The sequence below is a fragment of the Solea senegalensis genome, linkage group LG15 (assembly GCF_019176455.1).
Source record: "Solea senegalensis isolate Sse05_10M linkage group LG15, IFAPA_SoseM_1, whole genome shotgun sequence".
NCBI lineage: Eukaryota > Metazoa > Chordata > Actinopteri > Pleuronectiformes > Soleidae > Solea > Solea senegalensis.
This window is the reverse complement of record NC_058035.1, coordinates 14,206,214-14,350,392: the sequence shown is the minus strand read 5'-3', so window position 1 is coordinate 14,350,392 and position 144,179 is coordinate 14,206,214. Positions and strand designations below refer to the sequence as shown.

At 39.6% G+C, this 144,179-nt stretch overlaps 8 protein-coding genes and 2 long non-coding RNA genes across 15 annotated transcripts in view; 4 read left to right on the top strand and 6 right to left on the bottom strand.

Moving 5' to 3' along the window:
* The window catches only part of haao (3-hydroxyanthranilate 3,4-dioxygenase), a 5,873-nt gene extending 4,344 nt beyond the window's left edge, over positions 1-1,529 (bottom strand). The window contains exon 1 of the mRNA XM_044045714.1: positions 1,324-1,529. The gene's annotated coding sequence lies outside the window, so the exon portion shown is untranslated. The remainder of the gene's footprint in view (positions 1-1,323) is intronic.
* A 36-nt stretch (positions 1,530-1,565) lies between these two features.
* On the top strand, positions 1,566-13,569 carry papolg (poly(A) polymerase gamma). Of its 2 annotated transcripts, none has more exons than XM_044045712.1 (24): positions 1,566-1,895; positions 2,661-2,819; positions 3,407-3,473; positions 3,618-3,699; positions 4,748-4,857; positions 5,196-5,249; positions 5,475-5,586; positions 5,760-5,849; positions 6,209-6,347; positions 6,447-6,519; positions 7,782-7,902; positions 8,083-8,167; positions 8,527-8,580; positions 8,726-8,845; positions 9,087-9,196; positions 9,422-9,543; positions 9,649-9,806; positions 9,936-10,036; positions 10,291-10,463; positions 10,575-10,658; positions 10,751-10,810; positions 10,920-11,023; positions 11,156-11,256; positions 11,373-13,569. In XM_044045712.1, exons 1-24 carry the CDS (start codon positions 1,879-1,881, stop codon positions 11,546-11,548), a joined length of 2,472 nt encoding a protein of 823 aa, XP_043901647.1. In that variant the 5' UTR covers positions 1,566-1,878; the 3' UTR covers positions 11,549-13,569. The 2 variants fall into 2 exon arrangements, with proteins under 2 accessions (XP_043901647.1, XP_043901646.1); XM_044045711.1 differs by having other exon boundaries at positions 10,255-10,463.
* A 1,298-nt stretch (positions 13,570-14,867) lies between these two features.
* LOC122781744 (SLC35A4 upstream open reading frame protein-like) lies at positions 14,868-16,775 on the bottom strand. The gene is made up of 3 exons (XM_044045716.1): positions 16,698-16,775; positions 15,362-15,442; positions 14,868-15,236 (listed from the first exon to the last, which is right to left on the bottom strand). Exons 1-3 carry the CDS (start codon positions 16,710-16,712, stop codon positions 15,039-15,041), a joined length of 294 nt encoding a protein of 97 aa, XP_043901651.1. The 5' UTR covers positions 16,713-16,775; the 3' UTR covers positions 14,868-15,038.
* Positions 16,776-25,388: 8,613 nt separating this feature from the next.
* On the bottom strand, positions 25,389-37,136 carry LOC122781745. The gene is made up of 3 exons (XR_006361848.1): positions 36,789-37,136; positions 35,345-36,187; positions 25,389-25,418 (listed from the first exon to the last, which is right to left on the bottom strand). It is a non-coding gene; the product is annotated as an uncharacterized LOC122781745 (long non-coding RNA).
* LOC122781740 (inactive phospholipase D5-like) lies at positions 26,717-64,182 on the top strand. Its single transcript, XM_044045713.1, has 10 exons — positions 26,717-27,217; positions 49,857-49,993; positions 53,889-54,075; positions 54,531-54,639; positions 54,904-55,031; positions 56,457-56,654; positions 58,501-58,637; positions 58,747-58,912; positions 59,023-59,113; positions 59,702-64,182. The coding sequence occupies exons 1-10, from the start codon at positions 27,212-27,214 to the stop codon at positions 60,229-60,231; spliced, it is 1,689 nt and encodes a 562-aa protein (XP_043901648.1). The 5' UTR covers positions 26,717-27,211; the 3' UTR covers positions 60,232-64,182.
* LOC122781746 lies at positions 48,674-58,302 on the bottom strand. The gene is made up of 4 exons (XR_006361849.1): positions 58,202-58,302; positions 57,449-57,547; positions 49,850-49,975; positions 48,674-49,352 (listed from the first exon to the last, which is right to left on the bottom strand). It is a non-coding gene; the product is annotated as an uncharacterized LOC122781746 (long non-coding RNA).
* Positions 64,183-65,458: 1,276 nt separating the features above from the next.
* On the top strand, positions 65,459-74,246 carry cfap36 (cilia and flagella associated protein 36). Of its 4 annotated transcripts, XM_044045079.1 has the most exons (12): positions 65,459-65,821; positions 66,994-67,058; positions 67,157-67,258; positions 68,225-68,339; positions 68,441-68,528; positions 69,849-70,008; positions 70,164-70,256; positions 70,785-70,890; positions 71,025-71,206; positions 71,755-71,919; positions 72,231-72,323; positions 73,434-74,246. In XM_044045079.1, exons 1-12 carry the CDS (start codon positions 65,716-65,718, stop codon positions 73,515-73,517), a joined length of 1,359 nt encoding a protein of 452 aa, XP_043901014.1. In that variant the 5' UTR covers positions 65,459-65,715; the 3' UTR covers positions 73,518-74,246. The 4 variants fall into 4 exon arrangements, with proteins under 4 accessions (XP_043901014.1, XP_043901015.1, XP_043901016.1 ...); XM_044045080.1 differs by lacking the exon at positions 70,164-70,256; XM_044045081.1 differs by lacking the exon at positions 72,231-72,323.
* A 327-nt stretch (positions 74,247-74,573) lies between these two features.
* Positions 74,574-83,971, bottom strand: LOC122781434 (serine/threonine-protein phosphatase 4 regulatory subunit 3-like). Its single transcript, XM_044045077.1, has 17 exons — positions 83,802-83,971; positions 82,819-83,368; positions 82,218-82,273; positions 81,607-81,705; positions 80,860-81,483; positions 80,029-80,106; positions 79,465-79,581; positions 79,249-79,365; positions 78,847-78,978; positions 78,584-78,695; positions 78,460-78,501; positions 78,203-78,361; positions 77,823-77,992; positions 77,587-77,726; positions 77,320-77,465; positions 77,092-77,225; positions 74,574-76,785 (listed from the first exon to the last, which is right to left on the bottom strand). The coding sequence occupies exons 2-17, from the start codon at positions 82,958-82,960 to the stop codon at positions 76,681-76,683; spliced, it is 2,373 nt and encodes a 790-aa protein (XP_043901012.1). The 5' UTR covers positions 82,961-83,368; positions 83,802-83,971; the 3' UTR covers positions 74,574-76,680.
* Positions 83,972-84,656: 685 nt separating this feature from the next.
* Positions 84,657-92,803, bottom strand: LOC122781435 (polyribonucleotide nucleotidyltransferase 1, mitochondrial). Its single transcript, XM_044045078.1, has 28 exons — positions 92,598-92,803; positions 92,021-92,081; positions 91,799-91,873; positions 91,558-91,663; positions 91,417-91,466; positions 91,244-91,307; positions 91,113-91,160; positions 90,914-91,027; positions 89,867-90,053; positions 89,631-89,682; positions 89,382-89,439; positions 89,177-89,273; positions 88,945-89,047; positions 88,359-88,429; positions 88,163-88,199; positions 88,000-88,066; positions 87,795-87,884; positions 87,628-87,681; positions 87,082-87,191; positions 86,858-86,929; positions 86,693-86,756; positions 86,526-86,609; positions 86,352-86,435; positions 86,122-86,228; positions 85,768-85,823; positions 85,577-85,655; positions 85,427-85,474; positions 84,657-85,345 (listed from the first exon to the last, which is right to left on the bottom strand). The coding sequence occupies exons 1-28, from the start codon at positions 92,714-92,716 to the stop codon at positions 85,190-85,192; spliced, it is 2,313 nt and encodes a 770-aa protein (XP_043901013.1). The 5' UTR covers positions 92,717-92,803; the 3' UTR covers positions 84,657-85,189.
* Positions 92,804-97,771: 4,968 nt separating this feature from the next.
* Positions 97,772-139,615, top strand: srbd1 (S1 RNA binding domain 1). 2 transcript variants are annotated; one of them, XM_044046170.1, is made up of 21 exons: positions 97,772-97,879; positions 98,340-98,404; positions 98,953-99,337; positions 99,474-99,707; positions 100,290-100,456; positions 100,775-100,892; positions 100,987-101,125; positions 101,342-101,438; positions 101,568-101,754; positions 106,977-107,080; positions 107,691-107,798; positions 107,986-108,143; positions 109,254-109,341; positions 109,450-109,557; positions 120,400-120,491; positions 123,120-123,202; positions 131,388-131,494; positions 132,390-132,557; positions 132,841-132,990; positions 136,895-137,079; positions 138,696-139,615. In XM_044046170.1, exons 2-21 carry the CDS (start codon positions 98,340-98,342, stop codon positions 138,986-138,988), a joined length of 3,036 nt encoding a protein of 1,011 aa, XP_043902105.1. In that variant the 5' UTR covers positions 97,772-97,879; the 3' UTR covers positions 138,989-139,615. The 2 variants fall into 2 exon arrangements, with proteins under 2 accessions (XP_043902105.1, XP_043902104.1); XM_044046169.1 differs by having other exon boundaries at positions 97,772-97,888.
* The last annotated feature ends 4,564 nt before the right edge of the window (positions 139,616-144,179 follow it).

Sequence of the window (144,179 nt, the reverse complement as noted above, 5' to 3'; positions counted from 1 at the left end):
GTCATCCAGTCCCCAATTCAGCCAACATTATATTAATGTTAATAAATGCAGACCATAACACAAACGATATTAAAATAACATCAATAATTCCTTTGAACCCACTGCACCTTGTGTAAATATTGTATGCATTTTTTTATATCTTAGGTTTTTATTTTCTTATTTTATATTATTCTATTAAAATGCACCAAAACACCAAGTCAAATGCATTGTATGTGTAAATGTACTTGGCAAGAAAAAACAATTCTGATTGAAATGAAAGCAAAGCAACAACCCAACATTTTATTTTATTTTACCAACAGAATATACTTTTTACATTATTTTGTCTTGGTCACAAATGAAGTACAATATGTCACTGGATAATTGTATTAACCTGTGTTTAAGGAGCTACGTAAGTTAGTGACGAGCTCTAATGTTAATAATAATCCCCAGCAGGGTGCACACCGAGAGGTTTAATGCGGCACTCCAAAGTTCAAAGCTCCCAATCACAGTTCAAAGTTCTTCGACACAGGTCTTCATTATCATCCTTATTCTTTTATCCTAATCTTCATTCCTTAATCGTGGATTATTCCTCTCTCTCAAGGCTCCTCTCGTCTCCTCAGCTTGATTGTTCTTGTTTGGTGTCCCTAACTTTAAAAGGGACTTCAAAATGTGACAGGGAACGTTGAACTGTGAAGGGTAGCAGCCTGGTGGAAGTTATCGGCTCATTTCCACTGCAGGTATGAGACATGAGGGGGCTCCAAGCGATGTTATTTTAAGTGATGATGACCCTAATCTTTATGTGATGTCATCGAAATGGCTTTGAGTCAAAGAATGCTGCTTTCACACTGGACGTGGAATGTCAATTTGCAGTGTCACTGTGTTTGGTGTCACATATTTGCAAATGGTGAGTCCACATTCCCAATAACTGAGAAGCGCAATAACTAGACCAGCAAGCACATAGCAACAGGTACACTGCATTTTTTAAATTGACCAAATACCAGTATTTTATCTGTAATTACTAAGTAAATAAAGAGGTTTTCACCTCAACCAAGCTTGGTTATTAGAACTACGCTGATAGAAGGCATATCCTGAAGAGCAATTTAAACTTCCCACACACCTTACAGATTTTTTATCCTATATTTAAGTCACTGAGACGATTTCTTTTTTTTTATTGCACCTTAACGAATAGAACCATAACATTGTTTTAGTGGTTAAGTCGACTTAGTTGGCTCTCTAAAAAGTTTTAAGTAGAACCACTTAACATAATTTCTAATATGCTGTATGCAGTTGTTATAACATGCTAACAACAATTACCCATCAGTTTATATTAATTTACTTACGTACCGTATCCCAAATGTATAATGCATTAGCTTTAGTGATCCCTCACTAATGCATTGTTCATGTATCTCGTATTTTACTGTATTTTTACTCCTGACCTGACCCACCTTGGGTGAGAGAGGTGTCATGTAGTAGCTACAAGCTAACTACGCTAAAATGAGCAACTCGCAGCATCGAGGCCTCCTCGGTAATCACGTGATTTGTGGCCTAGTGAGGAGGCGCCTCCCAGGTGCTGAGCGTGCGGCACGCAGACGCCGTTAGATTTGTAGTTTTGAATAAAACGTCCCCACAGCATTTAAACTTTTGCTTGGCAACTGGCATTCCAAGACGCCTGTGCGTTTCGTTCATCGCTTAGATATGAGTGTTCTCTCAGGGTTACGGACTAGCGTGTTATTTCACAAGAAGTGATTCCGGTTCAGTGGGAAGGTTTGAACGGCTCTCTGGAAAGAGACCATTGTTGTAATCAGGTCGAGGCTGCTTCAATTTCCACTTGCCGACTCTTTTAGTTTTTGTTTTTCTTGGGTTTACAGCTGGAAAACTGGACGAGCGTTTTAGAGTGTCATGAGAGAGATGTCAAGGTAAACATTGCACGTGGTACATTCTTCTCTGATGAAGGTTTTTGTTCGTGTTACAGAAAATCCTGAAGAATAGGCTAAAAGCTAACGTTAGCTAACTGTCACAACAACCAAACAAGGCCCGTGGCCGTTGTTTCTTGCTAGCCTCGCTTGTTGCTGGGTGACCTAAGTGAAAACATGCCTAAATTCGAGTTCACTTGTCGATTATGTTTGATAAAGTTTAAACTTGTAAATAAGTATAACTGGCAAGTGGGTCATCGGTCAAGCAAATTCTTCCGCATCGACTAGTGAACGTTTGCAAACTTGCTAATTTTGCTAACTTGTTAGCGCTTCTAGGATGTTTGTAGCATCTCAGCTAAGGGTAATTTGCCACCCGCTGACGTTGATTAGTATTTTATTTACAACACGTTTCTGCACGTTATGTTAAATACATTCTTCGGATTTAGAGTGTGTCCGTAAGTGTTGATTTGTTAAATTGCTTGTTTAACTAATGCACATTTAGCGTATTGGTTTTATAGCATGTAGCTAAGTTTTTAAACATGGGTTCGCGGTAATAGAGATGGGAGGTACATGTAGTACCAGATACACGTTACACATGTGGCCTGTTGATTTGTCAGTTCCCAATCTTGTTCATTACACCTGACTAACTTTAAGAAATAGTGACATCAAATGATGAACGTAGTTACAGTGTGGTATAGTGTGGTGTGGTTGTATAGCCGCTGTCATTTCATGCACTACACCGTGTTTCCCTGTTGTGTTCCCTCGCAGCACCATGCCGGGTGGGCAGCAGCCTCAGAAACACTATGGTATCACTTCTGCCATTAGCCTTGCACCGCCACGAGAAATTGACCACCAATACACCAAAAAACTCTGTGATGCTATGAAACCTTTTGGGGTGTTTGAAGATGAAGAAGAATTGAACCACAGGTGAGGATCAGTTCATACAATTGCACATCTATGTATTTTATGCTATTTCGATCCGCATTGTGTTTTTAAGTCGCTGTATGTGTAGTTGCCAGCTGATTTTTATTTTTTACTTATGTTTACATTTTTATTAAGTGATGCTTGGTATGTGCAATCCCTCTCCTATAAATTACGTTACTGATACAATTATATTGTGTCTTATTTTATTCATATAATTATATATATATATTTGTATGTATGTATATAGAGAGAGAGGTCATCTATTTCACATACCTTGCTGCTTTGACACACAAGCCAATTGAATTTGTAATTGTGCAACATTGGGATGTTGATATTTATGTTGCTCTTGTTAATGTGTACAACTGCTATATGTGCCTTTAATTGCCCCTTGGGGACAAATAAAGTGCTTTGAATGTGTGGTGTTGTAGTGTGAGTGGTGGTGTGGGATTCAATTCGAACATATCAGGAGACATGCATGATTTTTGAAAAAAAGTGATGGCACTTGTGCAGAGTCTCTCATTTTCAGTTTGACTGTATGTTAAAGGAGTGTGTTATGAGAATCTCCTGCTAAAAATTGTATCTTATTTCAGGCTTGCAGTTCTTGGAAAGTTAAATAACTTTGTTAAAGAGTGGATTGCAGAGATCAGTGAATTAAAGGTATGTTTTGTTGTGGTATTGTATTTAAAATCAAAAAGCAATAAATCACACATTCTGAACTTCTCAATCTTTAAATCAGTTTGTAATTTTTTGTGGAAAGGGGGAAATAGTTACGCTGATGTAAATGTTTATGCTTCTCCACAGAATCTTCCACCATCGGCTATTAGCTGTGTTGGGGGAAAGATATTTACATTTGGCTCTTATCGTCTTGGTGTGCACACAAAAGGTATGTGTGGCTCTTCAGTCAATGCAGCTATGTCAATCACCGTCACTACTGTGATTACAGTTGTTAGAGAATATTAAACTGATTAGAACATCAACCTATTTACCTCCTAGATTTAAAAGGACCAAAGAGTAACAGACACAACAGAGCACGACTGTCATACAACACTTGACACTGTCTAAACATGCAAACATCATTGTTTTTGAAAAGTTCATGCTGACCACACCAAAGCATGTGGCTGGCATTGTCATATTCATCTGCTGTTGATGGTTTTTAAAAGGGCCAGTTTGGGGTTTTACGGCTGCCTAAACACTACTTTCGACTGAAGGCATTGGTATAATTGTGTTCTTGTGTATTCACCTAAGTATTTGACCATTTGTTGTTCAACAACACTTACTTTTTGTCTGCTAACAAGCTGAACAATTCCGATATAGCCAGTTCCATTTCTGGATAACTTGAGTATGAAACCTGCCGAATAATTTTCCTCTTAAATGGAGGAAATTATTTATATCCCCGTTGTGAATCATCTGGATTGTAGAGGAGTGCAGACAAAAGAAAAGCTGCTGGAAAAAAATGTTGGTGCATAATATCTACTGAAACAAGTATAGGCCAGCATAATGAGCAGAGGAAATATTGGCAGCCTTTCACAGCTGCATTAGAGCTCTAACTTGTCTTCTGTTTAAAAATGTGATTGTTTACCCTTTGATGCAATTTCCCAGTCTACAATACTCCAACCTCAAAATGTAACACTAATTGCTGAGTAGTTGTAATGTTGTCCTTGGCTGCCTTTTAACAGAGTTGACACAAGGTCTTCAGTATCTAGCAAAGTTATACACTGTATGTTGTTTTTGTAGAAAAAAGATTGGAAATGTTTCTTATTTTAATCTTAGTGCCAGAGTTGTTTACCGTTGATGCTTCACTACACTCCCCTCAACTGTGTATGCAACAACTTTGTTTATTGTACTTTTATCAGATTGATAATGAAGTCCACTGGCCATTTAACCTACCAAGAAACACAGATTACACTGATAAAAATATCTTTTTGTCACAGGAGCTGATATTGATGCCTTATGTGTGGCTCCACGTCACGTAGAGAGAAGTGACTTTTTCCAGTCTTTCTTTGAGAAGTTGAAACAGCATGAAGAAATCAAAGACTTGCGGGTAAGTCTCTGGTGCTTTTACAGTGTTAAAGCACGTGCCAAAAACTTATCTGTAGGAGTAATGACTGTTTGCTGTAAAACAATGTAACAAAACTTTATGTAATAAACATTTAGATACGTTTTAGAACATTTAGCTGTATGTACCAAGTTTCTGTAAAAGTAAAATGTATTAACTTGCATTAATAAATATTAATTATTAACAATTGACAGACATTGGCTTGATTAATCGGTTTACATTTCCTGCATTTGGTGTTTGTGGTATTTCATATCATGATATTGTCAGCTGTATGTGTTTTGTCCTTGATTATTTTTGACATTGTTATCTTTTGTTTTGTAAAGGCTGTTGAAGATGCTTTTGTACCCGTGATAAAATTCAAGTTTGATGGAATAGAGGTAAGTCACTGTGGAAACCAAGTGTTCTGTGTTCTTAACGTCATATGTTCTCAGCGACTGATCGTATTACAGGTTTCAGTGTTACCTAGTGAGTCATATGGATAATGCACAACCAATTACAGACTGCCTATTAATGATGTAATTGTCATTTTTGAACAGATGTAGAAGATCAATATTCACTTTTGAATGGATATGCCGTATCTTCCTGTATTTGTGTCATTTTAGATTGACCTGCTTTTTGCCAGACTGGCCTTACAATCCATTCCAGACAACCTGGACCTGAGGGGGGACTCCATGCTGAGAAACTTGGATATTCGATGTATCCGCAGCCTTAATGGTACTGATTTTACAGACTGATAGATTTGTTGTTTTAGCAGTGCTGCAATGACCATACTATATAATTATTTCTTAATTACTTTATTGGAGCACTAATAAATCAGTCTTTGATAAATGTCAATGTGATGCCTGTTCGATAGTGTTTGACATTTGTAAAAAAAAATTTAATTACAGGCTGTAGAGTGACTGATGAAATTTTGTACCTGGTGCCAAACAAAGAAAACTTCAGGCTGACCCTGAGAGCCATCAAACTATGGGCGAAACGTAAGTAGATCCAGAACTACTTAAATTGAAGGTCTGATTTTACGGTTAAACGTGTTGTAAGCATTAGCTCATCATATTCTCCATCAAAATGAGAATACGGTTGTAACACTGTCATTGTTAAATTATAAGATAAATGCATGAAAGAGACCGTACCAAGTTTGAGGAATTTAAGGTATGTTGACCTTCAGTAGCCCTGAGTTGGGTTTTTTTCGAAAGTGATATTGCCTCCGTTGAAACAAAAACAAGTTTTAGTTCATACAATGAAAAAGCAGAATCCTTTTAATATACATATTTTTAAATTCATGTCAAGTGACCTATTGCAGCAGAAAAAATTGCAATGATGTGTCCTATGACTGCAGGTCGTGGGATCTACTCAAACATGCTGGGTTTTCTGGGTGGAGTATCATGGGCCATGCTTGTGGCCAGGACCTGCCAGCTCTACCCTAATGCTGTCGCTGCAACACTCGTTCACAAGTTCTTCTTGGTTTTCTCTAAATGGTAAGAACCTGATTCTTTATAACTTTAAGTTAATTTTTGTACCACTTGATGGCAGCATTGCATTAGCTTAACCCCACTTTCATCATTTCCATTCTTCAGGGAGTGGCCAAATCCTGTGTTACTGAAACAGCCCGAGGACAGTAATCTGAATTTACCTGTGTGGGATCCTAGAGTGAGTATGACACTACTGTCACATTTCCCTGTGTTAATTATTTTGCTGTGGTCGTGTGTGTTGGTATGCATGCACAGAAAATACCGTCTGGTTAGAGAAGAGAGTTATGACGTTTGTTTGTATTGTATAGTAAGTCAAACAGGCATGAGAACACATACATTTATTAGCCTTTTTCACTGCAGCCGTTAACGACTGGTGGGAAAGCATGGGTGTTACTGATAACAGTAATGACTATTTTCAGTTTTTCAGTTCAAGTAGTTGGTATGCACCCGTGCTTTTCCATTGGTGTGATGTGAAAAAGGCTGCTGTTGAAAAAGGCCAATTGTCTTATTTCTTTTCTCCTCATTCCTTTGTCCTCATGTGACCACGACATTGATCGGGTCACCCTTCACGAGTTCCAAAGCTCTTAAGTCTGCTCGGAGGAGGCTTCCCAAAGCAGCTTGGAGCTGGGAAGACTTCCTTCTTGGACATCTATTCAGAAAGAGGCATCTCTTCAGTAAAATGCATAAGCAATTAAATAGCACAGCAGATTTGATATTTGTGTTAAAATCGCTTCCGTGTCTATAGGTCAGTAGCAGTAAATGTTTGTGACGGATATTGTCATGACGTTACCTCTTGTTTGATGTGCAAGAGACGCTACCGTTTGATATTTGATTTTTTTCTACTCCACGCTTTTAATATATTTATTTGAATTTGTTTTCAGCATTTTTCATAATAAATCAAATTAATCTCTCCCAAACCTATGTGTCTATTGCATTAACTGAAAACGCGTGTCATGTGTGTCATGTCCCTTCAGCAATAAACACATTTTAATTGTCAATTGTTGTCATGAATTCAGTCATAGTCCGGCCAATCTTAAACTGAAAGTATAGTTATACAAAGTAAATCAATTCTCAACTGTTAATGCTATGTAATTGTTTCTGTTTAGTATGATACATTATAGCATAAATACACAAGAGTGTTTTGAGCTGAAATGTGCACAATGCTTTTTTTTAATATAAATCCTTATAGAACTAACCCTGTAAAATGTGTAGTTTGTGCTTCATTATCTTTCAATTTATTGAATAAAATGCAAATGAGGGGGATCTGAAGACCCCCTTATTTGTATTAGAGGTAAAGTAAATTGGGGTGGTGTGTGTGGGCATGAGAGAGTGACTGGGATACCAGGCACTTGTAGCACTTGATGAATGTGCTCTCACATGAGTTGAAGGCCTGTTTCCTACTCCAAAGCCAACCTTCCCTCCCCTGTACCATATTTTTAGGTGAACCCATCTGATAGATACCACTTGATGCCCATCATCACACCTGCCTATCCCCAGCAGAACTCCACATACAATGTCTCCACATCAACACGCACCATCATGAGCGAGGAGTTCAAATATGGTAATACAGAATGTAGTGCAACATAATGCTGCACAGTATATTCTTTGCATCATGTTAATTTGTTTTGTCTGCATTGGTGGTGACTATACATTTGTAATGCAATACATTGGCTAAATCACTTGGCATATTGAAATTGTCAGAATGTATGTATTTAAATGTGTGTGTCTCTGCCGTGACCAGGCCTCAGCATCACAGATGAGATTCTTCAGGGAAAAGCAGAATGGTCCAAACTCTTTGAGCCACCCAACTTTTTCCAAAAGTACAAGTACGTATTGAATCATTGTTAAATCTGGACAAATAGAACATGTCAGACTGCATGTTTCTCTTATTTATGTATTTTAAAGATCAAGGACTAGGTTCTGTTGCCGCTCATTCTCAATGACTGGAGCCACAGTCACCTTAGCACTGATGTGATGGAACACAATGATGCTGAATCATGATTGTGTGTGAACACTAGAGTCAAGATTGATGAGTCTTGCAGTTTAGTAAAGATATTGGTCACAAGATCTTTATACCAGAACAGCAGTCATGTAAGCAATGATAATTCAGTTGTTTGAAAAACCTGTGTGTTTTTTACAGATACAGCGATCATTGGCCTTACCCCTTTTCTTTTTTCTACTGCAGGCATTACATAGTTCTCACTGCCAGTGCATCCACAGAAGAAAACCACTTAGAATGGTGAGTGTTGAGGGACTCTTTCTTACGTTGCATTATTTTTTATTTCAACTAGGACAGTTATGCACCATTCCTTAAAAGAAAAGTCAGGAGATGATTTGTTTATTAGTGGCGCTGATGTGATTTCTTTGCAATTTTTTCCTCTTAGGATCGGTCTGGTGGAGTCAAAGATCCGCGTTCTGGTAGGAAACCTGGAGAGGAATGAGTTCATCACTTTGGCTCATGTCAACCCCCAGTCCTTCCCCGGGTCCAAGGAGAACCGCAATGAGTAAGTCTACTTTTGTCCATATGGATGGATCGATATCAATTTTATTGATCTCATGTGAAATTCAATTGTCCAGCAACATATTTATAAAATATTTAAGACAGATTTTAGTAATCATTATTAATCAAACATGCCTATAAGACTAGTGCGGTTTGATAAATCCTTAAATCCACTGTTGGCAAAGGTTACTAATCAGCAGGCATATGTACTTAAATGCCTTAATTTTGAACCTTGTGTTTTTCAGGAATGACTTTGTGTCCATGTGGTTCATTGGGATTATCTTCAAGAAAGTAGAGAATGCAGAGAGTGTGAACATTGACTTGACATATGACATCCAGTCCTTCACAGACACTGGTAAGTCCTATAATAGAAATGCTGTGTAGTAATCTAGAAAATATGCACCTTTTTTTTAAAGATGCAGTATTTTTAAATTGTATTCAACTTGGTATATTTCTTTAGCCCTTTTTTTTATAATTAAAATATACTCCAATGTGTCAGATATAGACATACTTGTCACATTTGTCTTTTGCTGGGACAAATGTGTTTTACTTGCATTTGTAAATGCTGTGTTCTCTGCAGTGTACAGACAAGCCAACAACATCAACATGCTGAAGGATGGGATGAAGATTGAAGCAACACATGTAAAAAAGAAACAGCTCCATCAGTATCTTCCTCCTGAAGTGGTGCAGAAAAAGAAGAGGGTGAGATGTGCTCTCTAAGCTCATTGGAACAATAAACTTTTATGTATTTTCGTTCCCCCGTGGTAAATGTCATGTGTGTGTCTCTCCCTGTCGTCTTTTCTGCAGAGCATAGCAGAGTTGAACCGTAGCTCTAACGGCGGGAGCTCTAAGCGGATCTCTCTGGACAGCAGTCACCTGGACAGCTCCAGAGACACAGACTCGGGGACACCTTTTAGCTCCCCAGCCGACAAACCTTCCAAACCTGCATCTGACACAGATGACAGGTATGATCGGCTTGAGATTTATGTTTCTGTTTATTGCTTTACGCTGTGCGTCGAGTTGTAAATCCCTCCCACTACTGCTATGTCCATCTACCATGTGACGTACACTAAATTTTGTTTTTTATTTTTCAGTGTCAGCCCTCCTAAGCAGCTCTTTATAGAAGGCTCCCCAGCACCCAGTGCAGCACCAGCTGCTACAGACCAGGGGATGTCTATTCCTGTTATCGGCTCAAGTGAGTCACTACCACAGTTGTTAAATATAGACAAGATATTTTCCTGTCTAGTGTATGTTGTTTGTAATATATGGTTTATAATTGACAGTCATATTTCTTTACATTGCGATAATGTATATGAAAACAAATGCAAATTATGACAACTGTACTAATTAAAGGGAATGGGGATAGCATGCATGATACATTATAATCAAACTCTTTGTTTTGTCATTGTGAAGAACCTTCAGTTAAAGCAAAGCCTCCTTCCCCACCAGCCAGCAGCAGCAGCACCACCACCACAGCGCTTAGCAGCGGCGAGAATCCCGACGCCTCCAGCAGCCCCAAAGAGGAGCCCAACGGCCTGGAGGACACCGTCAACGGAGCGGTCGCCAAGAGACCGCATTCACCTACACAAGAGGACCTGGCCAAGAGGCACAAAGACACAGAGGTGACGAGGCTGCTCGTAGTTTAGGGCAAATATACATTCAAATTTCAGTGTCTAATTTACAGGTTTCACTCTGCAGAGTAGAAATTCTGACATGCACTGTTTCTGCTTTAGGAGGTGTCCAATGACGACTCCTTATTTAAGGAGCCGTATCCACCATCCTCTGACTCTCATGCACAAGGCGATGGACCTAATGTTGTAGGTGTCCTCTTGTCTGTCTGTTTTTATTGTTTTAATCACGTAAATCTGCACTGAAGAATATAAACATCTGCTCATCTGTCCATTATCAGACCCCTTTTTCTGGATCAAAAGCTAAACCCATTCCAACAATTGATACCTCAAGAACACAGGTGACCGCTTTGTTTAAACCACGATCTGCTTGATACTTGAATGCTTTGATAATCATGACCCTCTGTGAAATGGTTACTAAATCAAGTGTATCTGTGTTTGCCATCACAGAGACTTCCCAGCATGGAACTCCCAGATGCCTCCTCCCCACTCCCAGCCAGCAACAGCTGCCGTGTCGTGAAGAATTCAATTAAACTGGCCCTCAACCGCCACAAGTGAGTGTCCACTTTTATTCCAGCAGCAGCAGCAGCAGCAGCAGCAGCAGCAGCAGCAAGGCCACTGTGTGCTTGTTTTTTTCCTTTGTGAGGTGTTTACGTTGTCTAATTGTACATTTCCATTTCACGCAGCATCACACCTCCCAAGGCCCCAATGTTTGAGGGAACCCTTGCCACGGACGCTCCTCCTACCAGTGAAGAGAAAGGCATGTCCATTCCAGTCATTGGCTCAAGTGAGTTGTAATGATGTCATAAATGTGCTCATTACTATCTTTTTCAGAAGTGTCATTTTAAGAAGATTTGAGCGTCAACATAAACACTATCTTTGTCTTTTGTTTTCTCTCCGCAGAACACGTGTCCTCCAAAAGCGTGGCGCCGCCTGTCGGCAGCTCCATCCCCACGTTAGTGAGTCGAGGAGCTGACCCGCTTAATGGAGCATCTTCCAAGAGACCCCTCTCCCCCTCTCTGGAGGAGCAGGCCAAGAGGCTGAAAGAAACGGAGAAGGCCAGAATCCACATATCCTGAACACGACTAACAGACTGGATTCACACACACACGTGCGCGCGCGCAGGTGAGGCTTTACAGTCAGGTCAAACACAGAGACAGTGACTTTACACGAGGACAGGGAGTGCGTCCTGATTAGTTAGTCTCGAGAGTGAAGCGGCAGGACAGACGCCTCACCTCAAATCTTCACGGATTACAGATTTGCCAGTGGATTGGTGATTTGGTCAATGTTGCCTCTGCCCTGCGCCACTTTCTGCGAAGAGGGCATTTAACACAACTTCATGGAGAAATCTTGACAAGAAATACGCATCATTTTTTTTATACTCTTCTTTCCCTGCATACACTGCAGTAATGGAAAATCACTTATCTTTATTTTTCCGGTTAACACATTTAAAAACATCCCAAAACAGTTAAAACATGCTATATGCACTTCTGGTTTATGCCAATTTTCGTTTTTTTCCTCGTCTCTCCCAAACAGAAACTTGTACAGTAAATGTTTATGTACATAACTTTTTTTGTCTTTAAAAAAAAAAAAGAGCAAAAGATGACTGTTTAAGTCTTTTGAGCATTCTATTGTAGTTTTATCTAAAAAGAAAAAAAAAGTTTAAAAAATTGTAATTTTTTCCCCCTGTACTGCTTGTGCAAAAAGTGTCTCCAGTGCTGGATATTTTTTGTAAACATTGTATAGGTTTGGATATAGTTGCAGGGGCGGATTTATCGATGGGTTTGCTTATGACAGAACAGCCGCGACTCTTTTGGGCCCCTCATGTTTCCCCAAAGAGGACTCCAGATTATTACTGGATGTGCGGTGTGTTGGTGATGATAGATGCCCAGTGACATCAGTGCTTCTCAGGTCAGACCAGCAGGAGCAAGAATACAAGTGACAACAAATGGAAGCATTATGGATTGTTTTGGAACTGAACAAATGGGTCTGAAATTTTATTTAGCTCTTGAAAGGTTTAGTACAGAACATAAGAACTATGTCAGAACGCTCCGCTAATCGTTCCATTCAGCATCGTCGGTGTCACTCGTACTGTCCATTGCATTAAAAGGGTTGATGGGTTTGCTTACTTTTCATGGCGTGTTAAAATCCAGTGTCTGATAAGTGGTTGTCACTTATAGTGAAAGCGGTAGTTTTGTGTTTGAACAGATGTTTTGGTCCTGCAAAGTTCCCCTCCAGTTCAACAGGATGACTAAACGGTAAAATCAGTTCAGGATATGGCTTGTACCAAACCCCACACCACCACCACCACCACCACCAACTCTTCAGCATGGTCTGTTTGCTCACGGAGTCGTGGTTGTTTTTCCCTGTTTGTCGTCCATGAAAGAGTTAGTGGTGCTACGTGAAGAATGGTTGGATTCTTTTCGACAAGTTGCGACAGTTTGTGTGCGTATGCATGCGTTTGTGGTCGAGTGTGTGTGAGCGTGCATGCATAGACGGTGTATGTGTTGGAGAGATGGAATTCCCTTCGCTTTGGGTGTTAACTCTCCGCGCCTCCTGTGGAGGTTCTTAAAGGCATCTCCTGGGGCCACAGGTGGGGGTGGGGTTAGGAGACAACTTTTTCCTGCCCTTGGCCCCGACCCTCCATCTTCATGGTGTGAAGCTGGGTTTCTCTGTGTTGGCCTTCAGCACAGAGCTTATATGTATAATAAGTGTAAAGTGATGCTTAAGAAGCGCCCTCTTCATTGAGGCTCTCTACAGGCTCTTTTTTTCCAGCATCAGTTTCCCCAACAAAATGTACAGAAAACTTTTCTCTTTTTTTTTCAAAACAAACAAACTCATTACTGGGGGTTTTCTTATCACTTTATTTATATTTGCATATTTGTATCGTGATCTTTTTTTAATAGCATTCATAGCAGGTAGGACTTTTTTGAATGAAATCTGCACCACTCTTTCAGACAACCCGTTTTTCTGCTCAGAAACATTTAACAAAACAGGCCATTTAGATGTTTGTTTCTAAAATGTATTGAAAGGGTATTTTTGTATGTGTTTATCACTTCCTTTAAATGAATCCGTACACCAATTAAACCCCTAAAAACTACTCTGGAGTCTGTCTTTTCTTCTCATTTTTTTTTACAAATGTTTACATTTAGATTTCCAAATGTTAGGAGAGGTTTTTGCACTTTCGTTGAACTTGTTGAGATAAAGCTGCATTTTCGCTGTCTACCACATGAAAACAAGAGATTTTGCCTTGGAAGGTTGTAATACAGCTGTTTGTGACAAAGAGCAGATTTATTCAAACAAAACTGAAATGTACAAAAATAGAAGTCCAATATTTCCAATGAAAATGTGTTATTTTCCAAATCCAGTAATTGATGTAATGTATGTATGCACTTACATGATAAACAGCGTAATGGACAATATCATATACTGGCTAACAGCATCATTTATGGTCATACCTAATATATACGCCACATTTTAAATGTCAATATCCTTTGTTTTCTTTTGATATTTTTTGGAACAAATGGCTTCAAAATCCTTAAATACAAGTGCAAAAAAAATGTGTGAAATAAGCTGCCAATCAAGTAACGGCATTTGCACAAATGGCATGAGATGATATCAACTGACAGGTAGTGAAAGGCACAGTAAACACATTTCTCATAAAACACACAACCTTTGTTAAAGCGCCAAAGTGCAATTAAAATATATATATTGGCACACAAATATCTGGTGTATATTTTCATACATCAGCTGATGGACTTTCTTACACAACTCTTGAGAACGTCAATAGCTGTGAGAAGATTACATTTAAATAAAACCCATAACCCTTGTTTAATACTAATGGTGTTTAAATGACAGTTCTCCTACCTAGACAAGTCTGATTTCCATGAGATGACTAAGTAAATAAAAAAACTAATGATTTAGCAGGAGAAACACTAACCAAAAACAAAACGTTTTGAGATTTTACACAAAGCATCACCATGAGATGTGAACTGAGACAATTTTGACATGCTTTATAATCTCCTGAGCATTGAAGTGCAAAGGCTGCTACAATTGCTTTTTGACCATTAGAGGGCAGAAGCTATCACTTGCATGCCGACTGTAACTATGATGTGAAAACCACTTGAAGATACATATACACCATTATCTCTAAAGTGACACTCCTCCTGTAAGGAGATAAAATAGCCAACAATGCTGGTCTTACACACAGATATTTGTTGGCCTTGCTTTCATATATCATTTTCAGAGAGTAGTTCTTGGTAGAGATCAGATATCAGGTACAGCAGCTCTATGATAGGCTGTGTGGTTAAATGAATTGTAATCATTTCAACTTGAATGTTAATATGAACATTTGTCTTTTTTTCATTTTTTAAAAAGTACAAAAAAAGCAACCAAAGCTTGACCTTTCTATAAGTTTGTGTGACACGATTTAATCATAGTGTGGAAGATGCATTTATTTCTTCCTGACATGTTTTGAAATGCATGTCTGTTCCCATATGTGGCTGCAATAACACCCTCTTCTTGTAGCTGTCTCTCTTTCTCCCCCCCTTTTTCATTCTTCCTCTCTTCTCATTTGCGTCCTGCTTTCAGGTTACTTATGTAGTCTCTGATGGTGGTTTCAATGTTAGGAACAGCATAATTCTGTGCTGCATAGATCCCTGTACATGTTCCTACGGCAACACCCAGCAAAGCTGAGGAGCGTAGCTTAGCAACAACGTACCCGGCCAGAAAACCCTTCAGGAAAGGAGAGGCAAGGAGACTGCCTCCCTAGAGAGGAAAGAAGAGGAGAGATCAGATCAGGTACTTGGCAGTGAGAGCAGTAGTTTCATATGTACAACTGTGCACTGGCATCAGGTTTTTAGTTTTTAGAGCTGGCTGTGGACACAACTCACTGGAGGAACCCCACTATGTATCTCATCCTCCACTCGTCTCTGAATGTCCTCCAGTTGATCCTTCAGCTGACTCAGAGGATCCTACACACAAGCACCAACAGACACAGACAAACAAACTGTTACTTTTGGTTTTAACAATTCCTAGCTAATTATATCAATTTAGAGTAATGGTTTTCTGTGTGCATTAATGTGCACAACAACCAATGTTCTTTCTGGAGCTCCCTGGGTGGTTCTTTACAGCAGCTCGTACAGTCATAACATCACAATTTATAAAAGACTACACCCATAAGCCACACCGGTAAATCTCGTTACTAGTTGTAATATTATGCAAAGTCAAAATAATACACCTATGACATACAACACACTCAGTGAACAACAAATCAGATTAGATTCAAGTGCTAACTGATGTAGTTTGCAATTATTTAGACTGAACAACCATCAAAACTCACTGCACGCACTATAATTAAGTTAATCTAATTTAGTTCATCTGCATTCAACATCAGTAAAGTTTCTCACATGTGTAATCTTTGACACTGTTAACATTGTATATATTGTATAAAACAATATATCTTTCCCTTATTGTTTACATCAAACAACCTGCAAATGTCATGTCATTGCATAATAGTTGTATCTCTTCATATTTCTGTTGGGACCAGTAAATGTCTGAATCTGAGACAAAATGATTAATGTACACAAAATACTAAGCGCTATATTTCAAAAGAAAACAAAACAATGCAAGGTGCAACAATGTAGCTGGGTTAAAAACAAGGTTAAAACAATAAAAAATAAATAACTAAAAATACAGGGAATAAAAGCTGCCCAGGCTGAAACATTGTGATAAATACCTGAGACACATACACACATAAATACATAAGTTCAATAAATAGAGCCCACAGGTGTATTGTGGACAACAACCTTCAAGTTAAACTGATTCTGTATTCAATGTGACAGCACAAGGAACAAATGACTTCCCAAACTTAACTTAAACCTAAGTGCTCAAATTAAAAACGTTTAATTGGCCTGTTAAGCTGTGTGTTATCAGTTGGACACTAGCATATCCCTTAGCCCATTTTTAACTGGCTTTTGAGTGTTTTATATCAAACAAAAACACTCATATATGTTCACTATATACATTGTATGTATGTGGGCAGGCTAGTTAGCTAACGATGCTAGAATAGCTTGAAAACTATCTGCCTGTCATTTCATTTTCATTCACAAGCGAAGGTGAATCAATGCTTGTTGAAAGGCGGAGTAAAATGGACGTATTTGATAAATAAATTGGTAAAGCTGATAAACAACAGGAGACTTGTTTGACATTAAAAAGTTGCGGACCGACCTTGCCATTAGCCATTGCTTCCGTAATGTTATTGAGCCACTTTCTTCTTCTTGTTTTTCCTCTACTTTGTTACCAAAAGGTCTACTGCCCTCTACTTGTGACAGCACGACACTGCATAATGATGCTCAACAGCAACTTCACCATATTGAAGTGAAACAAAGACAGTTCAGACACTAGGATGAAGAGACTGAGTTAAAAAAAAACTGAGGGGGAAAACCTTTCTTAGAATAAAATAATAATTGATTTAACCATAGAAAATGTTCTTCTAAAAGGTTAAAATGATGGTTATTAATTGAGTGTTTTTTTCAATAATTTTTCAGCTTCCTAAATTATTTTCTGGTTTCTTTGCTCCATATAACAAAGAAATTTTGGTTTGTGAAGACATTTGAAAACATAATTTCCATGATTTTTTCAACATTTTCTGACATTTTATGGACCAAACCATTAATCAAAAACGTTTTTCTTGACATTTTAATCTGCAGGTCAAGATTATTATTAGCCCTTTTTGACGGGCTAATGAAATGATGGCTTGTTCCATTTAACTTCCTCACTTTCAAGGTGCTGCTGGCTCACACTGTCCTGACGTTCACGTTATGGTTCTGTGATTTTCCAAATGAATGGTTGTTAATATAATGAGTGCAGATGTCGAATCTGTGCTGCTGCCAAGTGATAATGAGGTCTGTGTGCTTTACACATTTAAAAGACTCCACAAACAACCATAGAGGACACAGCAGTCATTGTTCCTCAGACACATACACCAGGATTTATGTAGACATATGGACCAGAGTGATATATTTCTTGCAGCTGATGAGCTGGTGGCTTAGCAACCAGGTGTCACATGTTACAATCATGTAATGAAGGGAGAGGTCCTCTATAGTTTACCCTGCATAGTAATATTAAAAATAGATTTCCGACAAGAAAAAAAAGAAATAAAAATAAGAGAAAAATATGTTATTGTTTGAAAATTGAAACTGATCCACACCATACAGCAGAAAAGACTCTCATAGTGCACATTATGTTGCCCAGGGTTTTAATTTCCAACATTAATCTTCCATTTTTCCACTCTGTTTAATTAACTTTTTTTACATGTGAGTGAATGGCAGAGCTGAGGAAGGCAAAGAGGAAGTACTGAGAGACTTTTGACAGAGAGAGGGGAGACTGAAACTCAGCTCTGGATGTATTTTAAAAGACAAGTTACCTCAACAAATGATTACTTCTTAACGCAGGTGAACTTTGCTGCTCTGAAGGGCCTTGAATGTATATAATCCTCATGCTTGGCAAGACAGGGGAGTCATTAACCTTTCTTTGTTCAGCGTAGCTATGGAACACAGTATTTAATTCTCCCTCCTGACTGGCCCGGGATTAAACAGTTTGCATCCTTCCCTCTTCCAAACAACTGAACACCGGCCTGCAGGCGTTCAGGAGCTGAAAGGATTGATGGAAGTGAGTTCTCACTGATGTTCACTGCTGTTGATGGTTTAGGGGGTTTATTGATTTTGGCTGAGAGCTTTTTGGCTGACTAATCCTTGGACTCAACTGTAAAGGGAAGGTCATTGAAGTATGTGGTGCCGTCACTACAGTGATGTGCTCTGGACTGATAAACAGCAGCAGCAGACCATGAATGCACTGTATGTTTTGACTGCGAGCTCGATTGGAAACGAAGGACAACAGTCTGTTGTCATGAGAAACACTGTGTCTAGAATAAGCTCTGGACTAAACAAAAAAGTGTTGAAAAAAAGGACGTATAACGGCAAAATAAAGAATCTGAAGATATTAAGATTTTATTCTGTGTGTCCTCACTCAGTCTTGTATAAAAACAACACGACGAAACAGGCTGTACACTGCCTGTTTGGTCCTCACACATGATCCTGTGTAGCAACGGTTTTGCTCTGCAGCGTCCTCTCCTGCAACCTGGCTGCTGTTTGTTAGCCATGGTCACTCAAAAGCTTCCCCTCAATGAAACACCTGCCATATAATGTAATGCATTCTCCTGTGACTTAAGCCTTTTATCCTGGCTCTGTGCTCTTTGGCCCATGTTCAGCTAATTTCCCTCATTAAACGCAGCCTTCAGTATTCAGCCGACATTTCCACTGCTGGCTGCTTATGTTGTACAAACCACCAGCAGAGTGAAATGTGACTGGAATTCAACAGGAATGAACATGATGGAATTAAACTGAGGTTTATTTATTTCAATGTAAGATAAATCACAAATGCACGACTCAAACCCGGGTCACTGCAAGGGGCCCTTTGTCCTCCTGGGCACCAGCTCTACAAACAGAGCTATTTGACGCCCCCTAACTCGCCTTTTTACAGGAATTTGACAAAGAGGCTGTTGGGAAAAGTTTTGGAAAATGTCAGGAATCATTAGGAATGTTTCTAAATGACAAATGTTACTTTGTTCTTTACATACAAAGACACTTCTTTCACATGCCAGCAATGGGGCTGATGAATTGCCATTGTGATTATCCTATGTCTTCAGGTGTTTAATCCAGGTGTTAATCTCATGTATGTGTAGAGTGCAGATGAAGGCAACTGAACTGGCTTGAGTTGGACTTCAAAGAGGCCTCTTCAGTTCCTTTTAGGAAATGTGTACAAATTGGGCATAAATGTTTTTGTCCATGAAACATTTATGTTTTTGTCCATGAATAACAGAATTATGTACTAATCATGACCACATTTTCAGCTATATGTGACTGGATAGAATAATGAAGTGATGTTAATATCAAAGTCAATCAAAATGATAAAGATGAACTTCACTGTGACATAATATTCAGCGAGGCATACGATCACAAAACAGTGATCGTATGCCTCGTACGCTGTAGTTCTTAGATTTTTTTAACACACAATTATATTTCTTCATATAAAAAACTGGTTTTCTGTGTCAGGCGGTGAAGCCTTTCAACAGCGGTATCTGGGAGCCAAAAAATGCAGTTTAAATAGATTACCTCCATTTGACAGAGTTTTGCCACTAATGAGTTCACCATTTAGGCAGTGTGTGTCTGTGTGTGTGCGTGTGCCTACATGTGTGTGTCTTGCCCATTTGCCATCTATGAGCCAATTAAAGATTTTAAGCTCTGTTGCTTCTCTGTCACACTGAGCCAAGCCAAGGTAAGGGAGGAGAGGTACTGCAGCCTCACTGCACCACTCTGCTGTGGTGTGCCACGGTCTGTGGTGTGTGTGTGTGTGCGTGCGTGCATGCACGTGCATGTGTGTGTACTGTATGTATGCAAGCGTTACATATGATGCAGCCTGTCAAAGGGGAGAGCAACATATAGCTGATGCGAGAGATGGGAAAACAACTTATAGAACAGAACAATAGGACATGATTTAACACATAGGCAGACAGACAGACAGACAGACAGACAGAGAGTTGGAGAGGCATGGATTAGACTGTGTCCATTTACTATCTTTAGGACAAATTGTTTCACTGAAGGAATTTCCCTTCCTCTGCATCAGTTTTGCCACAACTCTCTCTCTCTCTCTCTCACTTTCTGGAGTTTCTCAACCCCTCCCCTCCTGTTCTCTCTCCCCCTCATCCTTACACACACACACATATAGACACATGCTCCTACATTGGGGATGCCTAAATCGGTGGAAACCCTGATCGGAGTTGTCCGAGTTCCTGGTCCGCTGAGACCTGAGACTAACAAGTCGGTTAAAAGCTGTCATGAGAAGACGAAGACCTGCTTTTTTGGAGCAACACTGACTGACAATTCCCTGCAGCCTGTGGAAATTTGCCAACACTGGTGAAGACAGGGATGTCTCTGCTTTTTGAGCACATGGGTATGATATGATATAAGCCTCCCATTGATTGTTTGAGGACAGTCTAAGTCAATTGTTGAACTGTGACCAGGAGAAGGATTTTGAAAGCTTTGTCATACTTTATCTGTAATCTCGTCATCCTCATGGAAGACAATTTACCAGTGTTGAACATCGACAGCAAAAAGAAGACCAAATTTTTCCTGGACAATTATATGACTGTATTAATTCTGCACTCTATGCAACAGGAAGAAAAGGTGCAGTCAAACCAAATATACATGATGCCTCCCAAAAAGAAAGCATTCTCTTAAGATATTGAGATGAGATCAATACGTTAAGAGGTTTCTTTATTGAGATTGAAGACCCCTGTGCCATCCACTCAAGCATCAAGCCATATTATGGAACTGCAGGGGATCCGTGGGCCCATGGGGGGCCAGGACCTGCGGGGTCAGGGGTTCGGTTTTGGGCTCTCTATGACGGCAATTCCGGCCAATTCGATAATAACAGCAGTGCAGCAGCAGGATTACTCAGCCAGCGTGTGGCTTCGCAGGAGGGACAAACTGGAACACGTAAGTTTTAAACATGGGAACTGGAGTCTGAGAATCAGGTGGAAGGAGACTGAAGTGCTGTGAACTGCAGCATGTAGTTTTGTTTACATTGTTGTTTGTTAATGTCAAAATGTCAACATCAAACTATGCTGAAGAACTAAGAGGGGACTCGTTTGAATGAGACACACAGCATACGTTTCTAAGATCTGCCTTCATTTCATGCCTCTGTTGTATTCGGCACTTTCTTCATTAACAGATAGAAGTTGCTGCTTGCAGGTAAACAGTATTAGCATTCAACACTGAGCGTCTACAGAGATGTAGTGTCGGGATGAGGAGTGAAAATGTGTGCGTTGAATATTTGATGCTGAAAGTAAACAGAAAGCTCCTTTCTAAGTGTGTCTGCAAAAGGATAATGTATGAGTCTCTCCTCATTGTGCCGACCTACCCATGCACGCTCACACACAAAGACACTTAAAGTGTACACGCTTGTTGTTGGTGTTGTGTGTTTTATGGCAGTCGAAATCTGTGATGTTGCATTGATTCTTTACACAGACTCTTAAATGCACACATGCCCGTATTAGTTGTTTTCCATTCAAGCCTACAGCTGCTGTTTAAGAGACAAGGATTCTTTTATAGGTTGACACATAACTGTGTGATCAGTATGGTTGTGTTTAAATTAAAATTCAAAAAACTTTATATGTCCCCAGGGGGAAATTCAAAGGAGCACTTATAAACAAACACAAAACAAGTCAACTAGGTTCTGAGAAGACAAAAACTAAAACAGATCTCTTTTATTCCCACACTGCACACAGGAAGTGGTTTGTTTTGACAGATGTAAACGACAGCAACACTGTATTGGAGGTTGGATTATGACTGAAAACACAAAGATGCACCCACAACATTTTCAGAAGAGAATTCTACTGCAGCTTGATGGGACAAATGCTTCTTGCCCCCACCCGGGCCTGCATTGCTGGTGTATAAACACCAATGCTACCTCCCTGAGTCAGGTCTTGACTGAGCCTGTTTTCAGATAAAGGGCACAGAATACAAATGATGTTGACACACAGGTTCAGTTAATCAGAGTGAAGTTTGTGATAAAACTCACAACCGTGGCCTTGTTTCAGCATAAATAATTAAAAAATATGGAAAATAAATTCAATTCCAAACATTTTGTGCAGTCAAACTCACTCATCTAACTGTATTTGGATAATGGGTGAACAAGTGCACAGTCTTTCAACAAGTAAAATGTAACTGTGGTAGTGGCAGCAGTTGCTTTTGCACAGCAATTTAAGTGCATCTGAGTGGATTTAAAACCATTAGTAATTTAGTTAATGACTGTATGGATACTCCATTATTATATGTATTGCTTTGATTTGCACTTAAGGGTCTCTAATGGCTACTTGTGTTTTGAATGCTAGGTTTTCAGATGGACACTGCACTGTAGCAGGGTGTGTTTTAACTGTGTACATGGAGGAAGATGATGCAGTACTAGGAGAGTAACATTTGAGGAATATTTATTAGATTTTGTTTTTGGAGATATTCTTTGGAATATGCCCTTCTAATAGAACTGGCAGAGTGACATTTGTTTGACTCCACAACTACACTGTCGATTAGATGTAGTGCTAAAACTGCTTTATTTGGTTCATAAATTAATGTTTTTCACATTTTCCATCTTTCCTTCCATTTGTTATTTGAAATCATTAAATATTCCTCTGTGGGACTTGCTGTATCTTGTGCAAATTATATTGATTTCTATTCAGTTCATTACTGGAAAGAATAGATGTGATGTCTTCCTGTAACCTCTCTCATTTGTATGTGACTGTTTGCCTCGCAGTTGTTTCCTGATTGCAATGAGATTAGTTGCATACATGAAACACACCAGTGGCTGCTTTGAACACAGTGGGCATTTCCTTCAAGCTGAGGAATAATTTGTGAACTGCTGTTCAATCCCAAGGGTTTTGTCTCTACTTCCACAGCAGGACAGATCTTATAGTTGTATCCAGACATGAATTCTCTTGAGATTTACATGCACAATGTCTCCTTCAGTTTACCTGAGACATCAAGCGAATTCCCCACACTACTGTTAACATGTCATTTATCCTTCAGTAGAAATGTTCCAGTGTTTGCTTAGGGACATTAATCAAGAGACAGTTACTTTCTTTTGTTGAGCAGACACATTATCTGTGTGAGGGATTTGTTAATTAAGGCTGGTTTCTCATACCAGTTAGAGAGGATGCTGTGTGGGAGCAACAACAGAGGAGCCATTTCAGAACAGTTTTCCCCCTTCCTAAGTAACACTAATCCTTTGGCAAAAAATCAGAGGAGAGAGATTCTGTGAGAGCAGCAGATGCCAACACACTCATATTTTGTGGCCAGAAAAAAAATGCAGAGGGTATATACAGTATGTGCCTTTGGCCAGGAGCCTGCAACCATCAATCATCTGTATCATTGCATTCAATACTGGATAGTGGGCACCAATTAAATTGATTGTTATTTGTTTCCTTGTTTGACAGTCTGGCTCGAGTTCAACTCCACTTTACGTCAGCAGCAACTCTATTTAAGGCTTCTGAGTTTTTTTTGCTCCAGTGAGTTCACTTTAAAAGTTTACTGCTTCTGTTCAAGACTGTTTGATTCATACTTCAAGCACTGTTCTTCTGCACAGCTTTCATTACTACTCATGTTACACCCACTACAGCCAGATGGACATATGCTTTTTTATCTCTCAGATCAGGCAAAATGGTCAATCACAACAAAAACAACTTTACTTTAGTTTCACAGAAGTACTTTTGTTCAAAATAAATGTAAACATAAGATATATTGTATTTCAATGTTTCAAAAGCATCTAGACTCAGTAACAGCTTAAATTACACTATGTAAAGTAATAGGTTATTCATTTGTTCAACATTTGCCATGATGTGTCACAGTTGTGATGACAACTCAGGGGTAAGTGCAGGTAAAAATCTGTTTAATGCAATGGTCAGCTCATCATCGAGCTCTGCCAAAGCCTGATAACGAGCCATTCATTTGAATCAGGTGTGTTGTAGCAGAGCACCATCTAAAACATGCAGGGCAGTGGGTCTCTGAAGACCAGGATAGGGAAACAGTGGTTTAATGTATTAAACAAAGTCAGTCTCAAGCAAAAATAAAACAACAAAGCAAAGTTAAAGTTAAAGTGACAGCAATCAAAATCACAGGGGAATAGCACACAAGGAGCAAAACAGGCAAAAGCAATGCAGATGATCTGAATGAGAACAAAGGGAGAAGGGGGAGAATATATACACACCAGGAAGGGAGAGACAACTAGAAACAGGTGAAACTAATTAGGGTGGGGCAGGCAATCTAAAAGGCGGGAAGTTTTAAAACAAAACTGGGAAATTCACAAAAATCAACAAGGACAAAAAGACAGCCGTAGTAATCTACATACAAGACAAAAAAAAAAATCAAAACACTAGAAATAAAACATTAATCATCTTGATGATTAGTGTTAGAAGGTTTTAGAAAGATAAGTTCCAAAGCAGCACACACTCAACAGTAAACACAAACAACAGTGTCCAAGTGCAGGGACTGGATCTGTATTGTTTATACATAAAGAACAGTAGAGGGAGTTATTGCATCAAATGAAAAAAAGGAAGTCTATATTGTGTTTTCCACTGCTCACATTTGACTGTTACACTGTCTTTCCAGGATTTTGAATATTAGATTCACAATAGTTAGTTAGAAAACAGGTGAGAGGCTTCTCCCTCTCACCTGTTTTCAGTGATCATATTTGATTTGGCAGAGATTTTTTTATTTTTTTTACAAATGCCCTTCCTGACACAACCCTCTCATTTATACGGACTTGGGACTTGTAGGAGAACACTGGATGTGGCCCCACATGGGTGGGTTCAATTTAGAGTGTCCAATTAATCCAATCAATGGGCATGAATGGGGATTGGGTCCCTTGCTCAGAGGTACTCCAGTCCTTGACCTGTCGCAATTTGAACCGGCAGCCCTCCCCGTTTCAAGCCAAGTTCCCTTTCCACTAGGCAATGGGCTGCCCGGCTGTCAATTTTGAAATCTTTAAATCTCCTTAATCTAATTTAGGCCAGCACCACACACACACACACACACACACACTCAGAGGCTGAACTGAACGAATGGTGAAAATCCACTAGATGCCAACTCCGCATGAGGTAAATTGATTATGCAATTAGCTGCAGCTCATTAGTTAGGCTTCTGAGTTTTTTTTGCTCCAGTGAGTTCACTTTAAAAGTTTACTGCTAGTTCACAAGTTATTATAGTTGAAGAAATGTCACACGAATGTGGTTCTCGCTGACTTGTGAAAAGGCCATATGTCCTCTTAATTTAAGAAAAGTTACTCACTGCACCTCTTCTCTTCCTCAAAAGCTCTTGTCTCTTCAAACACTTTACATCACTGGGAAACATAGAAAATCAATTAAAAGCATTTTCAGATTACATAGGAAACATTATTATTTAATATTATCTTCAGCTTGCCTTTTAATATGCTGATTTGTAGAAATGTTTTGTCTTGAATTTGAATGGGATGTTTACTTATTTTAACATGTCTTCTTTTAACAAGTGTGTGGTTGTATATTGAACTGTGTGATGATTCATAGAAGTTCAACAGAGTAATGCTAGGAATCAGCAATAATCATATTAGGACATGTGGATTATTGTAAGTCATTATGCATCTTCATTTGATTATAATAACATAATAATAATCTATATTTACAGAGTACATATCAAAACGTTGTGCTTCACATTGCAAAGTCCAAAGAAGCCAATATTCAGATTATTGGTGTCAACACATTCAATGATACAACACTGAATTTGCACGCTAGAGTTGAAGATACACTACCGTGATAATGTGTCTCATTTTCTGTTTTTGAAGTGTAAGTTAATGTTCTTGGTCAGTTTACGGTGTATTTCAAAACCCATTATCAAATGCTGGCCTTTCTCATTTTTCCGCCTGAGCTGCATTACAAGCAGCTCTGTACTGTGAAGAGTAACAGCACCCACTGTTGGCAGTTCTTTGTTAGCGCTTAGCTGCAGGGCAGAATGTCTTTAAAATATTTACTGTACTCTGCTTCTCAACAGGAGCTGCTGTCTCTCCCTGTATGCGTGTGTGTGCTGTCAATATAACCACTGTATAACAAAAACTAAACCTCCAACAATAACTTAACAATCATTCACAATAAGATTCACACTAGACAACACTGTAGCATCTCTCTCTCAACCCTTAATCTTTCTGTCTCAGTCGCAAATCTAATCAGAAAATGGGAGGCATTTCCTGTGTGTGTGCGTGTGTGTGAGTGTGTGCCTCCATCACATGTGATCCAACAGTAAAGGGCAGAAAAACAAACTAATGAAAAGGACATGGGATAAAGGTGTAGCTAAATCAATAACATCTTGTCATGTACATTTATTTTCTTTTTAACCCAATTCATCTGTACAAAAGTGGAAAGAATGGGTGTGTACAGATCAATGAAGCAAAAAAGCAAGGGTTGGGTAGCTCACAGTGATGCACAGCAGGGAGAGAGACGAGGCGAAAGCAGGACAAGTGGATGGATGGACAGTGAAAAAAGAGGAGAGCAGGACCATCTATTTATTTTCTGTCTGCATGAGAGGAGAGAGAAATGTGAGCTTTCTATTAGAGAGAGAGGGTGAGAGAGAGAGAGAGAGGGGATGGGGAAACAGGAGGGGAAGGATGGAGAGAGAGAGGGAGAGAGAGAGCGCAAGTGTTAGAAGTAGGTGGACGTACACATGATACCGTGAGATGAAAAGCAGAGGAGGAAAGTGAGACAGAGAAAAGAAGGGAGGAAAGGAGCACCGGAAACATTCAGAGAGGAAAGCACAGGGAGCACAGATGAAAGGAAAGATGATAGGAAAACACATGGAAATGCAAAATAACAAATAGACAGATAGACAGATTCATTCATTCATTCATACGAGAGCAGGAGAGGTTAAGAGGAGCCACACTTTCACTCTCCAACACACACAAACCCACACATATGCATTTACAAACACCAACACACATTTTCGCTGCGGAGAGCGACAAACTCCCCTCCCTTGAGACTCTTAAGGAAGAGGAGGGGAAGCGGCAGATTTCATAGCTACAGACTGACACACACTTTCAATTTTTCACATCACACACACCCAGAAAAGCACATGTGTTTCAGAGTGAACTAAGCAACTAAGGGATGCACCATGAAGGTGAGCTCTTCTTATTTTTACACTATCTATCTTTCTATCTATCTTTCTCTGCTGGTGTTAAACAATGTATGTGCTATAGATGAGAAAAGTGATATTTCTCAATGGAAGTGTCAGGTGTTCTGATTGTTCTTTGGCTGCAAATGCTTGACTATAAAGAGGCTTTTCAAGTGTGTGTGTTCCAGGTATTATTGTGGGGACCTAAATCTGTTTACACAGTCACATTATGGACGTGTCTCCCTTACGGGGGACAAAATGCAAGGGTTAGGGTTCGGCCAGTATATTAGTTATGGTTAAGATTAGTCTGTCTGTTTATGACACATGTGTTAATGCACCGTGTCTTTTTCCTCTGCTTGTGTGGCATTCAGCTGAAAAATAAACTTTTCCTACATCTTGCAGTGATATTATGGTATTTACTGTGATTTAATGTCAAGGAGATGTGGATGGGGATAAAAAGAGCAGAGGATATTAAAATTTGCTGGAGGTCATTAAGAGGCAGTTTTACTGACTTTACCGAGAAGTGTCATGTCTGCCTCTGTGGGACATTTTGTTTCTGTACATTTGTCTAGACTTGACAAAATCTGCCTAGGCTTGCACTGTATTTTGATGAATCTACATTTCTGTTTTGGGTGTCACTTGTTAGGATTACATTCATTCTCCATTTCATGTTTTATTTTGTATTAATAATGTTGTCTCTTTTTGATTGTATTATTCCCTGTATCTGTTCTGCTTCACTTTCCACTGATTACAAACCTCGCCTTCTTCCATTTCACTTGTGTCCTGTTAACCACTCACCTCACCTCTCCCTTTAATTATTTATCTGATCTGTTTGTAAGCATAGATCTTCCATTGCCTGTTCATCTCGTGACTTACCTTTTGCTTGTTCTTTGCCTGCTACCTTTGTACCTTTGTATGTTCTAGATCACTGTCCTGCATGTTTCAGAAGTCCCCTCGCTCCCTCACACCTGATTCAAATAAATAGGTCGTTATCAGGCTCCTGCAGCGCTTGCTGACGAGCTGACCATTTGAATCAGGTGTGTTGGAGCAGGGATTGGGAAACCCTGTTGTAGACTGCTTTACTGTGAACCAGATTTTCTTATAAGCAAAGACATTTTTGAATTGTACTCATTGACTACATTTAGGTCCTACCACTGAGGACACATAGCAAATGTTTTCACTGTGCAGTGTCACTCAGGACAAATCTAGGTTCTATGAATACAATAATTAATGAATTATTGTTTCTAATAAGGGCCATACAGGTTATCCGGTTTCCTCCCACAATCCAAAAACATGCAGTATGAGGATTATGTAAATTGGACACTCTAAATTGACCATGAGAGTGAATGGCTGTTTGTCTCTGGAGACAATGTGGCTGGAGAACTATCCAGGGTGTACCCCGCCTATCTCCCTATGTCAGCTGAGAGTGGCACAGACCATCATGTGGAGGATAAAGCGGTAGATGGATGGGTGGATAAGTTCTTGATATATAAAAAATCATGTAAAGACCAGCAACAACCTCAAAGAACAAATATTGGTTGGCCTAGGGACTGCGCAGTGCCATAGTGGTTAGAGCTGTCGCCTTGCAACAAAAAGACCTTTGTTTGCAACAAGAGTTTGCATGTTCTCAAAATGTTTGTTTGGGTTTTTTCCACATTGGACACTGTAAACTGACTATGGGTGCAAGTGTGAGAGTCAGTGGTTGTTTGTTGGCCCTGGACTGGTGACTTGTACGCTGCCTTGTACCCTGCCTTTTGCCCTATGTGGAGGATAGACAATGGATGGTTGAGCTACAAAAGTAGTGTCTCAGAATTGCATACAGAACACTATAAACTACTCTATACTGTATATATTAACTTCTCCTTTAATACAGTACAGCTTGTTTCATCATACAACCAGACTAAGCTCACCCTGTAGCACCGCACTATGACTGACCAGTTGCCAAATACACTACATTTCTGCAATGACCTACTCTCTCTGGCTGTTTGAGAGTGAGTTGCTGATCTGGGCACAATCCATGACTCAGACCCATTACAGTAAGATATTGGCAGCTACTTTAGAGTAGTGCTCTGCTGGGCCAAAAATGGAACATCCAAGTCTGACCTATGACACTCAGACTGAATCTGTGGGGACGAGATAGGAGAGAAGAGTGGGAACACAAGTGGTAATAAACAAGGAGATGGGAAAGAGGAGGGTAGCAACATGAAAATCCTGCAAGAGAAGAGAAGAGAAGAGAAGAGAAGAGAAGAGAAGAGAAAAGAAGAGAATCATATGACTGCAGAAAAACTTTCTGTTCATAGACAGCATTAGTCCTCTGTATGCTGGATACACACACACCTCCAGTACATGCATTCACACATGGTGCAAAGCGCTAGCAGAGAGCAGAACACAAAACACCTGAAACGGTATCCATGGCAACCAAACTACTGGATACTGCATGTTTGCCAAAAACAATAGTTCAGATCAAGAGACAGGTCTTTGACTGTCATACTACTTACAGTAAAGCATGTGTATGTCTGCCATTGAACAACTGTCACCGTGGCAGCAAAAACAGCACAGCACACTGATCTAAAGGTTTATCATCCCATGTATATTTAATGGAAATAAAAGAATTTAAATAACTGCACTAATACAACAGCGCACAACATACACAAATATGATTCTGTAATCCTTTTGTTACAACAATGTAATAAGGTTTAAAGTTAATTGGCAACTGCCTTGGAAAAAAAAGCAATCCAGCAAATGTAAAAGATGATAAAGCTGACTGGCTAATGACATTCATGAGTTTGGGAGTAAATCCTATGTGCTAGAATATTCTGTGAGAGAGAAAAAAAGATATCAAGTGCCTGTTCCTTAATCCATTGACCAAACGGGGACATGGAAACATAATTTTACACTAGGACGCAAGCATGCGTACCTTATGTAAAATTCTTATTAGACTGTTCATTTGTTATCTGCATCTACCACATGAAATGGAGAATTGATTGAACAACAAGTGAAATAATACTTTCTCAGCTCTTATGGGTCAACAGTGAGGAGAGCAGAGGGACTATTGTCTCTGCTGGGAACACACACATTCTTGTATGGCATTCTTAGTGAGGACACTCATAGACATAATACCTTAGATCCTTAACTTAATTCTGAATCTAACCTTAAAAGACTTAAACCAAAAACAACCCTTTTAAGGTATGGTATAGTTTTTTTGGTCCTCACAAAGATATATTTACAAGTACAAACACACACACACACACTTGTGCCTGGCAGACATATTATCCATCATCTTGTGCTAATACGTTTTAACCAGCCAAAACAAATGCCACCTCTCTGAACATAACGGGAGCCAAGCAGAGAACATGGTTGAATTTATCAAAACATTAATTATGGATGGCCGTTTTCCTTTTTTTGGTCAGTGCTAAAAGGGATTCGCTCATCATTCTTAAAGTGACAGTTCACGTTTTTCGAAGTGCAATTGTATGAGGCACTGACATACTGTACAGTCAGCACTGAGTGCGTGTGTCCGTGTCCCTTTTTTGATGCCTTATCTCACCATTGGACAGACTTGTCTTAATAGAAATTTGAAAACTGCTCACTCTCCTGGCTGCGAGGAGTGAATAGTTTACAAAATGATGGTATCTTTAAATGTCTCTACACTTGTATTAGTTAGCGTATTGGTATGCATGAACCACTTTTGACACAAGGTTAAGACAGATTAAATGTCACTAGAGTCTTAATACACCAGTATTATTCTACAGATTTATTGCTGCTATCTGTGTGATGAATTGCAGTCAGGAAACTACTGGTGTATGTTTTCAACAGCTGTAAATCCTGTAACTTTCTTAACTCTAGGATGAGTTTGTCTATGTATGTCCTTGATTTTTGTGTGCAAACCGAGGACAGATGTGACTGTCGCATTAATGTACAGTGTCTAGTCTTGTGTAGATACTTGCACAATTAAAATGTGTAAGCTCATCTTCGCCTTCACTCTGCTATTTTCATTAACTGTGCAATAAACTGCTATGTTCATCTCAGTTAAATTAAGTAGGGGAGATACAACGTGCTGAGATCATTAGTTTGACAAAACAATTATCTTGAATGATTAATAGGAACAGTGGAGTCCATAGATAAGGGAAAAGTTTGTCGTTTAGCATTTTAAACACTTTATCAGAGCCACTTTGACTGAAAGAAACCCCAGAAATTAAAACAATGACCTTGTTGTTGTCTCATCGGTTTGGAGAAGTTTTATATGTAGGTAAAAATTAACATGTACTTTTTAATGGCCACATCTGGAGGGACTCACCAGGACTGCAGGTGATAAAACCTTTATTAGCAGTGTTGGTTTCAGGGCAGAAAACTCTAGATTCAGCGATGATATAATATTAAGCTCTATGTCCTTGTATTACTCTGCCAATGAACTTCTTAATGTGCTAGGTCATTAAAAAGCTCAGCACCAGCAGCCCTGGGTATTAGGTCCATACAAACAATTCAATTCCTAGGATATACTTTGCCCAAAGGACAAAGACAAATTTTTCATCAATAGTTAACTAGAAGAATTGCATAATTTGGTTCACTTTGAAGATAAAATCCATAGCCATGTTAATTGCTCTGTGCAGCTGTGCTAATGGAGCAGCAACATTTAAAGATAAATACTATTATAAAAAAACAGCACTTGCATTTTATAATCTTAGGCACCATGCTTTGCACCATGTTTTTGCCATTGTTTTGGAAATGAATGCAAGATATGTACTGTATGTGTATACTTGTATAGTGACCATGGACCAATTAGTCTGGACCAAATTGGTGGATAAACCTGTGAAGCAGCTTACAATGACATTCGGTGTCATCAGCATGGATTTACAAGTCATCATTAAATAAACAAGATAATGATGATGTCTTTCTTTCATTTTTCTTTCATACAATATTCAGTTAAAGAAGCACTTCTGTGTGCTTTTATTATGAAATATACATACACAATAAATCAACATGCACAGTCCAATCAATCAAGCACTTTACCTTTCACACAAATAAATGCAACACAAAGTGCTTTACATAAAAACATCTTCCGCCCACCCTGTCTGATCACTCTCTCACTCAAACACACACATATATATGTATAGTATGTATATATACACACACACTAGTGCCTGATAAACTAGGAAGGAAGAGCATACAGCGTAAAACCTTTGCCAAATCAGATATGCGGATCACTGAAACACTGACACAACTATCGTACTGGAATCGGTCAAGGATCGGGTTAACAAGACAATGGATGAGGAGAGGGGGAAGGTGTATTAGGAGGTAGTGAGGTGGTGGAAGGGTAGGAGTGTGGAAGTGAGAGAAGATACTTTAAAAGCAGGGGCTATGACCGACAAAGGGAGAGAGCTGGCTGAAATAATGGAGAGAAGGGAGACAGCGACAGTATATTGTGTATGTAAGAGAGCAGGTGTAAGGGAAGCAAGGCCAGAAGCATCAGAGGCGGATTCAAACTGAATCAAAATGGGGTAGGGGTAATTTTGAAGGAAGAGTTTGTGGAGTATTGTTCTGGAGGTGGTGAGTGTTGTTTGTTGACAGAATCATGAGTATAAAGCAAGAAACTGAAGGTGAAATGTTGAATATTGTCAGGGCTTATGCACCACATGGTTGTCAGTTAGAAGAGTTGTATGAGAGGCTGGACAATAAGGATGGAGAAAATGACTTGTAGCAATGGGCTACACAGAGAGACAGGGCTGGAAAGGATGTGCAGCAGGTTAGAATGTTTAAGGACAGAGATAGCAATGTCCTAACAAGTGAATAAAGTGTGTTGATGGACAGGGTATATTGAGGAGCTGATGAATGAGGAAAATGAGAGAGAGGACAAATAGAGGGAAGATGGTGCCTCAAGAAGTGCAGCGGATAAGTAAGGAGGAAGTGAGGGCAGCTACTGTATGAAAAAGATAAAGAGTGGAAAGGCATTTGGTCCAGATGACATACCCATGGAAGTATGGCAGTGTCTAGGAGAGAGCAGTGGTCTTTTTGACCAGACTGTTGAACATGATCCTGGAGAGCGAGAAAATGCCTAAGGCATGGAGAAGAAGTGTAGTGGTACCAGTTTTCAAGAGCATTGGTGATACGCAGGACTGTAGTTAATTATTGGGGTATAAAGTTGAAGTTGCCAAAAAAGAGCACCACAGATGCATTTTCTATGATTAGGTGCCAAAGGAGGAACTGTGGTATTTAATAAGAATTTCTGGGTGGCAGAGAAGTACGGGTGAGGATGGTGCAAGACTTGTATGAGGACAGTGAGACAGTGGTTAGGTGCAGTTGGAGTGATGGATGGGTTCAAGGTGAAGTTAGGATTACATCTGGGAACAGCTCTGATCCCTCTCTAGTTTGCAATGGTGATGGATTGGTTGACAGATGAGGTCAGGCTGGAGTCTCTTTCGGCATATGTTGTTTGCAGATGATAATCTGTAGTGAGAGTAAGGAACAGGTGGAAGAGAGCCTGGAGAGGTGGAGGTATGCACTGGAGAGAGGAATAAAGGTTAGTAGGAGCAAGACAGAATACCTGTGTGAATGACAGTGAGACAGGTGGTAAGGTGAATATGCAAGGGGTAGAGGTGGCAAAAGTGAATAAGTTAAGCCATGCAACGCAATGGACAGTGCACAAGAGAGATGAAGTACAGAACCCTAACCCTGGCAGGGTGGAGTGGGTGAAGACAAGTGTCATGGGTGATGTACGACAGAAGGATAGCAGCAAAAGTGAAAGGGAAGGTCTGCAAGATGCTAGTGAGAGGCAATGCTGGAGGTGACAGAGCTAAAGATGCAGACCTTTTCTTAGACAGGATGGACAGCACAGATTTGAAAGGTTTGCAGATAAAGTAAGAGAGGCAAGGTTGAGATTGTTTGGTCACATGCAGACGAGGGATAGTGATTATATTGGACAAAGGATGTCGGAGATGAAGCTGCCGGGCAGTAGAAAAAGAGGAAGACCACAGAGAAAGATCATGGATGTTGTGATGGAGGACATGAGGACAGTTGGTGGACAGAAGAGGACACAAGGGATAGGACAAAATGGAGGCAGCTGATCTGCTGTGGCGATCAGCTGGCGTCTTAATGTGTTTTACAAGTACACATTTATAAATGTATTGTAATTGCATACAGACACAAAACGGCAAGCACAGATGACAGACAGAAAAAAGTGCTGTGACTGTTAGTTCTACATAATAAAACGTCTTAGGGTCAATAAGACTCTGAAAAAGGTAATAGTGAAGAGTTATAGCTCGGCAATATTTTAGCTGCACTGCGGACATTGTGCTGTAGCCCCTTTTGGGAAGCAGTTACTCTCTCTGTCTCTAAGGTTCTAAGTTTATTGTAAAAGAAGCAACTCTGACTGAAAAATGGCAAAGGCATGTTTTAACACAGACGTCTGCCTCATCAACTTTCTAAATCCAACCTGCCCCTTAAAATGTACATACAAGACACATTGCTTAATATGCCTTTGCTTGAATTAAACATGGGGGGACACAGTTGAGTTTTTATTGTAAATAGAGTCATGACAGTCTTCCTCTCTCACACTCAGTTGCTCTTTGTTCTCTGCTAGTTGTAATTTAGCCAAGGCATGTAGCTTGTTGAGGGATCAAGCCAAAGCAGCATGACCGGCAAGGCTTTAATGAAGCGATTTTGCTTCACATAGTGTGTAGCCATGTGACGGTGTGTCTGGATACACCAGCTGAGCCAGTGTAATTGAACATCCTGCTGATTCCCCACACAACAAACACACCAGCAGTGATGTGTAGTTGATAGTGTTGTGAACAGTGGTAAAAGGACACAGTGCTGCAGTCTACAGATTATAGATATGCAGAGCAGAGCGGTATCAGGCAGGAAATGCCGGTTGATGGTCGCAAGTGTGGAGAAAAATGCTTTGGTCTGCAAAAACAGTAAGACAAGAACATTGTGGTAATGACTGTATATTACTGTAGTCAAAATAAAGTGTGTGTACTTCACAGGGTAAAAGAGAGAGATTTATGTTGTTTTTGTAATTACCTACACATAACATGCAGAAAGGGTTTCACAGCACAAATCGCTGGAGGACTAACAAGCATGTAGTCAGCTCCAAAAATAGTACACAACAAAACTAGTTCTTTTTAAGAACACTACCTGTGATAGGCTGGTGACCTGTTCAGGATGTACGCTTCCTCTCACCCAGTGTCAGTTGGGATTGGCTCCAGCTTACCCCACGACCCTCGAAGTGGTTGGATGGATGGATAGATGGTTCACTATTTCCGCATTTAAAGACCCTGTAAAGCAAATACAGAGTTTGCACATTCTGTGGAATAAGGAATTATGGAGTAGAGAACAAAAACATTTGTCTGTTCTGTTCACGATTTTTTAGACATGTCTAAAAATATGATTCCACAGAGCTCTATACATTGACGTCACACAACCAAAGTAACGCCTCTGACACGCCCCCTGGCAGGGAAAAACCCAGCTCCTTCCATTGACTTACAAAGCAGACGGCACATAAATCATGCAATATCTAAGAAAACCTGTCTCTTTGCTTGTCATAGTAAAACTGAAGATTTTAGATAGCTTTTGTGCTCCGGAATGCTAAAACAGTCAGAAACAGGCATTTCACTGGATCCCCCCAATCCAGAAAGAAGGTGAATCACAGCTATGAAACGTGCGCACAGCAAGTAGAAGAAGACAGTGATGGGAACAAACACAAGCAAAGGGTTAATTCTGGGCAAATAATGGACTCAGTCTAACTGGCATACAAGTCTGCACAGCAACCTTAACATAGCAATTATTAACATTACACTGCCTGTTACTAATGCTAATGTTGTGCTCATGCAACACTTACCCATCCAGTGACAACAACACTATGTTTAGTCGGTAGACTCCAGAGTTGAATGTTTGTTTCCCTCCAGGCTCTTGTAAACCTTCAGTGACTCTGGAGTAAGATGACGGGTAGCTTATCGGGAAGTTGAAGATGTCAGGATCCTGCAGGTTTATAATCATGTCCGTTCGTAAACTCATAAAAAGCATTATAAGGATCACATTTTGCGATATATCTCCAAATACATATAAGTGCACAGTGAATTCTGACAGGCGAAATCTAGCACCAGCCTTGTTCATTTTGCCATGCATTGCAGCTAAAATTGAGCTATAACTATTACCAAGCTATAAATTATTACCTTTTTCAGAGACTCATAGACCCTAAAACTTTTTATTATGTACAACTAAAAACAGTCACAATACTGCCAACATGGCGGCTCATGGAAACCGAATCACGTGATAGCTAGCATAACTCCTCAGACGCTATAAACTTAAAATCCTCAGTGTAAATTATCAACCGTTTGTCTGTTCGCTGTGAGTAACTTCAACTGCTCCTACACAACTGCCTTTGTTTTGCTAGCTAGTACATTACATTACATTACATGCCATTTAGCAGTAAGTGCATTTAAACATTTGGGTACAAATAAGAGCTAGAAGTAAGTAAGAGCTTCAAGTAAACCAAACTATGAAGTGCTAGTCATAAGTGCGATGTATACGTTTTGTTTTTGTTTTGTTTTAAGATGTATTTGTCCCACAAATGTCTTACCTGGATGTAAAAACACGCAGAAAAGTTCTAAAACTCCTAAACATGAGTAGAGAAGAAAACCAGAAAGAGGAACAGACTCCTGCTGTGAGGCTGCAGGTGTTGCTGATTAAGAGGCAGAGGGACAGAAAGGGTGGTGAACTGCTGCTGAATTAGCTCTGTTTACGCGCAATATGTCGTTAAACGACCACCAAAACGATGAAAATGTTTCTTCTCTACATGTTGGCGGAGCGTTGACGTTAATATTCTGTACAAACACTGACTAACCTGACGTTCACGGACTTTCGTCCCCACTTGTCCGGGCAGACCAGAATAGAGTGTGGGTGTGTGCAACGGCTCTCGTGGCCACGCCCTCACAGTCTCAGAGTAGAGAATGAAGTTGAATTTTACATGATTTTAAACCAATTTGTTATATACTTGTCAGCTTTTGTAATTACTCAAATTTAGTAAGGAGGTTACTTACACATTTTCCTGTAGGACAGGGTGTATTTTTGGTTTTATTTGAACTGGTTTTGAGACGGGCAGCACCCTTGATATATATAGCTGTCAGTGGAAGTGCTTACTACACTAGAAATATACACAATATACTGTATATAGTACAATAACACTCCATAGAAATAATTCTACCATTGTTATTCTGCAAGATGTCGGACCAGGCAACCAATAAACAAGTGGCATGTCAGCAACATATGACAGGTAGCTTCCTTCCTGACTGTGTGCTGTCTGTGCCACTGTAACTTCTGCAAGCGCTGATGTCAGCACATCACTGTGAGCATCAGCATCCCCTGGTGATACTGACATCTGACAACCATCAGGGTCATAAACTCAATAAAGTCTCTGTCATGCACTCTGCTCAAGGTAAAAAGTGGTGTCAAGCAAGAGCAAATCAGTGTCAATGTCGGTAGGAGTGGAACAACACAGACTGCCCACAGTAAACAGTGGGACCATTACTTCTTCTTTGAGACTAAGCACTTTCTGCCCTGAGAGGCTAAATGAAAAATGTCATGGTTGTTGTTTTCAGTCCAAGATTTCAGTCTAAAACTCAAAATTCACACCTTGGCACGAAAAAGAACACTCATAAACATGTATCTCTGAGACTGGTGGGAAAACCCAGCATGGCTGTAATTCCTTCCTCTCTGAAGAGTTCAGAATCAATACAAGTCAGGTTACCAGGAGAACAGCGGCACATCACATTATGTCTGTAACCGTAACTTTAAATACACCCTTTTGTCATTTTTTTCATTGCGAATGGTGACTTTTCCCTTTATTGTCTAGCACCTAAGCCTGCCTTTCTGCCATGCACTCACAAACAGTGTTCATCTTTCAATTGCAAGGCCATTACTGGTATTTGTCGACAGCAGTAGACGCCAACCTTTCTGTATTAGGTCAGTTCTTGAAAAGGTCAGGCAAATGATCGACCAAAAGCTTCCGTGAGGGAATGACGTCATTGCCTCACCTGACAAGCCCTTAAAAGATGACGCATAGGTTGCTGTAACCTTGTGTGTTTGGATATTTAGTATTTTGCTTTTTAAAAATGAAAGCTGCACTGACCATGACTGAGTTTCTGAATCAGTCTGTTCTGATTGGCTGGGACACACGAGTATCAAGTTTCTACCAGGAGCTGTAGTTTTTGAATAGTTCATAGAAACCAGTCAGTTCTAATGTTCTTTAGATATACAAATGTGCATCAGCCAACAGTGACATCAGACTGTCACTGTTGGCCATGATACATTCTGCAACTGTGTAGGGTTGCATAGCTTCTGTATCCTATAGCCTCTATTGTCAAAATAAAACATTGTGGGTTAAACAGGCTTCTGTAATATCTGGTAACTTTCAGAATTGACGAGCCTCAAGTGGGAAATGGGGAATAGATCGAGAGATGAAGGGTGTGGAACGAACAGATTGAGCAGCAGGAGAACAGTTCCCAGCTGGGCAGGAGTGTAGGTGTGAGTGTGCCACTGTCAGTGTAAATCGGGAAGAGATTTGCTGGGATTGTTTATAGCCCATTCCGTTGAGAAGCGATGAATGCAGCTTCTACAGATTAATGCAGTCTTTAACTGACATAGAGGCGTTTCAGTTTGGAATATCTTAATACACATAAGAGTTACAAAGTGAATTGGAATAAAATGGATTTATACTATGCCAAAAACATTGTATTTATTAAGTCATTTGTCACATCAGGGGACACAAATACAGTGTAAACAATGTTTACAGTGTCAACTCAAAGAAACAATGTAACTGCACTGGCTTATCTTTACACATATTATGTGTATTATTTGTAAAGATCAGTACAGAAAGATAGGACAGTGAGAGTTAGAGCATGTTAAATGAGTTACGGTATAATATCTACTGACTCAGCATTTCCCAGCAGGCAGTTATTTGAGTGACTGTCCTTCTATTATTAAACAGTTCTTTTACCTCACTGTTTCGGTGCACTCTTGTATAAATCTCCCAAAGAAATGCTATCAGGAATAAGGGGAATCTTTACACAAGCTCTGAGCTCTCAGTAAACAAATAGATATATAAATACATAATAAAATTGGGGGGGATATCAAAAACCCAATTATCCATTTTATGCCTTGTAAGCAGTGGACCACCTGGACCCTTGGGTGCATTACAGTGGTTTTTAATCACATCTGCGATCAAAAAGCATAAAAAACCTCAAGCACAGTGAGTAATTAATACAAAGCTAAGCAATAATAAAGGGGGAGTATAACATGCATGGCATTAGAGTTCTTTGAATGGTTTGATGACTTTAAATATGAAAGTAATTATGTGTGAACAGCTATGGTCTGTACATGCCTATAGTAAATGGTGTTTATCCTTCCAGTAGAATGATAGTGATAAATCTCTTTTCCACAATACTTAATGGGTTTTCTTTTGATTTGTCATCAGTTTGACTTTGCATCACGACCAACCAAAAAACAAGTCCTTAAATACAAATGGATCCATGAAAACTTCAATTTGGCAGAGAACTGTTTTCCTCTGACAGCTAACAATTCCCCGACTTCATATTCAGTGCACAGACGTGAACATAATGAATATATTTTAAAACATACATATTTGTGTAGATGCTGCCTGTTTACAAGTAAAGCATTGTAATAAGAGAATAATGTCACAGATTGATTACAACATTAAATGTTGACCTCGAAAAGATGATGTTCTGAAATGTCTTTGTGTCCACAAACCAAAATTCAACTTATCTTTGTTATGTGGAGCAAGAACTCCAGAAAATACTTACATTTACTTACTTACAATGCAAGAAGCTTAAACATGTTCGGTAAGTTTTTAAGCTTTTAACATTTTTTTAACATTTAAGAAGCTTCAAAACCTACAGAATGTGTTTCAATTATTTAAAAACACTCACAATTTGTTTTGTAATCCACTAATAATCAGTTGCTGTAGCCTCATATGCTTGCACAACAGCTGCTGCTTTGTTTGTCAACATATTTAATGTTGACAAACAAAGCAGCAGCTGTTGTACTAACATATGAGGCTGCATCAGTTAATTGACCATCACACTACATTGTTATTTGTATATGTATTTTTAAATTAAATTAAATTGAATTAATGATGGCTAGACTTCTGGTAACAATTCCTGTTCCTCAGTCATCAACATAAAAGTGAGCAGATCCATAAATGCAATAGACATGTCAAAGTCGTCAAACAGATTGATAGTGGAACATTTTCAAAGACAAGCATCTCTGGGCATCCAGCCATTACAACACAGGCACCAAGAATCTGGCCATCCATTCATTTTTGATATTTGACCATTGGCGTCAAGCTGAGACGATCAGTACATTTTCAAACAAACCAGAGATGGAAAAAGGGCCTTGGGCCAGCGAACCACTGCACCCTGTAACTCAGAGTCAACTAGCTTTGCTTTGAAGACATTTCCTGCTCACTCATTCAAACACTTCTTCTTCAGTTCCTGGTTACATTGAACTGCCTGTGCTGCACGTGATGAATGCCCAGTTGTCACATCTTTATAAAGCTGCTGTTTGTTGTGATTAAGTAAAGGCAATTGTTTGACTGATCATCCAGCTGGTAGAGTAGACTACAGTTTCCTGGTGGATTAAATTGGTATTTACTCCTGAATGCCGATAGTATGTCAACATTTTGGTCACGTATGCGCTGGAATCTTAGTCATCAAAGTCAGTACTTTTGAACACACCTTCAACCTCCTTCATTCGAGTTGTGATGAATTCCCCAGGCACTATTCTCTCTCCTTAGCCTCAGTTTCACCATGATCACAGACAGAAAAAAAAAGACTTTTGGCACCAGATGAAAAAGACAGGCCTCTTTTAACCTGTCCTTGTTTAATTCCACACGGCAAGCTTGGGATCAAACATCCAATCTTCCCGCTCTGTGTCAGGACATCAAATCTTACTGTAAGGGTGACTGTAGTATAGATAGACAGAGATATGATAAGGTAGGATTTTATGGACCTCAATATCTCCCCACAAAAGTGATTACTGGGATGCCTCAGGCTTCAGAAGCAAGCATGTCACTTAAATAGGGATCTCACAAGGTCACACAGCAAAGAGTGTATGTGATAAAGCCTGTGGTTGTTACACGAAATACTTGAACCTGGATTTACTACTTGCATTCAGTGTACCGCACCCAGAGAATTCAGATTTAATGAATGAATTCTAAGTGTTCTCTCCTTTTTTGTGTCATACTTGTGATGAAAAAGTGAAGTTTTCACATTGAAAGGAGACAGGAGAAGGGAGATTGATCCAGACAGTATACATTATGGTAATCATTTCATAAACTGCATTGTAACTCACGACAGAGAGATACAACACTCAAGAAATGCAGAGAGAGAGCCTGCATAGGGTAGATTGGAAATGACATGCATTATGAGCTCACACACACAATGAAACTTGTCTCCTCAGCACAACATGACAGCTCCCTGCTCTCTTGCTCTCGTACTGTCAGTCATTATGCACCACTGAGGTTTAAAAGCTCCTGTACTTCAATGCTGTAACCTCATTGCAGTCATATTAGTGTTGTATCATTTTTAATCACTGTATGCTGGTCCCCTGTCAAGTTTTTAATTCCATCTTAGCTTTTAGCTTTAACCACATGCAGCCTTTATTGTATCCCAGCTAACTTTATCAAAGACACTAGATAATTGTATTTTTCCATCCACTTCCAAACCTGCTGTGGCTCAACCTCTTTTAAGGAAACATTGCCTTGATCCCTCTGTTCTTAAGACTTTTATGCCAATGTCTAAGCTTCAGTTTTTTTTATCAAACGTTTTACAAAATGCCATTTCTACTTAACTTTTGCTTTCATGTGCTACAGTAACATCTTTGAGAAGATTCAATCAGCTTTTGAAGCCTTTCACAGCACAAAGACTGCACAGCTCACAATATTCAATTACCTACTTTTAACAGTAGACGAGAGGGCATTTTAAAAGATTTTAGACTTAAAGCTGTAGCGTGTAACTCTTAAATATAAATAAATGTCCACTACAATCAGACCATTGTCAAATGAGTCCACACAAGGCTGATTAAACAGCTCAACATGACTCTGTCTGTGTTTATTATTTTGGTGTTTTTTTATTGTTGCGTTGCTGGCAACATTCGCTCGCTGCACAGAGGGAGCGAAAGGCAGAAGCACAGCAGCATCATAGTGCTAGTAAAGTGAGACGAATGCTTACTGCATACAGGACTATGGCTGAAAATGCCAAGATGCATCCATGAAAAGCTTTAGAAGTGGCTTCCACTGCTAAAAATAAACTTTAACCTTCAGTGCAGCTGCTCAATCGTATTTTAATTCCAATCACGAGTTTGGCTTCAAACAACTTTCTTCAAAGCAGTGTGGACAAGGGGGCAAGTCTTTTAGCAGCAGTTGGAACTCAGTTCATTGGAAGTTGGAACTGGGAATGACATCACCACTGGGTTCCCTGCGTTCCAGTATAGACTAGCATTAAACATAGCTTGGTCTAGCCATTGTTGGCCATTGCTGGGGTAACCCTGAGCAAGGTAGCTTTGCATTGCTCCCCGGGCGCAGCTCAGTGCCTGCCCACTGCACCTAATTCTAGGAAGGTTAAATGCAGAGAGGAATTTACATGTATAATCTGAATCCAAACAGTATTGCGTGCGTAACTGATTTAATGCGAAACAAATAGGACAGAAGTGGAATTAATGGTAAAAGTAGCATTGTTTGTATGATAGTAGCCATCTTGGATTGGTGAGGTTGCTCCGAGTTTCCGATAACGCCCTCATGTTGGGATGTTCCCATATGAATGGTTGGAATTTGAAACAAACATCAAAGCCTGATGCTCCCATTAGAATGAATGTGGAGTTGTCGTAGCGGAGTGGCAACTACCTTTGATTTATGCATGGCTAATCAAAGCAGGGCTTCATTACGATCACGGTTTAGTACAGCCTGCCGGAGATTATTCATTTTAGAAGTAAGTCTACTCCTAAAAACTTGTAGAACAGTAGTATACAGCAATCAATAACAAGTGGCCCGGAACCATAAAAAGGAATGGTGTGTTTCTAATAACCATGGTGAAGAATATCACAGAACTCTGAGAGACAATCTCCCATGGGAATGGTTTGAATGGGGAGCGTAGATCAATGACAGATGTTCCCATAGGAATGAATGGGGAGTTTTCTTAAAGGGGTGGCACTGCCTTTGATCTGTACATGGCATATCTAAGGTGGACTGCATCATAGTCACTGTTTACTTAGGTACCAGCAGCCTGCCAGAGATTTTAGTGCACAACCTGCTGCAAATTATTAGGAGGAGAAGAAAGAGAACTTTGAACTGCAACCAGAGAACCTTTTACCTGTGGACGGTAGTATTGCACCTCTCTGTGTTCAACATAGTGATAATTGATAGAAGAGGAAGAAAAAAGGTCACAGCATTTTGTAAAAGTTTTTTTTTTTATATATTTCTGTATAAATTGCTATTATTATACAGTATGGATGAAAATGTAGGCGGACCTTCTGCTGAGGATGTGAAGAGTTTTAGTCGAAAACACCCAGATCAGCAACAGTGCATCTACACTGTAAAGAAGCACCAGTGTGCCAAGTGTAGGAAAAGTTTCACTGCTAAACTGAATCTCAAACAACATCAGTTCATTCATGCCAGAGAAAAGCCTTACGTCTGTGCTGAGTGTGGGAAGAGTTTCACTCTGCAGTCTGACCTTCAACAGCACTTGAGCATTCATATCAGAGGAGAAAAGTCCTACGTCTGCACCGAGTGTGGGAAGAGTTTCACTCTTCAGGCTGACCTCCAACAGCATTTGAGCATTCATATCAGAGGAGAAAAGCCATACGTCTGTACTGAGTGCGGGAAGAGTTTCAATCTTCAATCTGATCTTCAACAGCATCTGAGCATTCATGCCGAAGAAAAGCCATACGTCTGTGCCCAATGTGGGAAGAGTTTCAATCGTCAATGGAATCTCAAACAGCATCAGATCATTCACATAGGCGGAAAAAATCCGTACGCGTGTGCTGAGTGTGGAAAGAGTTTTACTCTTCAGTCGTATCTCAGAAAGCACGAGAGCATTCACGCCAGAGAGAAGGCATATGACTGTGCCGAGTGTGGGAAGAGTTTCACTCGTCAATGGAATCTCAAAAAGCATCTGAGCATTCATGCCAGAGAGAAGCCATATATCTGCGCTGAGTGTGGGAAGGGTTTCGCTGCTCGAGGGAGTCTCAAACTGCATCAGTACACTCATAATGGACAAAAGCCATACGTCTGTGCCAAGTGTGGGAAGAGTTTTTATGACAGAAGCAACCTCAACAGACATCAGCGTCTCAACTGCAAAAAAACCATGTCTGTGACTACTGTGGACCATCCGTCTTGAGTGATCAGTGTAAATTATCTCTGTAAATGACAGTAACTTATTAGTAAAGTACACTGAGGTAATTCATTCCACATAACAACTAGGGCCCCGTAGCACTGAGTGGGGCCTATTGTTAATCCTCAGACCATTTTACTTCTTCTTTTTCTTCCAAAACTTGACTTCTCTGATGACACGGACCGATCAGGAGTTCAGGAAGGTCATTACTAACTTTGTTGGGAGGTGTGAACTCAAGCACCTTCACATCAGTGCCACCAAGACAAACGACATGGTTATTGACCTTCGGAGGAAGGTGCCTCAGAACACTCTAGTGAGCATCCAGGGTTTGGACACTGACATCTTGGGGAATAAATACATTTACCTGGGAGTTCCATCTGAACAACAAACTGCACTGGACTATAAATACAAATATGCAAGAAGGTCTAAAGTCGTTGCCACCTGCTAAGGAGACTGAAGTCCTTCAGTGTGTGAGGACTTTTTATGACTCTGTTATGGCGTCTGCAGTGTTCTACACTGTGGTCTGCAGAGGGGGAACAGGAAGTAACTGGATATGCTGGTTAGGAACTCAGTCCTGGACTGTCCTCTGGACTTCACAAGATCCATCATGGAAAACACCTCTCACATCTTACACAGTCCTGGTCCTTCATCCCCACTACTATCAGACCCATGATCACCGCCACTGTGAAGGGCAATGGAGAAACACTGAAAGACACATTCTTATTGTCATTCTATACTGTTTTGCACTCTACATCAACACTGTCCATACCCGTACCTGTATGTTTGCACTATTCTGTACATCCTATAATTATATAGCTCTTTCCTACATATTTTTTTACACAGGTTTTTTTTTATCGCAGCAGCTTTTTCAAAAGGTTGCATTTTATGTGTTTTTTAAGGCTATCTATTTTTAAATGAAATTGTACTTGTGCACTTTTTGTCATATGTAAAATAAAAGGCTGACAACAGGCCTATACTGACTGAGCAATATAGCAATAACTATATTTAACTTTGTAACTTTGTTATGACTATACCTTCAGTTTCTGTTTCATGATATCATAATGATTATGGATATCATTCTTACTAGTTAAAATTAAAGTACACACGCGCGCCCGGTCGCGACCGATAACTTCCGATGTAAATTTAAATGGAATGCACCATTGGTCCGACTTTGAGAAATGATTTGGTACAATTTCAGTCTGACTTGACATATTGTACATAACGTATTTTAAAAGTCCGGTTTTAGTCGGATTAACACAATAATTCATTTAATGTCACTGTGGTTGTGGCATCCAGAACTTATCTGGCATAATTCTTATGAGTTTATTTCAGATTTATCTCCTCATTATTGTTAGTCTGAGTCAGCATTTCCAACTGTTGTTTCCTCCTCCTACAGTTTTCAGCCAATTTCAACAATTCATCCAACAAAAAGTTTGGTTCCTAATTATCTTCTGTAAAAAATAACAACAACCTCTGACTCATATTCACTGTGACGATATAACAATATGTTCAGTGTCTGATTCACTGCTCTGCTCTTTGCACTCGCCCTCTGCCTTCAGCATATGACTCTCTTCACACTGAGCAGTATAGCATAAAGCCGTAGTTTCAGTCACAAACGCCTCAAACGTCAGACTGACAGAGTGCAGCCCGTGTTAGAACAAACTGTTTTCTGTGAAGACATGAGCTGAAGAGGCAGACTTGGTGTCTCTCTGTAAAAAGCCTGCTTGGCAGATTAGAGTCTCCTGCTGCACACGTTCTATTTAGCACAAAGAAGAGTGACTGAATGCAACAGTCATCAACCCACATGGGTCTGGATCCACCATTTGAGAAACACCTATTTGTTCAATACAATGGAGAAAATATTTCCCTTTTCCCATGTATATTGTCACCCACATCTGTGATGGAAATGTGCCTCGACTAAAAACTGCCTTACAATGCTGTTAATACCTTGATGCTTGTCATTGCATCCACTCCAGGAGCTCATTAGGCAAATTAGAGCAGAATATGTTTTTAATAGTTTGCTCAGATTTCTGTTGTGTGGTTAATGTAGTATAAAAGCGTCCCCTCTAAGCACTATGGCCCCTTATTCCAACCATGCGTTGACAAAGAGGAAATGACAGAGAGGAAATAAAGCCACGCCATGGTGCTTCTGCAGTGCAGCGTCCCTAGAAGGAGTAGATTTACAGTCAGTGCGTCCCATAATTTTTAAGTGTTGTTCTGCTTTCCCTCACCGTGTTTAAATTTAGCAGCACAAAGGAAACTTGGTCAGATAAGAAAAACAGTGCATACTTCCAGATGAGACTGTGTGTTCTCAAACTCTGCACAGACAATGAGCGGAATATGTCAGAGAGTCCCTGTTTAAAACATCTCTCCTTTCTCTGAGGGAGACACTAACACTAGATGTGTATTTGTTTTTTTGTGAGTGACGCTGGCACTGTGCCATCCACTTTCACAGCCTTTTTTTAGATGGACTCTTGAGGGCTTTTTAATACAGCCAACAAGGGGTCTTTAACATTTGAATGTGTTTTTTTTGCACGTCACCCAAGGATATCTTTGCTTCTGGTGGCACAATGGACATTTATTTGCATGCGTCAGTGTATGTAACACTTCGTGTAAACAGCCACTTGAATGCTCTGACATGGGAGGAGATGAATACATGTTTGTAGTTTGTTATTTTATAAAAAGAGAGCGACGAGGCGTTCAGAGATTTAGAGTTGTATCTTCGAGCGTTATACTGAATGACTCAGTTTGCACTGACGCAGGAGTATGTCAAAGGTAAATGAGCTTCCGCAGAAATGCATCGGTAAAGGCACAGTGCACTCAAATTACAAACAGATGCACCTTAAATGGGATTCTAGCCTTACATATGCCGAGGGTTTCTGAGATTTCTTTTACTGCCTCAGTACAATAAAGGTAATTGTTTGTGGTGCTAAAAGCACTGAAAAAAAGAATAATAGCTTTTACTTTTTTTCTGGGTTTTGTTGACCATAATATAACAGTATTTAAACAGTCTTTGTATTTCAGAGCAGTTACTTTAAGGCCCACTCCTTCCTGTAATTGAAGTTGTATTGATCCCTAACTGTGCTCGAGTGTCAGGTGACACCATCCATGGTGTACACTAAGACTCTGACCTCTTCATGTTTCTGCCATAATGCATATGAAAGCAGCAGCTTGTATGAAAAACTAGGAACGATAGAGGGATTGTGGTGCTAGAGTGTCATGCTGTAAAGCCTCCGCCTGTGCTTGCTTTTATTTCCTTTCATCTGGCGCAAGGTCGAACAGATGAGTGACATGTTTGATTTAACTCCCATTCACCCAGTGCGTATGTGCAGAGTAGGCTTTTGTTAAGTGCCTGGGTCAGAGACGGTAGAGATGAATGTTTTTCCCTCTTTTCACCTCTGTTTTTCCACTCGTGGCAGTGGATGTCAGCCAGTTGCCTTATGGTCAGCAATTTATTCATTTTCACCCCCATGCGGCTTTAACAGCAACATCAGACACAGAGGCGGGAGACTGTGAACGACCTGCTTGACACGACTGTGGCTGCAAACATAAAGAAAAGGAGTAATATTCCCTCTCACCAGTGCTCATGAAAACATTATTCCCAAGGCAGAAATCAACTCAGACGGATGAAAATGAGAAGCTGAATGTCTCTGCCAGCGTCTGTGTCTATTCCACTGGGGACACTCCATTCACCGACTGGTAGATTAATTTAATTCTCACATGAGAACCTATGGACACGGATGTCTTAAACTCTACAAGAGACACAATATAATATAAGATAAGCTCCGTGTTTGTATGGTTCACAGAGGTCGCTGGTGTGTGATATGAGATCATTCTCTCGGGGTAAGGAGTGGAGCTGACTGTGCTAATGATCTACCACATTCAGTGATAATTAGTTTAGGTTCCTCTGGTGGCTTTCAGGAGGATCAGGATACATTTATTATTGTATCACAAATAGTTGAGGTGTATCCCAGTGACAGTCGAATGTACTGCACATCAGCAGCTCACCTTTTTATTGACATTTGATTCAAACATGACTGTAATAAAATAAATACTACATCTTTATATGATTGTGATTGTAAATAAGACTGCAGTCGAACAGTACACGGCTAATGATTAATAGACTTTGACATATGAATGTAATAATGACACTTTTAATGACGTTATATATCCCACCAATGTCCCAAAGCAATATGAAAACTAAACAGCATAATACAGTATTTACTGACAGCAATTACACTGTCTTGAGAAAACACATTATTAGTGCATAAATCTAAAGTCCATGGTTAGGGAAAAGAATAACATCCCAGCACACCAATAACATGTAAGTGATCTGAGCTGACGTTGGAGATTAGATTAGGAGGTGTTATGACATGAATCTGCTTAAAGTGCAATGTTTAGTGTGTATCACAGTAAGGTACAGTATATGTAGAATAATTGCTTTCATTGTGTGGTTAATCCACAGTTCACATTATTTGTGCTGAATTTTTAATATAAATGTAAATGTAAAAAAAAAGGCAGTTTGATTTTTCTGCTGTAGGCTATTCATATTTTTGTTGAGCATCACAGATATGTTGGTTTTCATGGCCCAATGCGACGGAGGCCGTTGCACAATCCTCTGCTGCCCATCGCTCCTCTGAACTTTGACAAATCTCCAGGGAAATTGTCCTTCTGGATTGTGCAATTTCGCAACCAGGGAGATTATTTGGCTGGAGTTTTCCTGGGTGTTTTCTTTCCTACAACTGGATCGACAGAGCGTGTCACATGAGACAAAACCACATTTTGTCACGGCAGTCGCTGCAGAGGGCAGGTTAACAGAAATACAAACAAAGCATTGCCATAGCAAATCTTGGAAATTCTCAATTGGGAGATGCTAAAGGTTTGTGCAGTCTAAAAGAAACAATTATGTTATTATTAACCTGCCATGGATATATATATATATACATATATATATGTATATATATATTATATGAATTTGTTTTAAATGTTATATTTTAGGTTTGTCTTACAAATGCTTACCATCTCTCCTCATTTCTTCTTTATAAAGAAAGCCTGAAATCACATGTAGACCTAAATGTGGATCATACTATGGTCTGCTGATTTGTGCATTAAATCAGGAGACGTGAACTAAAGCAGCTAATGGAAAGCCAAGGTTATGGCACTCTGGCCTTGTTTACAGAGAAATGATGAAGAGTACAAAAAAAAGTCCTTGGAAATCAATGTTGCTTCCCTTCTGTACCTTGCAGTCTCAGCAGAAGTGCATCATGATCTTTGCCTTGGTGTGCTGCTTCGCCGTACTGGTGGCGTTGATTTTCTCAGCGGTGGATGTGTGGGGCGAAGACCTGGACGGCATCACGGAGGAGAACTGCAACAAGAACTGCAGGTGAGAAATGCAGAACATACAAACACATGGTCCGTGGCTCCACTGTGCACAGTTCTGCTGACAGTATTTGATCCAAACTTCTTTGTTTCTGCAAAAGTAGCACTTTTCTGTCTCTCTTCCTCTTTAATTATCTAGCAATGCCTTAGATTTATCTCCCTGAATGTCTGCTTAAAGAGGTTTGCTGTAGGTACTATTGGTTTGAATGAAGCCTACGTCTCTCTCTTTTTTTGCTGTTCCACAACATTCTATTGCTAGAAACTAATTATTTAACTCTTTTAAATATGAAACAATATCGTGTGATGATACAATCTGGGATGTCTAGAAGTATAGCATTGTCTAAAAAATGATAATTAAATAGAATAAATGTCTTCCCGGGCTCAATCTCCTTCAGTTCCCCTGCTGCTCTGACGTGATTACCAGGCACTTCTTAAAGTTACTTTTTTACCAGATTCTTGCAAGTTTTTACAGTCCAAAAAAATCTGAAACCACTGGTGCAGCAGTCAGTGTCTTAAAGGTCCAGACTGAAACTGGATAATCAGCAGCCATATGGCTGATGCAGCACTTCCTGCTGTCTTTTCCACTCGTTCCTCTCATCGATGTAGCATTCACCCCCGTGATATAATCATGTCTGTCTCCATCTTGTCTCTCCTCCTCTTCAAATCAGCCATTAATTGCCTCCTAAGCTGCAGTGGAATCCTCCTCTGAAGGACTCGAGGAGCTTGGGTGTAAAATTTGAGAAAAACTCAAGGTTTATGGAGGGTTGATGGAGCAGGAGGGGACCAGATGGAAGAGGGAGAAGAGAGCAGATTAATGTTTGAGATGGGTGAGAGCTGAATGGATTAATCAGCCGTTATTGGCACACTCTTCTTCCAGACTTAACCCTAAAAATATTTACAGTTGTGTATCCTCCTCGATTTCCAAGTGTCCACAGTTAGTTATTTTCTCCACAGTTAATGACGAAGTGGTTACGCATCATTTCATAAACGTATGACGTGAAAGCCATGCAAAAGTGTAACCAAAAGATTTCATTAAGCAGATAAATGACTATGCATTTGACACTTTTGAATTAGAGTGCAGCGAGCCTTATTAATGCTCACTGAAACGGTGCTTAAATTTATCCAAGAAAATGTTCTTACGGCAACTGTTTACCCAGAGTTGAACTTAAAATGAAAGATTTTCTTAGTCAAGGGGTGGTCACAATATATATATATATATGTTGCATCATCACCCCTGTATTTGGACGTATCGCCAGATTTGTGGCCAATAATCGGCACATTTCAGCATCTTATCTTATTTGTGTACAAGTACGGTTTATTTAATACATACAGTGATGAAGCAGAATCAAACCCCACGAGTAAAGCAGACGCCACTGACTGCTTTAAAGAATGGATCGGTAGCAGGCATGATTTAAGCACTGCATTAACAACAGAGCCTGTGTGGCTGCCTGAACGACTCAGAATCACCATTCATCATACGTCAAACCCATTAGAATGGATCGAGAGGATTTATTTCAAAATAAGAAAACGAACCCCTCCCTCCTCTGTCTCTTTTCTATGCATCTGTGTGAGGGGTTTAATGTCGCTGACTGTCCCAGTTTTGGGTGTCTTTTTCAGGGCCACTTTTCTATACTTTCATAACAGCTCACCGCAGATGCTTTTCTTGTGTTTATTCACACTCTTAATTTTACCCTGCTTCTCCCAACATATTGACTGGTGCTTTACCTGAGCAAAAATGTGCATGTTCTCAGCGCAGAGCTTATCCTGTAGTTTGACCCTTGGCCACGTTCCAAAACCTGACCTGGCTTCACTTCACTACAGCAAGGAACATTGTCCAGCGATGTGATGTCACTACATTACTACCTGCCACACATGCTCCCACCATTGCGCCCTTGAGTGATGCTCTTGCTTGACACATTGTGGTCTGACCAGTCCTAGTGCTCAGATGTATGTCAGAGCACTTGTCACCAATGAGTCCAAGACAATTACTAAACACAGTAAAACCGAAAGATGCACTTTGTTGTAGTTACTATATAATGCAGCGATTCTATCTTGTTTAGCTACATTGCAAGCCCGGAAATCTTATGTGCAATTTGTCATTTTACCAAAATATTGAATTTATCAGGTACCTAAGAGCAAGAGTCAATACTCAACCACAATGAAAACACTGCGCTCCTGCAGGAGCTAATTTTAAAGCTACTCTAATCAATATCTTCAATGTCAACAATAGATCAAATGACTGGGAGTAATGTGAAAGGTGTCACTCGGCTGACGTGTCCACATAACTCAGATTCTTGTCAGTGTTCGGCTCATTGTTTTGGTTTCACAGACTGTTTTGTTCTCACTCTGGCACTAATTGGTGGTTTCCATGAGCACTGTCAGCTCACGTGTTAATTATGATGAATTAAGGGCCAACCTTAACTTGTTCATTTTTTTTTTTTTTTAAATCACATCTATCACATGTGGCATCTCACTCAATGTTCACACAGTGAGTGAGATGGAGCTGCTATCTGACATATACAAAGCCTTTATGAAACTGAACTGGAGCTGCTGCAAAGTGCAGATGCCGTTGCATTAACATTTCTGAAGGAGGCATTGTGTAACCTCGGTCTTATTTAACTTCCTTAGATATGAAACTATCAAATATATCTCATAGTCAAGTTTTCTTTGCATTTATTTCCCAATTCCCAATAAATGGATTGTTATTACGGACTTAAAAACTGTTTGTGACCAGATTTCGAATGAATTACAGTGTCTTCTGGCAGACATGTTTGAATAGGTCAACTTTATACGGTAATAATTCAATACAGATTTAGTTACGGGATTAAATAAATAAAAATTAGTATTTGAGAGGTTTCTATCAGATTTGCTGAACATGTACAATTGTCCTTATGGTCTTTTATTATCAATGACACTTTGAGCTAATGGCAGTTTGGCATTTCCACTGCTTTCAGACGTTCAGAATGTGCAGCACGGTATCGGTTGATTGTCACAGGCGGTGGTTAAATCCATGCTGTGTTTACAAGGGACAAAAGAAACACACTCCTCTCTCAAAAATCCAGTTGGCAGAAATCAATTTCTGGGCCAAATACAGAAAGACAGCAGTGAGCTTTTGAGCTTGTCATTAGCCAGTTTCTGTGTGGCTGCAGGTCTGGGGCTGCCACAGCTAATCCAATTTGTTGACTCCAGTGGTAATGTCCTGGTCATTTTCATGCATGGTGGGGTAAAATGGGAACTGGAAAACACATCAGGGAGGTCTGAGAGCCGCTGTTAGCCAGATCGCTTGACATCACACTTAAACAGAAAGTGCAGGGAGATTCACAGTGATGTATACAACAAGAGTCAAATATAAATGCAGCTTACATAGAGACGTATTTTTCACACCATTAACCATTTAGTTTAGGGGTACATTTTTTATGAATACAGCTATTTTGTGCTGCATGTAATCTTCTCAGTTCGACCCAGAGATTTGTTTTTCCACTCGTCATGATTTATACTGTGCCCGCCGCAGGTATAAGTGTATCACGTAGGACTGCTGATGATGACATGAAATGCACCATGTGATGGTGGTGTATATAAGAAACCAGCAGGAATACAGCAAATTTCCCCCCGACGAGGTGAAATTGAATCTGTACAGCTGACTGCTCCAACCATCAGCCTGCTCTTATGCTCAGCTTTGCCAGAGGCAATAAATATACGGGACACTAATGATGGTCTGGAAATCTTGATTTCTCGTATCAATATAGTGATCCAGACACAGAGTCACAGCGATGCTTTTTTTGTCGTTAGTCAGTTTTTACTGACTACGAAAGGAATAAAATCATGCATAATTGTGTCTGAATTTAAAAATGTTTCTTCTTTCTTGTCCACTAACTTTTCTCTTCTTTTCTTTTCCACAGAGTGGTACTTGTTGAAAACATCCCAGAAGACATCTCCTATTTTGACAATGGTACAGCCCACCTCCCTCTCTCAGTGGGGCTGTACAACTTACTGGACAAAGCTATCAGGGTTGTTGAAATAGTTTCCCCACTGTGGCTCCTGAACTCCTCTGATTATGAATCCAGCTTCCAGCCTGCTGCCAAACAGGTAAAACCAGAGTGGCTCAACAGAGACGTTACTAAAGCTACGATGTGGTTTTGCTTTATTATACCACATTTTCATCTCAATGGTGTCTGTCTTCACTCCACCTCTTCGAATAACTGAGAATAAACACAAACTTAGAAATGTGATCACGAGCCTGTGTCTGTCAGGTATAATTATTCATGTCTAAAGATACAGTTGATCCTTATATGCAACCACAGCAACCATGTCTTAAAGGCCAAGTCCATGGTCAGACTGCAGATTATATCAAAACAGAGCACATCGTAGCCTTCACTTACCAACATGTTCACAGGCTTCTATTATTTTGTGTTGTATTCTACGTTCACTTTCATGGTCAAATTTCAGTCTCTAATTAACCATAAAAACAAACAAAGATCTTTATCGTTGCCACTGCGTGGATGTTGTGTGTGTGTGTGTGTGTGTGTGTGTGTGTCCATTAGGGCAGAGCTCTGCTCTCCAGGCTGCAGGGGCTAAAAGCAAGAGGAGTCCAGCTGAAGATCTCCAGCGGCATGGTCGACTCCACTGAGCTCAGGATGCTTGCCATACACGGTCAGCCCTCACTCTCGCTGTATTATACATTCTGTGTGTCTGTTTGTGTTCAAACATGCCGCAGCCAAGCTCCTTCTGTTTAGTCTATCCTCTCTCTCCCTCCTGAGTCTGTTCAGTATCTCATTCACTTTCCATCTTTTTCTTTTTTTATCTGTCTTTCTGTCTGTTTCCCTCTGTGTTTCTTATACACTTGATCTATTTTCTATGTTTGCGTTTCTCGCTGCTTTCTCTGGAAACCTGTGTTTCTCTTTATCTCATTTCTAGGCGCTGAGGTCCATTATGTGAACATGACAGCGCTGACCAAAGGCCACCTCCTCTCTTCCTTCTGGGTGGTTGACAGGCGGCACATTTACATCGGGAGTGCAAGCATGGACTGGAGATCCCTGGCTACAGTACCATCACATCAAATAATACACACATAGCCTGTTCACACTGACATGGCTCCGGCATGGTTCCTGTTCTGTTCTGTTCAAACCAAAAATAAGTTGGTTCAGAATCTGAACAGTTGGTTCCCAGCAGGAAACAATACTGAAAATGGCAAAGGAAACAAAGTACATGCAGTTGTGTCCATAAGAAACAATGTTTGGCGGCGATTTCCCTGCAATGTTGCCACTACTTCCACTCTTGTTGTGCATTGAGCAGTGCCCTTAGTTGATTTTGGGATGGTTCGCTGAGAGCACTGAAGTTCAGAACAGAACCAGAGTCAGAACAGGAACTATGCTTTGTTTGCCGGTGTGAATGAGCTAACAGAAACACTCCAGACTGTCCTGTACCACATTCATACATTAACATATTAAGATCCACACAAGCCCACATTTGAGGAAATGAAACACTATGATCTCTCTGTTTAAACTGTGCTGAAACACAGACTTTTCAAATTGTGACAGTTACAAATCACCTTTTACATCATGTGTTACATACTCTATATAATCTATAAGCCACACACAAAATCACAGCATTTCATAAGTCCATTATACAGTGAATAACCACTTTGACTCAGCAGTGAGGTTTACATGGGCCACAAAGGCTTTTTGTGAGAGTATCTTTTAGATATATCACTTGATATTGATATGTTGGCGTGTGCCATATATGCACAACTGCTTCTTTTATGTAAACCATTTCAAATGACGACATTTGTACAGACATGTTATGTATTACACGGCAGTATCTCTTCCTCAAGTAGTTGTAAAAAGGGGAGTGGTGATAAGTCAGGGCATGCAAGATGGTGGCATCCAAAAATAGAAAGTCTCCGTGCTTTCATCTCTCTCTTCAAAAAATCCAGACTCGTTTGTTTGGCTACTTTATCTATCTTTAGACACCCAAATATCCAAGGGGGCTTTAAATTAGGACGATGAGTTGCAAAGGGCTCAGTGAGGCCAACTCACATTGTTAAATATGAGTTCAATGCAGTGCAGAGATTCTTCAGCATAAAAGGCAATGTGGAGAATACAGTGTTTGTTTCCAGTGCTCGTATATTTGTGCTTTTGAGTCAGGTAAAATAGATTGAATAAACTATTGTGTTTTATTATTTTACTTTGTGCGTATAAATGTATAATACAAATGCTGCAGAGGGCAATAAAAGGCAATAAAACTGACTAGAGACTAGTGTTTTTCAATTCCTTACTTTTGCATCAAAGGAGAGTTTAGTGTGAGCACTAAGCAGGCTGGTTAAAATCACATGGACAGGATATCTGGTGGAAATTGGAATTTTTTATTAATATAAATTTTATTAACATATATTACAAATATTTGAATGTAAATGTTGTCTGTCTCTGAAGTGACGGGATCTCACACAGGATTTGTTGTTTGTTGCCTAGAGGAAGGAGCTGGGTGTGATGGTGTACAACTGCAGCTGTCTGGCTCTGGACCTCCACAGAGTGTTCAGTCTCTACTGGGGGCTTCAGTATAGAGACTTCATCCCCTCCTTCTGGTCCAAGCGCCTTTTTGCTCTCTTCAACAAGCACAAGCCTCTGGAGCTCACTCTCAACAGCACCAAGGCCCGGGCCTATATCTCTGTGAGTGACTATTAATCCAAGGGACACACTGAATAAAACTGTCATTTTCCAAAAAGAATACAAATAATACTGATACTCTTTTGATTTATATCATCATTACACAAGCTTTTCTAAACGTTTGAACAAATATTGCAAGACACACCTCCTTCCAAGATGTTCAGGTATCCCCCCCACACCTGCACACACACATAAATGTGATGCCATACTGTATTACTCTTACTTTGTGTAAGAACACACTGCTTTTCAGACGCTTTGGTGTCAGGACTGTCCGCAAAAGTGACAGCCTTAGTAGTCATTTCATGAAAATGTACACTCGGTGCCCACTTCTTTAGGTGCACCTACTGATCTACTTATTTAAGTCACTTTGAATGTGACATGTTTGTTGGTGCCAGACAAAAAATGACCCGGTGAGCAGCAGTGATGACAGAGATAAGAGAGGGTTTGAGGTTTGAGATCAGAGAAAGACACAACCAACCAAGGTGTGCAGGTAGACCATGTCACATCACATCGAGCCCTTAAGCAGCGGAAGATTTCACTGGACACTTTGATTGTATGAAGTGGCCAGTGAGTGTGTTCTCTCATATGCTATCACTGTTCCAAACTTAAAATAACTGTGTGGGTTTATCTTGGGTGTGCAAGCTTTTTAATTATCAGTCAAAATATTTGCTATGAGACAGTTTCCAATACAAATTTAGACACTGGTATGTGGGCTTGAAGCTAAGAGGCGACACACACACGAGCACAGCCACAGCTTTAACGGAGGTGACACGGGGGAGTACATTTTTCATACATACTGTAGAGCCTCTGCAGGAGTCTTTCAGCATCACCTGCTTCCTGGAGATGAGTGATGGTGATGTCATCCTATACCTGCAGCAGTACAGCAGTACCTGTGTCTGTGCAAGATGATGAATGTCAACACACACAAAAACACTCACAGCTAAAAAAAATGCACAGGGTACATCTATGTATGGACTTGTGGGGCTTTTACATTCAAGATGTTTCTCACATATAAAATACATGATACATGATAAGTGAGGACCCTCATAGACATAATGCAGTCCCTTGCCTCTGACCTTAACCTTAACCATCACAACCCTAACTCTAACCCTAAAACCAAGTTTTAACCCCCAAAACACCCTTTAAAGACGTGAGAACCAGCCAAAATATCTCCACTTTCCCAAAAATGTTCTCACTCCATGTGGTTAATAGGTTTTTTGGTCCTCATTAGAGCTGAAACAATTACTCAATGAATCCATTATTAATCGGTTTGAAGCTTTTTTCATGATTAAAACAAGATTTCTGGTCGTTTTAGCTTCTTAAATTTGAATATTTTCTTTGTTTCAAACAAAGAAATCATTAAAACTCAATCATTTTGGTTTGTGGACAAAACAAGACATTTGAGAACATCATCATTTCCAGCTTTGACAAACACTGATCAACATTTTCCAAAGTTTTCTGACATTTTATAGACCAAACAATTACTCGATTGATGAAAAGTGAAAATAATCGACAGGTTAATTGATTATGAAAAGAATAATATCATTTACCCAGCTCTTCTTCTTAGGATACTGCATGGACTCTTATTCATTTCGATCCGTATTTCCCAACCCTGGTCCTCAGGGAACCCTGCCCTACATGCTTTAGATGTTGCCCTGCTCACACCTGATTCAAATGACCAGCTCGAAGCCTGATAACGAGCTGTTCATGTGATTCAGGTGTGGTGGGGCGGGGCAACATGCAGGGGAGTCTTAACCATAACGAAGCAAATTTACACAGTCCCTCGTTGCACATTTTCTGATCAGCCAACACCAAAGCTTGCTCATTGTCTTTCGTCTTCTGCCGACAGAGCTCCCCCGATGTTTTCATCCCCAAAGATCGCAGTAATGACCTAGAAGCCATTTCCTGGGTCATCCAAGAAGCTCGCCATTTCATATACATCTCCATCATTGATTACCTGCCTCTGGTCAGCAGCAGTGCCCTCAAGTAAGAACCGTGTCAGGCGTAATTCATCAAACGCATGAATGCCTTGCTTTGCTCTCTCTTGTGCATGCCCATCTTGAGCCTGCAATTACTTGTCCGTGTATGTGCCAAGGTACTGGTCTCGCATCGATGGCCTTATCCGGGAGGCTCTGATTCTGAGGAAAGTGCGGGTACGGCTGCTGATAAGTTGCTGGGAAAAGACTCAACCACTTACTTTCAACTTCATCTGGTCCCTGAGGAGTCTGTGCATGGAACAGGCTAACTGTTCCCTGGAAGCCGTAAGTACAAGGTCACACTGTACCACAGTATTTACAACTCTGGAGACACACTTCATCAGTCCTTGCTGTACCAGCTGTGTCTCTGTGTGTGTTTGTGTCTGTGTGCGTAGAAGTTCTTCAACCCCAGAGTGCAGAGGGATGGCAGTCTCCAGGGAATAAACCATAACAGGTTCATGGTGACAGACATAGCCATCTATTTAGGTGAGCTCATCGACTAGACTCTATGACCTTGTCAAATTACCCTCTGACACATTACAAACATTTCATTTTCATGGATTTTAGAGAAATATTCCTGTATTTTTAAGACATTTGGCGTTTTTTTTTTTTTCTGTTTTAGAATTGGATACTGTATTTAGAGCTCAGATGCAGAGCTTGGATGAGATTAGTGAAGTTTAGCATAAATACTGGTGGCAGAAACACCTACCGTCACCTCAAAAGTATATTAAAAGTGTATGTAAGTATTTCCGCAGTGAAGAAATGGAAACTGACTGTCACGTGCCTCTTTTCTTCATTGCTCGAGGTATGCACAGTTCAAAGAATACGAACACATATAGATGAGGGTAAATTGCCTTTGCTGAAGTGGAATTTAAATTTGAGTATATATGCATGGAATGTTCAACTGAAACAGACCCTTATTTTAAAATAAATGGAACTACATATGCGGATATGTGTGGCGCAACTGACCATAGTATGGTATTGATCCGATCATCAGATGTGGGATTATGTGAATTCTGCTTGTTGTTCAGCGTCTTATTTATTGTGCTGTGATATTGTTTTGTGTCATCCCAGGTAACCTTGACTGGGTGGGGAATGAGTTTGCCTTTAACGCAGGAGCAGGTCTGGTGATCAGTCAGCCCGAGGGTGTTGAGGAGAGGAACTCCACCGTGGTGGAGCAGCTACGGGCCGCATTCGACAGGGACTGGTTTTCACGTTACACGCGCTCCCTGCAAGCCAATAAGGTCCCTGTCTGCAACAAGCACCAAATCAACAGGCTGGTGCCAGTTAAAGCCAGCCACATAGACAATGGAGCAGTGCCTATCAGAACAGGCCAACACAATATTGGACCCGCACCAATGAGAAACAGCCACAAAGACGACGGGCAGGTCTCAGTCAAGTCAAGGAACCATGACGACAGACTCGGCAAAAATGGACTGTTGCCAATTATAGACAGTTACCAAGAACGGGGACAAGTGAAAATAGGTCACGTTGATGACAGACAGGTGCCAAACAGGGATAATAACCATGACAATCCAATAGAGCTGCCCAGTCAGTCAGCTGAGAGCAGCGGCAGCAGAGAGATTGCCAATGGATCACTGTGACTGTGAGGCATGACAGAGTCCTTTTCATCAAAGACGACGTTTGAAGAACTGCTCTTTTCTGATGACAATGGACTTACAACATTGGGTGTTTGTAGCATTTTATTATTGTCACTTAGAAAACAAACAAAAATAATAATATTGAGGATTTAAGTTATATTCGATTTGCTGGACCTGATAAATAATTGGAGGAACTCAGGAAGGAAAGTAGATCCTCTTCTGCAGTCTGGTACTTTACGACTGACTCTTTATGAAAGAGACGAAACTGATTAGGATACGAGGAAATACTGATTAGTATACTGTAATCATTTAAAAACGTGCCACTTATATGAATGTTTCCCCCCTCGTTGAGCAAAGGCAGCAGATGAAATTGCTTTGATTGCCTAACTATTATTACTTGATTAATCACAGTCAACATTTATGGTCCTTTAAAAGGAGGATTTGCATTCCAATGCAGAGATGCTAGGCTGTTGTCTACATGGAGCTGCACGAGCTGCAGAAAGCATACGAGATCTGGAGTGGTGAAAGATTCATCACACAGCTTTTCATGTGGTTGATCGCTGTACGTGCCTCAGATACTCCCCATCTATAATGGTTTCTTTGAGCTCCCGGTTCACGTAACTGTGCATTGCCACAACAGCCTACTTAAAAAGATATACTACAACTATAACTTCAAACCTTCATCCAAGACCAAACCAGCCAGAAAACATCAATTGTAAAGACTTGTATCTGGCTAAATGGAAGGAGGCAGCCTCGTTTGGCCCTAATTGAATAATTTATTCAAATGTACACTGGACACAAGAATACAAAGCATTACATACTAATAAATTGCCACTTATTGGGAGCAACTTTGTAAGACCCACAGTTAACGAACTGGAGCTGCAAAGCGATTGGTCAATTTATGTTGTAACTGTTCAGTGGGTGGAATTTAGTGGTACAAGCATGCTGGAGAATCCACAACGGCTTTTAAATAACCAGAGCATAGTTTGGTTTGTCCACTCTGGGCTACCATAAGAATATTAATACCTACTAATGAAACATTTAGGAAATATTGTGTTCCATTTCTGCCATTACACACATTTAACCTTAATACCTAAATAGTGTACAGACACATCACATCATCTCAGTGTGTCGTATGTATCTCCACAGCAGGTGATGATGACGGTGCGCGTATTCTGCTGCGGTGAAAACGCCAAATATCTTCAAAACACCACCCTTCATTACAATGCTTTACCCTGCAGGGAAACGGGCTATTGATCTGATCCATGGAGGTGATCGTAACTGGTCCCTTTTACAAATCATAAGGAAAGATGGTTATCTGTGGTATCCAGTGTTGTGACTTAATGAACAAATACTAAGGGATCAGTTTGAAGAAGGGGCCAGAGGCCTGTCAGCCAGATCAATATGATGAATTTTTAACAGAGCTTGACAGTTGCTGCAGTTTAACCTCAAGGACACTGTTGCCTGTGTAATGTCATGGCTGTGACAAATTACATATACAGTACGTTACCTTTCAACATATGGAATCAAACCTTAAAGGCATATTTCACCGTTGGAAAGATGAATGTCTATTAAAACTGGCTCATAATATTGTGCCTTCTTGGCTGAGAAAGGTAGAAAAGTGTAATATTGTCTCATGTAGCTGAACAACAACAACTCCCAGCATGCACTGCGCTCGCTGTCTCAAGCTACGAAGCAGACAGCACTAGTTGTGTAAACACACAAATCCCTGTGAAGAATTAAACATATAATAAATATAAAAATACAAAACAAATTACTCGCCACCCGCGACCGGTGCTCGCCACGACTGGTGCTCGGCGCGCTTCTAGTTTTCACCAAAATGTAGCCATTGTAGTCGTTACAGTCGGTTAGCGTAACTGTTAGCAAAGATGGCGGACACCGTGTTTACATTTATGGGTGAATCTAAAAAGTGTGGAACTGTGCGGAACTGGCGTTGTTGTTTGAAAACTTGAACTTGAACTGACGTTTGCAATTCGCGTCATTTGACTCAGCGTAGGGCAAAATTGGAAAGGGAAAAACTGATGTTTTTTTACAGCTCAGTGGAAAACTGCGGGAGGGAAGCACTTTTTTTTAAAAAAAAATAGTGCTATTCTAGCAATACAAAGCCACATGCAAATCGGTGAAGTATTCCTTTAAAGAGAGAGGAAAGGGGTAATTTATAGTTGCAACTTTCATTTGCATTTTGAATGACTGCATGTCACCTTGAGACTTCTACCCAATCTTTCATACGAGTGCAACCTTTAGCAACAGTGCTTGCAGATTTATACAGTAGAGGCATTTTTAACTTCTAAAGCCATTAATCAAGGAAAACATAAACAGAGGGAGCTGCATAGCAACAGCTTGCAGGGTTTAATCAGTTCTTTGTCAAAATTATGTTCGCTGGATGAGTTAGTTAAATAATTCATTTCTGCTGGCAAACTGAAGACACACTGTCATTGTTGTAAAATAATACCAAACTGAGGCAATGGGTTGTATTGTCATCCCAAAGTCAATCTGATTTTTAAGCTCAAATGCTGTTCTGTCTTTTCAAACGTCTTCTCTAATTTCAAACAGCCGATTTTTCAGCTTCTGGATTCATTTTAAAACTCAACAAAAACAATCAAATATGTAAATACAGGTTGTTGTTTTTCTGACGTTTAGTGGACCAAATGGATTAACTGATTAATCTAGTTGTTAAACGGCAGCTTAATCGATAATGAAAATAATCGCCTTAAAATAATATAGAGTGAGATTTTTAGTGGACACAATTTAAGGTCTGATCTTCAGTATGTCGTATGACGTGCAGAAGACTGCAGCACAGTCAGGTTTGTTTGTGGTGTCTCAGTGCTGTCATATGTGATCTTTGCAGCACAGACATGCACTTGAACCCCTCACACCAGTGGAATAGCAAACGTTTGTCAAGTCAAACACACTCACATGTTATCATCACGTATTCTGGTCATGATGGATATCTTCTGCCATCTAGAGGACGTCAAGAGAAGGAACATTTCTTCACACTAAATATGACACTGGTTTTTTTTTGTTCATAGTAAAAAAACAACAACATGTAAATGTGTAACTCTAACACACGAAACACACAATTAAATGTACTTTATTTGCTGCTGTATATGTGCACTTTACCTCCTATAAACTAATTCATGAATCAAACAAAGCAAACACGGCCACCAGTCATTTGTAGAAACGTGTATGTACACAGAATGAGTAGAAGTTGAAGAGTATTATCCCAATAACAGTGTCCATGTATTTTCTTGTAAAGCACTACTATGTCACCCATGCTGTGTTGCTTGTAATCTGACAGTTTATATGTACTTAGATTCACTACATTATGATGCTATTATATAATATGTGGGAGTTATGGATGCTGCTAAAACACCCTCTAACCCAGGTGTGTGTGTGTACTTTTTTCTATTTAAAGAAACATTTCTGAGATGTTGACCTTTTCTGAGTTAGCATGGAAGAGGACTATACCTTTAATGCCTGAATTTGCAATAGAAAGTCATTGTAGATGTTGAGGTTTGAAATCAGCATCTGTTTACGAAAAGAAAATCCATGGAACAAAAACAGAAATGTCTCAATGTTACCTGTTATGCACTGACAACTGTACATCCCTTGAAACTCACTGGATTGGAGATAGTTGCTTATTTGAAAAAAAGAAAAGAAAAAAAGATGCTCACTAAAAGCTTTTAAATGTTGCCTATTTTTATTCTGTTCTTTTTTTATTTTATTTTTGGGCATGACTGTTGCTTGCATGCCTTGCCTTTATAAACTGTGCACAGTAGCCATGAGCCTTTCTGGAGATTATGATACCATAAACTCTTATATACCTTTAAAAATGCAAATGGAATGTATATTTACTGAATATCCTTGTTCATGCACACGACTGAATTGTTTGATCCCTACATTTTTACTCTTAATAAAAAATAAGTACTCTCAGCATTTGTGTTTCTCCTCATGTTTAGGTGTGAGTGACCTGGCGTTCATTAACACAAAGACTGTTGTTGATTAAAACAAAGTGGCTTATTGAACAAGTTAATCCTAAGTGCATCGCTACATCGACCTGAAGCAGAGAAGCATCTTGTTGCTACAGGGACAGTTTGACACACTTTTGGGCAGAAAAATTACCATTTATATATATATTCATCTTTGATTCATGGGTTTACACACGGCGAGAACCCTAGTGTGTTTATATCTAGAACTGCCTCTCTCTCCTATTTTTTAAAAAAAAGCAATACTGCAGTATTCTACCTTTGGTTGCATCAGTTTGGCAATTAGACAACTGTGAATAAAGTTTAAGATTAGGGTGAATAGAGGCAAGGATTAAATATGAGATTAAGTGCGGTCACATGGTAAGGGAGGAAAATCCAGAAGAAAACAGTAATGCAACATAATCGAAATAAATAACCAAGAACAAGGGAGGAGGAGGAGAAATGACACCTGTAGAAGCATGAAGATTTATGAAGTGTTGCATAATGGTTCCAGAAGAAGGCAGTAATGCAACAACATGGATAATCGCTGCCATAAACACCTTTACTAACTAACTAACTAACTAACTGAGAGACTGACTAGTCAGAATCTACATTTATGAATATAGCAGTGTAGTAATATAGCAAAATACAAAATTCATGTATCTGTACTTTGTTATTTATATTTCTAGCAACTTTTACTCCACTACATTTCCTCTAACTATCTTTGTTACTCATTACCCAAATACAATCAGAGTTGATGTGTATTTATATAGAGCTTTTCTAGTCTTGATGAGCTGCTTTACACTAGAGTTTTGACATTCAAACATCTTTCTTTTCCATTCACACACACTGCAACATGGGGTTAAGTGTCTTGCTCAGGGACACCTATGGACTAGCAGAGCCAGGAATTGAACCCACAACCTTCCAGTTGAACGACAACTTGCCCTATCACTGAGCTACCATGGCTCAAACCTAACTCCTCACTTTTTAAACACTTTTACTTCCAAAAGTCATTTTATATCAGACAATTACTTTTGACATACAGTAAATGTCATATACTTTAACTAAAGTAATATTATAAAAAGTGACTTTGACGTCTACCAAAGTCATTTTCTGGTAAGACGCTTGTACTTTTACTCAACTATTCCTCACTGGCATATACTGTATAACTTGACATGTCTGGATCAGAGCCTGGACTCAAGCAGCAGCTCACTGACGTAACTGTTACCCTGGCAACCGATTAGGCGTCATCACTCTCGCCTGCAAATTCATGAGTTCGCATATTGTCTCCTCTCCCTCTCGGAGATCGTCCTGTGAATATGTTGAGGAAGTGCAGCCACTGAGTCGCAGCTTCGGAGCCTGGTTTATGAAGCAAAATAAACCAGATGTCTGTTCTCGTCTCTTCGGGCTGTTTGTGTTCGTGTCGACCTGAACAACATCACCGTGCGAAGACTGTTGTTGTTGTTGTTGCTAACGTTCCTCCTCCTCAGCTGCAGCCAACATGGCTGAGGATGACTGTGAATGGGTTGTGGAGAGCATCGTTGGCTACCTGGGAAGTCCCGAGTGGATCATTCCAGTCACGGATTTTATGGAAAACAAATGCACAGGTAAAAAATAAAAACACTGTAGCTCTTGAATGTGTACCCACACAGTAATGTCAACTCCAAACACGCTGCGGTGGCTAAGCTAGCTAGCTAACTTGTGCCTGTTTTGACTGTTTGACGTTGTTACAGAACATTTCATGGATTTTACCGCCTGATAAATCCAAACTTTAACAAATATATCGACTTAATTGGAATTCAAGACGGTTGTTTCCTCATTTAGCCACAGAAGAAACACTTTATGTTGAAGATGTCTGTCAGATATGTGAAACAGTCAGCTCGACTAGCGATGGGACACGCCACCTATCTACCGATATTAGTCCTTTTTTTTTAAATGATTCTTTTGAACTATGAATCTTTCAAAAACACATCTGTGCTGCGTTGACACAAATTCTCCAACTGTGTAACAAATGTTGTTCTCCAGAAAAAGAAGAAATGAACAGCGCAAGCATGACTGTGTGCAGAGTGAAACATGCAGTATACTGTACATGATTTTTGCATTGTGTGAGCCAGTGATTTGGACCAGTATCGGACCAATACCGATGTCCATCCCTAGTAGAAACCTTAGCCATTAAATACCTCATGCTGTATTTAAACACTGTTGAAATGTCATTTGTATTTATCAAGAGTCATGCTTCAGTTTTATATTATCTATAAAACATTTGGAGTAGTGACTGTCATAAATGAAAACACAGAAATCATTCATTTATTCATCGATATTATTCAAACTCTTCAGGATACACGTATGAAAAACAATATAATAAACAATAAACAACTAGAGCTAGGCAATAATTTAGTAACATATATTGTGATTTAGGTTTTTTCACTATTAATACAACAAAGTGTGTGTTTTTTATCTTGATAAATTAAAATCTAATGTACAATGAGCATACTTTCAAACAATCAATTTATTTTCAGTTAAAACTGAACGGCATACAATTCATGCACATTTACACTGTGTGTACACTATGTTTAGTTGTTTGCACGTGTTGCAAAGTGCTGTGTGTGCTTCATTGTGGTTTTGTTTGTACATCCTCATGCTATACTGTACATCTTTTATGTATGATTCATGAATCCATCAAAGTATTCATAATATTTGGACATATGTGTGTTATGTTAAGCTAAGGCTGCCAGTGTTTTGCAAATGTGTCTCTTTATTCATTTGCTCTTGTTTTTAGTTTTTGATGATGAAGATGAAAATAAGCTGTCCTACACAGAGATTCACCATCAGTATAAGAAACTGGTGAGTACAGTCTTTGCATTTCCTCATGGGTGGTTTTATGTTGATTACACACTGCGGAGTGTCTGTTGCTAATTAATGAAACTGGAATAACATTGCAGGTGGAGAAGCTGTTAGAGAATTATATGCAGGAGGTTGGGATCAATGACCAGCAGTTCCTGGATGCGTGTACATCTCCTTTTGCCAAGTCCAGAACTCTGCAGGTATCACTCTTCACTGCCACTTACTGAAATAGAAACTAAAACTCCAGTTTGCATCGGGATGGGACGATACCACTTTTTTGTGTTCGATGCCAATACCGATATCACTAACTCGAGTATCCACGGATACCAATATTAGCCCGATGCAGTCATGCTTTAAAAGGACAACAAAGTGAACTTAACTTCATACAACATGTTTGTCATACAACTCCTTGTGCCGTATAGATTGGAGGGTTGCGTCAGGAAGGGTGTAAAAAAGCAAATATGTGGATAACCCGTTGTAGCGACCCCTAGAGAGGGAGAAGCTGTTATTGCTGTTATATAAATGAACGTTTTGCATTACCCTGAGAGCCTATACTGTCACTGCTACTGCAGATGGAAATTGGAAGATGTGTCTTTGCAGTTATCCTAGAGATGAATTACAATTAACATGTGTTAGTTTTAAGATATTTACTGTAATCCTGCACCAGCTACAAAATTCAGGTGTTCAGAAATCCCTCACTGGCAAGATATAAGTAGATTTATAAGAAGATGATTCTAATAGATTTTATCTGAAGTTTTGCTGGAGGGTTGAGAAAACAGTTAAATGTGTATATATATATATATATGTATGTATACATATGTATATATATATATATATATATATATATATATATATATATATATGTATACATATATATATATATATAATGTGTATTTTGAATGACAAGAATAGTTAGTGATATATATATAGTAATAGTGAGAATAGTTAGCAGTGGTATACAGGATACAATGATGTATGCCATTTCCACATCCAGTAATAAAACATAAAAGCGCGACGTTACACAGTGTCTTATTTTCTTTAGATACTGTTCAGGGGCATTCGTGAACAACAAATCAACATAATCCAGCAGAACAGCAGCCTGTTCATAATGTCATTCATTCGTCTTGTGGGTGAAATGACGTTTCATTGTCTTCTATGTTGTTCAGTCGGTGTTTCAACCAGTCCTGGCCACAGATGACTTCCAGCTGTTTCGCTCACTGATGGTTCAGAAGAACATTGAGCTGCAGCTTCAAGCCCTCCGGGTCATCAAAGAAAGAAACGGTACACTGGACAGACCTAAATGTACACACGACTGATGTACAGTTGCTGCAAGTGATAAGCCTTTTGTAAATGTGTGTGTGTGTGTGTGTGTGTGTGTGTAGGGGAGCTCCCAGAGTGTCTGACTGATGGTGTAGATGTGATGACGGAGTTAGAGCAGCAAGAGCTGAAGATCCTGCAAGAGGTTCTCAAGTGAGTCTCTCTCTCTCCATCTGTCTTTCTCTCACTCAAAGACACAAATTTTATTTATTTTACATATATATATAATATATAGGCAACTTAATTAGTTAATGACTCAAGTAGTTCAGTCATAATTTAATGAGATGTGATTTTTGTGTTCATGTTTTCTTTCATTGCCTGTATGTGCCCAGCTTTCTGAAAGCTCCTGCCACTGCTCTCTAATGGGATTTTGCAAGTGGCAGCCTCAATAAGTAGAACACATTGAGTCTAATGGGGCCTCAGTTAAGCTCCTTAGGGTCCAGCTAATTTAGGTTGGAGAGATTGACACTTAACAAGCAACTAAGAAAATAGTCATTTTATCTCCCTTTGTCTTGCCGGGGTAATTTGGCTGCTGATCAGCAACTGTTTTATCCGGCATTTCCATATACGTCAGTACTGGCTAAGGTTCATCTCAGTTTCATCTGAAAACAAATGTATTTGAGTTTATATTATTTATGAACATGAACGCAAGAGTATAACAGGTTACTTAAAACAGTATGTGGGGATTAACTTTTTGAAGACGAGAATTATTTTTTACTTCAAATTCTTTACTTGATAAATGAATCACAACTTCATATTATGCATGCTATGAAATCCTGAAAATGTATTTATTTGGTGTCCACGCTCAGAAAAATCTCAGTGGGAATGACTGAAGTGACTCAGTCAGTCAACACGATGCTGTTTTAGCCACATAAGCAGACATGCTTGTGTTTAAAATGCTGAAATGCAGCTTTACAGTCATATCCTCAGTATCACCACACTGTGCTCTTGTTGACATACACAAAAGCCAATTACTCTAAAGCATATTTCATTTTCTTTAACCCCACATTCCTGGCTCCAGCTGGATAAGCATCTGAGCATCTTTGAATCTGATCCTGTACAGATTTTCTTGCAAGAATGACAGGATACACCATCCACTTCTCACTCTTTTACTCAGTCTCTCCCTCTACCTGTACCTGCTGGTAAATCTCCTTTAAGACAATCAAAGTTGTTAGATAATTCAGTTAAAGGATTTGCATGTGGTGCCCTGGAGAGCAAGCCTACACCACATGGAAATCCCTGATGTTCCTGTATAATTCTACTATCTATTCCATTGATGCCAGACGTTTAACGGCTAAATGAACAATACCATCACTTGCTGAACCCAAGATTAACATGGCTATTATCACACCTGGGATTCTGGACATGCACACATGCAAATGTAGCAGGATCATTGTACAGAGATCGCTTTTTATAGACTGGGCCCAGGCCTCATTTTTGAACTGTTCTTCTCTCCCGCTGCTCTGACGTCAGAAAATCAAAAGAGGAATATGATGAACAAATGAGCAGGAGGCTGCTGTTAGAGGAGGAGCTCGGTTCTACCTCCAGCTGCTGCCCAGATAAGCCAATGGCCGAGGGCATTGAATCCACGAATGCCATTTGTGCTTCGAGCCAGCAAAGCAACACTGCCAAGGTAAGACATCACCAACTGTTGCTGCAGATCAGGATCTTTGAATCAGCCAAACTGTCGGAGCATACATGAACATACAAGTGCTGCTCAAACACAAAAGTCACGACGCCCCCATGTCAAACTGTATGTCACTAATGTGGTATTTATTTCATGTTAAGGCCAAAGCTGAGGAGAGTGGTGAAAACAGCAGCATCAGTAATGGTCACCACACACCACTATTGAATGGAAACACTGCCACTGAATATAATCTGGTAATTTTACACAGCTGTGTGTATGTACGCCACAGTTTCCTGCTCGGTCTGAGTATGCATTCATTCCATTTTAGGAGTGGTACACCTGCTTTTGTTCATTTGTTAAATAAAGTGGACTTTCTCTGATACCAGAGATACTTTCAAAACCTAGGTGTTCCCAGTGCATCCTGAGGACGCACGGAAACTGTTTCATAGCCTCCTGTAGTCCTGTCGTGGCTTTGTAGAGTTAATGCTTGTAAATTAGTTTGCACATTTTCAGTAGTAGATAAAAATATTTGCTGCAGGGAGACTGGGCAGTGTTGCATTTTAGAGCAAGACGGTCACGTCCTCCGGAAAAGTCTCCAATGTGAGGCCTGCGTTGCAAAAATTGATTTTCAAGAAAGTAAATTTCTAGGCTGTCTTTGTATTTCTTTTTGTTGTAGCTTTTGTTTTCCCAGCGTTAGCATTTTGCAATAGTGGGCTGATTATGATGCAGCGATTGTGTCACCTGTGCAGCATGTGTCAATATCTGTGGGTCATTTCCTCCAGGTAAACGTTAACCCTGTCAGAAAAGAGGAGAGGAAGACTGCTGTCCCTGCAGGTGGACAAGAGAACGGTGCAGCTAAAAGCCAGGCTGCATCTAAATTCAACCCAGGTAACTCACAAGTGTAATGTGTAATTAAAACTCCCATTTACCACTACCTCTTTCAAACCCTCATTATAAGAGTGAGGATACATTGTATGTACTCCACCAAGAGCTGCTAAACTGATTTGAGCATGCATGTTCAGATTTTGGCAGTAGCAGTGTGGAGTCCAGAGTTCTTCCGGCAGTGAGAGCTCCAGTAAAGTGCGGCGAGACCTCTGTCAGTGCCAGTCTACACACCAAGGAGCACGGCAGCAGCAGCCAGACTGCAGTAGAGTCGTGGCTCGAGGAGGCACACAGAGAGGCCGGCTTCTCTAAACCGTTTACTGTAAGTCTGTGATCCAGCTGCAGCTCCAGATGTGAGATTAAGTCACAAGGACATAATGCACATAGCATTATGAACAAAACACCAGGCATGTCAACATTAAGCTCAGAGAAAACACTTTCCCCTTAAATTTCACACACACAATCTGGTGTTCATGTACAACTAAAAACATTTAGTATTTCTTCATTATAAATTGTTAATACTTTAACATGCAGTAAATTGTAAGTAACTGCCAGATATTACCAGACTTATTCACAGGACATTTTTATGGTTTACATTAAGCAAGAAAAAAAGGGCTTAGGTATTGACTGATCCAATGACCTGTATAGGTTTGAACTCTCCCAGTCTGTCCTGAATGCGTCGTCAGATCCAAACACAAGAACCATGAACGCAGTCCATCCTCAGGATAGATTAGAGACGAACTGTCCCCTCCACTGATGTTGTCTGATACACAGGGTTTCTTTTTTACACGCTAATTAGGTCTGAACGGGGCTTAGGTTGTACTTACACTTCACCTGTCTCACCCTCCCTCACCCCCTTGTCTCCCGCAGGAGTTGACAGCGTCTCAGCAGGAGCAGCTCCAGCAGAGGGCAGTGTACCTGCGGCAGCAGCGAGACAAGCTGCACGCACTGAAGAAAGAACAGCAGAAAACCAAGCAGACCGCCTCCTCAGATGAGGCTCCCTCCAGCCCCACACCAGCGCCTGCCACCACCCCGGTAAATACACAGTCTGCTCCTTCCAGAAAAGGGTCAAAGGTCGGGACTCGCAGGCAGATTGAATACCTTGAAACATAGAAGCATTTCTGTGGCTGATGAATCTTATCGTGACACCATTAGATCAGGACCTGATCATTTAGATGGAATATTCAGCTCAAATTGAATTTGTGATAATAATTCTTCTATATGTGTTCTCATTTATTTCTTTGTTGCACCCATTTTACACCTGTTTTTCTTTTTTCTTTCCTTATTTATTGGGTTCTCATTCTTTTCCCCTCCCCCCTCTGCCTGTGTTTAACTTGGTCTGTCAGGAGGCAGTGGGACAGTCCCAGAGGAATGGGACCTGTCCCCCTCCTCATCCTCTTCCTCCAGCACAAAACTCTACTAACCCCTCCAAACAGAAGGTGATCTATTGGCTGCCTCTCCCTGATGTGTGCACACTTGATGGCTGACGTGTTGCTGTGTAGTGCGCCGCTCTCCCCCTTTGTCTTTGTTGTGCTCTGTCCCTTTAATTCCTGCAGCCTGACCTCATTTACTTGTGTTAATTGCATATTAAATTCCCAAAATTAATTATTCATATATACAGATATTTACATTGCACTCACTGGAAAAAAACCCAGGCTATTGTGATGAAAGCTTTCACTTTTGCATCTATGTAAAACTATATGAATATCATCATTTACCTTGTGGAAGGCCCTTATGAGTGTGGTGTTGACGCGTTTCAAACATCTGCTGCTTTTATTTAGTTTGACAGTTAAAGGTCCAGTGTGTAAGAATCAATGACCTCTGACAGTGAGACTGTAGATAGTGACAAACAGAGGATTCTCAAGCTGTGTTTCTATCATGATACAGTTCAGTTTGGTACAGTACAGTTCAGTTTGGCCCGGTAAGGCCCTCGGTCCGGAGAGCAGTACCTTTACTTGGTAGGCGGGATGTGGGCTGTGCCCGACAGCTGTGTCAGTGAGGCACTGACAACGACATCGAACGTGACCCAACAGACAACAGAGGACATCCAGCAGTCCAAGGGAAGGGTACCGAAAAATGGAATGGTTGGGGCTGGTTATTTTGGTATTATTTCTAATAGAAACACCAACAAAATATGTACTGTACAGAACTGAACTGTTCCATAGTGCTCAATCCTACCACAATGGTTGTTCCTATTTGTTTGCATTGTAAACCTCTGTTTTAATACAAATGCTCTGGTTGATTTGTCTCTTTGAGCTGCTGTAGAAACATGGCGGCCTCTTTAAAGCAAGGCACATACAGTAAAAGATGTTTATTCTGAGGCTATGAAAACCAAACAAAAGCTATTATACACTCACAAACATTATATTTCTACCAGTAAACCCTTCTAAATGTTACATACTGGACCTTTAATGCACTTGCACAGGTGTGCTTTGTTGTATTTTAGACCTCTTCCTCAACTTCAACATTTTATCAGAAACCACTGTTGGTGGTGATCATGATGTTCATCATGATCTACCAGGTTGCTGACTCTTGGTCTCTTAACACAGGAGATATCTGCTGAGGAGAGAAAGAAGCTCCAGAAGAGAAAACATCTGGCTGACAAACTGAAAGAGGAAGTGATCAAGAAATAACCCCCCCCCCTCCAACTGCTAGTATTCTTGTTCACCTTTGCTCCTGGAATCAAACACATGACTTCCTTTGCCACCAGGCAGATAATTCACTATATATAAACACATTTCAGGGTGTTGTTTTTGTATGTGTGTCCCAGATGATATATAAAAGGTATGAGAATTTCTTTTCATGGCCATCTACCTTGTTTTTACTGAATGTACCAGAATGTGTCAGTCTCCACTCTTTACCTGTAACCAGGGTATTCTCAGACCTGTTTGATCAAAAACATGAGGCCAACTGAAATGCATGGAGACCAGTCAGACAATATGCTGCTAATGTAACTAGGCTGAAGCACAGCACCCGTTATGGCTTTGATTTGACTTTTACTTTCATTCCTCTGCCACCAAGTGGGCAATATTTACTCTTGACACTTTGGACTGTCCAAGATTAATGAGTGATATGTCCTCATCCAATAAACCCTGTAGTAAATCAGCTAACGATGAGAGTCTCATGTTAAGGTGAACACAGCGAACACTGTAGCAGCTCATTGTAGCCGGTGAGCGATGTGGACGTGATCGCGACGAAGTCACCGCGAAAATGTTCACAAACATGCGGCCAAGAGAAGAGCATGTCGCTTTCTTCTAGGAATACCATAATCTGCAGTCTTCACTTTAAGCAGTCATGATGCAGTTTCTATGTAATATTGTTATCGAGTATGCCGTTTAATAAATCACATTTTATAGAAACTATGTTGGGATGCCAGAGTTTGACTGTACGGAATCTGACGCTATGTCTATGTGTTACAATTTTCATTACATAGGTGACTTTAAGACATTTTACAGCAACTTAAGGGATAATGAGCCTCGCTTTCCTCTCTAGAAATCTAACAGCAAAAATCATTATTTTAGAAATTGCCTGTGTCTAAAAAGAGGTAACATCTTCAGAGTCTGATGAGTTATTTCGAACAATTTGAAACTAATAAAAAAATATTCTATCCCTACCAAATCCAATTGGTTAGATTTGGTTTATTCCATCTCGTATCCAAATCAGCTATTAAATCAAAGCTCGATTCACAATTTCAGTGTCAGGGTCACATTTAATTCCAAAACTTATCAAATTCATACAAATGTTAAGAATGGATAGTGGTAGTAAATGCACTTGGTACAACATCATCAGTGGAGTGCATGTTGTTGACACTAACAGGAGGAAAGACAATTCACTGCTTCAGTGCTGCTGATTTCCTGAAAACCACATTGGCAATAATTTCACTCGAGTTCCAACCTTGTCGATTAGAATTTAGCCGACGTTTTAGGTTTGCGATCAAGCATTTTCTGATTACTTTTCAGCGTGCTTGTCGTGAGACCTGGACAACACAACCCAGAAAATGTTTGGACCCAACACTGAAATGTGTCGCTGACCTCTGACATAGTCAAACCTGCAATTTGATGGTGGAAATTCTCAGCCAGCACAACCCTTTTAAAAGCTGCACTGTATGACCTCTGTGGTTAAATCATCTTTATCATAACAAAAACAGCTTATTCATTCATGACACTTGAATTAAATTGTTAATAAAAATTAATTTACAGTTTGTGATAACAGGCCAAAAAAGCATACGTATAATGTGAACTGTGGAACTAAGCTGAATCCTTCAAAATGGATAAAAAAAATCTTGATGCCTCATGCCCCTTTAAACTCAAGACCATCATTCTTCATTCACTAATAAACCTGAGATGTTTCACCAGCTCGCAGTGTTACAGCACACGCGCAAACACACACACAGGGTGGGCAACTGTTTGTGTCAAATTGAGTTGTGAACCTGAGATCCATCTGAGAGGAAGATGCCGAGACTCAAAACTTAAAAAATACAAAGTGTGGACTAAATCTACTCGTCAACACACCAACCACTCAGGTTTTTCACCCAGTTAAGAGTGCAGCAACAAAATGAGGCCACTATATTCTTAAATCCATTAAAATACAAAATTCCAGACATCCTCAAAATGTTGGCTGCAAAAATGACTTTACTGCAGTTTAATGTTATTTTTAAAACCAGCATTTTACATTGAATCAAATGAATGGGGCTGAAAGGATGACCAGAGACCCCGCCTTTTGTGCAGCAAAAAAAATACACAGGTAGGCGGCCATCTCTCTCCCCTTCAAATTAAATCAAGGGCAAATGATTAAAAAGAGAACAAAAAACATCTGTACAGTACTTTTTAACAAAGACATGAAATTTCTGGCTAACACAGTCCTGTATGTGAGACATTGTGTTGTGTTCTGTGCGCCTCGGCCGAACAGATGCCATGGCTTCTGAGGGTATGAGTCCTGCTCCTCTGGATCTAAGTCTCAAATGTTTTCATCCTGGTATATTTTGACATGTCATCATTACCTCCTTTGTCTCTCAATGTTTTGTTTTTAGTCTTCCATATTGCCTCGGTCCTTCTAGCTCCGACAAAGGTGGACAAATCTGTGGCAGGGCAGCTCACATGCTGCTTCTGCCAGTCAAGCTTTCTATAACTATAACAGCTAGTCCTGCTAGCCTGACTGGCCTGCTTCACAGTTCTCACACTGGCTGGTTGTGTTCTGGCTTTCTCCGTCTCTGGAACTCACTGGTCCGGGTTTGAGAAGGACAGAAGTAACAGTTCAAATGAGGACGTGTGAGGGCTCCTGCGAGACTGCTGTAGTACCACGGGCTTCCTTGCCACTGTTGCTATAGCAACAGCGCAGGGTTAGGCCTTGGCACAGATTTCATTGCAGCCCCTCTGGTCGGTACATAGGACGATGGAGGAGAAATGAGAAAGTAGTTCAGAAAGAGGAATGAGCTACGAGAGCAGGGGAGCATGGGATACATTTTCGAAATGATCTGGACTAAAATGGAGAATTTGGGGGTTTCCTGAAGGAAGCTGTTGGCAGAATAAAAAGTCAAAAAAAAAATAATGAGGTGAAGGAACACTAATCTGTGTTTCTTTCCAGTTTAAGAAAAGCTCTCCATCTCCTCCCACTGAGAGAAAAAGAGGAGCAGAGATCAAAAGGGACTGAGTGAGGTGGGAGCTCATCTTTGCCAATCTCCTCAGCCAGACCAATGGGTGACACAGGTTGGCCAAGGACCAATGGGACAACCAAAGGAGAGAGGACTGGAGGGACTCTTGTGTCTGTCCATCATGACCTAATAGAGGACAAGTAGCCTTAAGAACTCAGACGGGGACGCTTCCTTGGAGACTGCTCTTCTTCCTCGTCTTCTTCCTCATCATCCTCATCGTCTGGGTAGTCCACTAAACCAACCAGTGCAGTCTAGGAGAAGGAGAAAGGGTTTAACAAAACAAGCGATGGGGGGGGAAAAAAGCCATTAAAATTCAGGTTCCTTGAACCAAAAAAACGTGTTCGACATCACCATCAGTTTTTTCCTCCTTACATGAAGAAATAAATTTGCAGCTGTATTTTAATTAACACATTCAATTTGACAGAACCTTATTTAGGACTTGCTACATTTCAGCGCCCACCTCTTTCATGTGAACATTTTAAGTATTGGCTTCAAATCTGAGATCAGTAAATAACTGGATTTGTGGGCAGCAAGCGCTACTTATTGAGATGCAGTACCTTAACTGCTGGTGTGGCAGGAAGAGCAACTGTTTTGATGGAGGAAGTTGAACTGTTGTTTGGAGTGCCAGACGGTGATGAAGGAGAAATTACAGCTTTCCCGTTGTTGGCACCATTCGCTCCGTTGGCAGCTCCTGCATCAACAGTGAGAATATCACACTTGAAGAAAAGAAGCAATGTGAGGATAATTTACAGGAAGTTAAACACAGCACTACTACTACTACTTACCCTTTTTGGCTTCCATGTACTTGCCATAGCTGTCAGAAAAGTCTTCCTCCATTCTCTTTTCAACGGCCTCTCCGTCATCATCCTCGTCATCGTCATTGAACCACAACTCCTCGTCCTCATCCAATGACCGTGCATCTCTTCGATATCTAACCAGGAAATAAACAGTTAAATGTTTCCTCAATTTGACTATAAGTCTATCTGAGGCAGTCCTGAAAGATTTTGGTGATACAAGGCCAGATTGGAGGTTTGTCCAACCATTCTACTGACCTGTTAAGTCTCTGACTCTGTCTGTCTTTTTCCTGCTCATATCTGCCTTTCAAGCCCTTGAAAGTCTGGACGTACTCAATGGATTCAAGTGCTTTGTAGAAGTTATCCACGATGTGAGCAATGAGAGATTTGATGTCCTCCTGGAAAGAGAATATCACACACAATCACTTCCAGCACTGTATGAAAAAACAATGAAAATCAACATTTCTCACTAAAGCGTTTGTGTGTTAACTCACCACTTTAATGAACTCAAAGAGCTCGATGATGGCTGAGTTGAGGAGGTTGTATCGGGTGCCATTGTCAAGCAGGGCATTAATGACAGGCTCAAACAGGTTCCCTTTGATGATGTAGCGGTTATAATACTCATCCTTTAGACCAATGATCCGCCGCATGAAACGCAGGGCACCTTGAGCAAAAACAGATGACAACTTTATAAAAATGAAGCTGTGCTGGTGAATTTCAAACATGTGAGGTCAGATGCAGAGAGTATATGCAAAAACTAATGACTGTATAGCTCCTACACAGTCATTTAGAAAGTAGTATCACCACTGAGAACACTGAGAGAAAGTAAAACAAAACACATGTGCATGAATATGAACGTTATGTGGGGACTCACAAAGGGCAAGGAAGGTGTGCTTTGAGTTCATAAGCACCAATACTCTTCTGAGAAGATCTTTGTTCATGATGTAAGTCTTGATGTGGTAGGTGTGGTGCTCCACGCAGAAGGTAAGAAGCTCCAATATCAGTGCAAGCAGCTGGGCTGTCTGAAAGTTATCTACACCAAAACAAAGCACAGGTGCAAATGAGACCAGAGTAAAATGATATACATATAGACAGTTATAGGCAGTTGATAGTTTGAGTAACAACAGTCACCTGGACAGACTGGGTTGATCTTAGTCGATCCCTCCTGTAGATCTAATACACACAAGCAGGATATAATAACTTCTGCATTATTGTATGAAAACATTTTACCAACAGTTTATATGAAGTCACTCACCCAGATCGCCCTTTGAGTGTTTGTCATGTGCGGTGTTGGCCAGCAAAGGAGCCGTCAGGACATGCATGCAGTACTTGTAGAAGAAACTCAAAAACTCTGTCTTCTCAGTTTTCTACAAGAAAAACAAAACAAAAATGTATCAAATGGTTGATCAAGTTTGTGCCGTTTAGCAGAGCAAATAAGGAACATGCATCTAAGAATCAACATGATTTAATAGGAACTCAGAATTAAAAAAAAAATTATTTTAAAAAAGAATGTTTTACATTGGTAGAAGCCAGCATGTTCTCGGGGTCGATGAGTGTCCTGAGCAGACCCATTAGCTGGACCGCCCCTCCCAACTCTGGGTCAGAGTCACAAATCATCTGCTTGATAACAACATTTATCAGCAGGACATCCTGGAGACACAAAGAGACAGAACAGAACATACGGTCAGCATGACGAAGATCATGGAGAACAGTGTGCCCAAATTATAAAGAGAAATCTCAATAAAAAGTACAGCCCTGCTATCAGAAATTTCTAAGCGGCATCAATGGATACCAAATCAAAATAAGCCTACGCGCTGACCAGCTTGCTTTTTGTAAATAACATCGATGTACCCAAAGAACTACACTGTATGTTACGGTAAATGCAGAAATGCTTGTAGACTTCATTGTCAGGATACTTACGTCGTCTGTCTGCTGTGGTTCCTGCATGACAAATTCCCGGACCATGGAGGGGCTGAATTCCACCAGGTAAGAGAAGATGTCTGTAGCTGCTGCCCTCACCTGCAGGTCATCCATTCCCTGAGCAGGAGAAAAGCCATAAAAAGTCATATAACCTTTTGTACCCAATTCTGCAATCAAGTAAATTGCACAAATAGCATACACATTCCTATAACATACCATGACTATTTCAAGAGCAGGTAAGATGCCTAGATTTGCCAACGTTTTGAAGAAAGCATCTCTGTTTTGTGGCTGCAACGTTTGTGAAAAAGCACAGAATTCCTTGACAAAGTTTACCTAAGTAGAAAAAAAACAAAAGACAGATGTAATGATTATGCGGCATTTAACACATTGGAGCAAGCAAACATTTCAGGATGCAAACCTTTTTTTGAAGTTACGTGAACAACAACTACATAGACAAAGAGACTGGAATAATCTCCGAATTAACTCTCAGACTTTAATCTAAGACGTCAGGCTGTTTTGCCATTTTATTTTATATTTGGCCATAATCCTCTTCCATAGTGAGAAGCTATTAATTCCTTGCACTACAAGCTGGTCTACAAAAGAACTTGTAACAAAATCATTGAAGAAATCAATGTGGAAAAGTCAGTAATTTCCAGCTTTGAGAAAAAAACATTAGTATATTATAATATATTATAACACAATCGAGGTTTTGAACCTCCATATCTGACAATATATTTAAAACAACATCTGTCCTCCAGATATGACACCTGTTTGACTTACAAGTTCTCTCCTTTTACTGTCATCTGTGGCTTCATCTGTGAGCTGTGCGAAGACTTCTGTTAAAAACTTCTCATCCTCCTGTAGTGCAGGGAAAAGTTGAGTTTAAATGCAATGAAACATAAGAAAATAAATAGCTTACTTGCAAAGAAGCAAAAAAGGCATACAAAACTTCTTAGTGGTTTATACACACTTTCAGTTCAAAGTGCACTATTCTAACAATTAAGAAAAACACAGTCCTGAAGACTTCCCATTAACCTTTTAACACATTTATTAGATGCCCCAAAGTTAACAAAATGGATTGACCAGCAGTTTCTGAGATACTTACAGGGTTAGACTGTAATGCAGTTTACACTATAGCAATAACTGTATGGTAGAAAATGTATTTCTAATAACACACCTCACACAAGCTCCCATTAATGTCCACTGGAAAATAAAATGGATTTCACAACAGTTTATTAACCCATAAAATGTATTTTCTACTCTTCATGGGTCATTTATCATAATACAAGACAAGACTAAACAAAACTTGTCATAAAATGTAAAGCCTCCAAAGCCAAGGAGATTGTCACAAATTGTTCAATAGTGGAACAGATGTTATCATTAAGTGTGTGCTGTTATTGAACTACAACAAGTACTATGACACATTACAGTAAGTAGAGGCACAATGGAAAATGTGCCATTAGCCAAAGGAGAATGTAAATTTAAGAAAATACTGTTCACAAGTGTTACCACCTTGCAGTGACATAAGGTCTGTAAAAAACAATTACATTAGGGCTCGTTGATAAATTTTGCCTACAAGATTAATACAAGTTACTGAGTTTGGGTCCTCACCTGCAACATACTGACAATCTCCACCTTGTTGAAGAAAATGAAGGAGTTGAGTGTGGACAGGAAGTTCTCCTCAAAGAGAGATGGTGTGGGCAGGATGATGTCCTGGATGTACTGCACCCGGTAGGTCTGGTGGATCTTCTGCCGTAGCTCAGAGTCTGTGATGGGGATCACCTCCTTAAACTTTGCAGTCTTGGTCAAGAATTCCCGGTGCCGTTTAGGCTGAACCAGTGCAGGGTCATACTCAAGGCAGCCAACCACATCCATGATACAGTCATCAGAAAACATCACCTCAAAGAGGGCTGCTTTATTGAGGAACAAGACACCTCGGACAATCTCATAAAGGTGATGCAAGCCCTCCCTGTTGTCCAGGTCCTCACATACTCTGAAGAGACCAAGGAGTTTCTTAATGTATCCTTCACTCATCAGGGCTAAGGCAAGTTTTTCCCTACGGATGGGAGAGGACAGGACAGAAGTGACCAGGTCAGCTATCTCTTCCAGTCGGCTAAGCTCGCATGGAGGGAGCTCCACAAGGTGGCTTGTCTCTGGAATCTCCTCAAAGCGCTCCTCCTCCGACTCATCTATGGGGTCCTGGGTGATGTCAAGGGTAGGGTCCTTACCTTGAACCTAAGTATTGGATAGGCAGAAAATATAAAATTAAAAATAATACAAATAATTGTGCAAACTTCAGCACTGGCAAACTAGCACCATCACTAAAGCGATGACTTGCTAAAACTGGATTGTTTTTACCTGACAAATCTTCTCCCAGATCTCATCACAGCCAGCCTTCTCTTGGAAACTTAGAGCAAGGTCATAGTTATCTGCTTCTGACCAGACAATTAATGTGTCCTTGAAAGAGAAAGACAAAAGATTAAATTGTGCCCAAAAAAATGATTACAGGACACACTGAAAGATCATTGCATACACTCTCACAGTGAGGTTACATATAACACAGCACAAAATGTTTTGGCTTTTTTAAGCTATACACAAATTCTTTCACTCTGAAGACATTTTAACAACACATGCTGCCTCTCACACTAAACAAACATTATGCTCTCCTGTTCATACAAACTACATAACATGCTTCTACTACTTCCTCACAGCAAGGACTTTAAACTGTTAAAAAGAAGCGTGACTGTGTTGCAATTACTACTGATATGTTGTAACATGCCCTGCTACTTTCATGTTTACTATTTCACCAAACACTGACTTCACTTCCTTATAACAAAACAATCACTGTCCAGCAACATGTTGAAATGTCCAATTATTACAATTTGACACCAACATCTCAGAATGAGAATCAACTGCTGAACGTGCACATGCCCTTTGTAGCTGACGCAGACAAATTAAGTTGGTGTTACCTGTTGTTTCTGATATGCAGTGTTCGGGCTTATCTTCGACTCCAACAGTAGTGACCCTACAACACAGATGACCAATTTGTTTAAAATGTTGCAGCAAAGATCACCAAATGATAACAATCCCTTGTTTGCAATGGCCCATTGTGACACGCGAGCATTTCAGGGAGAGCCGATAAAGTACAGACAAAATAGAAATTCAGAGACCTCATATCCCCCCCAAAGCCAAGCAAATTATTAAATATTATATGTGATCCGTGTATGCGCACATCATACTGTTTTACTTCTCTATGTAATAAGTTAGTACGTTTAAGAGCAGACTTTGAGGCCCCCCATGCTACTGAGATCCAGTCGCCTGCTTGGCAAACGAACTGGCTTGCACCAGCTACTCACTACATTAATATCGATTTAACCTCAAACAAATCTGTCATTGATGGCATCAGCGGGTGGATGCCATTGAATTAGTTGGCTGTAGCAATGTCTAAAAGAGCAAGTCAATCAAGTAAACACATTAGCCAAGCGAGACATTGTGGCCGAGAAACCAAGAGTTAGCGCGCTAAAGTTAGCTACCGTAACATCATAGCGGCAATGCTAACTGGGAACTTACCATCGGATTCGGCCCGAACTAATAACGAAATTCCTTTCAAGCGTTCAACAAAGGTCGAAGAAACGTGCCCGGTGCCCCGGTCATCCCACTGACGGTCTTCGTTTAGAGTATATACTTTCACTCGCCGCCGAGTGTCCGACATGGTTAACCGAGTCGGAGCTAGCTATGTGCTAACAAGCTATCACTTCACCCCGTCTACTGTTTTCCTAGCCTCGATCTGTTAACTTTGTTTCCACCCGCATGTTACAAAACATGCACGTCTTAGCAAAGTTCACAATAACAATAAGTGTACCCGTCGCTATTCACAGACGCATTACGTTTAAGGTGAAACACAGCTCAAAGGGAGGCTTGATAATAAAGTACAAATTCACACTGAGCACAAGAACTCCTATGGCCTCCTTGCTAACGTCCACAGACCGCCATCTTGTAATCCGATCTTGTGTTCTTTTTCTTCCTCGACGTCAATCAAGCGCTCGCTGCTCCGGGGTCTCCCCCTCCCATCGAAACCATCCAATGGCAGAGCTGCTGCTCCACAGGTACTACGCGTCACCTACAGACGAACAAAGTGAAAATAAATAAATAACAAACAAATAATAGCAGCAGTCTGTATATGCTAATGTTTAAAACAGACGATATTTTATAGGATTTTTTTTATTAATCACTGTGACAATATAGTATTGCCAAACTGCTCAGATAGATAGATCGATCGATAGATCGATAGATAGATAGATAGCAAACCATTTGACAGATAAGTGAATATAAAACGTGGAAAATGTTAATGTGGCTGGTCTGGGCCACTTTTCGACAGCACAAGATGGCGTCCTTTGTAAACGCAAAGTCTTCAAGTACTCATAAGAGGCAACAAAAAGTCTTCCTCTTCTTCTACTTCTTTGTTCCAAGTCACCAAAGTTCTCTTGCCTTTGTAAGGCTGATTTCTCTTGCATTTCTCGTTCAAACACCACCAACATTGGCACTGCACACACCTGAGTAAGGCACCTGCCAAGTCTGGAGTAGCAGAAGAGGGCACAAACTCCTTACAGAGACGCCCTCGGTCCGACTGGGTCACTAACCAATGTCTTTCAGTTGTAAGGCAACAGAGCTAGCCACCTCGCTACTGTCTGGCTCCCCAAATGTATTTCCCTAGAGAAAATGATTATACCACTTAGCATTATTTCACAGTGCAGAGTCTGTAGTTTGTATTATTCAGAATAAAATCCAGTTCACAGCTGTAAAATTTAAGATGTTCTGTAGTTTAAAGCGATCTTCAATTTCAATTACTTGGAGGCTGCATCTTCATTTAGTGACTGGTGAAAAAATATTTTACATATGCATGGTCAGATACTATTTTAGGGTTCAAATGCATCTCTCAAACACTCAGAACATTTCAGTACATTCTTATACAACAATTTTTTACAGTCTATAACCTAAATGATCAAGAGGCACCAGTTCCTGACACAAGCGTCAGAGCTGTACATCTCAACAGTGTGTGTGAAACTGTCTCTTCATCAGATTATTTCAGTGCCTGTGAATTTTTCAGTAGTTTTTGAATTTGCAATACATTTACATATGTACTGTTTTTACTTCACCCTGTGTTGTAACCTTTCTTTAATCTATAGAGCTAATTCTAAGGCAAGATACTCCTTAAAGGTAACGCCCAGTGTGTTTGTCAGTTTGAGTTACCAGGCAACGCATGTATCAATATTTACTTTAAACATTGTATAGTTTAAAATTAATTTATTGGCTTTTATACATTGAGGACGAGATTTTTGATTAAAAATCAAGTCTGCTCATTTGTGCACATTTGACATTTCTTGCTAAGAGTGACTGACACTACAATGCAACAGTCATAATTTTATTTACGAATATTGAAAAGGAAACAAAAAATGAATATATAAAACCATAATTAGACATTCGCTTTACAGTAGTACTACTGAGCTACTAGTTTTACGTACGTTTTCACTGACTTTCATCAGTTTGTTCCATGTATGCTGGGTGAACGCGGATGGATGACTGTGTTGAGGGAAGATATAGGAAAATCCAACCAGACAAACAGATGCTGTGAAAATAGGCCACCATTAAAGGGTATTTTTAAAAATACAACACGTGTCCCACTCATTCTCTTTAGAGGGTTCCTCTCAGTTTGTGCTCTTTTGCTGAAGCACAGTATGTAGGACACTGTATTTGATGAGATGCACTTCATTCCGGAGGAGGTGACTTCACGGCCATTCCAACAACAACTCTGCAACATTCTTTAGGTTCAACTCTGGAACAGTTTGTGGGAAAAACTGAAGATCTTGGTTTGGTATATTTTTCAAAAGTCAGTTATTAAGAAAAAAAAAAAATCATTAAGTTGGCTTGCTGTGCTGGCAGGTCACAAATCAGTGTTGGTTGTGGTGCTGTTGCTTGGACCCATGGAGATGCTCTGTTTATCACTCATTGTCTTCACGACAGTTGCAGCAGGAGACTGGAGCACCTTACGTGAAAGTCTCATTCTGCCGTCTGTTGGGTCTCGGCCAAAGTACTTGACCTGTTGGCAGAACTCCAGTTAGAGACTAGCAGCCCAACATGTAAACACTGGGAGGACATTTTGACACATCTGGACACATACCTGTATCTGCTGCCCCACCTCTAACCCCAAAGCAGTAGGGTGTTTGATCTATAGCAGGGGGAAAAAAAAAAATCAACAAAAGTACACACAAGTACTGATTTGATTCTTAAAGATACAGGCAATGGGTATACAGAGGTAAAATTCACTGACCCTTTTATGGTCAAGTTGTGAGTTGTGCAGCAGGACAGCGTTCATGTTGGGATACAGTTTCACCATCACACCAATGTCCCTGTAGCAGGCGCAGGAAACACTATTAGCATTAGTTTGAGGCATCAACTTCTCAGGGACAGAATATTTAAAATGACTGGTTTAAAGTAAATGATAATAACATATTAGTTTACCTTATTTCTGTGATTGTTGCTGTGTAGATAGAACCAAACTCCAGCTGTAGCTCTTGCTGCAAAACAAAACAAAGAAATACAAATGGTTGACGGGGCCAATGTTTTATTACAACTATAGTACAGGTTTTTTTTTCTCAACCCTGGTCCTGGAGACCCATTGTCTGCAGGACTAGGATTGAGAAACCCTGATGTAGTATATTTCAAATACAAAATATTTCATCTACTAATACAAAATATTAAATACAACACATGTAGGTGAAACGACACATAGATGAACATGCTGTGTTTTCGGTTGACACGTCTGTCATGAGTTGTCCAACCAGTTCCAGTGACTGTGCAGTGGTGGAGACTTACATCATCTTTGCAGATCTCACTGATGAAGTCTTGAGCTTCGTTCATGGCTCCCGGCGATGGAGCGAATACAGAGAAAGTCTCCTCATCCACCTGACTTATTGTCACACCTTAACAGAAAATACAAATAGTTTATTTTGTGTAAATGAAAAAAGACTAATCTAATGATTGGTAACTATCATACCTGGTTAGTTTTTTTTTGATTAACTTTAGATTAGTAACACAATTATTACCTGTTTGAGCCTGTAACCTGCGGAGGTTGTATCCTCCTGGACCAACAAAGCGAGCTCGTCTAGACACTGGCACCCGGACGTTTTCTGGAGCAGAATCATGTGTGTTAAATTTAAAGTAAATCCTTCCTTTTTAAAAATACATATTCATTCATAAATATGTAACACAATACCCACCAACAACAGGTCCATTCTCTTTTCTAGTTTGTCTTGGCTTTGCTATACATTTGTTCATGATGCCTAAGATTTCCCTCTTTGCCACTGAAACGGTAACACAGAAACAAAAGCCATCAAAACACAGAACACAGTGTGGAATATGAAGTTTCATCACCTTCTGGAATTACCTGTGGCCTGTTGGATAGCCTCCATGACCACCTTCAGAGGCAGACCTGGAATCTTCACATCAGCCTGAAGGACAGACAGATTATTATGTGACATCTTTGTGTGTCAGTTTAATTTGTTTTTGTGATACGGATACATCATTTCAGTAGAAAAGTTATTAGCAGAACCTGCAAAGCATTGATGCCCTTGCTTGTTCCTGCCAGTTTGAAGTCCATGTCTCCAAGGTAATCCTCGATTCCCTGTTTAAAATTTGATAATAAGCTTTTACTGAACATGTTCAAAAAAAGAAAAAATTAAGCAGTAACAGGTTTGATTTGTACTGCAATTTCAGTTTTTCTCCTTGTAGGTGATAAACGATTGGTCACACATTATGCTACAGTGCCGTATGTACCAGAATATCAGTTAGTATTCTGTAGTCTTGGATCTCAGCAGGTTTCTCTTCACTGGCCTGAGAGATGAGGCCAATGGCAACACCTGCTACAGCAGAGGAGATGGGAACACCTGCAAGACAGATATGGACACACGAGAGCTTCAAATCACAACATCACATAATAACATCTATTCATATTTAAATGGTGGTCTCTGTTTGCTTTGAACTGTTTAATAATAAAACAAAACAATCTGATCCAGCATAAATATTCTTTGCACTTTTGTTTTTCATGGTGGGTTAAAAATAGAGACTTTATTACTGGAAAAATCACCAGCATTCACCTGAAAATACACCAGACCTTGTAAATGATTTGCAGATATTAAATACACTTGGTAAATATTGTAAAAATTGCAAGTGCAGTACATTAACAGAGCATGTGACTGGGTTGGGTTATATAAGCACACCATGTGATTTGTACTGCATGTCACAAAAAACATTATTGTGAATAACTGCTAATATTTTAAAAAACAATACATTTCACAACAGAACAAGAGTGGTCACTGATACCTGCATCCATTAGTGCCAGGCTCCCGCTACATGCTGAAGCCATTGAGGAGGATCCTGAGAGAAGGAAGAGAGAGAAAGAGAGAGAAAGAGAGGTGAACATAGATGAAGAGAAAAGCACTTCAGACACACATTAGTCAAATTCAATATTGTTTTGTCACCATGCTCACCATTTGACTCCAGCACCTCAGCAGTTACTCTAATAGTGAATGGGAAGTCTTTAGGAATGACAGGTCTCAGAGCCTTTTCAGCCAGTGCACCTGTGAACATATCAAATACATAAATAAATAATAACAAAAATCACCAATAAGGAAGAAGCAGTTGCTTGAATGACACTGAATCCCCGTCAAACATGCATTTTTATTTAGTACAAACCATGACCAAGCTCTCTCCTGTTCATTCCTCCCATCTTTCCAGTTTCATTGGTTGCATATGGAGGGAACTGAAATGAAAGATATTAATATTGATTTTCAGGTCCAACAATTACAGCTAATAAATAACGTACGGTACTTGAATCTATGGAAAGGTTTGACCTCACCTCATAATGTAGCATGAAGTTTTTGTCCTTGATGCCACTGCAGAGAAAAGTGTCTTAGTTTATTCAGTGTGAATAATTTGCCACACAGGACAATAATTATCCAAACACGAGAGGATGATACCGGAAATATTTTTTATTCATACTCTGTAAAATGTCCTAATGTTGTGAACAGCATGAACGTGTGTTTGCATTGTACCTCAAAGCTGTGGTGATAATGTCTGCTTTGATACTGGATTCCAAGGAATCAAATGTGATGCTGCACAGCACCTGAAGGAAACAGGAGGAACATGATGACTGGGCTATAACCTATGCTGAGCAACAGCGCCCCCTGCAGCCAAAAGAGTTAGGAAAGTTCTCATGTACAAGAAACAAAAAAAAATCCAAAGTCTTGGCCAGAGTTCAGGCTGCAAAATCCCACTTATTCAAGTGAAACGTGGCAAAAAAAGTGTATGTTCCTCATGATCCCATCCCCAGATTCCCAAAATGTTGAATGAAAAACACGGCAAACTCTTAAGAGGGTTTGCTTGCTGTATATCAGAGATAAATCTGTGTACCATCAACATGATTTTGAAGCTCTTTGTAAAAGATAAAACCATTGTTTAGTTGCTTTACAACTTTTCGACTTTTGTATATCTAATAAATTGTAAATATTCACAATTAAATCAAATCAAAGTATTCAGACAATCAAACACATTTCCTCTGGATTGCAACAAACATTGCTGAACATTTTTAATGTTTCTAATTAAAGTGCAATGTATGTGGTCTTCATGTGCTTTACACACCTGTGTTTGTCCTCTTTGAAAGAGAGCTGAGCCATGGAGTGGCTTAAAGAGGTCTACGTCACAAGAAATGTTCCTCAGAGCGGTCAGTTCCCTCCCATCACACCTTCACACACAGCAGAAAGTAGAACACATTGATATCATACACTGCAACGCACCATATGCATCACGTATGCAGGCATATCAGGTCTCATTAGATTATATATACATTAATTCCACCATGACCAGTACTTACCTCCTGTACTCTTTTAGCACTAAATTGCGGAAGATTTCTCTGCTCACAGAGTTGAAGGACTCAATGACTTCAAAAGCCTCAGCCTGAGGGAATTTTTCTACATAAGAAAGAGAAGATTTTGTACACATAAAATTGAGCATTGTGTAGCAATATCTAGAGAGAGCTGCAGCATTATTTGAAACACACGATGTCGAGTATGACTCACCTTTTAGCTCTTCTTCTGTTTCGAGTCGAATTTTGTTGATGGCTTCATCTCTAGAAATCTATAAACATTTATATTAATTAAGAGATGAGGAAACAAAAAAAACAACAACCCCCATAAAAAGTTACAGGCTGCTTTTAATTATCAACATACTGACAAGAAAACACAACCCGGTACAATATGATCACATGAGAAATCTAACACCGGAGGACGTACGTTTGGATCAACATATGGTCAGAGGTCAGACTTTACCTTATCATGGGAATAATCTGTGAAAACAGCATAGATCCTCTCAGAAGCTAATCTGCAAGAAAAGAAACACATATTTTACATTAAGAATCTAACCCACTTGTGCCAGTTCTGATAAATCAATTGCTGACACTGATCTTCATCTAAGTAAAATCCACTACTTAAAAAAACCTTACATCTATATACAGTCTTGTTTAAATCACCTTCATCACACTGAACCTATGGAAAACAGTTCTTACTGTCTGACATGTTGCACAATGTCTGTCGGGGCTGAGAAGACCTTAACCGGGGTGCGTTTGGTGACATTCTGTTCTCGGACCAGCTGCTGGATGGCAAATATGATCTGCTGCGTGTGTTTGACGGCCACCTTCAGCGCATGGCAGAAGTCCTGCTGAAGCACATTCTCAGCCGATGCCTCAATCATCACTGGCAGATAGAGACTCATATTAAAGAAGTGCTGTGTGACTAGACTAAACTAAAAGAGATACTAATCAATAGTGTGTGATCATTTTATTTACCTTTTGGTTTTGCTTTATGACAACTGAACTTATGTAGCAGGTCTACTTTAAAAATTGTGATAAGACCTTGTGTGTACGCCCTGCAAATGTTATTGTGTTGATTGTTTTACATGGTTAGATGTTTTTAGTTTTTATTAATTACTATTCATGAATTCATTTGATTTTGCTTGATTGAATTGTACTTCTATGTTTTGTATATGAGAACCTCCAATGCTGAATTTATCCATAAGTGAACAAGTAGAAGTAAATAACTAAAATGTGCCGGCAGCATGTGAATGGGTATGAAAGATGTGTGATGGAAAAATTCAATGCACATGGTGAATGGCAAAACTGTAGTGTAAAGCAGCTTTGAGTGGTTATTGACTAGCAAAATATAGACATTTACTATTTAAAATAATTATTTTTAAATGGTCTCTAAATGCAATCTAACTGGTCCTCCGTTGTGATACAGTGACTGAAGAAAAGCACAAATTAGGATACATGGATATGAGTTTGATGTTGTACTAATACTAGTTTCTAATATGGTATATACTGTAAGTGTTACTGCATTTTATTATGTTTTAAAATTCCATCCATTTATTCAAACATAAGACCTTCCATTTGTGTTGTCCATGTTTGTAATAACTTGTATAGGGAACATTAGTGAGACAATTGTGCATTTTAAATATAATATTTTGGGAAACAACTAAGAACTAAAATAACATCTTTTGTCTTTTCAGTTGAAAAACACATGATCAAGCCTGGAGTTCATAATGATTACCAACTTACCCACTTGACTGCTGGGAGATCCAGCCACAATCAGATTAAGAGTGCTGGAAGTCATCTCTGCCCTGGTGGGATTGATCAACAACTGTCCGTCTAGCATGCCCACACGCACAGCACCTGTGGAAACACAAAGTCTGGAGTAGTCAGAAGACGTATAAACCAAAACATGTGAACAGGCATAATAATATTACACTCTTCTCACCTATGGGTCCATTCCAAGGGATGTCGGACAGCGCCAGAGCAGCAGAAGCTTTAATGAATGACAATAATGTTTTAGCTAATAATAATGATCACTGCTGTTTTGAAAACACAGATTGCTGAATTTGAACTCACCTGCATTGATAGCCAGCACATCTGGATCATTGACACCATCAACCGCGAGAAGGTTACATAGTATCTTCAGGAAACACACACACGTGCATTAGATGGACAATACTGTTTTTGTTCAGCATGTAATGAAGGTGAAAAATACAATAACAGTGAAGGAACGTTCACACTGAACTGACCTGAGTGTCATAAAAGTAACCAGAAGGGAAAAGTGGTCTAATTGACCTGTCTAAGAATGAGAAACAATTCATAGTTAAACTTCCGTACACATACCTGGTCATCGAAAATACACCCATGACAAAACAGATGTATCAAGTTACCTATTAGTCTGCTGGTGAGGATCTCATTATCGGTGGTGCCCATCTCCCGTCTCAAGTAGTTAGTGGGGATTCGACCTGCAGCAGCTGCTTTTTGTCTGTAGTCCACCTGTCAATTAATCAAAAGATGCAAAGTCTGAGATCATCTTACCAGTAAAAAAAAATCTTTTTATTATTATTTCTAGTCCAGACCAACACATCTGAATGACTTCAGTCATTTGGGAGTGTTATTTGGAGTCCTTACCACAAGAGGCATAAACTGAGATGGCGAGGGCTTGGTTTTGCTTACAGCAGTTGCCATCACGGAGGTATCCCCAAACTTCAGACATAGAAACAGAGGGAACAGGAGGCAAAACACCACTCAAAAATGAAAATACAGGTTCTGTATTAGTACTTAGTTTGTCTATAAGTTTAAAGAGATCATACGTAATTTAAGTATCAAATGTTTATATATTTTTTTCTGTACCTGTACCACAGCAGATCCATCAGCAAAGCGGGCAAATTTCCCCGTAGAAATCTCTAGTTTCCTACAGAAACAATAAGATCACAGCACATCATGAAACGCACACCACTCTTGTGATCACATGCAATCTCTATATTTGTGTAACTTTTTTAGATAATATTTTGGGGATTTTATGGTGTTAACACACCACTTGCAGCACATATCTATTTTTCGATTTCATTAACTTCAACTGAAAAAATGTCCCAGTGTATACATTACACATGCAAAGGGATGAAGTGATTCCTCTAAATATCAGTAGGTTCTGAACAAAAATGAAGCAAAGGCAGACACTTGTTTCCATGAGACAAAGCAAACACACCAAGAACACGAGGCGTTGGTATATTTATGGAATAAAACGCAGCAGTTAATTGGCCTTTGAATAAATAATATTTAACAATACAGTGCGTATTCTGCCCTTAAGATCACATACCACCTGTCTCAGTTGGTTTCCGGTTAAAAGAGTGAAGGTGTTTTTAAAATCAAATGAACTGCTTATTTATTCACAATCACTAAAAGAAAGAGAATCAGAAAGTCAACTCACTTTTCCCCAAGGTTCACTGTCACTCCCCGCGCGTTTGCATGGCTGTTGTAAACACTCTGGTGGCACAGACGGACATGAATGCGGGCAAACGAAGGCCCCAGCCGCAACAAATAACTCATATTTACAAGAAATCACCAACAAAATATGATCTTTACAGTTTCGATAGGCGTATGGCGGCTTCCATGACAGTCCACAGCATGTACACAATGACGCATGCTGATTGGACCAAACCCAGTCAAGGTGTAACACCAAAATGTGTCCGTACCACTCGATGCAGAACAGTTCCACTTTCCTTCGCTATGGATCTCACTCTCTTCATTCTTTTTTCAAACACAGGTAACTCTGTTTTGAGGTCACTGGTGTCGTTTTAACCACTCTTACACTGTTGTTATTTAACCTCACTGTACATTTGTATGTTTGTACACGTTAGATTACAGAGTAATTAAAATACTGGAGTCAAATTTCTGCTGATTTTGATTCTGATTTCACATTGGCAGCAGAAATGTGAGGGCATACTCATCAGATAATGAGCCCATAATGTTTGAGTTAGTTTTCATTATTTGAACAATGATTTTGACAATTTAAATAATTATTTAATTTATTAAATTTTAAAAAAATATTCCGTAATTTATGTTTCCAAATCTATGTCCATGAGGACTGATTTTAGCTTCTATAAGTAAACCTTAATGCAGAGACATAACAGCATAAAAAGGACATACAACACATATTTAATAACAAATAATTTCTTTCCCTCTCATAGTGTTTTATTTACTTGTACATGATACTATAATAAATTAATACCAAGCACACATGGAAAGAGCAGGATGAGGCTTGGATCTTGTGGAAACAATGAAACAATCTGAATTTGCATTATATCGTGATACAAGGTGCCAAAATATCTGAGAAAGCAAAAGGTCACCAATAAGTGGAAGCATTGTTAGGACTGACTTGAGAAAGTTGGACAAAAACAGGAAGCAACCCCAACATGTAGTTTCAACCAGGTTTTCATCAAGGATTTTGTCATCTAATAATTGTGTTGAGAATAGGTGTTCATTCATTGTTTTACTGTTTTTAAATTTAGGATGATCTGTGTGTACACATGGTGAAAAATGTACCTCCGCTGATCAACTTTGATATCAGTCTGAAAAATGTACTCTTCTGATCTTATCCAAAGAGTCTTCTTGTCTGTAAATATGGTGGGAGCTACAATCACTGCAACTTCTGGCTGCACTGGTTACTTAAATACTTGGTAAATATACCAATTGGGCAATGATGAGTCAAATATAACCCTCATGAATGAAATAAAAGCCAATAGTCAAGCAGAGACAACCTTTATATCTCAAAGTAGGAGCAGCCATCTACTTTCAATATGATTTTAACATGGAATTTGAAATCTAACTTGCAAAAGAAAACAACTGAAACTGTCTTTTAACAGGTTTTATTTTAGTTGCTCAGTTAAATGGGGAAAATACATTTATAATTTTCACGTCTCAGTTGTTCCTAATAGTTAAACAATATAACAATACTTCACCTCTTTAGTCAGACATAAACAGTCAGCTTGTTCATTGTTTCAGTATCTAAATGTAATGATTAATATAAAGAGACAGTGACAAAAAATATATACTTATGAAAGCCCCACAAAAATATGAATGAATTTCTCTCTGACCACTCAGTTCACCTCTCTTTCATGTAAACTCCACATAACTTACACACCATTTAAATCTTTAACACTTAACCATTTGAGAAACAGGTTGATGTCACATAACAAAATCATGTATAATCTTGTAAATATGATTCAGTTCAATTCAATTTTGATGTATTGTAAATATGTATGTAATAAGATGATAGGAAGCAGATGCATGATTATACTTTGGTAATATATCAGCTGTTCATAAAACCCCAGTTAACTTGAACTGAAGAAATAAGATAATGATGTCCCCGTCGCTGATCTGAGAAACAGAAACAGAGAAATAGTGAAAACAGCAACTGAAAGTAGCCAAAATATAATATGTAATGCAAAAATATAATGCACTCACCACTCCATCAAGGCATCAGCATGTGGCATGGTCAACACCTTGTTCAAACCACCTACAATGACAGATGTGTGGCTGTCAACAACTTTGCACCTTAATTAAATTCACTAAAGAATCATGATACTTTTAGTATTGACCAGTTATCATGTCTCACTGGCGACAACAGATGTACTGCAACTGGTCGGCCCATTGCTCAGGGTTCCAGGGATCTGCTGCCCATCGCCTGGATTCACACACCAACACTGTCTCATGTAGCACTGAAGGGCCTGGTAGTGGCCCTGCTCATCACAAACAGGGTGGAACCCTGGCACCGGCAAGGGCTTCAAGCCAGCAGCTTCAAGTTGGCAGTTGGTGACTGTGAGAGGAGAGGTGAGTCATACATATATATGTATATATGCATATTTATATATGTATGCTGTTTATATATGAAAGAGAGAACATGCAAACTCCATAGAAATACCTAGTTTAACTGGAGCTCTGGTGGAAGCATCCTCCTGCAATCAGTGAATTCAAACAGAAAAGCGAAAAGAAAAAAATTAAACTTGATTTTACACATGTATGACTTGATTCAAATGAATGAAATTGATAAAATAAAAGGTGACTGTTTTAAATCTAAATTTATGTTGATGAAACTCAAAGAACATCAGATCATATAAGCTTAAACACATCAGCATATTTCATCATGTAAAAATAACACACCAATACAATCGTCCAGATTTGGAATATTTTACCTCATCCAGCATGGACGACATTTCAATGGGCTTGGGCAATCTCATTGGTGCAGAAACTGAAGAAAGAAATTAATTGAATAGACAAAAGACAGAATAAGTGAGAAACATCAGTGTGACTTTAAAACTACTATTGACATTACTCGTTTGTGATCCAATTTAATATTTTTAGCTGGTAACAAAATCATTTATCCTCATTGAAAGGCCACAGTGTGCAGGTTTCCCTCCTCACCAGATCTTCCCTTCGACAGCTGTGCATCCAGCTTATTGTTCTGGTCCTCCAGAGTTTTGATCTCATTTTTCTGGTTGAGAAGGAAGTAGGCGATCATTGCCTGGCTGACAATCAGGACACAGGCCAGCAGCGTTATACCTGCAACCTTATAGGCGCGCGTGGAGCGGCCACTAATGAGAAAGAAAGGAGGGAGAGCAAGTGAAGCCAGGACAAATGGAATAAGAAGAAAAACATAATTATCGATCTTGAAAATTTGAGACAATGAAGTAGCTTTGTCGTATTGTAATACTTTAGCCGAGATCAGAACATGGTTAATATGCTCAGATATATTTTACAAAGGGGGAAAAAATTGATATTTGATATTGTCCAGAGGAGAGGAGAGGTTGGTCAGAGGAGGAGGAAGCAGAGGAACATCAGATACGCTGATGTGTGTGGTCTAGAATAAGGGAAGTATTCATGGCATGAATCTTATTGTAGGATTGAAATCACACCAAAATGTCAGGATATTTCACTTTCCCCTTTCAGCTTCATTTTGAAAACCCCCATTTATTGAAATGTTCACCCTCACAAAAATACTACGGTGTTTCGACAGGGAAAGCTATGATTGGCTATTTTCTGTGTGCTATATATTTGGAAATATACTGTAGAGACCATTGTTGGAAACCCACTAAAAAATGTATGCGACCAGCTTTTCTGCCAACAGCGCCATACTTTATTCATAATTTCAAAAATACAACAGTGGTGGGTGTGACATGAATGAATTAGTTAAGTGAGTTATATTTCTAGCACCAGAAAAACTGGGCTTGTCAATGAAATTATAACAAATTGTAATTTGGCTGTAGACTAGCTAATGTCTAATGGCAGAAAAAAAAGCCACATATTTGTACACACACACTTCTTACCTTTGTTCTGGTGCTTGCTGGCTCGGTGCCCCAAGGAGAGCTCGAGTTTGGACCTCAGGATCTGACATTATTCACAAACAATCAAGAACCAACAAAAGAACCAAAAACCTGGAAACACAATCACAAAATTAGTTAAAACTTTTACACATAGTAATATACGATCACCCCCTCCCAATCTCTCTCACACATACTGAAAATAATTTCTTACCTTCCTTTATACAGGTAAGAGGAATGATGATAGGACTTAGAGAGGTTTCACTGTTATATGTGTATGTGAAGAGACAAGAGGAAATGAAAGCAGTGCGTGTGGAAAAACCCATATCAAAGTATGAGCTTATTAAAAACGACAATTCTGATTGGTCGCTAATGTTGCTGCATCATCAGTTACCAGGGGAATGTATTGTGATGTTTGCAATCATCAAGCACAGAGAAACAAATGACATCTCTAATAAAGCTGAATTTGGAGCTGGTAAATACTTTAACATTGGTTATTGCTGAGTGTTATTATTGTCTACATATTCAGACAGTAATGCGTTGGGTAAACATAATGGATTACTTTTTGTTGTTGAGAAAATTGCACAAGGTGGAAAGACTTAACAAATACCTGAACTCTTCTGTTGAAACTACAGCAGTTATGGCACCACACAGAAAGGACTTTAGAACAAAACCTTAGATAAAATTCTGTGTTTGACAAATTACATTATTCTTTCTAATATTTTCCACCAGTTTTTGTGAGATTTTCCTCACTTGATGTGAGGGTCTAAAGACAGAGGGTGTCACTTGCTGTACAGACTGTAAAGCCCTTCAAGTTGTGTTTGTGGTGCTGGGCTATATAAATAAAATAGACTTGACTTGATTAGTCAAGTTGATTAGATTAATTTATTCACTTTGTCATTCTTGTAACCATTTTGTTAGTAGATACAGACCCCTGGCACTGGTTTTCTGTGTGTGTAGAATGTGACTGTATATATACAGGCAAAAACATCTGCATAATGGAACCAGTTGATGCTTTGTAGTACAACTCCATTAAATGTAACACATGAGTATACGTTTGAATTAGCACAAGTAGGACAACAAAATGAATCATTAAACCTGACAGTGATATTTTTCAATGAACAACTTGAACAAGTGCACAAGCATTATATAATTTTCTCTTCTTTAGGTCATAACATACGTTAAAAACAACGAACAAACAAAAACATAACCTCATTGGCGGAAGTAAAACTTTAATTGGCGCAGCCTCGATAAAAGAAATGGGTACTCGCCCTTTAAGACCTTTCTGAGTAGTCATTGGTAAACACAAATTGTTGCAGGAAGCAGAAATCCATCGACTACAATTTCCAACAGGATACCAACAAAAATTTGGGCTATTTCAAACAGTGTAAAGGTGCAAGTAGTGAGTTATTTTTTCCACTATAACTTGTGAAGGAACAGTTAGACAAGCGAATGTTCCCCGGCGGAGCCATTCAGCCACGCTACCTTTGCTAGCGTCAGTGTGAAGCGGCAAATTTGAAGTAGCAGCTAACGTTAGCTGACAAACATTTTCATATTCATATCCACTTTTGCCAATTTAATGTTTGTGCCAATGTGAGCACTGATTAAACAATCGCGGTCTCTATCTGAATACGTATTTGTTGGGTTAAAACTTTCAGCGAATGTGAGTGTAACTATGGCTAAAGATACGTCAGTTAAGAGTGCTAATCCGCTGTATTTTCTATCATTAGCATAACCAATGGGCCAAATTAGGTTAGACATGCCATCACATGGTAGAAAGTATTTTGTCAATGATGTCATTTAATGGCACAGCTTTGATGTAGATATTGACAGCCTAATACATTTTCTAATAGATGATGCGAAGATCCCGAACAGCCACGAGCAAAGTTGTGAAGTACACTGACGATGACTCCGACCTGTAAGTACCGTTCATTGATTCGTAGCAGTCATTTAACTAATTGCATGTAAGCAGTTCATCAAATCAACAGTTCATTACAGGACAAGGAACTCAAACGCATTCCTCAGATTCACCCCACCCCATCTTGCAAGCTTGCAGTTGTTGGTTATTCCTTGGACCATAACCTAATTTCGTCCAAATCTACCCTTAACTTTACAGTCATGCTACTCGCACACAGACACATGCAGCTAATAAAAGGAACACATTTAGTAGCTCTGCTAAGGTTACTTTTTTGCCACTGTTTGTCTGTTTGATGTTGATGACATTTGTTTTGGGTGTAGTAGGTTATGGCCAAAGCAAAAACAATTTACAATATGGATACTGACATTGTGGAGGTTTGTGCCCTCTGACTGCTATCTCTTGTTATGCATTACAACTACAATTATCAATGACAATGTATGGTGAATGCTTTATGAAACAAGGCAAACCTGTGGAAAAATATCAAGATTCAAGAGAAAGTGCCAGATCTATCGCAGTAATATAATTAGTTCATTTTCCACTCCCATCAGGTCCTTTTCTCAGACAATGAGTAGTAGTGAAGAGGAAAGTGAGGAATGGAGGCCACCTGAAACAAAGTCTAAGGTACCCAGAAAGACCAGTGCTGCTGCAGCAGATGAGAAAAAAAGAGCTGCCAAGAGCACCGTAAAACCAAAGGAGCCAAAAGCTCCTAAAGTTCCTAAAAATCCGAAGCCAAGGGCGCCAAGCAAATCCACTGTTGAAACAAAAACACAGTCCAGTACAGCTGTCAAAGATTCTGGTGTGTCTGGTTTGGCTGGCACAAAGAGGAAACAAAATGATAGAATAAACGATAGAGACAAAGAAGAGAAACAAATGGATGGTTCAGTGGGAGGAAGAGCTGAGGAAAGTGGACCTAGCACCAGAATGAAAGAGGAGGTGAGATCTACATACAGTCTCACACACATACACATACAATAACAAAAGTACCCTAACTCTGCATAACTACTTACCTTTTTTAACATTTTTTACTTTCCGTATAGCCTGACTACATGTTTCTTTTTTTGTTTGGTAGAGAGTGTCCTTCATTGTGTCAGACACCCATGCAGACAGATGGGCAGATGAGGGGCCATCTTTAGCCGGCCTCAAAGCAAAGAAAGAGGAAGTGGAGGAGGAGGACTACACATTTGAGCCGTGTCTAAAGAAACCGAAGACTGCTGGTCCCTGCCTGGGACAACCAACAACTTTACCACCAGCACAAGCACAAGCTCTGAAGAGTGAGCTCAATATGAATTGGGACTTGATTGAGGTATTTCTACATTTTTTTTGGTGGGATACATGTGTAAAAATATAAGCAGTGTATGTGTGAATTTTTTTTTTTAAATTTATATTGCTACCTGTGTTAGCTAAAGTTAGACAGTTAACTACCCAGATAAATGTAAATACACTTTGATTAAGACATTACACATTTTTACAAGAATATTATAACTACATTTAAAAGTGGGGTTTTACGATGAATAGAAAAGTAATATATATAAATATGGGAAATATCAAGAGGTAGCTTAACATTTACCTACTCTCTTTTCTTTCCTCATTCACCACCAATCTACTATGAATAGTGAGATCATCCACAAAAACAATAATGCAGTTAAAGTTACCAATACAAGAGATTCAAGAGAAAGTAGATGCCTGTTTCTAATGCACACCTAAATATCTAAATTATCTACATGTTGTATACAAACCCACTGGCTGTCAGAGTGGGCAAACTTAATTCAAACTGGCTGTTGAGTTATTAATTAGTTAGTAGTTTACTCCTTGTTAACTGTCTACTAACTGTTTCTGTATATGCAGTAGATGTACTGTTATACTCTCTGTGTATTTCTTTCCTCAGCTTTTGTCCACCCTGACATGTGTGGAGCAATGGGTGTGTTTAAATATCATTTCACTGCTACGCGAAGAGAACACGGTGCCATTCATGGTGCGCTACCGCAAAGAGAAGATCAATCATATGGATGCTGATGCAGTCCGTGATGTCCAGCTGGTATATGAGGAGTTATGGTAAGAAACATCTTCAGTTAAACAACATAAAAAGAACGAAGAAAAGAAAAAAAAGAACTAAGCCTTGTTTTCCACTCATACTCTTCCTGCACACATCATCGTACCAAAAAGCACATTTAGACAAAGATTCATATACTTTACGTATATAGCAGCCTTGAGTTGAGAAGGACTGAGATAATTTCCAGACATTGGCCACTAGATGGTGCAACTGCTCCTGCTTTAAGACCTGAAACAGTTTATAATTGTTTTACTCTTTTACTTGTGTACTGCTTTATTGTGTTTTTTGTGTTTTGTTAATTTTCATGTCTGTTTTTTCAGCACTCTGGCCAAGAAGACCCAGTCAGTGATTCAGACCCTTAGGAAGGATGGAGTTTTGACATCTGAGTTAGAACAAGACCTGAGGAGGTGTCGATCAGCTGATGAACTTGATCATGTGGTCAGAATTGCATCTTTCATCTAGCAGTATTATGAAATTACACTTACGTCCTTAATCAGTCATCTCATTCTAGTGTGTTTGTCTTTGTTTGCAGTATTCTCCCTATAAAAAAGGCAGTAAGCTGTCAAAGGCTCGCAAAGCTAAAGCGCTTGGCCTTGAGGAGGCCACCTCTGCACTGATGGACTCGCCACACACGATGGATTTAAGAGCATGGGTAAAACCTGATACCCAAGGTAAGGCATAAATATCCTATGATGAGTTTTGTTGAAACTAACTGTAACTTGGCTTTTAAGGTCAACGCAATTCTCGGACAAGCTAACATAAAAGTACAATTACATTTAATTTGTATTACAACTATCAACGCCTTGTGGAAAACTATATTTACACCTTGTAGAAGAGCTCATTAAAAGTCTATTTTGATAAACAGTATGCTTATATTCGTTTGACAGGTCTGTCATCAGTGGAAGAAGTGGCTACAGGTGTGGAACATATCTTGGCTGATATGATAGCTAAAGATCCTGAGACACTGACCTACGTAAAAAAATTGTGAGAACATAATGCATGCATACATATCAAGTTGTTTTTGATGTACAGATGAAAGGTCACTTTTGTATTGGTGGATCAGTCATACTTAGCTCAATGCTTTGTCTCTGCATTTCTCCTATTCTGTGTCAGGTGTGAGAACAACTTTGTCATGATCCAGTCCTCTGTGTCTAAGTCAGCGCAAAAGGAGAAAGAGCAGGAGACCCCGGTACAAAACTACAGAAAACCAGATGCCCAGCAAAACAAAAACACAGACATTGACAAGTTCCACCTCTACTTTAAATTCACTTGCAACATTGAACGCATTCAACCCCACCAGGTAGGTCATAGTCAGTGTCTGTCAATCTTTATTTACATCGCACCTTTCATACAGATAAAACATAATACAAAGTGCTTCACATAACCCACATAACACCACACACACCTATACATTGTTAAGATACATTCAAGCACCTCAATATATATAAAATATTAAGTCCAGAATCTATCATAACAAATGTCCAGGGACCCACACACACACACAGTGAGAACATGCAAACTCCATGCAGAAAGGCCCTTCTACCGACCAACACTTGAACCTGCATCTTTTTGCTGCAAGGCAACAGTACTAACCATTATTATGATATTATAAATAAGACAAGTTAAAAGAGCTAACAATCAAAAGCAAGAACAGATTTTTTAAGTGCATTTTGACTGATTGACACACACACACACACACACACACACACAGAGCATCTGTTTATGTTTGTGCCATTTCTGTCTGCTATCTGTGTGTCGCTTCTGAATGCTAGTGATGTCAGTCACAGTTAGCCTTGTCTGTGTCTCCACATTTGCCCCTCCTGTGCCCTGCTCTGCCTCCTCTGCCCCCCTTCTGTCCCTCCAGTGACTGGTGGGTTACTCAGAGTTGGTGCCGAGCCTCATGTGTCACCATAACTTCCATCACCCGTTGCCTCTCTGCCACATCACACTCTCTAGCAACCGTGTGCTGCCCTGCAGTCATACAATCACATACACATACATGCACGCATGCACACTCGCTCTCACACACAAGCGCACCCAGCAAGTCCCCTCATTCTCTCCTCTTAACATATGTGACATGTCCCCTGCCGACATGCCATTGGATTAGGAAGCTTTGATTGACAGGCGTTCTCTTGTAGTGACAGTCACTGCTGCTGGGCGCACAGGCGGACACGGGTGTGGAGTGGAAGTAAAGGGAGGGAGAGAGTGAACAGATGATCGTCGCTAAGGTACATCTGTCACTTCACTTAGCTCTCTCTGCTTTTCCCTCCCTCCCTCTTATCCCGATTAAGCCTCAGTTTTCCCCATCTCCTCCACACCTCCCCTCTGCGCTCCTCTGTATGTGAGGCCTTTAATTTGATGACACAAAGTATTAATCCACAAGCAGCTGTGACCCTGCTAGCTGTCGGACTCCGGCTAAAATGAACCTTTTCTGCCGTCAAGTTGGTGGGAAAGAGTAGCAGGTGTGAGATGTGTTTTGACAGTAGGCATGTGTGTAAACGCACATACTTGCTCGAGTATTAAATTAAAAGGATGGGAGATTGTATGAAGGCAGCAGTGAAAAGATGTCATATTTGAGCCAGTGAACATGCAAGTTCACCTGTAGATTGAGACTGAGAATAGAATGGCAAATATATTTCCTAAAGCCACTGGTTGACATTAGGAAAGTTAAGACATTAATATTAATTCTGCTGATTTTTTGGATCGTTTTCTTGTCTAATCAATGGATTTTTTGAATCCATAAAATGCTTTGCCTAATATTGTAATTTTTTTCTGTCTGACCAACTTTACAAAACCCAGAAATGCATAATCAAACTAGACAGTTATAATAATAATAATGATAATAATAATAATGGTAATATTAATTACTGTAATTATAATAATAATAATAATAATGATAATAAGGAGTCATTTATTCAAAGTAATTTAATGTTATTACATATAAAGCACTGGCATTCAATGCGTCTTTCATAAGCTATTTCACATATCTAGTTGAGAGGATTAGCTGTGATTTAATTCTGTCAGATTTGATTTGAAATCTTCTTCGAGGGGTACACATTTAGCTTATAGCTATTAGCAGCTGGTATGTTCTTGAGTGTGCCAGACCATATTTGTTGAATGTGAAGTGGGCTACTTTTAATGCGATTTACACTGTGATCAAATGGTAGTTTATCGTTCTTATATGGGTATCCCCTGCAGTAAAGCTCAAGTAGATGGAACTGTTTTGTCAAAACTGTTTTTGATGAAAGGGTGGAAGAAACACATCGCATGTCAGTCTCTCACATCAATAGTGTGTGTGTGTGTGTGTGTGTGTGTGTGTGTGTGTGTGTGTGTGTGTGTGTGTGTGTGTGTGTGTGTGTGTGTGTGTGTGTGTGTGTGTGTGTGTGTGTGTGTGTGTGTGTGTGTGTGTGTGTGTGTGTGTGTGTGTGTGTGTCACATATCATCATATGATGTGATACTTTTGTACGTTGGTGCTTATACATAACATAATTTGTAAATCCTATAAAATAGTGTGAGTTTACAACAGAAATACAATTTTAATCACATGCTTATCTGTGCACTTGGGTCTGATCTGAAGTTGGTTGCCCCATTAACATCCCAGACCTTATGCTGTGTTATTAATTTTGGATAGAATAAGAGCACTCAAGAGTTCAGAGATGTTCTGAAAGTGTGTAAATTCCAGGAATGAACAGAGCTTGTTCTTGCTGAGCAGCCAGTATATTTGTATAAAAAACAAGTGCATCATGCTAGAATATTATCTCATGTAACTTACTTACTACATCCCACATGCTTTATGTTATTGTTTCACTGTTTGTCAAGATCATTTTTTGGCCTATGTACCTTTTGTTTTTCAACCTTCTTGCAACAGCACAGCTAGTCCAAACCCTTTTCTGGTATAGCAATCTATACAAGTATATTTAATGATTTTTTTAATGGTGTATCAACCAGACCAAAAATGTGTACACATCTGCTGTGATTCTGTGTGTTGCCATGAGTGTATCTGTTTGTGTATCACTGATATACTGGGTGGTTAATGTATGTGTTGATAACAGTATTCCTCTAAAGAAAAGATGAGACAGACAAAGAGACGGATAGAGAGAGGACGGTCTTTGGCTGACTGCCCTCCCTCGTGGGCTGGTGGGAGGATGAAGGAGCATCCAGCAGACAGTCTGTCTTTTCTTGTCAGAGTTTGGCCAGCACTTGGCTACCTGTCACTTGTGGCCCATCCGACATGCAAACACACACTTCTCACATCACCCTTCCTTTCAGATCAGTCTCTGTATCCCTCCAATGACCCAACACAGGCAGAAACTGAGAGGCGTAGAGATACACATCATCAACACGGACAGCAGCCAGCTGTCAAAGAAAACAGCAAGGCCCCATACTGCCCCATGCCAGTTTGGCAGTCATGCTAAGAAATGATTAATTTGAAGTTTTTGACAGTTAAATTACAGGATGCGCAGAAAAAGTTTACGGTTTATGTAATTGTTTAGGCTTTATGGATTTGATTTGAAGTGGTGTTAAATTGTATTTCTTTAAACATGTTGCCATCACACAGGAAACAACTGGAAGGATTGCTAATGATCACAGTCCGTTACACTGAATCTACGAAAATACTTTTTATGGACGGAGATTTTATCCACTCCTCAGTGTTTTGTGTGTTGCAACTATTATGTGGATTCTGTTATATGTGATTACTTAACTTCGATTACCAAAACACTCTGCCCTCTGTCACATCCCTGCTCTCTCTCTCCCTCTCACACAAACGGCTCCTACGATATGTCAGTGCTTTAGTCATTTATATGTACTGCATTAATTGTATACCTGCCTTTTAACTTAGCCTCATACTTTATTCTGTTGTACTTGGTTTAGGGAGCGCTTGGTTCTCTGTGTTTATACTATACTGAGAAACGCAGAGAGAGTCATGGCTTCATCAGCATTGTGTTGACTTATTTGAGAATGGTTTGAATGTAGTGCAATTTTTGTTAGGTACTTTTAACAAGCAATAGAACATATAATGACTGTGGGACATAGTACTCTTTTTTTAATATTTTGAAACCACTCAAAACCGGTTTATGAATTATTTGTCTTTAACACCAAAACTTCCTTGTGACATTTGCACCCCCAAAAAACCCAATGTCTTGCTTGACCGTTACCACTTATTTTTGCTTTTCTGTCATATTTTTTTTTTAAAATCATTTCACAACATGATAATTTAAGCAAATACTGTTTTCTATATCACATAAACAAATGTTCATAGATTTTTCTGTAGCTGAAAATCTGACTGTTTTGTGCAATAGAAGGTTTTCTCCTTGTGTAAAATATACATTGATTATTGATATAATATGTAATTTCTGAATGGTCAAAATGACCACAATGGATATCCTAAAATTCTGGTTCAGTGTTCACCATCAGTGTGGAATACTTGGCAACCATGAAATGTTTTAGCGAGTTTGTATTTACCTTTTTAATTTAACTTGTGGCTTTTCCAGAGAGCTGTGTCGTTCCCTGGACTGTGGTGTTCAACTTCATTGCTTTGATGAAGATTGTTAAAGAAATAACATCACAGTCAGTGTAGCTGCCTGGAGGAGAGAAATGCCAATTATGATGAAATTTAACTTTCATCATAATTCAAAAAATCTTGCTGCATTTATTCTTGCTTCTCAATGCCATTAGCTGTTTTTTGTGTGGGAGCTGCACATGGGCGCAGCACATCTGAGGGTGCTGCTGACTGGTAATGGTTGTGGCACTTTGTGTGTGAGTGAGATTTGGGTTAGGTGGGGGTAGGCCTTGCGGTCTCAGCACTGATGGTGGCATAGTGGTGGCATTTGTCAGCTTGCTTCTTCCGCTTGGGCTCCAGATTGACGTCTTTTTTTCCCTGGTCCTGTTCTGTGGCAGGGTAAAGGTTCCCCGCTGAAAAGGTCAGACACTTACTACTGTTTGCTTAACAGCATGTAACAGTTCCTCTGAGGGGGGACCAGCACATAACAGGCATGGCCACAGGACACACTCCTATGCTCATCACTTTTACTTTTTACACATGTATGGAGAGTTTAGCGTTTATGCTTATGTGTTGTAGGATAAGGAACATCTGCTGGTTATGAAAAAACATGACATGCATACAAATAAAAAAAAACTATTTGTCGGTCCATCTTAACAAAAATAACCAAATATTAAGAGCACAAGGATAATCAATTCATTTTCATGTTTCTAGTTTGCGGAAATCACTACTTCAATTCAGCTGAACATTAAACAGTTTGTTATTTTCAACTGTAGAAACAAAGCAATCCAACTACAATTCTAACAAAAATATTAAACATATATAAAAAGAAAATAAGTTGCACCCACATTAACAGAGCACTTTGCTGTTTGCATTTTGACTGTTGCCTTCGTGAGTTGTTTTCACTCTTTTATCCATGTTTTCTTAATAAGATTTATTATATTGCATTAACCACGGGAACTCTCTCTGTCTCTGTGTTTGTGTGTGTGTGCTTGCTTTCATGAACGTGTGTATGTGTGCAGACCCTGGCAATTAACCGTGGCGAGAGTCTGAAGATTTTGACGGTCAAGGTGAACATTCCTGAAAGGGTGAAGAGTGACTTCACGAGGTGGTGCATCAACAACAGGTCAGAAACACAATAATACTTTATGTAACTTTATATTGTATAACAATAATGGAGCCTGTCTTCCATTTATAGAAGTGCTCCCTACAATACGTAGGAAGAGATTAAACATTTTAGTTGGATCTCTCCCTAAGTGGTTAATTTTACAGCAGTGAGTTAGTTCTTCATTGATGTTTAAAAACTGAATTTTAAATTGCCTTTTAACATCACTGGTATGAAGGCTCCTCACTATTATAAAATCCAGTCATTGGGTTAATAATTTTTTTTTTTTTAGCAGAGATTTTACCTTGGAAATAATTGAGTTGAATTAAAAAAAGAAGATAAAGAATTTGTAATAGATTTTTATGCTTTCCCCCCAAAAAGTAGAGTTTAAAGAAGCATGGCTTTGAAAGAAAAATAATTTTCTTTAAAGTGGTGTTTCATTGGTCTATATTGCTTCATCATTTATGTATCACAATTTAGGTTGTAGAACAATTCAATAGAATGTTATATTGTTTGAGGTTAACAAGCAAGTTACGAAAACTGTACAAGTTCACAGCATGTCTATTTTTATAGTTTGTTTTTATCACTGAAAATCAAAACAATCCTCATTCTCTTAACTATTTTGGTACAGGTGGAGGCCAAGAACATTTGCGAGAGAAGAGCTTTGTGTTATCATCAAGAATGCAGTGGAGGACTCTTACAAAAGGCTTATTATTCCTTTTCTCACCAGAAGTTACAGGTATTTTGTATTTGTGTTTGCTTTAAGGCTTTTCTTTACTTGATGACCACTTGTTCATTGACACTCTCACTATATGCTTCTCTTTGCCCCGTGCTTTCATTTGTGACTCCTTTTGCTGGAATTTTTGCTTTCCCTGTCTTGTTATTTGCCCCTATTTTTATTACTCCTTTTTTTGTCCTCTCTGTAGGAATAAGCTGACAGTTGCAGCAGAGAAAGAATCCATTGCCTTGTTTGTGCGGAACCTCCGCCAGCGCCTGTTGGTGTGTCCAGTCAGGGGTTGTGCCATCCTGGGGGTGGACCCTGGCTATAGACATGGCTGTAAGCTGGCAGTCCTCTCCCCAACTGGTAAGTAAACTCACACTCACACTAGTGTACTGGATCAAAAAACATCAGCTGAATAGTTTGAAATATAATATAATGTATAATATAATATATACATGGTTGTTTTTACTTTACTACACTCATATTAAGAGACCTTGTTCTCCGTAGTGCATAAAATCTGCGTTGTGCAGCTGTTTGAGCGGCAGCTTAATTCATTTACACTCACAGCTAATTCAAATGTATTGTGTACAACTAAAGGAGTAATCAAAGTACAGCTATTAGGCTGCAAATATGTCACAGTTACTTGAGTGGAAGCTTCATTTATGCAATAAAACTTTAAATGAGTAGTAGAATCACCAATATCTATGAACAAGCAGAATCATTGTAATTTATCAACAGTATTTTCCCTGATTATTGTCACATATTCAAGGTTTATTCAAGGTCAACTGAAGCCTATAAATTCATGGCTAATGTGCTATATTTTCTCTCTGTCTCACATCTCATATCTGACCCGTGTACATGCTTTGTTCGCTACATTATTTAAGATTCAAGCGAGTGGAGAAGCATTAACACACATTACAGGGACTGTCTTTACCACTATGGTTTGTGTGTGCACATCAGAGACTAGATACCAGCTGGCATGATGGTACTGGTGGACCGACTATGTTTGTCTTTTTAATGTGTGTCTTCTGTGCTGTACTGTATGTCTCAGCATGCCTCGCAGTATGTGTGGCCGCACACTGTGCAAGGGTGGGTCCCACCCTCTGGGTAACTGATTGTGTGGCCACAAGTCACGCTGACACTCTTACAACAGACGGACACCAGCGTACTATGGTTTGGTGGGTCTTGGCTCACTTGACTTCCTGTCAGAGTTTTCCAGTCACGTTTCCATTTACTACACCTCTCCTCTGAGGTAGCAGAGACCTGACAGGCAATGGATTCCTGTGGAGGATTAGGCATTGCAGATGGGGAATTCATAAATTATTAAATAAATTTTAGCATTCTTACTTCATAGGATATACAGTGCAGTGGAGAGACACTAGCTTCATAATGCATAGTTGACTATATTGAGCTCCATCTTGTCATGTCTCAATTGTTTTCTCCTTCCGTTTATCTTCATCTTTCTGCTCTCAGGCCAGATACTCCATACTGATGTTGTCTACCCACAAGTAAACAGGCACAGAGAAGCAGACAAACTGTGCCACCTCATGATCAAATACAGGTACTGCTGGTTTGGTTGCAGTTCACTGAATGCCAATAACCAATGATCAGGGAGAGTGAATTTAACTAACCTAATAATTACATCATCTTTCTCCCTGCTTTCTACTAGCTGTACCAGGGTTGTCATTGGCAATGGGACAGCGTGTCGTGAAACTGAGTCATTCTTTGCTGACCTCATCTCCAGGCGCCGCTTTCACCCTCTGGATGTGTCATATTGGTAAGTTCTTTCAGTAAGTGCAGGCTGTAACAGGGGCTGGTTTATTTTGTTTCATGGCATAGTCTGATTTATTGCATCATGTGTTGTAATTAACTCATATTCCAGAATACTTCATATGTTAGTCAGTAAAAAACCCCCAATAAGATTGTCGTCACTTTTAAATATCAAAAACATCATTACACATTTTCACTGAAAAGATTTTTGAGAACCATTTGAAAAGAGTTCTGCCATTGTCAAACACATGTAGATTGGTGCCTACACAACATTGGGGCAGACATTGGGATGAATAGTGATGCCGGTCAGATCAGGAATGATGGTGAGAAACTGAATAAGAAAAAATCGTATTTGTATAAATGAAATCAGATTGTTGAGAGTTTGGGAAAAAGTGTGTGAACAAAGGGGGTCAGGAATGTGAATAGCTTAAGAACAGAAGATAAAAATATGTGGGAGTGAAACAGCGAGACACAGATCGAGAGAAGACAAACTGTAATGTGTCCCCCAAGCGAATATTGGCTATTACAGCCATCTGGACTTTGTTCCACTTGAAGGTTGGTGGTGCGTGTTTGTGCCTGTGAATAGGACAGTCTACACTTCAGAATACAACAGCACAGAACCTCTGTCCAAGCATAATAACCACTGGCTGCTCCGCTATGTCTCCCACTCTCTCTGCTGAGTTCCATGTGTGTTTGTTGACATGAGGTTAGCAGTGGGACCACAGTCTAGAATGATACAGAGCTTTGCTTGGATGTGTGTATATTTAAGAGATTTCTCATTTTTTTTTAGTTCATGCACACATGCACTCAGATTTTGCTTAATAGCCCAGGTGTTTTCTTAACAGTTCAATTTCTGTCTATTTGCAAAAATCTATCCAAAATAGGTTTTTATTAAGTTAACATCCACTTAATTATACTCAGAGAGGCTTTTTTCCCAGTTGAGTCTATTTGAGTACCTTCTTGGTACCATCTTGATATAATGTCTCTCTTGTTCCTTCTTTTGATGCAGAGGTTGGTATTGATACATTTCACAACATGTCAGAATGTTGGACTTTTGACAGTTTGATGTGGTGTCGCTGGCTGAATGTCCTTTGTCACCTAATATGATTAACTGTACTTTAAAAGCAAGCCATAGAAATATGTTTTTTGTTATCCAGGGGATATTTTACTGGAGTCATCTGGTCTCACTTTGATTTCTATGATTGTGGCTGATGAACTTACAGAAACCTAGATGTTTAAGCCGAGTCTGTGAGTGCTTGCATTAAATGATTTTCTCTTGTTTGTGGCATTCTTCATATTCCTGTCCCCTTTACTGTTATCTTCTTCCTTCCTTTCCTCTTTTTTTCCATTATCACTCCTCTTCTTAAATAAAAGTCCAATGGATTAAAGGTGCTTTTGAAATGCCCCACAAAGTCCAATGCTCTGGGGGTCCCCCTTATATAGTGTGTCTTTGAAATACAAGACGCTGAAATATGGGCCCACTTTGCATTTAAGTGTTGCACACACTATGTACCACATGTGATACCTTGGTCGGGTTGACCCCAGATGAAAATGTTCAGGCCCACTGGAGAGCAATAGGACAAACCAAATGTGTTACACAAATCACATCTTCTCAATATTCTATTAATGTATCCCTTAAAAATCACTTACTTGTGATTTTATAGTGATTTTATAGTGATCTTGAATGTCTCAACAAAGCATAGCTTCAGTTTTCTTTATTAGTTTAGTTTTAGTTTATTTGGCAGTAAGGGAGAAAAGGCCTTTATTTGTGGTGATCAGTCATTGATTCATTGTTTAAACTATTAAGATATACAGTGTTTGTAGCAATTACTTAATTAGTAAATTCAGTATCCCTTGATTTAAATTATTCATGTATGATTAAGTCATCAAAATAATGACAAACTCCTAATAAGATTTTAAAAGAACATCAGCATGAATTGGATTTGTGGTCCACTGATACAAAATAAAACTAAATGTACACGACAGGCATGAATTTCATTTGTCAGCTTGTCATATTTTATTGAAAATGGAATTTATGCATTGTGCAATTATTATATTTGAATGCACACTACTCCCTAGTTGTTGGAAAAAACTCATTATTAAATGATTGCAAATTAATTCGAATTTATACAGAGACCTTCTCGTTGTCTTTAACCCTTCATATGGTTGTCATTAATTGTACATACCACCCGCTTTTGAGGTAGTGATGAAGTACTTGAAACCAGTACATGACTGCGTTGTAGCTTAACTAGTAATGTTTGTTTATTTACTTCATTTTTGACAGCTATTTCGATGAAAGTTGGCCTGAAGTTGGTAAATTTTGACCAAAATCACCCTAGATGGATTAGAAAGGAAAACAGTGGAAAACAGTGGAACCCTCATGGAGGGGCAGTTGTTCATAACTGCGAGGGTCTTACTCCCCTGCTGACTGACCTGGAGCTGACCCTGACCTGCCATTAGGGAAACCTCATTACTACGGCAACAAATGTGATGGCAATGACATAGAATAGCTATGTAGCTTCAGAAACAGCAAGGGGTCTTAGTGCTTGCTGTGAATGTCCCTAATATAATTAATTGACCCAGTTTCTGGTACACTATGTGATATTGTGGGTTTCTTTACATATAAGCATTTGTTCTTGCATGAAGTTGCTTCAGACTGTTTTTGAAAATGAGAAAATATTTCAGATACCCAATGCGTTTAGGAAACAGTTTCACTCATGAGCAGCCACCTCGTGTGAAAAAGTCTGAGTCACAGAGTCCACCGACTTTTCACTGATTCCAGCGACTTTTCCCTTTTTCTTTTTTCTTTTTAGCTTCAGTTTCTTGTTTCTTTGACATCCTCAGCCAGTACTTGTTCATTTGGAAAGATGCATTTTATGTCACTGTTATTTTAGCAAGTGTAGTCTTTGATTTTCAGGATTTTTAAATTTGGGTAGCAGCCAGTAAAATTATGACACTACCACTGTTTAAAAAGTTTTCTTTTTGGCAGACCAGCTGCCAGTTTTTGTATAAATCTGTATATTCCTCTCCTCTGCTCTCTGACAGTGCATTAGTTCATTTAAAAGACCTCGGCCTCATTTGCGCCGTCTGCTTCCTGTCTCCCTGTGAACCTTCATTGTAGCACCACCCCCACCCTTATACACCCATTCTTCTCCACTTGCTTCTCTCTCTCTCTCTCTCTCTGTCCTTCTGCCTCAGTGCTCAGCTGGAATGACAACCAGAAATGAAAGCCTGTGGGACATCCTTGTGTGTGTGTGTGTGTGTGTGTGTGTGTGTGTGTGTGTGTGTGTGTGTGTGTGTGTGTGTGTGTGTGTGTGTGTGTGTGTGTGTGTGTGTGTGTGTGTGTGTGTGTGTGTGTGTGTGTGTGTGTGTGTGTGTGTGTGTGTGTGTGTGTGTGTGTGTGTGTGTGTATTGTAGTGCCTCAGTCCTGTATGAGTAGCCTCATCGCACTCTCTGAGTCACCTCTTTCATAATTTGTAATGTGTGGCCTTTTCTAAAGGCACCTACACATTTGTGTATCTTATGTATATATAAACATAGTATTAAAATAGTATTATGTACTGTAGATGAGACAATAGGTTTGATTATGTATAAAGGCTTGTCACTTTGTTGTTCAACCAAATCATTAAATGACATCTCACCCAATGCCCCCATTAACAAAAGTAGAAAGAAGTAAAACTACAGGAAAAAAAAAACAAAAGCGTCCATTGTAGAGTTCAAAGTGAAGGCCATATTTGGACAAAATGTACTGCGTTATGTATCGTGAAAGTAACAAATGCCATAAAATGATTTACATGGCAAAACTCCCCACCAGATTCAAATCTTCATCTGCCTGTTAGATTCATACCAAAGTAACCCTACATGATAAAGTCTGAGTAATGCCTCCATCACTGACCCGCATCCTGCTGTACATTATACAGCATGGGGTATTATTTAACTGACAAAGTTTTTCTGTGCTTGTGATGGCCCCCACTGAATTCACATCAGGTTGTCTGCCATACCGCTGTGTCTTAATAATTATTTTTATTTTTTACAGTGTGTTAACAGCAAGATGCACCTGTCATTTGTATGAAATGACTACTAATGATTTGTTTTTGCTGTGATTGTTTGATATTACAAAACTGTACATTGCTGCTTAATTGAACATTTTTTTGCGAAACAGTGGTGATGATACACATGTACTCTGGGATCAAAAATGACATCCAATTTCTTAACCACTTGCTCGGTCACTCCTGAAGGGTACTGAGATGACTGACCTGACTACTCTCTTTTTTATGAGCACACAAATGCATCCTTGAGGGCCTTCAAGTCACCAGCGTTACAGTATCTATTAGTTGTATTATGAGTTGATTTATTACAATGCATTTGTAGGAAATCATTGCAGTTTCTTTGTTAAATTACAGTAATTCCATAATTTGCTGTGTCACAAAGACATTACTTTATATACAATACTAACCAATTTAAAGGTGTTGTGCTGTCAAATTATTGCTAATAATAATAATTTGGGAACATTAGTGAAACCTTGAAACCACTTCCAGGACATACTCATTTTGGAACATTCCTCTCCCTCATCATCATCAATGTTGTACTCTTTCTTGAAGCAGTCGTCCTTCTCTCTTGACTGGTTCGTACTTAAAGCTGTCTGAGAAGAGTACAAGCCATTACAGCGGGAAACATACTCAAATAGCCAACAGTGTACATTTGCACTTGTACATTGACACACATACAAGCTCACAAGTCCTTGACTGTCTTGCCCTTTAGCCCACTCCTCTTGGGATGAGATCATTATTACTGGCTAGCTGATGGACCTGGAGGACAGTAGTGTAGACCGTATTCATGGCGGTGTGTAGTTGAGGGTGTGTGTATCCCCTGTCATGACCTGTGTCCAGGCACGCTTCCAGGGCCAGGCTGAGTGAGTGATGAACACACAGTGGCAGGACCAGTGATGACTGAGTGAAATCCAGGCACTTGGGCCTCACCCAAGGTCTGAAGGTTGCACAGAAGGAGGTGAAGAGGGACGGACAGATTTAGAGGCATGGGACGGCCTCAGCTTGAGTGTGCCCTCTTTACAAAAGGATGCGTAAAGTGGTTAAATTAAAGGCTTTCCTTCCTACTGTAGAAATATAAGAAGAAAGATAGTTGTTGTTATACCAGAGGGGACCAAATGTCAGAACATTTTACTAGATCCTCAAATATCTGAAGAAACAGGAGAGTTTAATCACTGTCATAAAGAAATGAGTGACATTGCAACAAGTGAGTTTAGAGGATTAAATGATGGGAACTTGCAGAAAAGAGACTCTGCTTCCGTAGTGATCACTTGATATCAGGTACAGAAGCTAACTCTTCTCACTTTAATACCTTGATTATTTTACATGTTTTATTGCATTTTCCAAGTGTTCTCTGTTGTAGGATGAAGGGAAATTTATCAGAAAGCTGAATATGTCTGGTCGCTGCAGGTCTGAGATATATCCTACCTCGCTGTTTCCATGCTCTTCAAAAGCACCATTATTAGGGTCAGATATGGTGAGTTTGTCAAGTTCTGCAACATATTGTTAAATTTCTCTTGATTTAAAGTACACAGTAAACTTGAAGCCAGTTTTACAGAAGCTTTTCCTGCCATCATGGCAGTGTATACAAACTCAGGTGATGTCCGAAGTTCTATTTTCCTCTAAATGGGAATGTAATTTACTCACTTGACATCATGTGCTATTGAAGAAAACCCGAAACTAGGAAAATGTTTATTAACCTTCTAAATCAAGTGACACGTTAGCTCATTTTCCCATAGAATTCCATTCAAATGGAATATTGTTTTGCAAACAGTGCAATCGCCCCTTTGGTGGCTTTCTTTTGGGTTGTCCTCACCTGGTAACTGTTCTTCTATACAGTCTTATTCTGTCTCATTAAGTGAAGTGAAGATACAAGAAAATAGCAGTATAAATAAATTCATTTTGTCTTACACAGGTGAATATCAACCAGTCATATCATCTACCTCTCCCCTCCTACTATGTCTCAGTGGTGTCAGCCTCTGACTTTTCCCTCCTTTATCCACTGTACAATCTTTCCCAAGAGTTCTTTTGTTCCCTGTGATAGTCCTGCATGTGACAATCATGTGATAAGTCCGTGACACCCCTTGTTTATATTTGTGTATTATATATTTAGAGATTTTTGGGGTAAGAGTGTAGCCTTGTCTGCACAGTGGTGTGCATATGTTTGTGCCTAACACAAGCGCGGGCCTTTCCAGCTACCCGATTGACACGAGTGTCTGTGAGGCTTTGCTCTTTTTAGATGTGCCTCACAGTGGCAGTTGAAGTTTTTGTGTGTGTGTGTGCATGCCCGCCTGCCTGCCTTCTAGCATCTTGCTAGAGACTGACGGCCCCTGACACCTGCCACTTGGACGCTTTTCTCTGTGAAAAATGTCATCATCTTTAGACCCGACATGCATGTGTGTGTGTGAGTGTCTGTGAGAGAAAGAGAGAGATGGTGCATTCCTCAATTTGTCTCCCTGAGGTCACGCTTTGCAGCTGACTGAACAATGGACCCAAGCTGTTTGAGCAGCCAGGACAGATAACTTGTGCGTGTGTGTTATGGTCCAGCAATATGAAACAGCTCCTTCTAAAACAGTTTAATGAGTCCAGTAATCTCTCTCACACATACACTTTGAGTTGTGGTGTGACACTAGTTTTCAGTATTGGTGTTAGTGTGTGTGTCATCAGTGTTATCAGTGCTAAGGTTTACAATTTAAAATCAAGCCAAATGACATGGAGGAAGTCAGTCAGTATTAATTGACTAGTAGAATTTTTTTGCAGGTTAACTCTAGATAACATTTTTCATCTCATAGCATGTTAATTGTGTATTTGTTCTGCTAAATTTTGCAGCTGGAGATATTGTGGCTCATATGGAGATGGACATCATTAATATGCCCCCCAAAAATAAAACTTAATAAGTTGTAACTGTTATTTCTTATGTTCTTCAGGTGTTATTCCAGGGACAACTAAACCACTCATTGTGTCATTATGTTTTAGATGTATAAAAATAGAAGCCTTTTCATTGTAAAACTAAATTTATTTGTGATGTTTCTTTATATAGCCTCCATATATGAATATTGTAACCCTGATGCAAAATCATCACCAGCTAGTTAAAGCACCTTTGTTCAATCAAGAGCCTTTTTAATCTGTATGTCATTATAGGCCATGTTAAACATAATGTATATTATGATCCTACTTTTCTGTGGCATCTGATGCCAGATGGTTTGACTGAGCGTGTTATTTCCACCTTGGTTTAGCTGTACAAGGCACGGTCCAGAAAACAGTTATTCCTCTCTTGCATTAATCTGCTGTGATCCCTCGCACAAATATTGTTTTGTCTGCTATCTTATGTTTTTGTTTTTAAGGCACTTACTTGACTTTGTATATATACATATTTTTATAACTTCTAACGTCTGTTTTTAGCTGGTACAATAGCAACAAATTCTCCTTCTGAGTAAGCTATCAGGGTAATCCAAATCCTCTGGAAAATTTGTGCAAAAATTGACTGTATATGATTGTCAGAATGCAATCTTGGAAAAGTTGCTTGTTGAGCACACAGTCGCTGCCAAAAAGAGTTAACTTTCACTAAACGTTTGCGTCCAGCATAGCTGCTTGTGTTCAGTTGTAATGATACTTGATTTTGGAAATTTTCTTCACTGCAGCCACATCCTTTCAAACTAGACATGGAGACGTCTCTCTTACTTATTTGCACTGCTGTTGACCTGAATTAACCCTTCAAACCTACTGGCTGACACTGTTGATGAAGTTGCATTAGTTCCATGTGACAAGAGTTATGTTGGACACTTTCAAATCTTGGGTCCCATGTTCACCTTCTCTGAACCCAAACTGTATTTTTTTTTGGAGTTTGGAGGTTTGGAGGTTTATTCACAAACATTTGTTTATGAATAAAAGTGTAATGTCACATACACTTTTTATAAACATGATTTGTTCAATATAATGATAATTTAACTGTCACTTGTTCAACACTTGAAAGTCACAGAGAGTGAAATGTCCTGTCTGTCCTTGCTCACTTACTTCTCATATTTCCCCCCCTTCCCCCTTCTTTACTCTTTTTGTCCTCTGTATCAGATTAGTTGGTGATATTATTGCCCCGCTTCTTCTCTGACTGATCTGATGAGCTGTTTTAATTTAGATTAGGCGTGTGTGCCAGAAGGCTATAATGAAGTATCAAAGTGTGTATCCATCTCGTCCAATGTTAGGTTTATTGAGGGGCAGCAGGGGGCCAGGCATGAGTGTGTTTGTGTGTCAGGCCCAAGGGTGTGTCAGAGACGACCAGTAGTAGAAAAAGATGGAGTAGCCAGTTTGTGACTTTGCCCCAGGTCAGGCCTAACGGTAGACCTGTGTATTTTTGTGTGTGTGTCTACATTTATAAGCAAAAGAGAGTGTGAATAAATGGTAATACTTTTGGGCCAGTTTACACTGAGAGAGAGTTTCCTGACTGTGTGCATATGTGTGTCCTTGCTTTGACCATCTGCCCACTTAGGCCAGAGAGCCGGGGAGCTGACAACCTTCTGCTAGCTGCCAGGACGATGGCCTCACTATGGCGACAGCCATGGATGCTGTGGCAATGAGAGCTCAGAGCTGTATCCATGACAGTGCTGTTACCCAGCTGCCCCAGTGGCACCCTTAATTAAGATGGACATGATAGGGCCTGGTGGCCTCTCTTTCTTTTCCCTCGGTTCTCGCCGGTGTTTTTTCATTCACTTTTCTACTTTGTCTGTCTTGTCCCTGCCACTCTTTTGCTTGACCTCCATTGTCCAACTCCCTCTGAATGAAGAAAGAGGGAAGTTGGAGGTGCGTGATCACTTTCCACATCATGGTGAGCTAACTGAAAGCTGTGTCTATCTGAGCATGAAGAGGACTTAATGAGAGCAGAGTGGATATTTTTGAATAACATTTGTATGTATATTCCTTATCTTACTCAGCATAAATAACCATCTGCATCTGTATGTGTGTGAGACAGTGTGTGTCAGGTTAATGACCAGCTCTGCTTTTACCTCCTAGAAGGTCATGTGCCAGTGCTCGTTAGTGGCGTCACCATGGCGATATGTCAGCTGTCAGCACGATGGATAAGAGGCTGACAAAAAGAACAGTGGAGTGGAGGAAGGGATGAATGGAGGAAGGAAAAACAGGGACAGAGGACAAGTTCATTTAAATGTGATCCTCATCAGAAGGCCTCTGCCACTCCTCATTAACAAGATACTCATAATTGGCAAGGTTGTTCTGGCAAGGTCTAAGCCTCTAGGACTGTGTGAGTGTGTGTGCGCGCCTCACACAGAGTTTTGCGCATTGTGGTGGTTCTGACCCCTTCATCATTTCGGTCAACCCTGTGGAAAAAGCTCCCCTTTCTTCCTTCATTTCTCCCACTCGCTTTCTCCATTCATCCGAGAGAGCTGTGGTTCGAAACAATACGACAGCTTCAGCTGTATGTCGGCAGCATCAACACGGGTATCAGTGGCTTTGTCGCACCATCATCCTGCCTGTGTTGTGATGGATAATAAGCATCCTACTTTCAACTGAATACATTAACATGGGGAAAGGAATCTGTCCATATTTGTTATACCATAATATATATGTCATACATGCATCCTTATGCTTGACGTGCAGAATAAATTTGTTTTTATTTATATATAAATAATATCTACATGTGAAAAATATTATTGCATTATTGAGGTGCATTTAATACATCACTTCTCTTTGATCTGTCTAATGTTTATATATATGATTATATGTCTATAATCAGTTTATCTTCTCGAAGAACATTTAAGGCTTTAAGGTATTTAATCCATCACAGGAAGAACTTGTGCTCCTTTTGTGTTTACGGGGCCAATGAACTATCAAAGCTGACTAGAGTCTGACTTTGGATTTTAAATATAATAAGGGACAGAAATGTCTTCATTTTAATATCAACATTTCACAGAATGCTAGCTTGTATGATATTTCAAATAGAACTGGGGTTGACTTTTGATTTATTGTGTTTATAAGGTAGCCACTGTGTAGGTAGACCTATCAAGTTAATTTGTTATTTTTACCTTGACAATTTAGTTCAACAACTTGGTTCTTCATTTACTCCTTATTAGCTTATCCTGTTGACGGACACTGTCAAGTAGACTGCACATAGTTCTGAAAAATCTACTTGGAAGTTTCTAGAGGTCTATTATTTCTTCAGGTCTACACAACAATAAAGAATCTTCTCAATTCCTGTCAAGAATTAGTAGTAGTACACCACAATGACCTCTAGATGGCAAGAGTGTCCTGTAAAATGCAAGTGCAGGTCAGAGGCATTTCCTCACATCAACTAAAGTATAACACACACCCACACATGCTCACCCTGCTAACTGTCATTAAAATGTGTCAACCTGAAATGATGATTTTGCAAAATTATCTCACTCACTTATGTGACATATTTACTGGTCAATTGTGAAGCAGTTTTGTATGAAGCCAGTGGCTCTTAAATGCAACTGGTATATGTGTAGGTCTTTACACCTGTTGTCAGCTGAATAAGCGTTAAAAGTAATAGGAATATGGTAATTTTGTTGTCAATGTTAAGAGTGTATTGGCCACAATGTCAGTAATTGTGGCTAAATGTTGGTATCATGAGCAAAAGCAGTATTGAAGGTGCCAGGCAGTTGTTTTCTTTAATAGTAGTGTCATTTTGTCTTTCAGACATTAATGAATGGCCACTGCCTTTTTTTGTGTTCCCCCATTTGCCCTCCGATTTTCTCCCTTTGCACCCATCTCTTCCTCACTTTCTACATCACACATCTATTCACAATTTTCTTCACCTCCCTTTCTTTACCCAGTATAACTAATGAGGCAGGAGCGTCCATCTACAGCGTCAGTCCTGAAGCTGTCAAAGAGATGCCAGACTTGGATCCTAATATTAGGAGTGCAGGTACGCTAGCAAAGCTTTTCTTCTGATGATGTTTTAACATTCTCCTAGGCGATTGTGTGGTATTGGTCTTCCTTTTAAATGGTCCTTGTCAATGGTAAAGTTGAAACTAAAAGTTATTTTGATTAATGTTACTAGACTTAATTTTTTTATGTAATGAGACCAATTAAAATATTTTTTGTTTTGTACAACCAGTGATCAAAAACCGAATGGCTGATCTTGTAATTGCAAACCTCTAATTGCTCTAAAGTAGGTACACCCACATGTTTTGAATGGCCTTCCCTTCACAGCAGAGTTCACAAGGTAAATAGGCCACATAAAATTGACTCCTGACACACTACTAATGTTTGTTTGGCAGAGATTACCATTTGCATTTTTGTTTAATGTCTTGCTTCAGTATGGTTGCATTGTCTGTGAATTTTTGAAACTGTGGGTCGGTTTCATTTTCTTCCTCTTTTCCCACCTCTGCCACCCCCTTCCTCTCACTTGCCACCTCTCACTCACTCCACATACTGCATCACTGAAAACACAGCAGAGTAAAAAAGAATCGCTGAATTTCGGAGAACAAATGCTTCCAGCAGACTTCCTCTATAAAAAACGTAAATCACATGAGGCTGGATTATTCCTTGCAAGCTTCCTGTGGTCAGCATCACTGAGAGCCATGGAAAGTCATATTTATACTCCTATTGAAAGCCATGAGGAAGTTACAGTGATTGAGTTTGGATGGGTATAAAACGAGGGGGCTGCTGGTTGGAGATTCGGATGTTGTGACAGTCCATCTGTTTTGTCTTTTCTAGGTTGAGGGGTTGGTCCATGAAATGCACAGGAGTATTTACTGTATAACAAACTGTGGCAATCTGTCCCGTCTGTTGTTGGGAGATTTAGAGACACCTAGTGGTTTAAGGCAACACTTCATCTATTTTACATGAGAACTGTACTTTAACTTCTGTTTCCCTGTTATTCTCCTGACTGAGACGGCAAGAGTTAATTGAATAATTTGTTGAAAGTATGCTTTGGGTCTTTTTAGGCCCTAGTCACCCACAGTTTGCCTGTTGCAGTAAATGCATGCACCTCACACACATCACAGGTGTGCCACACTGCTCACCACACTGTGTTGTGCTGTTATGCTATTTATATAGCAGATGCAGCTCTCACACACCCCGTGCTGGAAAGGCAAACCAAATCAGAGTTTTCTGTTCTAAACTGTGCTGTGGCACACTGAGCTGCATGGTACCACTTGATGGAAACAAGACTTTTTTCCAATCCTCCTTAGCAATGCATCTGATCATACATAGAGCCCTCCTCTATTGTTGATTTCCTCTTTGCAAGGCTGTGTTTGGTTCATAAACTTCAAATAGTTGTGAAGGAGTAATGATAAACCCCTTTACACATTTGCTCCTTTCAGTTAGAGAGGGAGGGAGCCAGGGACCGAATAGATGGAAAGAGTACTGGAGAGTTTTGGTGGTGCAGTGAGCAAGGCCAGGGCTGAAACTCCATCCTTGTCTAAATATTATCTCAGGCAACAGCCTTGCACCGCAGCCAGAGGAGAGAGAGGAGAGAAAAGCCATTGATTCCAGACATACTCTCTCTCTGTTACATCCCATCCCTCTTATTCTCTTTGTCTGTCAGTTCCGCCTCAGGGATCTAAGTCTGACATGTCTCATGCATCATACTACATTGCTGACCACTGAAATTCAAACAGACATAAAATGTAGAAATGCAGAACCCCAACATGCCACTTCACAGGAAGGATGGTGAGAGGGACAAACTGTGTCTCATACTTTTTCCATTTATCATAGAGTATTTTAGAAGCCCTAATTAAACGTGTAGCAATACCATTTTGGTCAGTCTCCATTCCGAGATTTAACTCAACCTTTCATTGGAACTGCACATCTGCACATCTCGATAGATGTGCAGATAATTTATTTTTTTTCTTAAATATATGACAGGATCTATTCCAACATTACAAATAATAATAACAGAAATAACAAACCCATTCTTGGCCCATTACTGGAATGTGAGAACAGTTGTTTAGCTATGTTGTTCACCCCCTCTCTATATATCTGTGTATGTGTGTGTGGAAAGATGATGTCATGTATTATGGTGTGTGTGTCTGTGTGTGTGTGTGTGTGTGTGTGTGTGTGTAACTGAGTGATTGAGTTTGGTTGTTTGTAATTTTTCTACTTGTCACTGGGCCCTGCCAGCATATTCATGGAAAAGACATTTGGCTTCATATACAGCAGCGGGATTAAGCCTTACAGACTCAATTGTTAAAAGCAAACCTCATTTTCATCTGCACAGACTGTATGTATTTATTTGTGTGCTACATTCATTTGCGTGTGCCAGTGTATGTGTGTCGAGCATTTATCAGGAAGCTAAATGACGAAAGTCCATTTACAAGCCAGCTTTAATTGTTATTATTAGGGGTAGGGGAATGACAATTAGGTTTCCCCTATACCCTCAGGCCTCCACTGTTGATACACGCAGACAATTTGCATGTTCAGTAATTGTAAATAATATGGATTTGCATATTTAATAACGGAGGTTTAAGTTAATCACAACCAAAATCAGAGTCTCATGAGACGCTGAATCTCACTGTGTGTGTGTCTGTGTGTGTTTGTGTGTCAACAGTGTCCATTGGAAGGCGTGTCCAAGATCCTCTAGCTGAGCTTGTGAAGATTGATCCTAAACACATAGGCATCGGAACATATCAGGTAAATGTGTATTTATTTTTTTGTTGAGATTTTCACAGCATTTTCTGCTGTAGCAATAAACAGGGGGGGTGGTAGATAGAGGTGGGCAAGATATGTCGTCGAAGATATTATTGTTATTGTTGTTTTAAAGATATGCAAATTGACATTATTGAATATTTAAATGACTTCACATGAACGATGACACACAAACTGAAACTCCACATGTTCCCTTCTTCAGTAGTTACAGTAGTAGAATACATTTCATCTTTCATCCAAGAGGCTTTTTCAGTTCTAGTGGGAAGAACCAGGTATTTAACATCAAAGGCTGATCTATCTGTCTAGATAGTCGTTAAGTTGAACAATGCAGATCATTCACCCCTCCAAATTTCAGGTTGTTGGTTTCACCTGAGACAAGGTGTGAATGGGTCGTTAGGGGGTCACCTGAGAGGCAGAGTCTACTATTGCGTGGGTGTTGATTCTTTTTATAAGACAGCTCAGGACAGTGTGCATGTCACATTACCACTAGTGGGCCTACGTAATCACATGACCTCTTGCTAGCGTCCTTTCTGCCACACAGATTAGCTGCAAAGAGCTCCCACAACTAAGTCTTTGATTTTTTTTTATCATTTGCCTACTTTTTACTTGAATCTTAAAATTTAAAGAAAATGAGAGATGGTTTCCTGAAACATTGTGTCCATTGATATATTCTGTAAACAACAATGAATGACTTTTAATGAACAATTAAAATGAAATGTTAATATATTAAGTAATTATCATTACCGTCAAAATCCAACAAAATAGATATTATATTTTGCCCATATCACCCACCCCTAATGGTAGATGATAATTCTGATAGGATGTCTATTATTTGATTTTATAAAATACAATTCAATAACTAATAAATGACACAAAATATTGAGCTTGCACTGTAGGCGTGAGGCGATATAAACATTTCCCACCACAATTATCCTGAAATAATTACGATTCACAATATTATTGCAATGACTTGATTCTTTGATTCTTAAACTTAAACAAGCATAGCCTTCTGTCTGCACTTATGCTGGTCAGAAACGTCGTAGATGATATTTATTTTTTAGACAAATAATTTAATAAGTCACAAGGAAAGATGCGGGTCCACATTGTGGCACATCTAAAAATAAATCACAAGGACTGTATATTAATGAGTCACTCACATTAATTTTCCTGAGACTTGCAGATTTGAGAGGTGACATCTGTATTTAATAATTACAGAGAATAATAATCATAAAGGAGCAGAAAGTGGGGCCTGAGGCTTCATAATTGAGTAACATAAAATAAGATGGAGCAAATGAGAAAAGTTTAAACCTATATAGAGAAGAGAAGCAAGCAGGGAAGTAGATAAACTTGGTAAAGACCTATGTCAACAGATGATGGCAAATTCAATTAATGGAAGTTGAGGCATGACGTATGTTTTGACATTTGATTTTGCTTGCGTGTTCTCTTCGTCAAAGCTTGTACAAATGTGTATGTGCAGATGAAACAAGAGTCAGCTCAGTGTTGATTTTGTACATGGCCAGTATGTGTATTCTTGTGTGAGAAAGACAAGACAAGCATTAGGTCAGTGTGGATCCTGTGTACACAGGCTGTTACTGCAGTATTGTTCTCCCAGATCATGGAATAAAAGTAGTATGAGAAGATGGAAATAGCAACCAACAAAAGGATTAAGATGATGAGTCAATATGACTAGTTAGAGGTATACTGGATAAAGGTGCCCCATCAAAGTTCATGCTTCTTCAAAGTTAGCGAGTTTGTGGATCAATTGTACAACACAAGGTCATTAAGTTTTTTCGCTTGACATTTTGTTCAAACAAAACAAACATTTTTCTTCATTCCTGAGCAGAAAACTTCAGATGGAATAAACACTCACTGAATGGGAAATGACTGACAACAGGAGGAAGCTCTAACAGTTATTAGATTAAATTTAATAATGTTACAGGCAATTTCTAATATTATTTGCCAGGAACGCAAGTGACCTGACCAGGACTCTTTTTATTTACAATATTAGTCACAGGTGGGGATATGCATCTCACAGATGTCCCCGACACACACATATTTATGAGCAGCTTTGAGAGTTGTGGTTACTTTGTACACCCCATTTAACCACCAAAGCAGTGTCTTGCTATCTGCAGAGGGAAGACTTCTCTTCATGTAGGCCTGCATCTCCAAGGTGCTGTCGCTGCTGTGGCTACCTTTGCCAAAGTCACTCGGCTTGTGCAGTCACTATGGTAGGAAAACCTTATGAGTGCTCTGTTGGATCCTAAGGAGTACTACATCAAATGATCTATGAGACTGCAAGGCATTTTGAACAGTCTTTAACATGGTCTTCACTCCCCAAGTTCAAAAATGATTTAGAATTTTTGAACAAAAAGGGCCAGCGCTAGTTCAGTCACAGTAAGTCTTCCAAATGACGGAGGGGGACCCATACCAGGATTATGGAGACAAGGCTCCTGTACACTAAGTCACAAATGCGAAACATGTGCTGGAGATAAGAGAGATTGAGATTATATTTTCGTCAGTGTGAAATGAGCGTTGTCATTTGTTGGTCTTGGCTGCCAGAGAAGCAGTTTCAGTCTTGAGAAAGAAGAGAAAACCGCAGTTGAGAAACAGCCTCACTGGACAAGCAATTTAGAATAGAGGGAGATGGGAAGACAGGGTGAGGGGTTAAAAAGGACAGCAGAGGGTGACAAAAGTCAAAAGAAAAGGAGTGACTAGGAGTTTTAAGGGTGAGTGGGGAAATGGAGATTTGAAAGAGAAAGCAGGAGGTCATAACGTGCAAGTTCTTGTGTGTGTCTATTTATGTGTGGTTGAGTGTGTTAGGTCACAGGCCCATTTCTCTCATCATGTCCTGACTGGGCTCTCTGGGGTGCCTGGGGTTCTGCACCTCCCGCTCTCAGATCATGTGACCAGGTCAACAAATGATAATATAACCAAGTAAATAAACTCTTGAGTGCTGACAGATATGAGATGGGACATCACTTTGACCTACATGGGAGTTCACACTAACACACATGTACACGTTATTCTCCCCATCTCTATTACTAAGTGCATATGTGCATTATTAGTGTATGTGTGAGAAAAATCCATTCATGCATATTGATGTTTTTTGCAAGTTCTTTTGTGTGAGTCATGGCATTTTGAGCTTTCTAAGAGTTTATTGCCATTAGACTGAAAAAAGCATAGGGGTAGCTGTAACTCTAGACAGTTGGCACAGCATGCTCTCTCCTTCTATCTCCCTCTGCTCACCGTGTGAGTGACAGCTTTGAGAGAAAGGAGGAAATGAGCTGAGGGCCTAAAAGGTGAGCCCCATTAAATTCAGATTGGACGTAACTATTGACTGTTTTCACTCTGACACCAGTGGCACAGCTTTTTCTGTAACAACCGAGATTGCCAGATACTGCACATGCCTCTTTCAATGGATAGACAATGTTGTATATTTTGTTTCAGTATAAGACTGTGGATTCCCTTATAGATTTGAGAAAACACGTTTTAGAGTCTTGTCCTTTATAATTAAACACTTAAAGGGTGTGGTCTTTGAACAGCTTCTTCCTCTGTCAATCAGCTATTCATGTTGCAGTGGTCTGTTGACAGCTGGGTAATCCCCAGGGCTGTGAGACTAACTAGTGGAAAATACACAGAGATACACACACTGCTGTGTAAGAAAACATTGCCTGCCATCTGGACATGAAAGAAACTGTCACTCTTCCTCTTACCTCCTATACTTATTTCTCACTCCAACTCTCACTCCATTGTTTTCTAGCATTGTAATGCTTTTGACCTCTACCTCTGTCACCCATGTCATATTTTTTTTTCTTTCCTTCAAGTGGTGCAGCTTGTATTGTGGACATGTATAATAAGCATGGTCGAACATTTAGCCTCAGATGTACCTTAAATTGTATATTTGCCTGACTGTCAGTTTCCAGGAAATTAGGAATTTGATACAACAGTGGTTAGAATTTAAAACTCAGTTTATTTTGATAGAAGCCTCTAAAGTAAGAATATCTTATTGACCCACTGCCTAAATGATTAGTTTTTTAAAGTGCCATGATGTCACTTTCACACCAAGGCCTGTATTGTTTTGTGTGTGCACTTGCCTTGCAAGTGTATCTTCACATTAGCATGCTTTCATTCCTGAATGGTTGTGCCTACAGGGGAGACAGGAGTAGACAGAGCTCAGAGAAGGAAGGAGAGTAAGAAATGTAGCGTTGACAGTGACTGATGGCTCGTTCCCCTAGGTTTAAGGCGTGGGAAAAAAAATCTGGTTCTTTAAGATGATTAGTGGCAGGAGCTGCCAAACATTATCTGCTAATAATTCAATTATTCCCATTAGGTTTGTCACCGTCTGTCTGTCATTCAGTATTGAATGAGTTAATGAGATCAGTCTGGCTTTGTATTGTCGCCTGTATAATGAAAATTCTTTCTACTGCTGTACACACCAAAAAAAAAAATTGAAATTAAAAATCATCCAGTGAAGCTCTGGAATGATTAATGATTACTTAAATACTTGATTAATTCCCAACAATTTTGATAAAAAAGTAATTGGTTTGAGGCTGTGAACTGTCCACAGTGTACCCAGACTTTTGCCCTACGTCAGCTGGGATTGACTCCAACCCACCATGACCCTCATGTAAAGGATGAAACTCTAGATAATGAGTGTGTGAGTGTCATTTTGAGGTTTGCTAAAAATGCTCATTAACCTTCTGCAACACTTTATGGACAAAACAATTTAATTGAGAAAATAATCAACAGGTTAATTCTAATGTTGCAGCCCCATTCCAGTGCCTGTATTGTAATGTGTTCTTTTTTTTCTCATGCCCTGTTTTGCAGTTTCTCAGCTTAATGTCTTTCCCTCTCCCTGTACGTGGTTGAGGAATAGTCATTAAGCATTGTCAGAAAAACATAAATCTATCTTCTTCTTGAAATGTCACTTTCAGCTACTGAAAGAAGATTTATAACTGGCATTTGACACTAGATTTTAACTGATTTATCTATGCACACGCACACACACACGCACACACACACACAGCATTCTTAGTGAGGACACTCATAGACAAAGCATTCCCGACTCCTTACCCAAACATTAACCATCACAACTAATACCTAACCCTGGTACAAGGCTAATAGATGTGTTCTCAAAGCTAACACCAAAATTGAAGAAACAACATTAATCTCTGGAGCCCATGGAGAATTGTGTGATTTACTCCATAGAAAAACCTTATTGACCTTGTTTTCAGACACACAGGATTAAGAGTCTGCAGTCATATCATCTCCCATTTTTGTTTTATTGATTCAGAAATACAATCCCATATCACCCTCAATGGACGAAGTAGGAGAAAATGTATGAATAAGCTCCTTTCTGAATTACGCCTGCTAGTTTAAATTCTTAACATGCACATACATAGTACCTACAATACATGAACTACATACATACTGTATGTACTGTAAGAAAAAGACGTTGTTTTTCAGAATCTTCTTGAAATAATCCGATCGACATGTAGTAACTCTGCAGTCTAAGTACAGACAGGAACACATCGTTGTGTGTTGGTTGGCTGGCTTCTGATGGTTTCTGGCCAGTCCAAACCCAACCTTCAAATTTAGAGATTATTGGATCCATGGACCATGGGAGAGTTGAGTTGTTTTTAAAAATGGGAAGGTAGTCACTTTTCTCTGTAAATCATTTTTGTTTTCATCCATTAAAGCCGCATTGCGTAACTTTTGGGTATTTCTGTTAATGTTATTATTCTGCATCTGTCATGTCATGTAATATTATTTGTGTGTTGCGCCCTTTATCGGCAAACGGGCTCTGTCAAGCAATGTGATCAGGCTATTTAGTTTTCCTTTTATGGAGGAGCAAATAAACAGATGTTATTTTATAAAAATAACATCTGAAACAGATTATTAGATTATTAGATCAAAATAATTTACAAATAACAAATATACTGATGCAGCCCTCGCACAGTTGTAGTTAAATTACAGTTTTGAAGTTTGTAACTTGTGTTTGGAGTTTCTGACTTGAGAAGAAGGGATATGTGGAGAAGAGTTGAGATGAAATGCTCCATTGGTGCAGTTAGTGCTGCAAACAGCTCAAGTACATGCCCATCTGAGGTAATGTTCAACTTGTGTCGTTATCGAGGCATTTAATCCAGAAGAAAACATATTTGTCAATAATAAACTACATAAACTCTGTTTCCACATAAACAAGAAGTGGGTAGTGATCCAAAAGAAATCTTTTTGGTGTCTTTGCCCCCCTTTACTTTACCATCCATCCATTTTCAACCGCTTTATTCTCCACAGGAGGGTCACGGGGGGTGCTTTGCCAATCTCACCTGACATAGGGTGATACCTTTTCTTTACCAATTAATTAAAATAAAATAAACACATGATAAAGTTAACTTTCAGATCAGTTTAGTCTCATCCCCATTAGAACACAGTGATGTGCTGTAGTGCTCATGAACCAGTTACAATAGCTGAGTTCTTCTTGTGCTGCTCCCACCTCTATAAGGTTTCAATAAGAATTTGAGATCATATTCATTGGGCTTTTACTGCAGGTTAAAACTCACTCCTTCATACACACCTCCACCTTTCTCATGTGAAAAATGTGCTCTCCGGTGTGACATTACAGGTGATTTCCTCTTTGTGCCCTCACACAGTCTTCATCTCTCACTCCTTCCTCTCACGTCATCGGAAGTCATAAATCTGTCAGTCCTACTTCTACTCAGGAAAGTTATTTTTACTGTTTGTATGTCTCTGGCTGTGTAGTCTCGGCATTCTCACGAAGATTCAGGCTGCAGGTCACTAAATGAGTCACCCATTATCTCATTTACTGCTACTTCATCTTCTTACTGTCTTTATCTGCTATCTCCTCTCCGCTCACTCTTTCTCAGTATTTAATTTGCTGATAAATACAGGGAGGTTTAAACTGTTAATATGCTAATGCTGTTACTATGTGGGAAAAAAAGGAAGGGCCTGCCAACAGGCAGAAATGAAACATGAGCCCAATAAATAATGTTAATCAAATAGCACAATTACTGAAATGATATGACACGTGATATTTTTAAATATCATGCATCAATAAGATGTGTTACACATGTACTAGAGCATTTATACCCTCCAGTATTATTACTAAACACCCATTTTTGTTTCTGTTTGGTAGTAACATTTGCATTTAGCTAGTGAGGACAAAATGTGTGTTAATGAGATAATATGTCAAGTAATTTTTTCAATGTGTAAATGAACCTGTAAAAAAACTGCAGAAAACTTGTATTTCTCATAAATGGCTAAGTGAACCTAAAGGAGGCCAGTATTTGTTCTCAAACACAGTGTTTGTCCTCAGCTGCCCTCTTCTACTACCTTATTACTGCTCACAGAGAAGGGTGCTTTTGCTTGTTATCTGTTTACAAGTGAGGGATTGTTCAAAGCTTGATCATGTTACAGAACACCCCATGATGCTCTCCGTCACATTCACACAAGTCACACAAACACAGGGGCATAGCTCAACACTCATCTAGTTTAGAATTGAAGGTAATCCCAGAGCATTTATAAAGGGATAATTTTTGTTGAATTTAATTTTTTGTCCTGCCCTACAGTCCACAGCTCCTGTTTGTGTTGTAGTGCCTGCCGGACCTCACAGTTTTCTACATCTCACGTTGGTCTTTTTAAACAAGTTTCTATGTGATAATGTCCTTTTTAGTGTTTATAGAAATCCTCTCCTCTTCTTTCTCTTGGCTGCCACCCCTGCTCCTTATTGGAAAAAAAGATTCCAGCCATTTTGGGAAAAAAAAGTCCTGATTAGTGGGTGATTGGCTGGTGGTGAGAAAAGTTCATTTGCAGGATCTTGATCGACAGCAGGCCACAGTAGAACACTGTGTTAGCAAGCCAAACTAAACAGTCGCCTTCTCTTTTCCCTTCTGTGCTTCGTCTGTCTGTCAATCAGGTCTCTCTCTTTCACTCGTTTCTTTCTTTGCCTTTTACTTGCTTTGCTACTTGTCAATAAAACCCCTCCAACCCATGTGCTGTCCTTTCTCTCATTCACTCTTTCTGTGTTTGCTCCTCTTTGCAAACAAATGAAATATTATAGTTAAATGTTACCATGCACAACGTTGTTCTTCAGTAGTTGTGTCTTCCCACTTTCACACTTATATTAATTGGTTTTCTAAATGTGTGTTTGTAGCATGATGTATCGGCTGGAGCTCTGAAGGCAGCGCTGGACGGTGTGGTGCAGGAGTGTGTGAGTTTTGTTGGGGTGGACATCAACATCTGCTCTGAAACACTGATGAGGTAGGTGATGCATAACGTACCTGTGTCCTCATAAACACGTGTATACATTAGCACTTTCTCCTGTACTTGTGCATAAATGCTGAAATGAAGTAGGGCTCAAAACGGACATACTTTCCTTCAGCAGTCATTACATGGCAACGCTTCATTCACACTTGTGCACAGGTCCATGTAACATGCACACACACACACACTGATAGCCAGCCAGCTTTCTATTTAGACTAATGCTTTACGCCCTTGTCTCACTTACTGGGCCAACTATAATCAAGTAAAGGGGATTAGACAAAGTACACACACATACAAAAACACATTTATGTGTTCATTTACTCACACGTCTTCGGTAGCACCTACGCTGTCATCACAAGCCATTGAATGTGATATTTGCACACATTTGCAGGAGACGCTAACACTATGAAGTGAGCTGGCATTAGCTGCAGCGCAGGCATCAGGTCATCTATTTACCTATCTGCTCTGAAAGTGAGCTTTTTTCCACTACTGCCAGAAGTTATACTACACATATACACACACACACTTAACACATGCAGACGTGGTGATGATGGAGATATTATGTGGAGTGTTGACATAGCAACGTGTTGTAGCATGAGCACTGTGGACATTAACAGAGCAGACCAAATTGAGTTTAAATCACCTCTTATTTGCTCATGCTTAAGTGGTCAAATACACTCATTAAATTGGTCACAGTTAGCACTGTCTGCTCTGTTTGTTTGTGCATTAAAGAAATATGATCATCAGTGTGTGTCATTACTAATTTTGAACATATCTCATTTTGACTCTAAACATTTGATTTCATTCTTTGCCGTTGTGTTGTCTGAACGTAGCATCTGGATTAAAATGGAGATGACAGAAATAAACTGACCTTTTTTCCTTTAAACATCAGACATGTAGCAGGTTTGAATGTGGGCCGGGCGAGGAATATTACAGAGTGGAGAGAACAGAATGGTCCCTTCAGCAACAGGGAACAACTCAAACTGGTCAAAGGCATGGGGCCTAAGACGTACCAGCAGTGTGCCGGCTTCATTAGAATCAACCCACAAACTCTACACAGGTAAATACCGCATATACACAGATACATATACACAAATAGGTACATGACAACCTATACAGTATGACTTCTCGGTTGACTCGGTTGCTTATGTAAAAAGTATAATTAATGTTTTCTTCTCTGTGACTGTAAAGAGAAAATCAGTTTACTGCGACTGTGTGTGAGCAACAAAGTTAATAATGATTAATTATTGCAAAATCTGTTTTGTATGTATATTTTTCACATTAAGGATCTTTGGGATTTTTACTTCATGGATTCAAAATATTTTTTTTCTTCATTGAAACAGTGCAAAGTCCTCACCTCACCCTGGACCGTCGGTGCCAGAGAAACCAGCAGCTAAGAAGGGCAGAGGAAAGACTTGTGTCAATATACCAACCTCATTTAACCCTCTGGACCAGACCTGTATACACCCCGAGTCCTACCATGTGGCACAGAGGTATAGTACACATGAACATGCACACACACATTTCTCACAGCCTACCCCATTGGCCAAAGCGTGTTCTGGCAGAGATGGAGTTGATTTTGACACTGTCTCATATGGGGTTGGTTATAGTGGTGGAGGAGTGTGATTTGATTTACACAGACATGGGATACAAGAGAGGAGGCGGAGAGGAGCCATAGGCTTTGGGTGTGTGTTTGCCTCTGTGTGTGTCCTTGTGTGAGAAATGATTGTTAGCACTGCTGATGCTGATATCAAAAGCACATTGAACATCTGCCCAATACTCCTCCGTCCTGTGTGTTTGTGTGCGAGTGAGAGAGAGATGGAGAGAGCTGGAGAGAAGGAGAGGGTGGGCTTACTCTAATACAGCTGTATTCACTCAACTATGTTTAGTCTACATAAGTTCTGACACTAGTGGTTCTAAGCATCACTCCCTCATGTTGATGTGTCTCTAATAGCCTCAGTGCATGTGTGTGGGTTAATATGTCTCTTTGTGCACATGTGAAGATAGATCGATGCTGCTTATGACTACACTGTTTTTGTCTGTCATTCATATTTCAGCTAAGTGACTTGTGTTTCTGCGTTGTTGGATTAGTACTGTATGCAGTTGTTGAAAGATTTTGATATGAGAGAAGCCAAACTGATACCTTTTTAATCCAACTCAATATTCCTTTCATGTGCACACCTTCTTCCAAAGTCACACAGCTTTATGCGTCTTATATGTGATTTATTATTTTCTGGCTCGGCATCTTGCTCATTCCCGTCTATTCATTAGGGCTTTACAATCATTCATTAAATTGTGAATCGGCCATAGGACATTTGTTCCACAGCAGTTGTAAACAACAAAGCAATTGTCCTTTAATATTTAGGTGGTGTCTTGTAGCAATGCTCTTATCGTGTTTAAAATCTATGACATAATAAATAGTAAACTGAAGCATATGAAAAAATAAATAAATACATATCAACGTTGCAGTACCAGCCAGAAAAATTGTAATTTGATATTTTTTTTACAAAATCAACATCCCATTTCGTAGCTCAAAACACGTTCCATATTTGTACATTAAATATTCTACATTTTGCTGAGACGGTGGCAGTTTATAGTAAAAATTAAGTTTGATGTGCTTTTTTCTCACTCCCAATTAAACTCTTCTCCTGTTTCTCACCAGTCCTCAATATCGTTCTATATTTTGCTTACTGTTCAGAATACTTAACCCTGTGTTGGCAAATGTCATATCCTTTGTTTTGACTAGCTCGAAATCCCTGTCTGGGAATTTACTACTGATTAATATCTCACTCAATACACACATTTTGTGATGGTCTCAATTCTACAGACCCTTGCAGAATTTGAGAGACACATTTTTTTCCAAAACAACCCAAAGCGAATGTTGTGGTTTTACGGTAAGTCACGTCCCTCTTTAAATGTTAATGACGATGGACGAAAGGAAAAGCCATGCATGTCAGCACTTGTTCTTCCCAAGAATTTCAGCACTCTTGTATAATTTTCATCCAGAACAAAATAAATGACCTGAAACTGAACTATAAATCTCGCAGAATGTCACACGTTTGCTCAACATCTTACTTGGTCAGTGTATAGTTGAGCACTTTCTTGTTGTCTCCTCACAAAGTTGTACTATTCCTTTATTTGGAGTTAAACACAAGCTGCTTGTTCAGGGCATTAGATGAGAGGATGTCACTGAAATGCCTCATTGCTCCTCCCACATTCTCATTAACAGCAGCCCAGGGCATAAGGCCTTTGGGGAGGATTGTGAAGGAATGCAGTTTGTGTGTATGTGTCTTTATGGTTTATAAGGAATATCATGTTCATCACATGTGAGAAACTGTATCCTCCATTACAGCTCACAGCCGACACATCACCTCCTTTTTGTAAGCATATACGATACATGCACGCATGCACACACAAGCAGAAACACGGAGGCACAACAGACACAGCATACCGTATCTGTGATAGAAGAGTAAAATGCAAATATTCAGATTTTTGATATAAATGGTTTGGTTCGTATTGTATTACACTGGTGAGAGGGGTCCACTGCATGAGGAATATTTCTCTGATATGTAACAGTTGGGGCCCAATATTTCTATAATACAAGGCAGAATGGACTCTTGCTGTGGTGCCTGGATAAAATCTATATCCTAGCCCACCCAACTACACACACACACACCTACATGCAGACACACACACACGGAGAGAGAGAGAGAGAGAGAGAGAGAGAGACGTAGACTGTTGGTGGTAATTATACAAGTATGAATCCAACAGTGGTAGGGGCCTCAAGACTCCTGGTACCTCTTAAATACTAACATACATCCCTGAAAAATGAGATGGGCAACACATACACACTTACACACATGCACATGTGCACACACACACACACACACACCAATACTTGTGTAAGGTCCACTTGTGTAAGAAAGGAGACAGTGAGAATACTCATGGTGTCTATTTAATGCACTTGTGATGCCTTGTTATTTATTTGCAATATTAGAAAAGTTGAATTTGGTAACTATTTTGTCAGGGATGATGTGTTTTGTGTATTTTACTTTCAAGCTACCTCGACACAAACATTTCTGTTTCTGTCGTATTTGGTTGGAAGCCTTTGGAGACGCAGTAGAGAAGATTCCTGTCTTAGGCCACAGTCCTTATATGTCCAAAGGTGTTATTTCCTCACCACTAAGCCATTTTTAGGGCAAACTGAGCTACTATTTTGTACCGATCTTGCCTGTTGGTGATGAGAGATTGGACGGTAGATTGGGACTCCAATGGCAGGCGCCTCTCCACTCACAGCTGTCTTGGACATAGTTTGTACACAAGACGTGTCGTGTTACATCCGCACTGTTCCAGCTTCTGCCAAATGAGCATCTCTGAACAACATTGCATATGAATCAACTGTGTGTGTAGGTCCTTGTGTGTAAGTCCACCTGTTGTGTCCATCATGGGGGGGGACACAGCTGTGTCGTCTGTTTGGCGTCAAGCTGCCAGTGAGCAACATCTATCATGGATGCTTTCCCAGCTGGTCCACACATGAATGCATGCATAGAGGAAAATGCCATCACATCTATCACCAACTGTGGAAAGTGCCTACTGTAAATAATTTATACATTATGCACAATACACCACACTCAGAAACATGTCCCATGTTTTTCCATCAACCCTATTTGCTACTCTGGCTCCTATGCCAGTTTATTACTAAATCTGTTTTGATTGTAGACCAGCTAATTGGCTTGGATTTAATTCACAGCTTCAGTCAATTTTTAGTGGTGCTGCTTGACTGAGTGTCTAGACATACTGAAGGTGGAACATCCTGTTAGAATAAAGAAATATAAGGAGGTTTTTCCAAGCAGTTGACAGACAAACAGTCCAACCTCGGCAAAGTGGAGGCTGTTTCATGAGACAAGGTGTAAGGGCGTTTACAGCCCACTGCGGACTTATCTGATTTACTAGTGGGTTAACATACATGTATTTGTGGGCTTGTTTTCCCAGAACAGAAAGCCAGGTCTCAGCAGCTTTTGACTTTGTGTAATTACTCTTACGCCTCTTGTGGCCTCCCTCCTCCCCTACTTTATTCCTCTCACTTTACCTGTGTTAGCTTAGCCTTTTTTTCTTTTGCTTTTGTTTTTCTCATCTTTTACTGCTTTACTGTTCTTTTCCTCATTATTCTTCCAGTCTGTCATCACTTTTCTCTGCCTCATTCAGCCTTTCTTCTTGTTTCTGTCTACATCCCTTATAGAACCAGTTCTCTCCCTCAGGGGACAAAGTATATTGTATATGTCCTTCTGCTCAGTTATTATAAATCTTATTGTTTATGTCACTCTTGTAGATTTGAATGTTTAACTTTTATACTCTGTGTTATTTTTAACATATATTTCACATGTCACCCCTTTTTAGATTCCTGTCCCAGTTGGGTCAAAGCGTAGACCACATTGGCAGTGCCGGCCTGCGACAGTGTGTGGAACGCAAGGTTAAGACCAGCAGTGTTGAGGAACTAGCCAGGACAGTGGACACCACACCTGAGACCCTCAAACTCATCATAGATGGCCTCACACAGCCCCCTGGGTTTGACATACGACAAAGTAAGACTTCTACCAATCACAATTAGTTAGGCATCCACTAATTTCTGTTACACTGTAGGCAAGTAAACCTGATTAATGGTGTGTTCAAATGATGAACATGAATAGAAAGACCAAGTTATTTGGACGAAAAAAATATAAACTATCATAAACATACAAGCAAAAGTTTCTTCCAGTTGTATGATTTAAATGACTAAAGCTATCAAGTGCTTTTAATTATATGAAATTTTATTGACAAAAAAAATATTGAATGTATCCTAGATGTCACAGTAACTTCTTTTAAGTCTGTCATACTTCTTTTATAATGTTCTTTATAAGTCCACACTGACTCACAGCAAGTCGAACTTGTGTTTTTCGAGCTCTTTGACTGGTTTACTAGTTGCAACCCACACTCTGTTTTTGTGCGTTTGTTATAATAGGCATATGTTAGCAGTGTAACTTGATACAATCTGACAGTGCTGTGGCTTCCTCCCTTTAGTCCTACAACACAAGAAGTATGTTTCTGACAGGGTGTGATGGCTCCAACAGACTGCAGTGTTGGACTGAGACACAAAAACACAAAGACCGTCTGTCTGTTTTTTTCCTTAATGTGAGACCAGGCATACATAAATATCCCAATGAAATCATATACAGTCGTAAACATATAGATATTTATCAGTTTTGTTTCACCCTGGACTATTTTCCTCCAGAATTCATGCAACATTGCTGTCTCACGTTTTCTTTTCCTCGTCTACGTTCTGAAAAATGGTGCATAAAATATGAGAGTAGTTACCTAAGATATTCTATGTAATTTAAAGTATGCTACGTACAGTAAGCTTATTGATATCTGTGACCCAGGACTAGTAATTCTACTTTTGCTTCTGTTGGACAAATAAGAAAACCTTACATTTCAGAGTATAGTCACTACATACACTACTGCTGGGGTATGTTCATCTGTTAATGATTGTGGAAGCACAATTTAAAGAATAAGTATCTATTATGATAGAAATAAAACCTATTCTCAACTGGCTTGTTAAATATACAGTAAAATCTCACCTGTTTATTTATCACCAAGCTGTCCATTTTCATATACCTTCCCTTCCTGTAATGAGGACCAAAGTAAAACCCGGATGCACAGTCAGTGCTAAAGAACGCTACTTCCAGGTTCACTCTCAGTTTGGCCCTATTCAGTTGCAGTGCACTATGCGTGGCCTCCTACCCGGTGCTCAGCTGAGTAAACAGATGGACCGAAGCTACCACATGAAATCAGTGCTGTAGGGAGGATAATTGGAACAGACTATTTCCTGGGGCACGAGCCTTCCTTGTTTGTGTTAATGCTACAGAGAGGAAAAAATTCTCTCATGAATAGGCCGGGTGGAAAGTAGGGTCGTGTATAATACCGAGAAATGTTGAAGAATGTGGACACAAGTATTCGGTTACTGCCTGAAATGTAATCCCTGTTTGTCATTTCTGCCCCACCCCCTCACTTTCCTGCATCCTCGTTTCCTGTTTCTTCTCCCAAACATTTGTTCCAGCTACCATCCATACCAGATTTTGTAATAGATCGCCTTGCCTCATTGTCACATTGCCACCTCATCTTTTTGAAATGTTCTCCCGATCTCTCTCTTTGCCCACCCCAGATTTTGGGCAGGCGGACTTTAAGCGGGGCATTGTGACGATGAGCGATCTGCGGGTGGGTGCAGTGGTGACGGGCCGTGTCGACAACACCACTCTGTTCGGGGCTTTTGTAGATATCGGTGTGGGCCGCTCTGGCCTCATCCACAAGAGCCACATCACACTGGACAAGCTGCCTGTCAGCCAGCGCCGTCGCAGCCTTGCTCTGGGACCAGGTGAACGTGTGGAGGTCCGAGTCCTCAATGTGGACCCTCAGAGAGGACGGATCAGTCTGGACCTGATCAGGGTTCTAGAATAGACTCACTCATTACCATTACAATTCCTTTAAAATTGGAATTGATTCATGACTGGAAATTACACACAAGACTTTATTGCAAACGACTTCTTGACGGTTTCAGTGACTGTAATTATTTGTGGCAACTTGCAAATTATAATCTGCAGTTCTGCAATTTTTCCTGCAAGATGGTCCAGTCAGAGACAGTTTGTTCGTTTAGAGCCAGATCACATCAGTTACAAGTTCAGTGAAAAACAAACATACAAACAGACTTCCTTTTGTTTCATAACCTGAATAATGCTTCCTGTGTATTTTTTTTAAGTAGACGATGATGTGGACACTACACCAGATTCTGCAGTTTCAAGAACAACTTTTTTTTCTGTTCATCAAACCTTGATTCTGGCTTGCTATCTGCACTAACTTACATTTACAGATTATTTGACTGTCATGGTAAAAACCTTTGAGTTTGGGCTGTAGCAGTTGTGCTAATAACTTCATACTTAAAAAAAAAAAATAGTTTAATAGGTAAGGTAAATCAATATTCAACTTTTGTTTTGTACTGTCATACACAGTTCATTAAATACACATTTTCATGTTTGTGTTATTAAAAGTGGACTTAAATGAATCCGTCTGTAGCACTCAACGTGTAAATCAAACATGGTCAGAATTTTCTTTTTTTCAATTAAGTTTTTCCTCAGTGCGGTGTGTCCAGTCTAGTCCACTGTAGAGGGGAATGGATGAAAGCGGGAAAAGAGGACGAGTGAAACTTAACATGGAAAAAGTATGGTGGTAGAAATAACAGCAGATGTGTGAAGTTATGAGAGAAAGAGGACTCTAGTAATTATTTTCCTCCAGACAACAGGAAGATGTGAGAAAACAGATCAAGTAGGCTGTAGGGGGGATAGGCAGAGACAGGGAGAGGAGGAGCAGCAGCAGGAGGAGGAGGAGGAGGAGGAGGAGGGGGGTGGAGTGTTTCTATCTTCCAGACTGCAGTGAAGCCTGAAGGCTTTTTAGGCAATGTCCCAGACACAATTAGCCCAGGACACACACAGACACAAACACACTCTAATCAGCTGCTTCAAAATTAATCCCAGACTCCCCATGCACATTATCCAATCTGTTTGTGTTTATGAAAACTGGAATAAATAAAAAAAATAAAAAACATAAAATATGGTTCCGAGAAGGCCCGAGGTCTCCTGTGCTAAACCTTATACTGCATACAGAATATCCAATCACTGTCAGCACTGCTGCTTCAGTATCTCCCCTCAGGGGAACAAATGGAATATATTCTAGATGCACAGACAAAGATTTTAGACCAAGATTAGTGGGAGAAAAACTATACGCGGTCAGACTTGATTCAGGTGCTGCATTTCATTGTCTTTTTGACTCAGTAATTTTTGAAAAAAAGGAATTTCATTTTGCAATCAAGGTGTCTTGTTTGATGTTAAGTCCCTTTGTCATTTCGTTGTCTTTTATTTCTTTTCGATCCCTCACATTGTAGCTCGACACAGACTCCTGTTTTAATGTTTCCACTGTTTTTTTTACGTAGGGAACACACATATTTGTGCACGGAAACACAGCTTCCCTCAGCATCATTCCTCCTTTTCCCACCTTTAATTTTCCTCCCTCTACTAAACGTGAGTGCACAGATGGGAGAGGCAATCTGGCAGCCAGCTACTGCTGCCCCTTAGAGTTTTCGTCAAACACTGACCAGTAATGAGCCCGTGATAAGAAGCTGAGTGACTGCGGGAGAAGCTCTGTACTTCTGTTATCCTGCGCTGCACAGGTTCTCAGCTGTTGTTTTATGGATTGAGATCAGGTGTGACTTGAGATTTTGGTAAAATGTGAATGAAATTGATGGTAAGCAAGCATCTAAATGAATGTCACCGACGCACTCATGAAACACCCTAGCCATTCATTGATTCTGAAGTCCTATGAGCTGTTAAAAGTCAAGGTAACAAAAATTGTAGTGATCATGTGGTGCTATCTTTCATCATCTTTGGTTCCACGTCCAGCCATGGAGGCACAGGTGGATACAGAGTCATCTTAACTTTTCTTACACAGTAGCAGAGGGAATGGTTCTCACAGCTAGTAATTGTGTCCTGCTAAGCGAGCACCGAGTGTAGAATATATTTTTCTCTGGTGATCTGAGATTTCTCAGACCGCCTGTCAAAAAAACAAGCGTAAATTCTCGAGCACTGAAGATAACCCCTTGAAAACCGCAGTTCTTATTATGCGCCCTCCTTTCGTTTCAAATACTGCTTTTTACTACAACGTCTGGACATGAAATTGTTTTGGTAATACATGAAAAAAAAAACGTTCTGGCATTTATGGTGGACATTCATGAGAGACAGTTGACGAATGTTGCTGCAGCAGCTCAGTGAGTGCTTATCGCTCATGATTGACTGACTGAAAATATGACGGAGCATGGCAGATGCACATATTTTGATTTTAAAAGATGCCTCTCTGGCTGCAGTTGTAATAGTCAGTACACTGAATAGACTTGCTACATTAAGGGTTTCTGCTATTTAAAAGTCGGGTGGGGAGGGGGGGGGGTTTACACCTCCAGTCTTGTAGTCTCCATTGCTCGGATGCCTGTGTCGGTCCACTCTACCGTCCATTCTCCTGTTTCATGGCTATGATTGCCACAGTTTGATTACAAAGATTTGCGCTGGTTTCTCGTTCCAACTGAAAATAACTCCAGGTTAGTGGCGTGACCACTGACATTATTTTGGTCTCCCTTGGCCTACAGATGTGTGTCAGGAGTAAGACTATGCTTTGTGGTCTGCACTCATTTGAACAGTTTTGCTAAAGGTTATACTCGCATAAACTCAGCATCTGCATTTCACTTCTACAAAATCCACCGTTGGGCAAACTGTATCCTCCATGAATTTTGCAGCCAAACAAAAACTACAACCACTGATCATACACATTTTTCAGTGCAGTCTTCTGTTTTTTATTCATATTTCCAACATTTGTTCTGTGCTACTCCTTTACATAAATTGTATATCGTTGTATTGACTGGAAATAACTTTTGGTGCATGATAACTATGCTAACATTTTATGGTGACATTGATGATTTGCCTATCTATTTTTTTTGAACACGAGGACATTAATGAGACATTACGATAATTCAACTTGACATAGATTCAAACCCACGATGAGCCACACACTTATCTTGATGTGAGCATGCGAGTGTTACACCAACATCTGTCACTTAAAAAAACTTTTTTATACGCCTTAGTTTCCCAGTATTTGATGGCACATATTTCCAGAAAACCAGAGGGTGAGATAGACTTTGGCTTCTGGCATCACTGGTGAGAAACAGGAGTTAAGAATGAGCAGGAGGGTTAAGAAGAGATGATGATGAATGGAAGCAGGAGAGAGAGAGGGATGGAACAAGACAGGAAATGAAAGGCTTTCTCCGGTTTCACTCCCTGTGACCTCATCAGTGTGATCATGGGTTTTATGAGCTTTCCCTCTCGACGCCCACACACCACCTCACACGTGCCAGGACACACACACACTTACTTCAGGCTGTAGATTTCATTCACTGGCTTGCGGACAATCACATAGTGATGTGTGTTTTTGTCTCTCTCTCTCTCTCTTGTTACTTTTGTCACACACTCTTTATCAACCTTTCACATATTTCAACACACAGAGGGATTCCTGACACACAGTCAGTGACACTGAAAAATCCATTCACTGCTGAAAATTAAAACCATATACATTTACTTATCTCACATAAGCACTCGAAGCACATATGCTCACAAATAAATCACTATCACTGCCATTTTTTGGTGATGAGTAGAAAATGAACAAGTATCTTATCATAAAAAGCTTCCAGTGCATCTCCTTATCTCTCAGGGATGTCACCTATGCTAATATTCATATTTCAACTCTTTATCAGCTTTTAAAACCCCCCACTAATGTTTAAATCACAATTCCCACTCTCTAGGAGTTTTGCCACTTATCTCACTTATCACAAAAGTAAGAAATATCAGGAGAGTTTGTTGTTTTATCAGAAGAAAGTCATCTTGGATGTTTAGTGGAAATGCAGGTTGGCTTTGAGGATTTTTACCAAGGCAAGACTCAAAGAAGACTTTTCCCTTAACATGCCATTATCTGGACTAATATTGTGATAATGTTTTGCTCCACTACAGTACTCCATGATCATCATAAACACACTACATAGAAAACTAAAACAATAGAAATAGAAACTGGAGTAAGGGAGAGTAATTCAGAAATCGTTTCACTTACAAGGTATATATTTATATCTCTTATGTTATTGCTTTAATGTACACTGCTATAAATTAGAGCTGTATTTTATAAAGAATGAGGGGCCACAAATATATACACAGGAGACCACCTATAGGCTAATGACAAAAGCAAACACTTTTACACACGTGCACACACACTCTTCAAAAATGTACCAATAAAACTTTTCAGTCTTTAATCCCATGCTGATGACTCTTGGTTTAATACATTTGCATTCATCACTGAGTACACTCACATTACACTATAGAAATGATCTGTTTCGCTTGAAAGTTGAGTTGATGGCCTGATTAAATGAATAGAACAGATAGCAAACACACAAATTCACAATGACATTGAAAAACAAACTGTAGTCTCCGTATCATGGCTCTGATTTGTCATGGCTGATACCCAACCTGCTAAATAAGGTCATTATCAGGGCCGGTACCAATTCACCATATCAGATTCATCCCGCAGTAAAGTAAATAACAAACACAAAACACCAGGAAGATTTCCTGCTATATAATCTTTTGTTTTATAAAAAGTGAGAACATGGCCGACTCAGATGCTGTTTAACTATTGTGTTACATGGATGAAAACTGGACACAGCCAGTTTTCATCCACAGAGGTATGTTATAATTAACTTATACTACTACTACTACTAATAATAATAAACTTGATTAATATAGCATATTTTTAGCACTTCAGCTTTGTCTCAAATTTAAATAATTCCCTCGAGTTGATTAAATGTTACCACCCATATGCAAAATGATAACTACTTGTGCTGAATTCCCACATACATTATACTAAATAGCAAGTAAAACACACAGATCCATCTCCCTTTACAGTGCATGGTTCCCTTCACAGTAACACAGTCAGATCCGTTAAGGGACAACAAGGCCTCTTCCTGTTCTCGGGGTCATGACCAAGGTTGGTGGCTTATAGTGATTGACAGCTGAGT

Bases quoted from the DNA above. Each gene is read 5' to 3' on its own strand.
- LOC122781435 (XM_044045078.1), bottom strand. From the start codon at position 92,716: ATGAGTTATTTGTTGCGGCTGGGGCCTTCGTTTGCCCGCATTCATGTC. The intron at 91,664-91,798 runs GTAAGGACTCCA...ATTAATTGACAG, and splicing joins CTCAGTTTATGCCTCTTGTG to GTGGACTACAGACAAAAAGC. The intron at 88,067-88,162 runs GTGAGGTCAAAC...CTTTCATTTCAG, and splicing joins ACTTCATGCTACATTATGAG to TTCCCTCCATATGCAACCAA.
- srbd1 (XM_044046170.1), top strand. From the start codon at position 98,340: ATGATGCGAAGATCCCGAACAGCCACGAGCAAAGTTGTGAAGTACACT. The intron at 101,755-106,976 runs GTAGGTCATAGT...GTATGTGTGCAG, and splicing joins AACGCATTCAACCCCACCAG to ACCCTGGCAATTAACCGTGG. The intron at 109,342-109,449 runs GTACTGCTGGTT...GCTTTCTACTAG, and splicing joins CACCTCATGATCAAATACAG to CTGTACCAGGGTTGTCATTG.
- cfap36 (XM_044045079.1), top strand. From the start codon at position 65,716: ATGGCTGAGGATGACTGTGAATGGGTTGTGGAGAGCATCGTTGGCTAC. The intron at 70,257-70,784 runs GTAATTTTACAC...CATTTCCTCCAG, and splicing joins CTGCCACTGAATATAATCTG to GTAAACGTTAACCCTGTCAG. The intron at 71,920-72,230 runs GTAAATACACAG...TTGGTCTGTCAG, and splicing joins CAGCGCCTGCCACCACCCCG to GAGGCAGTGGGACAGTCCCA.
- LOC122781434 (XM_044045077.1), bottom strand. From the start codon at position 82,960: ATGTCGGACACTCGGCGGCGAGTGAAAGTATATACTCTAAACGAAGAC. The intron at 81,484-81,606 runs GTAAAAACAATC...TCCAATACTTAG, and splicing joins TCTGGGAGAAGATTTGTCAG to GTTCAAGGTAAGGACCCTAC. The intron at 79,366-79,464 runs GTATGTTATAGG...TCTCCTGCTCAG, and splicing joins CTGCTCTTGAAATAGTCATG to GGAATGGATGACCTGCAGGT.
- LOC122781740 (XM_044045713.1), top strand. The intron at 56,655-58,500 runs GTGAGTGACTAT...TTCTGCCGACAG, and splicing joins AGGCCCGGGCCTATATCTCT to AGCTCCCCCGATGTTTTCAT. The intron at 59,114-59,701 runs GTGAGCTCATCG...GTGTCATCCCAG, and splicing joins AGACATAGCCATCTATTTAG to GTAACCTTGACTGGGTGGGG.
- LOC122781744 (XM_044045716.1), bottom strand. The intron at 15,237-15,361 runs GTGAGTTGTGTC...TTTCCTCTCTAG, and splicing joins TACATAGTGGGGTTCCTCCA to GGAGGCAGTCTCCTTGCCTC.
- papolg (XM_044045711.1), top strand. The intron at 3,474-3,617 runs GTATGTTTTGTT...GCTTCTCCACAG, and splicing joins CAGAGATCAGTGAATTAAAG to AATCTTCCACCATCGGCTAT. The intron at 6,520-7,781 runs GTGAGTATGACA...CCATATTTTTAG, and splicing joins TACCTGTGTGGGATCCTAGA to GTGAACCCATCTGATAGATA.